Genomic DNA, 140,796 nt, shown 5'->3' with positions numbered 1-140,796 from the left:
GGTGTTGTTCTTCGCTGGTCATCAGGACTTGTGTGGTGCCTCCGGGGTTCAATTGTATTCCCAGATCTCCTTGGTCGATCCACCCCAGAACTGAAGGGCTTTTCTCCGCCACGTATAGTTTGCATCTTGCGCTTCGTTCCTTGAATTCGAATTTCAGTCTTCGGTATCCAACCATGGGAATGGGGTCTCCCGTGAATGTGACTGGACGAATATCTGGGGGTTCCATGTGATGCCCCAGGTGATCTTTGAAGTGTTCATCCCACACCGTTTGTTGTATTATGGTGTACGGGGATCCTGAATCTGCCACCATCTTTATTGGTATACCTCCTATCACCAGGTCGCACTGGGGTTTCTTGGAGCGGTTAAAGTTGATCCTTAGTATGTGTTCTTCTATACACAACAGGCTGTCTTCTTCTTCTTCGCCTTCACTTTCCACCTCTGTCTCTTGTGCGACGTATTTTACTGCCGCTCTCTTTTGCTTACGGCGACATACTTTCTCGTAGTGCCCTACGATCCCACAAAACATACATTTGGCACAGAAGGCTGGACACCGCTTGTCGTAGGCTGGATGTGACAGACTGCCGCACCTATAACACGTGTTCTTGCTTTCATTGCCCGGTTTCTTCGCCGGTGCTGACTTGGGCGTCCATTTGGCTTGTGCCCTCATGTCCCCCGTAGCTCCCTTGCCTCTTTCCGGTGGTTCTGCCTCTGTGACTTTGTTCACCATGGGCCTAGCGGCTGTCTCTCTCTTCGCCGCCTCCGCACATCTTTTTGACAGCTCCGCCTTCTTCACCATGGCTATGACTTCCTTCAGGGTTGCGTCTCCATTTACCCACAGCTTGTCCTGGATCGTCGCGTTCGTGGTGTGCCTGACGATCTGATCTTTAATGACTCCATCATGTAATGTGCCAAATTTACACGTGACCGCCAGTTTCCTCAACGCTGCTACATATTCATCTATGGACTCCCCCACTGCTTGTTTCCTTTGTTGGAAGTTGTATCTGTCTATGGACGTGCACACCGCTGGCCTATAATGTTTATTCAGGTCATCAATTGCATGCTAGAACACGTCATCATCTGCCGCTTGTCGTGGAGTCGGGACTATATTCTGGAACACTCTGATGCCTTCTGGGCCTAGGTTGTGAAGTAATATCCTCTTCCTTCTCTTGCTGGGAAATGCTTCTCCATTCTCGTCCTCCAGGGCCTCCAGATAGTTCCTAAAGTATTCTCTCCAGTCTTCCCACTTCATCGATGGATCCCCTGGTTTTGGTAGGACGGGAGTGGGCGTCGTGAGCAAGGACGTTTGAGCGCACATTTCCGCTCTTCTTCCAGGTGACTCTTCTTCACCCCTCGGGCTGCCTGGCGCGCTTTGTCTGGGTAGGCGTGGGGGGCTCTGTTGCGACGCAGATCCACCCCCTGTGCTGTGTTCTGCTTGCTCCGCCAGGGCCTCAGGCATTCCTACTATGTTCTACGAACGAGGAACCTTTGACTCTGCGCTTCCCCAGTCGCTGTCTTGACCCACTGCTCTTCCCTCTTGTGGGCAGTGTCTATCCTGTTGCGTTGGTCCCCTTCTGCCTCCTCGCGTGTGCCTTGGGGTGTAGCTTGGTGATTAATTCCTTCCCCTCCTTGCCTCGTGGCTGCTCAGGCTGGCTGCAGTCAGCTTGTATTCAGCTGCTATGCTCCGGACTGTTCCTGCGCTTGTTTGGCTGATGTGGCTTAGCACTTCCCCTCTGCCACGCTCTCCTTTATTCTGTACCTGTGTGAGTCGGCTGCTGCTCCCTCGGGTTGCAGGTGTGATGCCCCTTATCCCACGTGGCTTCTGTGCTGCTCCTGGTTATGTTTACTACGATACCCAACCTCGTCGCCAGTTGTAATGTTGTGGGGTCCCCAGGGAGGAAGGACACTTCACACTTAGTGTTGCTGGTAAGGTACAACTTTTATTTGTAAAGCATATTCATTTAGGAGGTCGCCGGGAGACGTCCGATCTGTTCGTCGGCTCCGCGCTAATACCCGTTTCCAAAATGGCCACCGCGCTCTACGTCATCACGCAACACCGTGAAGACTAGAGTGCGACGCTACACTACCTTCCTCTGCCTAGTTCAAAGGGCCAAAAGGCAAGCCACATTCTCCCCATACTCATAACATTCCATTTTCCGAATCTGAAAGTTTGTGGCATTAGTGGCATTCTCGTGATTGACAGACTGCATCATCCTAGCTCTAACAGCTACGATTTTCTGGTGGGTTTTGGGGTTGCTCATATTCTGACCAATTTCTTGCGTCAGACACTCTTTATGAAAAGACAAGTCCTTGAGACAGTCACAGATCTCTGTACGCTTCCTCCTTTTCTGATATAATGTGCAGCTCAGTGTTTCCTCCCAGAGCATGCGTCGAGCGCATCCCATGTCACCATTTCTTCAGTTGATCCCTTATTGAGCTCCAAAAGGTGAGTCACCCACTGCTGCATGTGCTTTACATATTCCTTCTTGCATAAAAGTTACCCATCGAAGGAGCACTTAGCTCGTGGTTTGCATGAAACCTTTATAGGCCCGGGAGAGCCCACCTGTTGTGTGCGCTTGATTGCTGCTTTTCACTTCAGGGTGAGGTGTTAGAGGGGGGTATCCTATCCTTTCTCCACAGATGCTGATGACCCCATAGACTTCAATCCTAAGCATAAACTCGGAGTACCATCTTCTACAATAAGCAACATTGGTTCTCAGACCCATATAAGGCATTTGCTGCCACCTACAGCCCAGAATGGGAATAACTCTACATGAACTCAGGCTTTCCCACTACTTTAAGTTACAGCGGAGACGAGCGGCAGCAGGAAGACTCATTACACCCCAAAGCTTGTGCTTGATTCAAGTAATTTGTGCCCATATCAAAGCGAAAAAGGCCTTTATCAAAATATTAATAGACTGTTTGTGGAAAAGGTTACTGTAAAAATTGGTACTTGATTGCATTACGGCAGTGCGTCTGGACTAATATACCTGGACTTGGTATGTGACGGTCAGAGCCCTGGGCTAGTCCTTCACGACAAGACCCAACATCTAGAATAGTATAAGAGCGCCTCACTGGTTACAAACTTACACCATCTAAATGAGTCCTGCACAGGCCCCCAATATTTCCTAAATCCATTGCCCCCCACTCTTATTTTTACACCTGTCTGTGGCAGAGATATCCTGGCGCACAATGTAGTGTCCTCCGACGTAGGGTAGCGGTATAGTCTACCCGCGTCGGAGGTGACGGGGGAGCGCTGACGCATGACGTCATGCGCTGAGCATAAATAAAGGGGCGTGGCCCGCATACAGCAGTCGGGACCACGCTGGAAACCATATCGTGTGTCCGAGTGAATTACTGCGCGTTGCAGCGCGCTAGCCACGAGGCCTCTGGCTTATAGGCCATCACACTGGCGACGAGGGGCAGAAACGACCCCATGCTATGGTACTGACAGCCATCTCCTCGTGCACCACTGCTGTGCCCTCGACCCTGGCCCCTTGCTGTCTCGCCTGGGTGCAGCTCGCCTGCGATGTGCCCTAGGCAGGTTGGGAGACCCCACGCTCGGCCCATCTCCTCGTGGGTGTGCCTGCTGATGGGTGTGTGCCTCGCACGTGGCCGGCGGAGCCTACGGAGATACGCGCCCGGCACCCTGGTGAGCGGAGGACCCCACTGCGAGGCCTGACACGGCCAGGACACTGAAGAGGCCCTAAGGGTGTCCATCCTGACCTCAGCCAGGCGGCTGTCACTGTCCCAGGAAGGTAGGCAGTGCACGTGCTGCGGAGTGTCTCTGCGACTGCGCCAAGATGGCGTCGATTCCCGCCATTGAGCCGTTTGTGGTCGACGGAACTTCCTCCTCTCTTGCCCCACGATGGAGAGACTGGACCGATCGTCTCCAGATCTACTTCGAAGGGGCGGGCATAGCCCGAGAGCGGCGCAGGGCCCTACTTCTCCACCTGGGAGGCAAGGACATCCATCGCATTTACAAGACATTGGTGGAGGCAACACCTAAGACCTACCACACGCTTCTCAATGCCCTGAATGCACACTTCGAGCCGATGGCGAACAGGGACTACGAACGGTTTATATTTCGCCAGGCCAAGCAGGAAGCAGAAGAATCGCTGGACGCATTCCATGGGCGCCTGAAGGAACTGGCCAGCACGTGTGGTTTTCGCGACGAACAGGAGGAGATCCGAGGTCAGATTATTCAAGGATGCTACTCGTCCAAACTCAGAATCAACATTCTTCAGGAGGACGGCAAGCCCCTGGCGGACATCCTCACTCTGGGCCGGTCGAAAGAATTGTCGCAAGCCAGGGCATCGCACATGAAGGCGGCGCTCCACCGCCCTGTCAAGACGGAGCAGGTCAACGCGGTGGACACGACCAACGTGGTAAGGCCCAAATCGTGCCAAAACGCAGGGAGAAAGCCGCAAGACAGGAAAAAGGGATGCGGATACTGCGGAGGCGCGCCCCATCGCCTGCAAGACTGCCCAGCAAGAGGGAAAAGATGCAGTGCATGCGGGTGGATGAACCATTTTGCGGCAGTCTGCCGGTCCACAAAGTCACGGAAGGAGGCAGCCCAGACGGTGGCGGAAGAGCAAGACGGAGAGGACATGGATGACGACGCAGGGGACTACCCGGTCCACTAAGTGTTCGCGGTAGACCAGCCACGACAGAAGAGACGACGACTCCCAAGGTGCAAAGTCAAGATCCACAACCAGGACGTGAGAGCCACCATAGACACGGGGGCGTCGATCGAGCTCATGGCGGCCAATGTGTATGAACAACTGAATCCCAGCCCCCCACTGAGCAAAGCAAGAATCAGAGTGTTTGCGTATGGGCAGAAGACGCCAATCCCGCTCTTGGGGTGTTTCAAGACGGAGATATGCCACAACGACGTCAAGATACCCACCACAGTAAACGTGACCCCTGAAGGGAATGGAATGCTGATCAGTGGGCAGTCAGCGGAAGAGCTGAGGCTGATATCGTTCGCCCTGGCGGTGCAGGAGGAAGAGTTAGAGGCCATCCTGGAGGAGTTCGAAGACGTCTTCAAGGGCATCGGATGCCTCAAAGGTAAAGAAGTATCCCTCCACATCGACCAGTCGGTCCAACCGGTGGCGCTGAGGCACAGGCGCATTGCATTCCATTTGCGCAAGAAGGTGGAGGACGAGCTAGAGGCACTGGAGAGACAGGGGATTATTGAGAAGGTCAGCGGACCCACCCCGTGGGTGTCCCCGATCGTAGTGGCGAGAAAACCGAAGCAGCCGGGGCAGGTCCGCATCTGTGTGGACATGCGCCTCCCCAACGCCGCGGTGAAGAGGGAGCGTCACCTAACTCCCACCATTGACGACATCCTGGGAGAACTGAACGGTGCCAGATGGTTTTCAAAGATGGACCTTAGGTCTGGATATCACCAACTGCCGCTGCACCCGGACTCTCGCTACGTACTACCTTCTCGACACATGTCGGCCTCAGGCGGTACCGACGCCTCAACTTCGGAATCTCAAGCGCCGTGGAGGTGTTCCAAAACGCTATCTGAGAAGTCCTCAGCGGGCTGCCAGGGGTCCTGAACGTAAGCGATGATCTCCTGGTGTACGCCTCATCGATAGAAGACCACCACCGGAGGCTGCGAGGGGTCCTCCAGAGGATCAAAGAATCCGGACTGACCCTACATAAGGAGAAGTGCCAATTCCTAAAGAAGAAGATCAGTTTCTTTGGGTACACATTCTCCGACCAAGGAGTCGCCCCGGACCCGGACAAGGTCAAAGATGTGCAGGACGCCCCAGCACCTTCCAACATCTCGGAAATAAGGAGTTTCCTGGGGATGGTGAACTTCTGCGGCCGGTTTGTCCCGGACTTGTCAAACCTCACGAAGCCCCTCAGGGAACTGACAAAGTCCACCACCCCGTGGCAATGGGGACCAGAACAGGAGCAAGCCTTTAAGGACACCAAGGCGGCGTTGTCGGCTGATACCACCCTATCATACTTTAATCCGGCACGGTCCACCAATGTGGCAGTTGACACCAGCCCGTATGGGCTAGGGGCAGTGCTCGCGCAGCTGCAGGAGAATGGTGAGTGGGCCCCGATAGCCTATGCGAGCCGCTCTTTGACAGACACAGAACAGAGGTACTCGCAGATCGAGCGAGAAGCGATTGCCATCCATTGGGCCTGCCGACACTTTCACGTCTACGTGTACGGCAATCCATTCACCGTGTCCACGGACCACAAACCCCTCATCCCCCTGTTTCAGGGATCGGCATCAAAACCCCCGCCGCGGATCGAAAAGTGGATCCTTCAGCTACAGGAGTACGACTACACAGTAGAGTACAAGCCAGGCTCCTCGAATCCAGCGGACTATCTCTCAAGACATCCCAGAGTAGCCACTAAGGCGGAAGAAGAGGATGCCGAAGACACAGAAGAATATGTCCGGATGGTATCAGAGAGATCCCGGCCATTGCCCATGAGCCTCGACACGATCGTAGCAGCCACCCAGGAGGACGAATGTCTGCAACTGGTCCTGACGGCCGTCCAATCACATGACTGGCGCCCCATCCAGTCCTCCATGGCCAGACGAACGCTGCAAGCCAAGGCCATCCTGGAGTCGCTCACGCGGGTCAAGGATGAACTCTCGGTTGACACCAGCGGGTGTCTCCTTCGGGGCCCGCGACTGGTGATCCCATCCAGTCTGACCCAGCAAGCAGTGGACCTGGCACACCGGGGCCATCAAGGCATGGTGAAAACAAAGAGTCGGCTGAGAGCCAAGGTATGGTTCCCGGGGATGGACCCTATGGTGGAGCGAACGGTCTGAACATGCTCCTGGTGCCAGGCGTCAGGCCAGCCGGAGCATCCCCACCCCGTCATCACCGAGGAAAACCCGCAACGACCATGGGAGAAGGTGAGCGCAGATTTTGGGCACCTCCCAGATGGACGCTATGCCCTGGTGATCATCGACGACTACACAAAGTACCCGGAGGTCGAGGTGGTGGGAAGCCAGACCGCCGCGGAGGTCATCACAAAGTTCGAGAAGACCATCGCCACGCACGGAATATTTGAAGTGGTCAAGACGGACAACGGCCCACCCTTCCAAGGGCAAGAATTTGCGGACTACCTAAAGGAGTGGGGAATCCACCACCGGAAAGTGACCCCGCGCTGGCCTCAAGCCAATGGGGAAGCGGAGAGGTTCATGCGGACCCTCAACAAAGTGGTACGCATTGCGCACGCCGAAGGGTCGCCGCTCGAGAGGGCCATCTACAGCTTCCTGAGAGAATATCGGCTGACGCCTCATCTCACGACAGAGACAGCCCCGGCACCGGCGAGCATGGGCAGAATAGTGCGAGACACCATCCCGCATCACCCAAGCTGGATTCCGCCTCAGATCGACGCGGGGAAGGTCCTAGCCAATAGGACCCACGCCAATGAACAGGCCAGTGCCGACCGGGGAGCCCGGATGTCAACCATTCAAGTTAGAGACAGAGTCTATCTCAAGGACAGGTATCCTGGGAGCAAATTCCGACTCCCCTTTGAACACAAACCTTGGACAGTAGTCCGCCGAACTGGAACTCTGGTCACCGCGAGGAGAGGGACCGAGGAGGTCACCAGGAACATATCGTTCTTCAAAAGAGTGCACCCCGGGACCTCAGACCAGCGTCCGTCAGAACGCCAGGGCGACTGGCCGAGTCAGCCGCCAGCGGATGGAGGTTCAGAAGGGAGTCAGGGGTCCACCCCCACCGATCACGAGGATCACCCAGACCAGAGTGCGACGTCGCCGCCAGGAACACCAGGCGGGAGGTCGCCCAGCCCTCAGGAGAGGTCCCCAGGGGGCGCAGCCTCGCAAGGAGTGGTCCCGACAACACCATCAGTGCGGGGACAGCAGTCCGGATACAGCCTGAGAAGAAATCCGGCGCCGTCCTCCCAGCTGGCTGACTTCCTGGTGTGACGGACCTGGGACTGGAATTCCAGTGACTGGTAACAGACCTACTAGGTCAAAATGTTTATTGTTTGTTTTGATAAAGGTTAGAAGGAATGTAGTGTCCTCCAACGTAGGGTAGCGGTATAGTCTACCCGCGTCGGAGGTGACGGGCGAGCGCTGACGCATGACGTCATGCGCTGAGCATAAATAAAGGGGCGTGGCCCGCAAACAGCAGTCGGGACCACGCTGGATACCATATCGTGTGTCCGAGTGAATTACTGCGCGTTGCAGCGCGCTAGCCACGAGGCCTCTGGCTTATAGGCCATCACACACAGCAGCGTGAACGCAAGAAACCAACCCGGGCACCCTCTTACTGTGGGCATATTTACTGTGTTTGGACGCCGAGTGGAAGCGGCTTTATTACAGAGCAGCCTCCCCCCAGAGCAGAGTCGCTGATGGCTCCACCTGTCTGTGTGTGTGTCTCAAGAGGGAGGGGCTCGGAGTGCGGAGCGGTCCAGCATCCATGCTCCGATTGGCTACTCAAGGTCACCGGGAAATGCAGTTCCTGGTAAGTACAGATTTGTCTGCGTGGGTCAGGGAAGTTCTACAGAGTCTTCAGGGAGGATTACTGTGTAGGAACAAATGCCCTCACACACCTAGACAGGTGTCACGCTTCATCATTGGGCTTTTGCTCCATGCCGGGCCGGCACTGCAACGCCCAACGGGCACCCTCAATGGGGGCTCTTTACCGGAGAAAATGTATACGCCATATGGTGAAGTGTGGGTAAAATAGTAGATTGGGGTATTTTAAGTAAATATGTGAAAGAGTCGGATATAAAGAGGACAGGGGGTCCTCTACATAAATATTTTAATGATTGAGTCCTCCTGCCTCTGCTCAAACATGCGGTGCCGCCGACTAGAAGTGATTATCTACGGTAGCCGCCTACGCAGCCAAAGCCGTACTTACTAGGAACTGCATACCCCAGTGATCATGATCCACTTGTGTGTGGCCTTAGTGCTGGATGGTTACTTTAGTTGGCAGGGCAGCTGGATTTATTAGTAATTCCGTGTTACAAAAGTAATGTAGAATTCATAAATTCCTCTAATTCCTCAGACGGAATAAAACATTTCACCCACCCCTACTATAAACACTCCAAACTTTAGAATGGGGTTGTGACTCAAAAACTAGTCGTGAGGTTACCAATTTTAACAGATCGATACCACTGTTCAATAACAAAGCTCCAGGAAGTGTTAATTAAAACACTTTTCATTGCTGTCCTAATAGATAGAGGGTCCAGCTATAACATCTGTAAACTCAGTCTAGAAACCAACCATTCACATAAGATGACCACTTCACATTTAAATTAGTGCCCAACCCAAGACCTCCTGTAATTCAGCTCTATAGGATTCGCTTCAGAGTGGGGCCACAACCTCACCCAATAATGGAGCGGTTTCGAGGGTCGAAATGATCAATACTTTTAAGCCCAGTGTTAAGGATCAGGTGCAAATTTGGTGAGCTTTGAAGAAGATTTGGTAATGATTTAAGGAAGGTATTCTCCCTTGTTGTCGTGTTATTTGCATTGGATATACCCCATAACTACGCTTCATATAGAGCTGCGGATTAAGCCTTGAGTTTAAACAAAAGAAGGGCGGGGAAGGCGGCATTAAACTGAGCGGATCGATGCATTTTCAGAGTCACTGAGACTCTATGATGTACTAGGAGGCTGCTCCTCTGTGACTGGGAACTCCAAGGTCATGCACAGGACTCCCTTAAACCCAAAAAGTCAAGCGTCTGTACTGATTTGAGAAAAATCTTACCCAGACGGGGTTTACCCTGTCTAACCTTAGGGGGATTATATACCATATATTTGGCCTTCTGAATGTTTACATATTCTGTCATTGCAAAAGTCTTCAAATGTGTTTAGGAGGTTTTGCAAGCCTGAAGCAGTTCTAGTTGATAACAGGGTGTCATCTGCAAAGTGTAGCGCCACTCAATGTTGGTGAATCATTGGTGCAACAGATAAGGTGCTCAACAACACCCTTAATATACAGAGAAAATAGAGTGGGAGCCAGAACGCAGCCCTGTTGAACTCTCCTACGTATTGGTATTGGAGAGCAAAGCTCTCTCCGCCTACCCCATCTGACTTGAGCATACTTAGACTGGTGGAGTCTGATAATGGCGTCTAGAGTCTGGCAAGGAACACCCATTGAGCCAAAGATCTCCCATCATCTCTTTCTGTGAACCAGATAACACACAGCCTTAAGTCAAAGAAGGCCACATAGAGATGGTCTTTAGTGACGGTGATGTTCTCCCAAGTAATACGCGAAAAAGGAAAGATTTGGTCAGTGGTACTAACCTTATTGTGTCTGGAGACATGAAAGAATTTGAGCACCACCCATGCACCCCCACGGAACATTCAGAAGCTGCTTCCAAAAAATCTTTTCTAAATTGTCAATAAGGCTTTTATGTCTGTAGTTCCCAGGGTCACCCTTACCTGCCTTTTTATAGATTGGGATAATGTGCACCCCGGCCCAGGAGAAGGTGGATCCACCCCACTCACTATTTCATTAGAAAGGAGATGAATATAGGGGTACACCTTTCAATCTCAGATTGATATAAATCCGCAAGGATCATATCCGGATCCGGGGCTTTCCCCAGGTGTTCCTCCTCTCTCTCCTTCCTGATGTACAACAATAAAACGGTAATATGATCAGCCCTGAAAATTTCACTTGATAATATCTGTATTACAGTCGGTGGATAAGAAGTGTCGAAGAAACAATCAAAGTATAGATCAAAGACGAGTTTAAGCCAAACGTTGGGTTGCAAGAAGTGATCTGTAGATGTACTACCAGTCAAGCTGCCATCAGCCATTGTTTCCCAGAATGCAGTGTTGTTTTTAATCTGGGCAGTCTCTAACAGGTTCTGTCAGTTGGCATCATACCAGTCTTATTTTTTAAAGGACAGAATATGCTTATCAAAATATCTCGCCTCTCTTATAGCAGCTTGATTAATAGATCTAATCGCTAGAATAAGTTGAGAATTGGCCCGACAACACTCTTTGCAGAACCAAGGTGTGACTTAGCGATGGTGATTAGGAATTTCCATATTGGTCTTAGAAAAAAGGTCTTTCAAAAAACTACACAGTTTGGTATGTGAGTCAATTACTGGTATCTTCTGATTAGATCTATCTCCAACAAAAGCCAGTGTGGTATAAAAATAGTATACATGTTGGCCGATAGAGTTGGATTCCCTTTGATGCTTGCCCATTTTGTTCCTCATCTACTATTGAAGATGGTAGGCTCTGATTCAATACAAGGATTCGGGATGGCAACATATCGGAACGTATCAGTGATTAGAGATAAATAAACGATATTATGATCACTACCCTACCTAAAAATAATCCAAAAAATTAAGAAGTTCTCCCAAATACTAATGTCCGTATTACAGAGACTAATTCTGCTCTTTTAGGTACCTCTTTCAAATGTGGAAGCTCTAGACCTGTCTGAAATAGACCTCGTATTGCATGGTCGTAAGCCAGGAGACCACGATAATGATGCTAATCCAAAGCGGCTGTAGACTAAGATATATTAGGGTCAGCCTCCAAATCAGGAGCTCCTATAGTCTCGGCCTCCCATTGTGTTAGATTTAGCATACTTCAAGGGGTTCATAGGTAATTTTAAAGTCGCCAGCAAGTATTATCGGAGGATGGTTCTTTGTGAAAGATATATCATCATCTAGGATTTTACGTGTTGAGATTCCTGTGTACAGAGGTCAGCACTTAGAGGAGATCATGTCCAGTTGTCACTCAAAGGGAACAGAGCAGTTGTTCAGGTGAGCTATGCATGTCAGGGGTGGTGGTGGTGGTCTCCTTGGTGCACCCTGCTGCAATGGCAGGAGATCCATGGCGTTGTTGACCACATTTATGAGGCTCTTGGATAATAGAGGAACTCCCACAGTACATCCTTGGCAGGGTCAACAATGCCATGGCCTCATTTATGAGGCCCTAGCAGCACTCTTGCAACACTGTGACATCACATGGTTGACGTTCCGGTTGTGCAATGTGCCACAGCATGTTTACGTGACTTTTCATGGACTTGTAATTATGTGCCCCTTCCACGCATTAAACAGCGTGAGAGGGGCATTCAATGGGTATAGCTGTGGGCTTTTCCAGGCCAAACCAATGCAATCTGAGGCATTCCCAGGTTTATGAGAAACTGTTAACCTTTGGAATGCGTCGGAATCTCATACCACCCCAAGGGTGACGTTTGGGAAGTGCTACGAGGATAAATGTTTTAATTTCTCCTTTTTTCCCACTTTTTCTATGTGTGCAGCATTCTGCAGCACAAAGAGAAAGAGGCAATACCCTTCCGACAGTTTAACACAACCAGTGCGTCATTTTTTATTTACATAATTTCAGCGTGAATTTTGCACCACGTTGCGCTGTATTTACAAAGTGCCGCATCAAGGCTTTACAAGGTCACACATAATGCCTCTGGTTATTAATAGTGCGCATTCCTGACCTTTTGTTTTGGCGCGGGGCAGCGCAGCAATACTCCTTGCAGCGCTGTCCAGCACCCAGACATCTTATATGTGGGCCCAAGTGTTTACATCAATTTTAAGACCAGCTATTTTCTTAAAAAACTGCCTCTAATTGGACTTAGCAGCAGTTTTTAGGGTTTAACAACGTAGTTGGAATTCCTTTTAAATGTTGCGTTGTATATTTAACAGCAGTTTTTTTTTAACTGGAATGCCTACCTTGCATCTCATTTTCGTTATGTCCCGCTAAGAGAAGTGCCAATCTTGAAAATTCACATTTACGCCGGAAAATTGCTACTCTTGTAAATAAGGTAATACAAAAATTGACACTACGGCGGTGTTCAGTTTTTGTAAATATGCCCCAAGGTGTTAACAAAAGAACATAAGGTGATTATCTTAGGGCAGAAACTTGTTCATCAGAAGAGTTTTCACTTCTTTTTTGAAGGAGGGGGTAGATGAGATTGGCAGAAATCTGGCAGCAGAGAGTTCCATATCTTCTGGGGGATGCCTGAGAAGGTTCTGTAGCACGTTTGCCTTTTGTGGATAATCCGTGGTTACAGTAGCGGGGAGCTCGCACTTTGTGAAGTTCTGCACCCCCCATAGCTCTAGCTTTTGTGCCAAATATCTGGGAATCTTCAAAAGTAGGGCTTTATAAGTCATGCAAGCAATCTTTAGTTGTATTCTTGCATCATAAGGGAGCCATTTCAGTGCTTTTAGTGCCAGGGATATGTGAATATTTCCCTTTTTTTTCCAGAGACCAGTCTGACCACAGCGTTAAGGGAGGCCCTTAGCAGGGTCAGTTTGCATATAGGGCGGCCGCATAGAGTGGAGCTTCCGTAGTGCAATCTAGGCAACACAAGTGCTTGGACCGCCAGCTTAAAGTCGTCCTGTGGTAGGAAGGGTTTTAGTTTCCTTAGTATACTCATCTGGTAATTAGCTCCTTTGGTGGCTGTACTATGATTCTGCATATTCAAGTGTTTGTCTAATGTAATTCTCAGGAATTTAGCGGAGTCAATAATGTGAGGAGAACAGTTGAAGGCTGTTAAATGCTTTATCCAGAGGTCGATCCTGGGTGTGTGGTTAAGAAGAGTGATGAGGAGGAATTCCATTTTGGTGGTGTTGAACTTGAGGTGGTTGTCAGTGAGCCAGTATTGAGGGTTCTGCTGAGTAGAGTTGAGAGAAATGATGTCTTCTGGGGAGGAGATTTTCAGGTACAGTTGAGTGTCATCTGCATATATGTGATAAATGTTGGCAGAATTCAGTGCTTCTGCAAAAGGTTCCAGAAATAGATTGAAAAGAATGGGTGAAAGAGCGGACCCCTGTGGTACCCCCAGAGTGACCACGGAGAGCTGAGAGAGGGATTGATTCAACTTGACTCTTTGGGTTCTGTTGTGGAGGAATGAAGTATACCATCGCAGCACCGGTCCTGATAGGCTCATCCTCCATTCCAGTAGGGACAGTAAACTGTCATGTTTAACAGTGTTGAAAGCAGTGGATAAGTCATGTAGTATCAGCAGACATGATGTATTTTGGTCTAGCATTTTTAACATGTCATCCATGATGTGAGTGAGTGAAGATTCTATGCTGTGACCTTGACGAAAACTGGAATGATGTTGGTCCAGGAGTTGGAATATCTCTATGTGGTTGCACAGTTGAATCTGCACGCATTTTTCTAGCAGTCTGGCCAGAGTGGGGGAGGTGTCAAGTTCTGAAAGTCTGCGGTAGTGTTTTTTTAGAATGGGAGTTGTCTGCCCTGCTTTTAGGCAGTCAGGGATAGTGCCTTGCCGTAGTGAGGCATTAACAATCTTGGACCACAGGGGAGAATAGCAGTTTTTATCTCTTTGAAGATTGATGGTGGGAGCGTATCGCTGAAATGGTTAGAAGGGTCAACTGCTAGAAGCTGACTCGCCATAGCGAATACTTGGCGAGAACCATATCGGACCACAACCCATGTCTGATTATAGTGCACTGGAGTAGGCTGCGTCAGACGATACCCACCTGGCGCCTGAACCCGCGGATGCTGGAGGACTCGGTCTTCCATGCGGAGGTCCGGGATGGCATCACAAATTATTTTACAGAGAACTCGGGGACAGCGACCAAGAGGGCGTGGGAATGGGACTCGTTCAAGGCGGTTATTAGAGGGATATGTATCTCCTCCACGGCCGGGGTCCGTAAAACGTTATTAGGAGATATAGAGAAGGCGGAGGCCGCGCTGCGCGGCACGGAGAGAGCACAGCACTTGGGGGAGCAATCCCAGGATGAGGTGGTTGTGGCGCGTGAACAGGTGGCAGTGCAGGTAGGGCGGCTCCGCTGCTTTGACTATAAGGCATACCTTGCCAGGGCGCATGCAGAGAGGGACAAAGTCGGGTCGCTTTTGGCCTGGTTGGCGAATCCAGATGCGCGCGGCTCTCCCATACTTTCGCTGACCACCGGGGAGGGGGTGACGGTGCACTCTCAGAGGGAGATTAATGGTCAGTTCTTGGCGTATTATGCCGCCCTTTATACTAATACCCTACACAACGCCCCTGGGGAACTGGAGGACTTTCTGACGGCAGCCCACTTGCCAAAACTGGACCCCACTCTCCAGGAGGTGCTGGGGGGGGATATCTCGCTAGGCGAGATCCTTGTGGCGATCAAGCACATGGCGCACAAGAAGACCCCGGGCACAGATGGGCTCCCAGTGGAGTTTTATGCGGCCTATACGGACCAACTTGCCCCACAGTTACAGTCGGTCTACCGGGAGGCCTGGAAGGAGGGTCAGTTGCCTGCCTCAACACGTGAGGCGCTGATTATACCGCTCCTGAAGAAGGGAGGGGACCCGAGTGCCAGGACAGCGTATCGCCCACTCTCCATGCTCACCGTGGACTATAAGATCCTGAGCAAAATCCTGGCCACGCGATTGTTGGCACATATGCCCTCCTTGATACACCCTGATCAGGCTGGGTTCATCCCCCGACGGAACACGTCGACGTGTATCCGGATACTATTGCGGGTTATGGAAGTAGATTGTCTAGATTACCCGGCCGCTCTGACGCTGTCAGTAGACATGGAGAAAGCCTTCGATAGCGTGGAGTGGCCTTACCTGTTTAGGGTCTTGCAGGAGTTCGGCTTGGGGGATGGGTTCGTGCGCTGGACGAGGTTGCTTTACGCTAACTCGGTGGCCAGGGTGCGAACGGGGACTACGATATCGGCCTCCTACCCGGTGAGAAGGGGTACGAGGCAGGGTTGCTCGTTATCACCTTGGATGTTCGCCCTGGCGGTTGAGCCCCTGGCGGCCCATGCCCGACTGGGACGCGCATATGCTGGGCTGTTACTGCGGGGGGAAACCCATTATATTTCCCTCTATGCAGACGATCTACTGCTCTTCCTGGCTGACGCGGAAGGGGCCTTACAGGGTGCCAAAGCGTTACTGAGGGACTTCGGTCACTTGTCGGGCTTGAAGGTCAACTGGGGCAAGACTTGTGTATACCCTGTTATACAGTGGGAGGAGACCCCCCCCGCCCTCGGGGCTATCCGCTGTGAAGCTCGCTGTCTGCCGTACCTGGGAGTGCATATCTACCGCACCCAGCAAGATCTGTTGGAGGGGAATGTTGGGAGGGCGATTAGAGGTCTAGCGGGCAGTATTAGATTCTGGAGCACCCTGCCTCTTTCGGTAGCTGGGAGGGTAGCGCTACTAAAGATGGTGGCGCTCCCGCAATTGTTGTATTTTTTCCGTACGCTCCCTATTTGGGTGCCGGTGTCGTTCTTCCGCAGGCTCACAGCCATGATCACCGGTTTTATCTGGGGATCTGGCAGGCGGCGGGTGGCGCTGGCCAAGCTACGACGGCCCAGAGCAGAGGGAGGGCTTGCTGTGCCCGACTTCGAGTGGTATTATTTGGCGGCCCAGCTGCAATGGCTAACGCAGGCGGTGGCAAGGGAGTTTAGAGGTCCCGAAGACCCGCAGGGCAGGGTGATCCCGCGGCATGTCCTTTCTTTTATTGTCTTCCAGCAGCGACTAGAGTTGTCGCAACTGACGCTTGAGGAGCGGACGCTCCGGTTGTGTTGGAACCGCAGCTTGCGGAGGGTCGGCACTGTTCACCCCTACGCCCCGGAGATCCCATTGGGCATGTGCACGGCCCTCCCCCACGGAGGGGACTGGTCGGGGCTGGCTCAGTGGGAAGACCTAGGGCTACAGATGGTGGGGGACCTGTACCTCAATGGAGCGCTCCAGCCATTCCAGGGACTGCAGGATTCCTTCGGGATCCCGAGAGGAGACTACCTACTCCACGCAGCCCTGGTGGCAGCCCTACAAAAGCACTGGAACACGGGACTCTCTGAACCGCAGACGGCTGCCGGCTGTCAGTATGTGGTCATGGTGGCGGGCACGGTCAAGGCCATTACATGCCTCTATCAGAGAATGGCGATGGAACACCTAGCCCCTTTGAGTGCGCTGAAGGATAAATGGGAATTGGACATCGGGAAGCCCATCCCGGACTTGACGTGGCCCAGGTTACAGAGACGGGCCTGGAAGAGCACACGTAATGCCAGGTTTCAATTGGTGCAGTACTTTATCTTGCATAGGGCTTATTTGACGCCAGCTAAATTATTTCAATACTTTGGGGGTCCCGCTCCGCAGTGCCCTCGCTGTGGGGAGGAGGGGGCCGACTTTAAGCACATGTTTTGGTCCTGTGGCGGCCTCTGCGATTATTGGGGGGAGGTCATTGATTGCTTGACCCACGTAACGGGGCGGGAATTGGGGGTGGAAATGGGAGTTTGCCTGCTGCTGTGGTTCCCCCACACTCCGCGCACGAAAGTCACGAGCAAGTTTTGCGACCTAGGGCTGGTGATGGCTAAAAGAGAAATTACCCTGCATTGGAAATCGAGAACTGGCCCCAGCTTTGAGAGGTGGAGAACTACCTTCACAAAATGGGCGGGTAGCGAGAGTACACTCAGGCTGTAGCTAGCGCTGCGGGGAAATGATGAAAAAGCATTAGCCATGGCACATGCATGGGAAGCATTAGTGGTGGACCTCCGAGGGTGGGGCACAGAAGCAGAGGAGGGCACTGACGCACAGGAGCAGCATGCAGCAGAGTAGCGGTGGAAAGGCTACTGACGGGTCACACGTGGGGGTGGGAGGGCTCCTCTTCTCCTTGCTGCTTGGCGCCTGATCGTGGGGGTGGAGAGTGGCTCGCGGCCGCTCCCACGGCCAATCACGAGATGGACTTCTCATGGTACCTACGACTATGGCACACTGACATGCGGGTGGGGGGAGGGAATATTTGTGTTTGGGGAATGTTGGGGGGCAAAGCATTGATAGTTGGAAGTGGTCTGCACTGTACTATGCACTGGAGAATATTACTAGGAGAAGACCAATGATATGCTGGTCATTGCAGATGGCTATTGTACTTGAATTATGCAATAAAAATTGTTTTTGCAAAAAAAATAAAAAAAAGGGTCAACTGCTAGAAGAATGTTATAGATGTCCCTTTCACTGAGGGTAAAGTGTGCCAGGAAGCATTGCTTTTGGAGACTTCCCCCACGGACCTAAACCGATTCATAAAATGGCAGGTGTGTGGAACAGTGTGACTGATAGCTAGAAGTAGTTCCCTCTTTGATTGTAGGTCATTTTCAATGGTTTTTGTTTACCCCAAGAAGTATGAGGCCAATTCCTCACAGTTTGGTGGAGTGATGTCTATATGATCCAGCAGGTTTGGAGCGTTAAGCGAATGTTATTTGACGATTTGAAACAGACTTTTGGCTTGGTCAAGCTGAGTTCTATAGAAGTCGGCCTTTGCATGTTTGATTTTCCTGTTGTATGTGTTACTCACTGATCTAAGGAGTTTTAGATGTTCAGTGGATGGTACAGATCTCAAGGTTTTTTCTGCCAATCTTAGATTGCTTCTTTCAGAGTTTAAATTGTCCTGAACCAAGGTTTGGAGATTTTAGTGGAAATGTAATTTTGTTGAAAGGGGGGGCAATAGAATCAAGCACATCTAGAATAGAGGCATTATAGAACTCAGGGAAGTCATGTCCATCTACCATGCCTCACTGAAGAGTCAAGGCAGTGTTACATCGGGTTGATAAATTATTAGGATTAATGTTTTGGGGATTCATTTCCAATGTTTTGCTTTCTTGGGTTGGTTTCTCTTCGAGGTCACCTCAAGGTTGATGAGGAAGATGATGCTGTAGTGGTGGGCCAGTCGCAGGGGATAATGGATTCCAATGTAATGTTATTTAGATATGATAAGGTCCAGTGTCTCTCCCTTGTTGTGGGTTGGACTATCGCAGAATTGGATCAGATCGTGGTCTGATAGGAAGGATTTTAGGCAGTTCACTGCATGGTCGTTCGTATTATTCCAGTGGAGGTTGAAGTCTCCAAGGAATATCTGACCCACTTGAGGCTCATTGCTGGATGTGATGACTTCCATGATTTGTTCAATGAATGGCAGACTGGGGGGTGGTAGAACATGTGTAGTTTGTAAATGAGACTGTTGTTGTTCGTGATGCTGAAGCAGAGATTTCCAAAGGTAGGCTAGGCAGGGTGACAGTTTCTAATTGGTACACAGAGATTGAGTTTTGGTAGATGCAGGCTATTCCACCACCAGTTTTCCTAGTTCTATCGAGTCAAATTATACCGTGGCTAGGAAGGACTAGTAAGTCTAGGATAGGAGGAGATGACCTGTTTTGCCAGGTTTCCGTGAGGATAAAGATATGGATGAGATCGTAAATATTGGTGCATGTTTGCCAGCTGATCTGCAGTTAAGAAGTACGTATTTCGGTTGGCTATTGGTCTGGACAGCGGCCTCTAAGAGATGTTAATGTGCTTGAGGTTATCACTATTACAGATCCGTGATTGTGGTTGGAGTCTCTGTAGGGGTTAGTTTGAATGGCTTCTATATCACCTCAGCAGGACTTGTTAGTGTTTATCAAGTTGGCATAAGAGTTAGCGGATGTCACTGTCAGATAGATCAGCATTCAGTCTCCTGGGACAAGAGGAGGCATTAGGGAAGGGTATAGTTTTTGAGTTAAGATAATAGGTGTGCCGGCATGGGAGAGATACATGCCTGTTTAGGAGCTGGTCCGGTTTATCAAGGCACTATTGGGTCTCTGAATGGACAGAAGCTCTTTGGTGATGAACGTCAGTTTCTGGAGTTCGTCCATGAGGTGGAACAGGCTAAGAGAGATCTCATCAAGGTGTGCAACCCAGGCAGTGTGGTAACAGTTGGTTATGGGTTGGGGTGTGAGGTCCAGTAGAGGGGAGAGGTGGGATTGGAGACCTGGTTGAGCGGGTACGGCATTATTACAGCCATGGTGAGTTTGTGGGACAGGGAGGTCTTGCAGAGGGCCTGCTTGTGTGGAGATGGGGGCAGGGGTGGGAGGGAGGCTAGGGGGGCTTATGGGCTGTGCAGGTGACGTGGGCAGTAAGAGGCTAATCAGGTTGGAAGATATAGATTCTGAAGAAGAGAGCTTCCAGGCATAGGAAGAACCTGTGGGTGTACCTGGGGGAACCTCACAGAATAGTTCAACGGAAGGGAGATAGAGCAAAGGGGCAGGAGATGGTTCAGAGATGAGGGAGTCTCTGATTTTCCGCATAAAGGCCGGGGAGGTATGTGCAAAGGATTGGCAACTCACCATTTGATTCCGAAGCCCTGCTGAGGATGAGGGGGCAGATTTACAAGCCCCTTGCGCCACTGGTGCATCACTTTTTGTGAAGCACAAGCGGTGCATTTTAGTACCCCATATTTACAAGAACTGGAAAAGCCACCCTGAATGACTTTTTCTGTCCTTGTAAATATGGCCCCTTTGCACGCAGCACTTTGCGTGAAAGGAGTGTTCCATGGGTGTTGCTGTGGGTGTTCCCACGCAACACCCATGGACCCAGACACATTTCCAGATTTACGAGAAATCGTAGATGCGTCTGAATGCTACCCCTCCCCAGGGGAGGGGTAGGGAGGCGTAATGAGGAGAAATGAATACATTTTTCCTAGTTTTCCTCTTTCTATGCATGCTTGCATTCTGCAACATACATAGAAAAAGGAGATCTCCTCTCGTGATTGTTTATGTACAGGAAGGTGTCCCTTCCTGCTCACAAATAATCAGTAAAACAATGACGTTTTGCAAGTTCTATGTGTGCTAATGCAGCACACATAGGAGTTGAAACGTGCCATTTCTGATTGTTTTTGTGCAGGAAGGTACCCCTTCCTGCACATAAACAATCTCCCAATGATGCAGGAATCCTTGCACCATGGTGTAAGGGTGCCTGTGCTGGCGCATGGCAGCAGTTTGTGCGTCAGCGCAGGGGAAACCACAGGGATGCGACATGTTGTAAATATGTTGCATCAGTGTGCTTTGAAAGTGACTCAGTGCAGCGCAGCCAAATGGCTTGGGCCACGCACTAAGTCACTTTCCTTGTAAATCTGCCCCAAGGTCTCTGGCTTGGCTAGGTCAGGAGAGTGGGCCGGGTAGCAGTCACTGGTGGTATCGAGTGGGCTGATTGACGTTGGAGTAACCATGGACGTTTGGTGGGATGTGAGAGTGCCATCATGGTAGCTAGGGTGATTTGTGGGGGGATGTAAATTCTCATTGTTCACTGCCTTCTTGAGGATAGGGAAAATCTTATCCATTGTAGCTAGATTGTCATTTGTGGACTGTATTAGAATATTACCGCTGCTGTATAGGGAGATGGTAACATTCGCATTACAGAAGGGCGAGGGAGATTCAGATAGTTTGAGGCCATGAGGAGTTTTTGTGATGTTGGTGATTCGAAGCATGGAATAAAAGACATTCCTCCACTGTGCACGTTTTTTGGAGCAGAAGATGAGGTCCTTGGTTAATATACCCTTGTTGGTGCAGAAATATGGGTCTGAGATAAGTGTTTCAGGGCGGGTTTTGAGTAGCTGGTGTTTGTGTCTTTTGGAGGCATTTTTGGACAGATTGGGTGGGTATTTCATGGTGCAGGCATGGAGACCTGAGGGTTCTAGTTTTGCGTCCATTATATGATGAGAAAGTGTACCTCTGGGGAGTGAATATGACTCTCAAAGAAGAAGGACAAAAAGTTATCTATGTTCTTATCACTGCGTTAATGCACTTTATATGAGAGTGCGTCAACTGTTTGAAAGGAGTTGCAGTAGAAATACACATTAAGGCACGTATAGATAAACACACCTATGAACCCAGACCTCTTTTGTGCTATAAGTGACCTGTGAGGCTAAGTGGTGCCTTGTCACACGCTCAGTCATAAGTGAAAAAGAATGAGATAAGAAGCCATGAAAAGGCGTCTTATCAGAGTCTTGGATAAGGTTGTCTGATTGGCGCCCAAAGCAGTATATTAGGGGCCTTTACTTATTGGTTCTTACTGCGATACTGCGGACAAAGAGAGAACCATGAAGTGGCTGCTGCTCCTGGGGCTGGTGGCCCTCTCTGAGTGCCTGGTTAAGTGAGTATTTTTCAGAGTCAGTGCGCTGAACTTTCAGGAGATGGGAGTATGTGCTATGAGTCCCTCAGTGTGCTGTACTTTCATGAGATAGGAGCTTGGACAGAGCCTGTTGACCCTCTCTGAGTGCCTGGGTCAGTGAGTGTGTGCTATGAGTTCCTCAGTGTGCTTTACTTTCATGAGATGGGAGCTTAGACAGAGCCTGGTGATCCTCTCAATGTACCTGGTCAAGTGAGTATTTACTCTGAACTCCTCAGTGTGCTGTAAAGTCATGAGATGGGAGCTTCAAGAGAGTCTGGTGTCCCTCCCTGGGTGCCTGATCCAGTGAGTATTATTCAAGGTCAGTATGCTGTACGTTTATGAGATGGGAGTTTTTCGAGAGCCTGGTAACCCTCTCTGAGTCCCTGGTCCAGTGAGTATGTGCTATGAATCCCTCAGTGTGATGTAGTGTGATGAGATGGGAGCTTTGAGTGCCTGGTCATGTGAGTATTTAATCTGCATCACTCAGTGTGCTGTAGGTTCACGATATGGGAGCATTGAGTACCTGGTCCAGTGAGTATTTACTATGAACCCCTCAGTGTGCTGTAGAGTCGTGAGATGGGAGCTTTAAGAGAGTCTGGTGTCCCTCCCTTAGTGCCTGGTCTAGTGAGTATTGTTCAGAGCCAGTATGCTGTCATTTCATGAGATGGAAGCTTTAAGAGAGCCTGGTGACCCTCTCTGAGTGCCTGCTCCAGTGAGTATGAGCTATGAGTCCCTCAGTGTGCTGTAGGGTAATGAGATAGGAGCATTAAGTGCCTGGTCAAGTGAGTATTTACTCTTCATCCCTCAGTGTGTTGTTGGTTCATGACATGGGAGCTTTGAGTACCTGGTCAAGTGAGTATTTGCTATGAGTCCCTAAGTGTGTAAGATGTAAAGATGTAAAAGAGTTTTGTAAAGCGCAGACAGTTACCCTGAGGCATCCAGGCGCAGGTGAATAGAGAACTTCTGCTGGGGTGGATCGCTGGTGGATGGTTTTATTTAGATATTTTTTTGATTAAAGAGAAAAGTTTTTAGTTGTTTACGAAAGGTGAACAAGTTCGGGTGGGACCTTAGGTGGAAGGGGAGAGAGTTCCACATCTTAGATGCATTGTAGGAAAAGCTGCGACCACCTGCTCTAGCTCTTCGTATCTGTGGAACAACAGTTAAAAAGGCTTTCGATGAGCGGAGTTCTTTTTTGGGACGGTAGGGAGTGATCAGGGAATGATTAATCAGCGGCCCTGATCTCCAGAAAGATTGGTGAGTAATGCACATGGTCTTAAATTTGATCCTCTCTCTGACAGGGAGCCAGTGCAGGGATTTCAGGCCAGACCCTATAGAGTTCCTACGCGAAATTCCGAGGATGGTGCGTGCAGCGCAGTTCTGGACCCGCTGAAGTTTATTTAAACAGTATTCTGGGGATCCCAGATATAAAGCGTTGCTGTAGTCTATACGAGACTGAATTAGGCCCTGGATAACTACCTGTTTTGCCTCAAAAGGGAGTAGTGGTAGAATGTTTTTGAGTTGCCTAATTAGGCCGAAGCAGGTTGCTGACACTTTGGTGGCTTGTGTGTTAAAAGTCAAAGCTTTGTCTAACCATACTCCGAGGCTCTTTATATTGTCTTTGGGTTCAGGGGGGTCGCCTAGGCTGGAGGGCCACAGAAGCTCTAGAGTGGAGGGGGCCTGAGAACCAAGGAGCATTAGCTCCGTCATGTCTCCGTTGAGCTTAAGGCATGAGCTTGTCATCCAGCTCTTTACCTGCTCCAGACAGGGAATCAAGTTAGTTTGTGATTGCTGGCTATCCTTAAGTGCAAGAGAGACCACTAGCTGGGTGTCGTCCGCATAAGTGACGATGGTAATGCCGTGCGGACGAACAATCTCTGCCAGTGGTCTCATGTATGCATTAAAAAGCGTGGGGCTAAGTGAGGAGCCCTGTGGCACCCCACACCCCAAAAGCTTGCTTACAGAGACTGAGGCTCCTTCAAAGACACTGAAAGTGCGGTCTTTTAAAAAGGATTTGAGCCAGGCCAGGGCTTCTCCCGCTATTCCCAGACTTAGTAGACGGTGGAGGAGGATTTGATGGTTCACCGTATCAAATGCGGCGCTCGGATCAAGGAGGATCACTGCCACTGCTCCTCCCTGATCTAAGATCCGCCTTGCCTCCTCTGTAACCGCTACCAAGGCCGTCTCCGTACCATGCTTGGGTCGGAAACCAGTCTGTGAAGTGTCCAGCAGTTGGTTACTATCGAGAAATTTTGTTAGACAGGTATTAACGTATTTTTCGAGGAGTTTGCTTGTCCAGGGGAGTAGTGAGATAGGCCGAAAGTTGTTGAGGTTACAAGGGTCGAGGTTGGATTTTTTTATAAGTGCACGTACCCTCGCATGTTTCCATGTTGGTGGGACTGTGCTAGTTGTTATCGAGGAGTTCAGCAGTTCCAGTAGTGTGGGAAGAATTACCTGTTTGGTGGGGCAGGATCACAGGGTGAGCCAGATTTTATTTGGTCCATTAACGAGTCTAGTGTGACTGAATCTAGTAGTGGGAGGTGGACTAAGGTGTTGTGGAGAGATACCTCTGTTTCTGCTATGGAGGAGTAGCTTTTGGGGGGGGGGGGTTTCTCCCGTGTTCGGAAAGGATGTGTAGATATTATTTATTTTGGTAAAAAAGAACACAGCTAGATCATCACATCATGGGGGTTCAGTGGGGTTGGTGGTTGAGGGCGGGGGAAGCGTAGTGAGGCTTTTTACCGTTCGGTACATTTCTTTGGGCTTGCACTTGGCTGCCATTATTTTAGCCTCATAGTAGGCTGATTGGGTCAGCTTTATTGCTGACTTATAGGTTCTAATGGCATCTCTGTATATAGTTTTATCCGTAGCCGTGTAGTTTAGACGCCACTTCCTTTCAAGCCTCTTACAGGTACGTTTTTTTGCCGAAGCTCTTCCGTGTACCAAGGGGCTGTATTATGGTGACTTTTTGATCTGGTGATGCCAAGGGGTAGTATGGAGTCTAGTGAGCTCGTGATCCAGTTGTTGTACTCGATGTTGCCTTTGGAGGGTCACTATTGAGCACTGGTTTAGTTGAAATGAGGTTGTTAGCCCATTTATCCAAGCAGAGATTGGACCAGTTCCTAGATCTGGAAGGAAGGTGGGGGGATAGGACACACTTACGTGTGGTCCAGGTGATTGGAATGAGGAAGTGATCAGTCCATGGGAGGCGAATGGAGGCGCCAACTGTTAGTTGGGGACAGTTGCTAAAGACGGGGTCTAGCAAGTGGCCTAATATGTGAGTATGGGAGGGGACAAGCTGTTCTACTTCGATTGCTGCTAGGCTAGCTATGAGTTCCTTGGCGACGTTATCCTGATTGTTGTCAAGATGTATGTTAAGGTCGCCTAATATTGTAAGGTTTGCCGATAGAGTGTGCTGTAGAGTCAAAGGCTTTGAGAGAGACTGGAGCTTTGAGAGAAGATATCATAGGTCAGTTCCGGGACACTAATTGTCAGAGAATAAAGGACATGTTTGGACTTGTGTGTCCAATCACACAGGCATTTAGGTACTGTACAGTACAGTACTTGCAGAGATTAGCAGTAGGTACTTCCCACAGGTACTGACCACACTTCAAACAGTGTTGAGCAGTGACGTAACATATGTGACTGCTGAAACCTTGAAAGCCACTGCAAGTGTACTGCCCAATAACCCTGGTACCTGTAAGGGGCTGCCCAATTACTCTTGTACCTGTAAGGTTATTGCCCAATAACCCCTGTAAGAGTACCTACCAATAACCCCTATACCTGTATTGATACTGCCCCATAACTCCTGTACCTGTGAGGGCACTGCCCAATAAACCCTGTACCTGTATGGGAACTGCACAATAACCCCTGTACCTGCAAGGGCACTCCCCAGTAACCCCTGTACCTTTAAGGGTACTGCCCAATAAACCCTATACCGTTAAGAGCACTGCCCAATAACTCCTGTAACTGTAAGAATACTGCCCAATAATCATGTACCTATAACAATTCTGCCCCAATAACCCCTGTACCTGTAAGGGCACTGCCCACTAAGTCTTTTACCTGTAAGGGTACTGCCCAATACCCCCTGTACCTGTAAGGGCACGGCCCAAGAACACCTGTGCCTGTAAGAGTACTGCCCAATAACTCTGTAACAGTAAGGGTACTGTCCAATAACCCCTGCACCTGTAAGGGTACTGCCCACTAACCCCTGTACTTGTAAGGGTCCTGCCCAATAACCCCTGTACCTGTAAGGGCACTGCCCAATAACCCCTGTGCCTGTAAGGGTGCTGCCCAATTTCCCCAGTAATAGTAAGGGTACTGCCCAATAACCCCTGTAAGAGAGAGGGTACTGCACAATAACCACTGTAACAGTAAGGGCACTGCCCAATAACCCTTGTACCTGTAAGGGTACATCCCAATAACCTGTGTACCTGTAAGGGTACTGCCCAATAAACCCTTTACATGTTAGTATGTTGCCTTAATAACTGCTGTATATGTAAGGGTACTGCGCAATAACCCCTGTACTTGTAAGGGCACTGCGCAATAACCCCTGTACCTGGAAGGGCACTGCCCAATAACCCCTGTACCTGTAAGTATGCTGCCCACTAACCCTTTTACGTGTAAGGTTACTGTCCAATACCCCCTGTACCTGTAATGGTGCTGCCCAATAACTCTGTAACAGTAAGGGTACTGCCCAATAACCCCTGTACCTGTAAGTATGCTGCCCACTAACCCTTTTACCTGTAAGGTTACTGCCCAATACCCCCTGTACCTGTAATGGTGCTGCCCAATAACTCTGTAACAGTAAGGGTACTGCCCAATAACCCCTGTACCTGTAAGGGAACTGCCCAATAACCCCTGTGCCTGTAAGGGTACTGCCCAATAACCTGTGTACCTGCAAGGGTGCTGCCCAATTTCCCCAGTAACAGTAAGGGTACTGCCCAATAACCCCTGTAAGAGTAAGGGTACTGCACAATAACCCCTGTAACAGTAAGGGTACTGCCAAATAACCCCTGTAACAGTAAGGGTACGCCTCAATGACCCTTGTACCTGTAAGGGTACTGCCGAATAACCCCAGTAATAGTAAGGGTACTGCCCAATAACCCCTGTATGAGAAAGGGTACTGCACAATAACCCCTGTAACAGTAAGGGCACTGCCCAATAACCCTTGTACCTGTAAGGGTACATCCCAATAACCTGTGTACCTGTAAGGGTACTGCCCAATAAACCCTTTACCTGTTAGTATGTTGCCTTAATAACTGCTGTATATGTAAGGGTACTGCGCAATAACCCCTGTACTTGTAAGGGCACTGTCCAATAACCCCTGTGCCTGTAAGGGTACTGCCCAATAACCTGTGTACCTGCAAGGGTGCTGCCCAATTTCCCCAGTAACAGTAAGGGTACTGCCCAATAACCCCTGTAAGAGTAAGGGTACTGCACAATAACCCCTGTAACAGTAAGGGTACTGCCAAATAACCCCTGTAACAGTAAGGGTACGCCTCAATGACCCTTGTACCTGTAAGGGTACTGCCGAATAACCCCAGTAATAGTAAGGGTACTGCCCAATAACCCCTGTATGAGAAAGGGTACTGCACAATAACCCCTGTAACAGTAAGGGCACTGCCCAATAACCCTTGTACCTGTAAGGGTACATCCCAATAACCTGTGTACCTGTAAGGGTACTGCCCAATAAACCCTTTACCTGTTAGTATGTTGCCTTAATAACTGCTGTATATGTAAGGGTACTGCGCAATAACCCCTGTACTTGTAAGGGCACTGTCCAATAACCCCTGTACCTGTAAGGGCACTGCCCAATAACCCCTGTACCTGTAAGTATGCTGCCCACTAACCCTTTTACCTGTAAGGTTACTGCCCAATACCCCCTGTACCGGTGCTGCCCAATAACTCTGTAACAGTAAGGGTACTGCCCAATAACCCCTGTACCTGTAAGGGCACTGCCCAATAACCCCTGTGCCTGTAAGGGTACTGCCCAATAACCTGTGTACCTGTAAGGGTGCTGCCCAATTTCCCCAGTAACAGTAAGGGTACTGCCCAATAACCCCTGTATGAGAAAGGGTACTGCACAATAACCCCTGTAAGAGTAAGGGTACTGCACAATAACCCCTGTAACAGTAAGGGTACTGGTAAATAACCCCTGTAACAGTAAGGGCACGCCTCAATAACCCTTGTAACTGTAAGGGTACTGCTGAATAACCCCTGTAACAGTAAGGGTACTGCCCAATAACCCTTGTACCTGTAAGGGTACTGCCCAATAACCCCTGTAACAGTAAGTGTACTGCACAATAACCCCTGTACCTGTAAGTATGCTGCCCTAATAACTCTGTTACAGTAAGCACATAGCCAAGGTACTCTATTAAAACTTAGGGCAGATTTGGAGTTTGTTGGACGGGTACTCTGTCACACACGTGGCAGTTACCTGGAGTACCCTTCCCTCACTCCCTAAATCAGACCCTTAGGCTTGAAATATATAATGGTAGATTGTTCTTGTTGGGACACATTTATACAATTTGTTTATATGGTAACCCAGGCAATGTTGTTACCAGCTGCTGCAATTGAATTTCTGTAATTACAAGGTTACTCATGTGATTGTCACTTCTGACAAAAAATGTCTCTCAGAAGGTGTGTTGTGGACTCCTGGGAAATGCAAAAACAACAATTGAAGGACAGAATGCAGAACAATGTCATACATTCACCCCAGTACAGAGATCTGGGCCTAAATCCATCATTTATTTGCTCACCATGCCATTCCAGTTTGAACCCATCCATATGCAAATCAGTCTTGACCCTGTGCCTCATGGGAACAGTCCAGCCCAAACTGTCAAGCCAGGTCCTCCCTGGACTGGAAACAAGCATCCTAGGACCGGTTTCGGGGTTTCACCCCTCTTTAGCCAGGATAGCTTGATTCCAGTGGCATGGAGAGCACGGGACTCACGTCTGAGCATACCCGTCCCACTCGGGGTGACAAATGCAAAAACAACCGTTGATTGACACAATGCAGAACAATGTCATACATTCACCCCAGAACAGAGATCTGGCCCTAAATCCATCATGTTCTTGCTCACCATGCCATTCCAGGTTGAACCCAGCCATATGCAAATCAGTCTTGACCCTGTGCCTCATGGGAACAGTCCAGCCCGAACTGCCAAGCCAGGTCCTCCCTGGACTCGAAAACAAGCATCCTAGGACCGGTTCGGGGTTTCACCCCCCTTCAGCCAGGATAGCTTGATTCCAGTAGATTCACCCGCACCTTGTAGGCCCCTTCTCCCCCTGGAAGTGCACGCAGATTTACTTGGAAGCTCAAAGGGGTATATTCACAAGAACATGTGCTAAACATCACCCAATGCACCTTTACACATCGCAGCCTATCGCGGGAAAATAACCCCGTGTTAACGTGGAATTCACAACACGGCGGTACCATGCGATAGTCCGCCAAAAATGCGGCCAATGTCCGCGATACAACCACTGCGGCGGAGATAAAAACAAAAACCCCAACACGTAAAAAGACGTGATGTGCCCAAACGCCAGAAAACAGTGACAACCAGTGCGAGGCCAGCAATCTCCACATGTAATGCAGGAAAAAGCATAAGAACAGCATACGGAAAATGCCCCTAAAAAACGACATCAACTGCATAGTACCACGGATGCACCCTGACCCACTGCAGAGGACAACATGAACCCCACAATCCCCACGGAGGAACACCCAGAAATACAGGGCCCGTGGAAGGCCAATGAGGAGAGGAAGATGCCGTACAGTCACCAGGAAAACCCGATTATCACCATGGATGAGCCAGAACACCACCACCAACTGCACATTACCTCCAACGTGTCATTGGCAGCAAAGAGGCAAAGATGGCACACCACCTCGGACCATGTGAATGCCGTCGCATGGCAGAAGAGGACAATGGAAGAGCACAAGAGGTCCTGGACTGATATGAATGGCAAAAACCAGCAGAAACTCACTGCCAACACGAAAGCAGCAACGCACCACGGAGGAGGGGGGCCAGCAGAACAGCAGGAGCTGAAGGACATGGAGAAGATGGTGGCCACAGTCACCAGTCGGGAGACGGTGACAGGAATCAGGGATCTGGACACTGTCCAACAGGATCCGACACCACATCAACAGTGTGTGCACCCACCAGGAAGTGGGTGGACGGGGGTAGATGGGCACAATGGCACACATGCACAATTAAACAGAGCACATTGCACACCCACAATGACTCAAGATCATGTACCTGATCCCACGGGAACACTTCAGAACACACACAAACACCAAGTAGTCCCATGTACACCATGTGCCCAAAGGGGCTCCCACACAACACATCAACAAGCACACAACCAACACATGCACACGTGCGAAACACAGCAAACATGCATGTACGTCAGCCACACTGACAATGCAAGAGACACCACATAACGAGTAGCAAGGCTGCAGTCCAATCACCATGACAATGTACACTGCACGACACTTAGGTGGCTGAGTGCGGACCACAACCGGAAAGGAGCAGGTCACTGTCGGACAAAACCACCTGCACAAACAACCCCTGACATCAATGACACATCTGTGGACAAACCATACCCAAGAGTCACAACTCGACAAAGAGCACAAGTTAACCAAGTCTGCAACATCTCAGCACCGTGGAAGCACAGAACTGACAGGCACACTGCCTGAATGGGACCAGTGGCAGACAAATCAGAGCTGCAGGACCGAATCAACCACCGTGCAGAATATGCACATAAGTATAAGTGCACCTCGACATTGACAACATCCCGGTACAAACAGCAACACCTCCACAACAGAACACAGGACACAACTGGTGCCGCAAATGTGCACAACATGGCAAATCACATCTGGCACAGCAGGAAACTGTGACATGACAATGTACAAGTACAACCTGTAACCTGCAAATATGTTTTATTCACACATGCTGTGTTTTTGGGCATTTTGTACTGTCCCATGATTGCCAGGGATGGTCACAATCTCACGTGCTCACGTGCTCACGAGAAGTAATGATCAATGATGGTGTTCCTACGGGCCATTCCTGCCACAGCTGCAGTGAGATGTGGGCCAACTGCCCCATCGTCCCCATCATCGTCCGGTACTTCTGGAACTGGGATCCATGGGGCATTGGTGCGTACACAGATGTTGTGCAATACACAACATGCAACGATCATCTTGCACAAGATGTCCGGGATGTACAGGAGCTTTCCACCTGTGCTGTCCAGGCACCTGAAATGTGACTTCAACACGCCAAATGTGCGTTCAACGATGCCCCTGGTGCGTATGTGGGCCGCACTGTACTGCCTCTGGGCTGGTGTGTTCGGGTCTTGGAGGGGTGTCATCATCCAAGGGCAGTGTGCATATCCTTGATCACCTCTGACAGTGCAGGGAGAAATGAGTCAATACTTGGTTCGGCAGGATGTGATGGCAGGCCCAATAATCCAGTGATGCCTGTGTTGGCTGTGTGTGGGGTGAGGGTAAGCCAGCCCTCAGGGAGTAGCTGGTGCTGGCAAAACAGTCATCAGGCATTCAGAAATGCAGTGTCAGAACAACAAGGGGGGATGACTTGAGTCGCACAGGGTTAGTGGCCCCAGGAGCAAGACTGGGGTAGGGTCACGAGTGCAGAGCAGGTTTCCGTAGATGTAAAGGAGCTTGTCGCGGAGTGTCTTGGTGGACAGTGGAAGGTGTACTCCCAGGGCATGATGCAGAGGGCAGGACCACGCTGAAACGGTCTCTATTGTGGAGATGAATGGAACAGACACATGTCGGACACCACGTCCGGTCCAGCCAGATGAAGATGCAGGAAACCACCAGGCCATGGACTCAGGCGCCACCAATGTCCAACCAGATACCCATGACTCATTGTGCACATAGTTAGTGGCACCAGTGCTGTTAGGGGATGCTGTCTTCGATGGAGCATGTCCAATGGTGTGGACGCCTCCACATCATACCCAAGACACAGTTCCACATGTGTGACCTACTGGACTGCAGTGTAGGCCTGATGCAACGGTTAGCATGGGTTGCAGCAGGCATACATGAACGCTGGCCCGCCGCGCTCGACGCAGGACTCGTGGCGGGCTGAGAGGCACCACCCTGGTAGACGCGTTTTTCATTCCGAATGAGAACCAGAACCAGTGCGAGGGCTTATTGTTCACAACCTTACACAGGCCTGGCATACGCAGGTTCAACCGACTATGCACTCGCATGCAGGGGGGGACGTAACGTGCAACATTTCCGCATTCTGCCCCACAGCCTGTGGGGACATGGTAGCGCCCAATGGCCACTACACTCCATTCACCAGCAGTTGTACTCCACATGGCCATTTCCGTGGTTTGCCCTCTGTGGTCTGTCCGGTACTTCCACACCACACCTGGCATTGGGTAGGTTCACATTCATTAGTCACTTGCCACTCTCGCACATGCCTGCTCCATGCCTCTCCTCACATCCTGCTATTGTGTGTCTGTGGTGCCATGCCGTGGCTGGGTTGTGGGCATGGCGAGGCCAGATTCCCAAGGGAGTCGTGTTGTCGTGTCTGGTCGGTTGGCATGTGCTGCGTGCCCATTGGCAGTGTCGTGAGTTACATGACTGTGGGCTGGAGGTGTGTGGTGTGTTTATTTTGGACTTACCAATGGGCATTGCATTTCCATGTGTGCCATCCTGATGATGGACTGTCGGGAGATGTGAGTATCATGCACTCTGCCTGGGGAGTTGGCCACGACATTGTTGAGGAGTCTCGGGCGGTACTCTATTGCCTGCACATTCATGGTATGCGTGTGCTTTCTGTTGTGGTAGTTGTGTGCAGTGTGGGCAGGGGGCACGGGGGTACATGTTTACAGTTGTTTTTCCCTGACACATGAGGGAATCCAGGTATGGTGTAGGGGTTTTGGCGTTGCATGATCATTGTCTCCATGGCATCTGTGGGTCTTCAGGTGTGGCTCTTGGCTGGGCTCCCTTTTATGCTGCAGGTAGTCGTCCTGCTTAACTCCAGCAAAAGGCAGGTGTTAATTCCCTGCTGCTACCGCAGCTTGTCACCTGTTTTGGGTTTGCATCGCAGATCTGGCAGTTTGTTGTGAAAGTGGTGCTGTGGTTTTTTCGTGTATTTTTGCAAGGGAACACCTACTCTGCATCTCATTAGGGTTAGTTGGTGAATGGGGTGTTAAATCTATCTCCTCTTTTGATGCGTTAAGGTGGAGATAAATTGTGAATATCCCCCTAAGCCTGAGTTTGGAGTTGGAATATGGGGAGAACTCTCCCATGTTTCAGCTGAGTGTGAGAGAAAAGTTTTCTTTCCCAAGGACTAATGTTTTTTCCTCCAGGAAAGAAAAAGGTTAAAAATGCAAATACCTGTAGGGAGTTACATTTCTCTATTGAAAACTTTGAGAATAGTTAAACTTTCACATGCAAAAACACACACATTTTAAAGAAGCAAGTAAGAATATTATCAAAGCAGGATGACATGGGGTCTATAGAGTACTCTAGCAGCAGCATTGGGATTCTCGCCAGTTCTTACAAGGACAAACTGAGGCAGCCTTACCTTGGCTCAGCTCTGGACAAATCGATACTAAATCAAGTCCTATCAGTTCGACTCATGGTTATGCCAATAAAAGACAAAAACACTTGCTGGAAATCCCTAGAGGGGGTCGCCGCCTGCAGACTTTTCCATCAGTTCGAGGAGTCCCTGGCCCTTCTAGTGTGTGTCTGCCCTGAACTGAGACACGCACCTTGCACTTTATTAAAACCCTTGTTTTTAAAATATGGCATCCGTACCTGCGTAGATGCAATGAAGTTTCTTTTAAACTCAGAGAGCCCCATGGAACTGGCTAGACTAGCACGGCAACGTAAAGAACTCATGATCAAAGGCCGAGTCTTGCCCTAAAATAATCAATCAATCAATCATATCACTTGTATAGCGCGCTACTCACCCGGAAGGGTCTCAAGGCGCTTGGGGGAAGGGGGCCGCTACTGCTCGAACAGCCAGGTCTTGAGTTGTCTCCTGAAGGCGAGGTGGTCCTGGGTCAGCCGAAGGTGGATGGGGAGGGAGTTCCATGTCTTGGCCGCCAGGTAGGAGAAGGATCTGCCTCCGGCGGTGGCTCTTCGGATGCGTGGTACGGCGGCGAGGGCGAGGCTAGCGGATCGTAGCTGGCGGGTGGGCGTGTGGAAGGTCAGGCGGTCGTTGAGGTACTTGGGGCACAGGTTGTGGAGAGACTTGTGTGCGTGGGTGAGGAGCCTGAACGTGATCCTCTTGTTGACGGGGAGCCAGTGCAGGTTCCTCAGGTGGCCGGAGATGTGGCTGCATCGAGGGATGTCTAGGATGAGTCGGGCGGAGGCGTTCTGGATGCGTTGTAGTCTTTTCTGTAGCTTGGCTGTGGTTTTGGCGTAGAGGGTGTTTCTGTAGTCCAGCCGGCTGGTGACGAGGGCCTGGGTGACCGTCTTCCTGGTTTCGATCGGGATCCATCGGAAGATCTTGCGGAGCATGCGGAGGGTGTGAAAGCATGAAGAGGAGACGGCGTTGACTTGTCTGGTCATGGAGAGGGAGGAGTCCAGGATGAAGCCCAGGTTGCGTGCGTGGTCTGTCGGCTTGGGGGCGGTGCCCAGGGCAGGGGGCCACCAGGAGTCATCCCAGGCGGAGGGTGATGGTCCAAGGATGAGGACTTCTGTCTTGTCTGAGTTCAGTTTCAAGCAGCTGTTCTTCATCCACTCGGCGACGTCTTTCATCCCTTCGTGGAGGCTGGTTCTGGCAGTGTCGGGGTCTCTGGTGAGGGAGAGGATCAGCTGGGTGTCGTCGGCGTAGGAGATGATGTTGAGGTTGTGTTGGCGTGCGATGGCTGCGAGGGGTCTCATGTAGACGTTGAAGAGGGTGGGGCTGAGTGATGATCCTTGCGGGACGCCGCAGATGACTTCGGTGGCCTCGGAATGAAATGGGGGGAGGCGGACTCTCTGTGTTCTTCCAGCTAGGTACGAGATGATCCACTTCAGTGCCTTCTCTTGGATGCCGGTGTTGCTGAGGCGTTGGACTAGGGTGCGGTGGCAGACAGTGTCGAACGCGGCGGAGAGGTCCAGGAGGATGAGTGCCGCTGTTTCCCCGTTGTCGAGAAGGGCTCGGATGTCGTCGGTGGCTGCGATGAGGGCGGTCTCGGTGCTGTGGTTGGCTCTGAAACCGGACTGCGAGGGGTCGAGGGATCCATTCGTCTCGAGGAAGGTGGCAAGCTGTCTGTTGGCGATCTTCTCGATGACTTTGGCAGGAAAAGGGAGGAGCGAGATGGGGCGGAAGTTCTTGAGGTCGGTGGGGTCCGCTGTTGGTTTCTTCAGTAGGGCGCTGAGCTCGGCATGCTTCCAGCTCTCCGGGAAGGTGGCGGTGTCGAAGGAGGTGTTGATGACGTCTCGGAGTTGGGGTGCGATGGTGGAGTCGGCCTTGTTGAAGATGTGGTGGGGGCAGGGGTCAGTCGGAGATCCGGAGTGGATGGTGTTCATCGTGTGGGCTGTGTCTCCTTGGTCACTGCGGTCCAGGTGCGGAGGGTGGCAGTGGGGTGCGTTGGTTCGACGGTAGGGTGCGAGGATGGTGTGTCGAAGCTGTTGTGGATGTCGGCAATCTTACGGTGGAAGAACGAGGCGAGGGAGTCGCAGAGATCTTGTGAAGGGGTGATGTCGTTGTTGCCGGTGCTGGGGTTGGAGAACTCCTTGACGATGCTGAAGAGTTCCTTGCTGTCGTGGGCGTTGTTGTCCAGTCGATCCTTCAGTGATTTCTTCTTGGTGGTGCGGATGAGCTGGTGGTGCTTGTGGGTCGCGTGTTTGAGGGCGGTCATGTTGTCAGTGGTCCGGTCGAGGAGCCAGGCTTTCTCGAGGGTGCGGCAGGTCTTCTTGGAGTCCTTGAGTTCTTCGGTGAACCAGGGGGTCTTCTTGCTTCTGGGTTTGCTGGGGGGGTTCTTCAGTGGTGCGAGGTCGTCGGCGCAGGTGGTCAGCCATTGCGTGAAGTTGCGGGCTGCTTCGTTGGGGTCCGGTGTGCTGGCAGGTGGGTTCTGGCTGAGGGAGGCGGTGAGCTGGTCGGCGGTGATCTTGCTCCAGCTCCTGTGAGGAACCTGTTGCGGGTGGTGGTGGGTGGTGGTTTTTCTGAAGCTGAAGTGGACGCAGCTGTGGTCGGTCCAGTGAAGTTCGGTGGAGTGGCTGAAGGCGATGTGCTTGCTGGATGAGAAGATGGCGTTAAGTGTGTGGCCGGCGTAGTGGGTGGGGGTGTTGACCAATTGCTTGAGTCCGAGGTTGGCGAGGTTGTCCAGCAGGGTGACGGTGTTGCGGTCCTTGTTGTTCTCCAGGTGGAAGTTGAGGTCCCCTAGGAGGATGTAGTCGGCGGAGCGGAGGGTGTGTGGGCTGATGAAGTCTGTGATGTCTTCGCTGAATTGTGTGCGTGGTCCCGGGGGTCTGTAGATGAGGGTTTCTCTGAGGGTCGTCTTTTGGTCGGTGAGGATCTGGAAGTGGAGGTGTTCATCAGCGGTGTGGGTGTCGTCGGCGTCGGTCGTGATGCGGATTGTGTTCTTGTGGACGATGGCGATGCCTCCTCCGGTCTGGTTGACGCGGTCCTTCCTGATGATCTTGTATCCATCTGGGATGGCGATGGCGATGTCGGGGGCTGAGGAGGCGTCCATGTTTCAGTGAGGAAGGCGACGTCTGGTGATGTTGTGTCGAGGAGGTTCCAGAGTTCGACGGCGTGTCTGTGGACGGAGCGGGTGTTGAGCAGGATGCATTTGAGGTCGCTGCTGGGATTTGGCTTGGCGGGCGCCGGACATGTTCGGAGGCAGGTAAACTTGCAGGTTGTGCAGGTGAAGGGTCCGTGGAAGCGTTTCGGGGCGGCCCGGCAGCAGGCGGGGTTCTGGCCGGCATTGAGTGCGTTGAGGGCGGCGGCGTCGTAGGTCTGTCGGGTCGTCTTGCGTCGGTGGGGACCAGGGGTTCTGGCTCTGGGCGCGGTCCAGGCGCGGACGGGCGCAGACGGGCTTACCTTTGGCGCGCCTTCGGCGCACAATCGGCGCTCCCGCTGCACGTGACCACTGCGCGTACGCGCGGTCGCCATTTATGGCAAAGTGGGAGGGAGGGAGGAGCAGCTGGGAGACGGGAGCGGGGAGGGCACAAAACAAAAGGGGGCGTGGCCGCTTGGATGGCGGCGGGAAGCGGGGAGCGGGGCGGGCACAGGGGGACACAACAGCAAAGAAGCCTGGCAGTGGCACAGTACAGAAAGGAAATAAAAGCAGTTAAAGGAGGAAATAAACAATGTTACACAGGGAATTCACACAAATAGTACAACACACACTCGAGAAATGCTGCGGAGGATCTGGGAGCAGAGAGGCAGTCCCAATGAGGCTGCGGGCAGCAGAGGGCGAGGGGCACACACACAGTTGGTGGCCGTGCGGCGCGGGGGTGTCCTGGGACAGGTCACACTCACCTGCGCCGCATGGTCGCCATTTATGGCCCAAATCCGTGAGCATATATGAAGTATTTTTGGACCTCTTTTTTAAGTCTTTGGAAACTACTTGAAATGTACTAAATGAAATAACACGTCACTGTTTTTATGAACGATGGAAGAACACGGCCTTTCTTAACAATTTTTATTAATTGAAACAATACATTTACTTACACAAATTTGAGTACTCTGGGAAATATAGGCCTGGCCTGGACACCACTGGCAATAAGAAGATTCTTTGCTGATGTCATGACTTCAGTAAACTCATGTGTGAAGGGTTTGAGCGGTCCTAAAGGGGGAAATGGGCAACATTTACTGAGGATACCTGTGTGATTCTGGCCAACAGAAGTGAATCGAAGATCTGCAATTGTGGCCAAATGCAAACCCAAGATTAGCACTCGGGCCCTTTGATCTAAGGCAGGCAACATTGGAGCAACTATACCATGACACCACATCCCCTTCCTTAGCAAACATTATCACTAACTCATTAGTGGAGAACTGAGGGGCTTATTTATGAGCCCCTTACGCCACCAGTGCGTCACTTTTTGTGACGCATGAGTGGCATAAAATAAGCACTACTCTGCGACATTTACAAAGTGCCGTATCTAAGCAGATGCGTAAACCCCTGCGCTACATTATACCTGCGACAGGTATAATGCGTGCAGGGTGGGCGTTCCCCCACACAAAAGGCCGGTAGTTGTAGCGCAGTGAAATCTATGAGATTTTACTGCAACACTTCTAGGACGCCGGTGCATCAAATCCGTTTGCCTGCCTCACAGCAGGTGCAAGACCGATGCAGGCCCTTTCACACGGGGCTTACCACAACTGAGAAGACACATTGCTGGAGTTACATCTGGTTTCAGCCACACCCCAGCTATGCGCCACTTTTGCATCTATAGATACGTGGGGAATACTGAGGTATCTGTAAATCCTTCCGCTATGGAGCACCTCACAGTAAATACTTCGCATCCATGGTGTCACAAGGTTGGCGTTATGAAAAGTGTCACACCGCTGTTTTCAACAATCGATGTGACATGTTTCATAAATGAAGCCCTATTTTTGTTGCCTTTAGTATGTCCCTGTTTCCTGCAGGATGGCTGCGAGCATGGCTGACCTTTAGCGCTTTAGGGGAAGAAGGGTTTGGGGTCTGCTGTTTCTCAGCTGGCAGTGCCCATTAAATATATGATAAAGACTTCAGAGTTGAAAACATTCAGGGGCATATTATCAAGACAGGTGATAAATTTATCGCTGATTTAGCAGTAGAAAACTCAGGTTAGATGTCCTTCACATCTAACATGGGCTTCAATTGGAATTCTCAAGGGCATATTATCAAGCCCATTATCGCCGTTTTAGCGGCAGTTTTCTGTCGCTAAAGCGATGATAATTTTATCGCCTGTCTTGATAATATGTCCCTCAATTTCTTTAAAATGTGACCCTTTCAAGGCGTGTCAGTTTAGAATATTAAAGCTTTGCTTTGAGTGGCGATTGTCAAAAGTGATATATTCTAATGGTGAAGTTAGAAAAGTGTATGCCCGACCTCCCCTCTCCCGACGAGGATGCTATTAGCGGACCTGGAGCAAAGTCAGCTGTCTTTTGCCCCCTTACGTGGCACATCCTCAAATTAGGTATTTCAAGATGCTGTCATGCGATGATGAGGGTAAAGGAGGCGCTGTGAAAAAAGCAACTAATGTTCTTTCTTACAAAACGAAGGAGGCTGCCTTGCACCACTTGTACTGCTTATGCAGTGAGAAGTAGAGCGCATGGCGCGTGCTCCTCTTTGAGCCATGCTGCACAATCTTATGTAGCAAGTATACTTGCTGTGCTGTGTTGTGTGAACGGGATAGAGCCAGGCAGCGCCATACCCATGAAGGGTGGGGCACTCTTTATCCCTTCTCCAGCGCTGGCACGTGTGAGGTTGCCTAATGCCAATGCAGGCACCCTTACACCATATTACAAGGATGCTTGCAACATGGGCATGATATGTTTGTGCAGGAGGGAACACCTTCCTGCATAAAAACAATCCTTAGAGGCACCTTCCTCATTTTATGCTTGATGCCGAATCAGCCCACATGGAAAGAGGATATTTCATCCTGTTACACCATGATTGGGGCGGTGTACGAGTGTTGCGCAATCCCAGGTTTATTGCTTTCAGAAACTCTGGGGTTGCGTTAAATTCCATGAGGAGATGCCCAGGAACGCTCATGCTCGACCCAAGGAGTGCCTCACGGTATAAAGTGTACTGCAGAGCAGCACAAGACATTTTGTTGTGATTCAATTCTTTAGAAAGTCACACAAATCATCCCGGGGGCGGGAGGGTTTAAATATCACTTAAGCCTTTGCGTTGCCTTGTGCCACTTGATAGAATACAAGGACAAAGCAAACGTTTAGTGAATCTGGACTCAGACTTGTAGAGAAGTGTGGGGCATGTTATCAAGAAACGGCGTTAAAATTATCGCCGCTTTAGAGACAGAAAACTGCCGCTAAAGCGGCAATAATGGGCTTGATAATATGCTCTATGGAATTCCAATTGAAGCCCATGTTAGATGAGAAGGGCGTCTAACATGGGCTTCTATGGGAACTCTCTGCGGCATATTATCAAGCCCATTATCGCCGCTTTAGCAGCAGTTTTCTGCCACTAAAGCGGCGATAATTTTATCGCCTGGATTGATAATATGCCCCTCTGTTTGTTCCATTGCCTGAAATGCAAGCCGCAGAGCAGCGCATTTTAATCAGTGCACCATGGTACATAAGATCACCTTGGGATGCACATGTGCACACTCTTTTAATGCAGCAGAAGACAGCTAACAAAATGTGCACAGACACACACTGGCCGTTTCCCGTGAAGTCGAACTACCGGACGTCTTTGGAGGTCTCTTTTAGACATTTCTTGACAGTCACCTGTAGTACATTCATAAGCGGCTGCAATGTAAACCCCCTGTTTACAAAGTTTAAAAGCCCTTTTATGAGTCAGAGAATTCTCTCCAAATGTTTCGATCCATTACGAATCCCAAGGAGGAGAGAGCCTGGATTGAGCGCCCTCTAGTGTTTGGGAGCTGCAACAGAGCGTGTCAGTGGTTTGTGACCCCAGTTTCAGACTGATCCTCGATTAGATACCGACCACCTGAAAGGAGGCTGTAGTGAACCTCCCAGTGTGCGGGGTCACTCCCACTGAGATCTCTACAGCTCCAGGGTAGCACTGCATGCCACCATCCTTTCAGAGTCACACCCAGTGAGATCTCTCCAGCTCCAGGGTAACACTGCATGCCACAATCCTTTCAGAGTCACACCCAGTGAGATCTCTCCAGCTCCAGGGTAACACTGCATGCCACAATCCTTTCAGAGTCACACCCAGTGAGATCTCTCCAGCTCCAGGGTAACACTGCATGCCACAATTCTTTCAGAGTCACACCCAGTGAGATCTCTCCAGCTCCAGGGTAACACCGCATGCCACAATCCTTTCAGAGTCACACCCAATGAGATCTCTCCAGCTCCAAGGGTAACACTGCATGCCACAATCCTTTCAGAGTCACACCCAGTGAGATCTCTCCAGCTCCAGGGTAACACTGCATGCCACAATCCTTTCAGAGTCACACCCAGTGAGATCTCTCCAGCTCCAGGGTAACACTGCATGCCACAATCCTTTCAGAGTCACACCCAGTGAGATCTCTCCAGCTCCAGGGTAGAACTGCATGCCACAATCCTTTCAGAGTCACTCCCAGTGAGATCTCTCCAGCTCCATGGTAACACTGCATGCCACAATCCTTTCAAAGTCACATCCAGTGAGATCTCTCCAGCTCCAAGGGTAACACTGCATGCCACAATCCTTTCAGAGTCACACCCAGTGAGATCTCTCCAGCTCCAGGGTAACACTGCATGCCACAATCCTTCCAGAGTCACACCCAGTGAGATCTCTCCAGCTCCAGGGTAACACTGCATGCCACAATCCTTTCAGAGTCACACCCAGTGAGATCTCTGCAGCTCCAGGGTAGCACTGCATGCCACAATCCTTTCAAAGTCACATCCAGTGAGATCTCTCCAGCTCCAAGGGTAACACTGCATGCCACAATCCTTTCAGAGTCACACCCAGTGAGATCTCTCCAGCTCCAGGGTAACACTGCATGCCACCATCCTTTCAGAGTCACACCCAGTGAGATCTCTCCAGCTCCAGGGTAACACTGCATGCCACAATCCTTTCAGAGTCACACCCAGTGAGATCTCTGCAGCTCCAGGGTAGCACTGCATGCCACAATCCTTTCAGAGTCACACCCAGTGAGATCTCTCCAGCTCCAGGGTAGCACTGCATGCCACAATCCTTTCAGAGTCACACCCAGTGAGATCTCTCCAGCTCCAGGGTAGCACTGCATGCCACAATTCTTTCAGAGTCACACCCAGTGAGATCTCTCCAGCTCCAGGGTAGCACTGCATGCCACAATTCTTTCAGAGTCACACCCAGTGAGATCTCTCCAGCTCCAGGGTAGCACTGCATGCCACAATCCTTTCAGAGTCACACCCAGTGAGATCTCTCCAGCTCCAGGGTAACATTTCATGCCACAATCCTTTCAGAGTCACACCCAGTGAGATCTCTCCAGCTCCAGGGTAACACTGCATGCCACAATCCTTTCAGAGTGAAGGAGAAGGAACAGTAGACACATTCAGAGGGTGGTGTTTACAATAAAAGTACATATACTATGAACAAACTATCTTAAAATGTAAATATCAGAACTATGGTGGTGATGACTGAATTCTCAGCATTTATAACTGAACCGAATGAAGGGAAGCCCCTCGCATGCCTCTCCACCTCTACCTGGCCCTTTTGGTCTATTTTCAAAGAGTATCTTTAGCACACGATTTCTCACCTGTTTCACTTAGTTGTCTACAGTTTTCCCTCCTACTTAGCTTTGCTGCTGGTCCTGCCCTTGGGTTGCAGTCTCTCAGCAGCATGTCCACCTCAGCAGCTGGTCGTGTGTCCTACCCCGCCCTTTCTGGCTTTTCAGTAGACTTTAGCTTGCCATGATTGTCTAGGGAGAGCAGAGCGTGCATTTTTCCTCATCACATTTGTAGTTACTTCTGTGCGTGAATAATGCTGTCTGACCAGAAGGCCGCGATATAACAACTTGACTTCCTTCCAAGCTAATCCCGTTCAAGGCGGGGGGGCCTTGTGGCTGCAAACACCACATGCAGCTTAGAGAGACGGAACATTCATTTCAAGTGTCAACAATAAACATGGCGAGAACACCCTTCTCATCATTGCCTTGCGAATACTGGGGGGCATATCTACAAGCCCCTATGGCCACCACAACTTCACTTTTACCGACATTGTGGTGGCGATAGGGGCTGCGCCTCATGTACAAGGCAGCGTTAAGCCACTTAACATGGCTTAAGGCTGCCTTGTACATAAGGTCCCCTTTCTCGCTATGCGTAGCGTGAAAGGAGTGGGCAGTGGGTGTTGCGGTGGGCGTTCCACCACAACACCCATTGATTTTGTTTCTGCCCCCTATGTACAAGGGTGTTGTACATGGGAGGCAGCACCAAAATTAACACCAGGTAAATCCTGGTCTTAAGTTGGCGAATCGAGTTGAAATGCATTATCTCTCCTCGTTTTTGCTTTTCCCAGTGCGCTGACTTGTGCAGCACACATGGAAAAAAGCAAAATGCCTTGGTTTGTTTATGTACAGGAAGGTGTCCCTTCCTGTACATAAACAAACCTTTAACAAATGCTGTTCTGTCACTTTTATGTGTGCTGCATTAATCAGCACACATGAAAGTGACAGAATGGCATTTTAGGATTGTGTAGATGTAGGAAAGGACAACTTCCTGTACATAAACAATCCTCCCCTGCACGCAGACACCCTTGCACTCGCACTCTGGTGCAAGGGTGCCTGCGTTGGCGCTAAGTTGCTAAGCTTCGCATCATTTCAGGGGGAAACACAAGGCTGCACCACATTCTTGTAAATATGGTGCAGCCTTGCGTTTCCGAAGTTGCGGAGAGTGTTGGTAAGCCGAGGAGGCTAACGCCGCGCCCCATCACTTCCATGTACATATATCCCGGTGTTTTTTAGGAGACTGGTTCCCCCGTCTGAATGAAGTAAAACCACATGAACAAACACACACAGTACTAGATCACAATTTTTCCTCTCTCCAGTATGGATACATTTGATTCTATCACTTTCTTTTCAGGATTCCCCTAAAGAAAGGAAAATCTATGAGGGAACAGATGCGAGAAGATGGAACTCTAAAGGAATTTCTGAAGTCGCACAAAATAGACCACGCTGACAAATATTTGCCCGTCTTGGATGCTGATGCGCTCTATGAGCCCATGATCAACTATTTTGACGTAAGTAAAAAAACTCCTGTGTTTTGTCCTTTTTGGGATTACCGCATGCACTAGGAGAGGGTCTCTAACACTCAGGGTAAGTGCTGCAAAGATGGCTGCCCTCTTACTGAATCTTTACACTTCATCCATGGAACACCAGACTGCACCACAGCCCCCAGGACAACAAAGTCCAGACCACACACTTTTTAAAACACGTTAGTTTGAGAACTCAATTTTTGCAACAACAAAAAAATTTAGTCTGACTAAAGCAGATTAACATAACCTCCACTTGATGAAAATCTGAGTTGAAGATTTTCTAGAGTTTAGAAAAAATGGAGAACTCGGTTTGAATTGCAGTTTCTGGTTGCACTTAACCTCACATTCAACACCTTCTCCTTTATATTTTAAAATACCCCCTCCCACAATAAACCCTCCAATTGCACACACTATCTTCTCTACACCTTCTCCCTTCCCAGGTTTATGACCTTCTGGATTACTAAAGGCCTGGCTACTATCTTGGCGTATGAGATACTCTGTCACAAACGTCATAGATACCCAGCCCGTTGTATAACAAGTTCCCCAGGATATAATGGAATTGTAATTTGACGGATGGGATTTCCATCATGTTAGTGATGAAGTAACCTTGTACGCCAAGATCGTAAGCAGGCCCTGATTAAGAATTAATCACTGAGCGGCTATTAAAGTCCCGCTACGGCGGGCTATAAGGCTATAATCACTGACACATTTTTGCACTGCACAAGCAACGTTCATCTCTCCCTCCACCACATCTTCTTCTCTTAAACAGACATTTTCAGTGAACACTTCAACTGCTCCTTGATTCTTTTCTCTCTCCAAGTCTTGCCCCCGCCCCTGGATCCTGGAAGGCCCAATGTACCATTTTCACCTAAAGCCAGAGAAAGGACCATACCGCTGGCTCTAACTTCATAAAGGGCCTCGCTCGCTTCTACTCTCCTATCTGGTCCTTGTTGAGTAGGTTTGCACACTTTACTAACGTTATTGTCCTCCTCCAGGTCCCTCCAACCACTGTCCTAAACACTTTCATCTGATCTTGTGTCCTCACCTTCACCCTTCTCCTGCGCAGTTCTTCTTTAGCACCATCTGATTTTCATCTTTCATCAACTCCACAGCTTTACATTCTTCTTCGTTCCTTCTCCTTCGGTACCTAATCCAGTCAACTCATCCCTTGCGATAAAGGTCCCAAATCTTCACCAAGGCAAATCCACTCTGGACCCAGTTTGAACTTTTCCCAGGCTAATGTATCAATTTTCTTGAACCGCTCCTACTCCCCATCCAAACTATACTTTTAGGAAATTCTTTAAAGTTTACACTTATCTGTTGTGAAATACATGCGCAGCATTCACTCCAGTCCTCAAAGAAAAGACCAGTGATTCTGACCACCTTTCTCAGTACGCTCCTGAATTTCTCCAAATCACCTGAAAAAATTGCGTTTTCTCTTGCAGAATTGTTTTGCGCTCCAATCATAGCATGTAAACAAACTTCTTCAATCAGATCTTTGGACAAGGCACTCCAGCCCTCACACTGGCTTCCTTATGTCTGCACATCATAGCTTGCTTTCTTTAACCTCATACTGCTTGATCTCTGAATGTTTGATCACCAAATCCTCCTTAGCAAGCCATCTCTTGTGGGCATCATTGTTGGAATATTCTGATTGCTAGTCTCTGACTTCACTCACCATTGATTCTCTTGGCCCTGGTTTCATAACTCTTCCTGTCCCTTTTCCTTCTATATAGGGGTTCGCCTAGGGTTCCGATCATGATCTCGTTCATTCACTCTTCACACCATCTATCTTGAAGGCATCAAAATTTCCTCCTGTAGATTCTCATGTCTCTTATTTTAGGCGGATACTTCAATGTTCTTCTACCTTCTCAACATATCCCCCACTGTTTCTCCATCTTCAGGAACCCAATTTCAATATGCTGCCCTGATCCAGCTAATAGCTTCCATTGTCTATAACATTAGCCTCCTGAGCGTCCCGCAATCCTTCATATTCCCTCCAGGCACCATTGTTCCCTCCTTCTCTTCTGAGACAACCTAAGGCTCCAGGTTGACTCAGAAGCTTCATTTACCGCCCCTGTTGGCTCAACACAGGTAGGATTGAGCCATGCATCGTGTATCATTCATCCCTCAGTCCAATCCGAAACAGACACATCCGTCAATAGATAGCTGACCTATGGCTACTGTTTCTTCCTTCACCCCCCTCCGTTAACAGCGACTGTTCAATAAAGGCCTAAACATTGCACCACGGTTACCGTTCACCTGCCCCGGTCCACGCCGTGTTGTTGCACCCTCATCATGTAGAATGGTAAGATATGCAAGCAAAGGGCATCCAAGAAATTGAAGCCCATAATCTTTTAATGATTCTGGGGCCTAACCCTGCTCTAAATATCCAAAACAGATGCACCCTCTGCAGTATTCTGCACACTGAGATCCACACACACTCAGTCTGTTATCCTCATCCCCTGGGCTTGGATCAATTCCTCTACCTGCCCCCCTTCACTGGAACAAATCATACCCATCACTGTGATCACTCAATACAAGGCATCCCTTGGGCCACACTTCATCCTTCCTAACATGCACAATCAATAGAATCCCAGATTGAACACTATTCCTGCGCTGAAAGCCATATTTGAAATGCTAAGAAGCAGTCATTCGACCACCATCCTTCAAAATGCATCTTTAGGAATACTGCAAACTTGATCTCAGGTCCCATCCACTCTAAGCTCTGTTTTAAGTGACTCTGAATTTCTAATAGCTTCCACTAAATGCAAGAAATGTGCTTAGCATTTGAGATCTCCCATTCATTCAGGTCGCCGCTACAGAGAGGTTTAGCTGTCTGGTGGCCAGACCCACTGTTTCCAGTATACTTAGATTGGACTTTGGTCAGCCCCTTGCTCATGACTGCTGTCTCAGTTGCCTCCTCTTGATTCAATGGATTACTTTCCTATTCTGGTCTCTCAGTAGCCTAATCGGTGTACTTGGATCCTTCCACTGCTAACATTGCTCGCATTCCAGGAAAATACGTTTTGCTTTTTCTTTAGGCACTCCGTGGGGGTGCATGTGCTTTATTTTTCTCGCCCCCTGTGGTGCTTTCACCTTCACTTCGCCCCAACCCACCAGCTCTCATTGTTCTCTATGTTCACCCTCATGATGGGATGCGACTAGGCCCAGCCAAATTATGCTGTTCACATATTGTCAGAAATGTCCTCTTGTCTGTGACATCTTTTTTTGCTGGTTTTGTGTCACATTTTTCACTGAAGAGGTCCCTGTCGGATCTTAGTCAGGGGCCGCGGGGCACATAGTGGATGCAAGGCCTGAAGGCAGGAGACAGTGGTTTTGCCACTGTTGTCCTGGAGTCTGTCCTACAATGACTCTGCAAACTGGGCTAAGCACAAACCTTTCTACATTTGGGGCCAGGTTTACTAACCTTTCTGTCAACGCAGTGCAAGAAGGGATCTTTCTGCACTGTGTTGCATGCAAGGGAGAGAGCAAGAAGGGATCTTTCTGCACTGTGTTGAATGCAAGAGAGAGAGCAAGAAGGGATCTTTCTGCACTGTGCTACATGCAAGAGAGAGCTAGAAGGCATCTTTCTGCACTGTGTTGCATGCAAGAGAGAGAGCAAGAAGGGATCTTTCGGCACTGTGTTGAATGCAAGAGAGAGAGCAAGAAGGGATCTTTCTGCACTGTGCTACATGCAAGAGAGAGCTAGAAGGCATCTTTCTGCACTGTGTTGCATGCAAGAGAGAGAGCAAGAAGGGATCTTTCGGCACTGTGTTGAATGCAAGAGAGAGAGCAAGAAGGCATCTTTCTGCACTGTGCTACATGCAAGAGAGAGCTAGAAGGCATCTTTCTGCACTGTGTTGCATGCAAGAGAGAGAGCAAGAAGGCATCTTTCTGCACTGTGTTGCATGCAAGAGAGAGCAAGAAGGCATCTTTCTGCACTGTGTTGCATGCAAGAGAGAGAGCAAGAAGGGATCTTTCTGCACTGTGTTGAATGCAAGAGAGAGAGCAAGAAGGGATCTTTCTGCACTGTGTTGCATGCAAGAGAGAGAGCAAGAAGGGATCTTTCTGCACTGTGTTGCATGCAAGAGAGAGAGCAAGAAGGCATCTTTCTGCACTGTGTTGAATGCAAGAGAGAGAGCAAGAAGGCATCTTTCTGCACTGTGTTGAATGCAATAGAGAGAGCAAGAAGGCATCTTTCTGCACTGTGTTGCATGCAAGAGAGAGAGCAAGAAGGCATCTTTCTGCACTGTGTTGAATGCAAGAGAGAGAGCAAGAAGGGATCTTTCTGCACTGTGTTGCATGCAAGAGAGAGCAAGAAGGCATCTTTCTGCACTGTGTTGCATGCAAGAGAGAGAGCAAGAAGGCATCTTTCTGCACTGTGTTGAATGCAAGAGAGAGAGCAAGAAGGCATCTTTCTGCACTGTGTTGAATGCAAGAGAGAGAGCAAGAAGGCATCTTTCTGCACTGTGTTGAATGCAAGAGAGAGAGCAAGAAGGCATCTTTCTGCACTGTGTTGCATGCAAGAGAGAGAGCAAGAAGGCATCTTTCTGCACTGTGTTGAATGCAAGAGAGAGAGCAAGAAGGGATCTTTCTGCACTGTGTTGAATGCAAGAGAGAGAGCAAGAAGGGATCTTTCTGCACTGTGTTGCATGCAAGAGAGAGAGCAAGAAGGCATCTCTCTGCACTGTGTTGACTGCAAGAGAGACAGCAAGACGGCATCTTTCTGCACTAAGTTATGCCGCACGTCCGCCCTGCTATAGCGGTGGCACACTTCAGGCATCCTAGTGTCAATGCAGGCACCCTTGTACCACGTTGCAAGGGTGCGTACATTACAGGAAGAATTTTTTTTTGTGCAGAAAAGGGCTCCTTCCTTGATAAAAAACAATCTCTCAAGGCTTTTTCTTCTTTCTACGTGTGCCGCAGAATAAACAATAATGGAACACCTTCCCAAAGTTTGGACTTCCCAATGCAAAGTAACTCAAGGTGGCGACATGTGCTATCTAGCGCTACTCTAGATTTACTAAGCCACGCAGAGCCACGCAAGGTTGTGGAGAGCCGAGGCATAGGAAATCTTACTTAAGGGCTTGTGGGGCCCTTGCGTCACCTTGCGTGGTGTAAGGGTAACGCATGCCCTTGATAAATCGAGCACCAGGTCTCAGGGATGGTGACGGAGAACAGTCACAGGATTCAGAGGGATAGTGTGAGGGGCAGGATATCATATGTCAGTAGTCAACAAACAGACACCCTGGTGTAATGCTTGTTTTTTGGTAAAAAGAAGGACATTTATTCATGCAGCAGAATTAATTACTACACAATCGGATTCACAAATGCAGTGTGTAACTCCTGATTCTCGCCACATGTGCACAATACACAACTCCTACTTCAAGGGGGAAACATCCTTTTCCAAGGCAACCATTACAACGAGTAATGGTTACATCGTGTCAAAACCAGGATGTAAAATAACGCATTGTGTTGGTATGCGTGGTATCATCATACATTCCTTCAAGGCTCTATTCCCGACCAGATGACCCCTTTCACTGTAGTCCCAGCAGCCTCCAGCAGAGGCATACATTAGGATCTGGTGAAGAAAACATTCCCCAAAAGTCAAACAATGGGCAATCAGCAAATTGGATCTTACCCCGTTGTGAGCAGGCTCAGTCTCAGGTCCTCAGATGCATGTTAGTGCTTTGCAGGTCTGAGATGTGTGACCAACGCTTTGACCCTCTTGGTCCATGCCAAGGAAGCTCATTTGTCCTTGTTGACATCTGCAAGGCCCTAGGGCCCCCTAAGACCCACTTCCTGTCCCATGTTGAGAGCCTGGCTCCTGACATCACACAGCTGCAGTTCACTGCATGTGATTTGCAGTGACTGTTACTGTGTTTGCTATTGGATTGCTTTTTTTAAAATAGTAAATCAAGATCAACAAGAAAATGTTAACAATTGCAGACTGGAGGGGCATACACCCGCATACATGGAGGAATAGGCATTCGCCATGAGTGAAACACCTCTAGTCCATGCTGGCTTCCTTCATTATTCCTTAGTCAAAAACGTTCCTTGGGGTATTGAAAAATGTGTGTGAGAAAACAGCAAAGAAACCGCATAACCAACAGCAAAGAAACCGCATAACCAACAGCAAAGAAACCACATAACCAACATGGTGCCTGATTCAGAGATTGATGGACAAGTTTCTCTACTGGAAACGTGACGTATATCTCACCCGCCGTATTGTAAGTGCCGTAGGATGTAATGCACTTGTAATAAGATGTTCATTTTATATACATAATTCTCCAAAGACATTGTTCAAAGAGGTAATTTTCCAGATGTGGGTATTGATAGCTGTTTGCAGGAGACAATGGGGGTTAATCAACGAGAAGTGTGGTGTAAACCATGGGCATCAAAAGGGAATCCTTTCATTCATTTTGGCATCTCCTTGGGAAAAGGAGAAACACAACCCAAGTCTGGCTAAGACCCCAATAGTGGAACCTTCTCCACCATGCTACACCCAGTGGAGGTTCTTCTAGATTCAGCACTTCCTCCAGAAACGAAAGACTTTATCATCACCAATCAGCTCAACATAGGTAAATTAAGAGTATAAATGACATCTAGTAAAGCTTATAATCAGTCCGCACCTTGAGTATCTATATGTCTTTTCATGAATTCAGAATATGCTTGAACAGTAATAAAAGATCCCTAACCAAGAACTCCCCATATCCTTGTGACAATTCATTCTAAAAAAATTGATTTAATTGAAAATAGGTTTTTTCTGACAGTTTCATTTATCCAAGTTGAAGGTTGACCTGGGAAGACATTCCAACACAATCACATCCTTTCTCCAGACCTGAGGGGATCACTTCAGGGAGAAAAGTTTCATCTTTATCTCCGCAATGAGATTTGGGTCAGGTATTATCCGTGTAGTGTCTTGTGCTTTCTGATTTGCTGAATAAGAAATGGACTTTACCATTGCAGAAGTGAAGAGACTGTAAATTGTAAAATGAGAAAGAAATGTGAGAGAATGATATCATTCATTAGTGACATCATAGCAGTTCCCCATGGACAGACGGAATTATTTAAGAGAATGGTTTTTATGACAGAGGATTAAAGAAAGCAGGCAAGGATGTGCAGGCATAAGGAAGCCAGTGTGAGAGCTGGAGTGCCTTGTCCAAGGATCTGATTAAAGAAGTTTGTTTACATGCTATGATTGGAGCGCAAATCAATTCTGCAAGAGAAAACGCTATTTTTAGGTGAATTGGAGAAAGTCAGGATCGTACTGAGAAAGGTTAATCAATGGTCTTTTCTTTGAGAACTGAAGTGAATGCTGCACATGTATTTCACAACGGATAAGTGTAAACTTTAAAGAATTTCCTAAATGTATAGTTTGGATGGGGAGAGGAGCTGAACGAGGTGTACTTTGTGGAATAATTTGACATGTAAGGGGATTCTAGTGACTCCCTTGTGAAACTCTGAGACCCTTGTGAACTTGTGAGACCCTTGTGAACTTGTGAGACCCTTGTGAACTTGAGAGACCCCTGCCCCTCATCTATAACTCCAGCATAGAAGCCACTCTTCTGACTTTGCGTAGGGAAATCTGACGTTATACTGTTGCTCTTTTAACTATTAGTAAATGAAAACACCACCTCTACTCACTGTTCCAGTCCTTGCATATTGTATCTGTCATGAGCACTTCAGACTTTATTACACAGCAGCTAAAGTATCAAAAAAGTTTATATTAGGAATTACCTTTGAAATGATCTTCTTCTTGCCCAACAGACCACTTATTACGGCACCATCTCCATTGGGACTCCGCCCCAAGACTTCAAAGTGATCTTTGACACCGGTTCGGCCAATCTCTGGGTCCCATCTGTGTACTGCTCAAGCCCGGCTTGCTGTGAGTATCTCTTGAAGGCAACAATGCACTAATAGTAGTATTCATTTATTTTATTTATTTATTTTATTTATTTATTTTTAATATTTGTAAAGCGCTGCATATACCCGTAGGCGTCTTGGCGCTTCATATTCCATCAGCGGGAGATTCACGGGTAACCAGACCAGCTCCTGAGGTTCACCTGCATTCCAGCAACAGTCGCTCCTCAACATTTCCAGCAATGTGTAGAATGACCAGCCACAAGCTCCCTGGCCAATCACGACAGACCCTCCCTGGCACTGCTGGAGCTCATGTTTGTGCAAGCTATAGATATCTCCATCTTCCTCTTGAAAGACCGTCTGTCACAGCAGGAGAGTCTCCGAAGCTGACACTCCCACAACACAGGGCATGGAAGTGACTAGAGTTCACACCTGGATGTCTGCTGCAGTGATATGTGCATCAAAAGGTTAATCCCGGGCTCCCAGCCCTACTCATTATAATTCCCTTATCAGCTCCATCTCCTTCCTGACCTGTGTCAAGGCCTTTTCCTTGTGATATCTCACTGAATCGAGGAGCACTCTTTCAAGTGTATAGGGGAAGCCTATTTCTCTCTTCCCCCGTGTGTTCCACCCAGCCCACTGGAAGGCGGCAGTACACAAATCATGTCCTGGGGACTCCTCTATCTCCTCATGTCCTCTCCATGTAGACCTGAATCCTCCAAAATGGAACCCAGGGTCCTCCATGTAATGTACCGTTTCATGTACCGTTACTCTCAGTGCATGTACACAGCACACACACTGTCCAACACCATTACATTCATGCATTGTGCTTCCTCGGGTAAACATACACTCTGATAGGGATGTCACAGTATCTAGCAGGATGGGCTTCATACACAGGTGCCCAAGGGCTCCTAGGATGGTAACTCATCTCGCGCTCACTCGCTAGGCACATGCACTTTATTGTACATAATTACTCTGCATCTCAGTCCTCAGCGGGTTGAAAAAGCGATTAAAAGCTCTGTTGGGCATTGTGTATTAGGTCCAGTCAAAAGTAGAAGGTAGCAGTAAAATACTGGGATGCTCTTCTTTCCCTTACACACTCTGTTAAGTACGTGTTGTTGTTGTAATGCTGTGCCAATTGTCTTTTACCAATGATTTGCTGAATCTTATACTGCTCCTTCGCTGTAGCTGTGAATCACGATGAACAATGTGCTGTTTGTTATTGTAACAAGCTGCTGCATGAATTGTCTATTTTTATACTTCTTATTTTATCATAATTTACTTTTTATATCTTTTATGACACAAGCTGTCGAGCTAAAGCTTATACAACAACATGCACTCAGCACAGACATTTTTCTGACATGGTGTTGGTAGTGTCAGGACTCTGGGCACTTTAGCACTGCTGCCCAGTGTAACGTGCATGTGCTCTCTGGGGTAAACATGGTAAGATTGGTCTACAACTATTTGGCGTATTAACTTTACCTATCAGTCACCAGTAAAGTGGTATCTAATAAACTCGGGCCAGTAAATTAAATGCTACTGGTGGGCTTGCAGCGCTGCTTGCGCCACCCACCAAAGTAGCCTTTCAAACCTGCCTCAGGCCTCTGACATTGCAGGGCCTGTGCGCGCAGCTTACTGCCGCTGTGACATGGCACATAAAGTGAGTGCCACGTCTGTGACCCCCCCCCCCTTTTACTACATATCAGTCACCCCTAAGTTGGCCCAAACTAGCCCTATGGGCAGGGTGCATTTTAGGTAAAAGGTAGGACATGTACCTTAATTGTGTGACATGTCCTAGTAGTGACAAAACGCCATTTTGGTTTCTCACTGCTGTGAGGCTGCCCTCTCATAGGAATGCATTGGGGCTTCCCTGAGAAGTGTTTCAGTGTAATTCCTGATATGAGAGGAGTAGCGTGGTCAAGTTTGGTATGTTTGGAATAGTAATAATACATTCTGCAGAATAGTGTGCGCAGATTTATTATCACTCTTTTAGAAATGCCACTTTTAGAAGTTGGCATTTCTGTGTGCTATGTATCTTTGTGCCTGCCTGATGTGTATTGCATGTCTGGTGCTGGAGTGACAGGGGCTGGTGAGGTGTGTGGCTCCAGAGGGGCAGGGTGAGTCAGCACTAGGCTGAATAGGTAGATTTGCATTTGGAGTAGTGGGAGGAGTAGCCCCTGACCCTGAATAGGTATGTGCCTGGCTGATACAATACTGGTTCCGCCACCCTGTGATGTTTCTGGGGCCAGAGCTTAACCTGACAAAGGAGGGTGTGAGCACTGTATAGAAAATGCTTCATTAACCCCCAGAATCACTTGGGACTGGATCCCCAAGCCCTGTGCCAGGGCAGAACAAAGACCTGGCTGATATAAACATTATTTTTGGGTGCTGCTTGGTGCTTACATGCAGCTAGCAGGCTGCCAGCCTGCCAGGAGGAACTGCTGGTGGGGATGGACTTGCTGCCCTGCTAGGCAGCTGAGGGGTCTGCTGGCAGCTTTGGAGCCCCAGCGTGCTGGCCTGCCTGTTCACATCTGGGAGGGAAGTGCTACCTGATCCATGCTAGTGCTTGCAGGTGTGAGCATCAGGCGAGCGCAGCTCGTATGGCCTGTTACCCTGGCCTGACAGGGAGATCATGTTGCTGTACTTGGGAGGGGCGCTTTCTGCCCTGCAACGTGAGAAGCGCCCCCTATCCTCTGAGGTTGGAGCCCCAGGTGTGGGCTTGCACCACCAAGGTGCAAGGAACGTGCCAGGAGTTCCAGCGCCCCCTATCCTCTGAGGTTGGAGCCCCAGGTGTGGGCTTGCACCACCAAGGTGCAAGGAACGTGCCAGGAGTTCCAGCGCTTGAAAGAGCTGTGTTGTGCAGCCCGCCCCATCGTGGAGTTTCCCTGAGAAGGAATCCCAACACGGGGGATCCCTCTGTGCTGTGGCGGCCAGGAAGCCAGGCGGGCTGCCTGGTTGTGGGACCTATAAGGGCAGAAGCACACGGCCGGAAGTCAGGTTTGGTCCTTTCCTGGTTGGAGGCGGGGCTCCTGCAGCAGCGGTGTGAGCCCCACGTGTGGTCTCGGACTTCGGGGGAGTCTGACCGAAGTCCTTCGGTTGCCATCTGGAGTTTGTGCTGGGGAGGGGCCAGCCTGAGGCACGAGCTTCCATCTGAGAGGCCGTAAAAGGCCCTGGAAGTGCCGCCCAACATTGAGGAAGACCGGAAGTATCTAGAGAAGCCCTGGAGAGTGCAGCTGAGACCACACCCATTTGTGAATGGCACCAGAAGAGCCCCGGTGAAGGGGGCTCACAAGACCCTGTTGGTGCCCGCTGCTGTACCTGTTTTCTTTTCTGCCACTAGAAGCCCCATTGAGGGGGCTTAGGAGGCACTCTGTGGTTGCCCAGTGGGGGTCACAGCTGTAGCGTGAGGTTGCGGACAGCTGCAACGTTGGGGGCATTTTGGGTTCCAAGAGAGAACAGGGTGAGTTGCTTGGAGTCTCCAATCTGGGTATCATAAGAGTGGTGGAACCTCAAAGAGTCAGGTAAGGTCACAGTTCAAGCACTGGCTCATGGAGCTCTAGAATGTGGCGGCTATCTTGGTTACGCCAAGTACCATCTCCCCAATGTTCTGTGATTACACTGCTCCTAAAAAGTAGAATCAAGATGTATATAAACAAACAACACCAATAGATCTTGCTTTATCATGCTAACATTTGGGTATGCCTGCCTTGCATTTATAGTAAAACGAGACCTATTGGCATTGCTAGTGTTTGTTTTTTCTTTGAATTCTGGTATTTGTGTTCCTTTATTTGTAAGCAGAAACACGGAACTTAGTACTGCAAGCTTGAGAAAGCAAAAAATAAAATGAAGGCAAGATGAGCACTTAACACTTCACATATTTCAGACCCCGGGGAATGAGCATTTAAAGGGGTAGGCACAGGCTTATTGATTTTTTGAGAAGAGTGTATGATGCCTGAATTTGTATTTTGTATTTGTGGGGGCATTTAGGGCAGAACAGAAAATGACTGACATCAGTGATTGATCTAACATTTAGGGGCCAAGGTAGCAGGATGCCAAGTTGAAGACTTTTGGAATTTAAAGTTTATCTTACTAGCCCCAGAATGACCAAGACGGAGTCCATGTGCTGAGATTTAAAAAAATGAATATAAGGTCAATAGCAGTCTCTGTAGGCTGCCTGTAATGGGTGCAGCTTTCAGTCACAGGAACAAGTGGCTGCTTGTGTGGGTGTCGACAGATGGGGCTAGAATGGGTCATGGATCATGGAAGCCCACTCAAGCCCAACGTCAACTCTCCATCTTGCAAACCCAGGATGACATTCCAACATGAGCGAGTGGTCTGTCTGATTCTGCAGAGTGTCCGTAGGAGATATTAATACTTCTGTCTGTTCTGTTCATTGGACCTTAAATTTCTCCCAGAAAAGAGGACTTTTGTAGTCACATATTAATATCACACACTGGGGAATTCCTGAAGCTTTGCCAATGAACTCATCAGGTCTTTCTGACGATTGGGAATAATGAACCCTTTTTTGTCTCCACAGTAAATCACAATAGGTTTGACCCCTCCAGCTCTTCCACCTTCCAGTCCACCAATGAAAATCTTTCAATTCATTATGGCAAAGGGAGCATGACTGGGGTCATTGGATATGACACTGTCCAGGTAAGAGCAGACCAAGGAGTGTGACAGAAAACTGAGTATTATATTATAGTCGTATAGTATAGTATAACAGTTTTATATCATCCTCTCGGTCCCTTCTGAAATGGTGTAACTTGTGGTGCTAGGACAAGATCCCTTCAAGATATTTAAGTCCAATGACATACACTTTTATTCATTCAAGTTGCAACGGTAGCTGCATTGGGAGCTTGAGACGATATCCCTACCCAGAGAAGGGTCTGCTGGTTGGTAGTGTTGAAGCGGTAATGCATCTCATGTGATCTCATAGAAATGCCATCACTGAGAATCCATTTCACCCAAACCTCTTAATGGAAATTTGCAGCATGAATGGCATTTGCAGTTTTATAGAAACTAATTCATAGAATGACTTTCTTCTCCTATTGGCTCGTGCATGCTTAGTTTTAAGGTTTAAATGGAATAGCTGCTGATCTTACATTCAAAAGCATTTTTTTCAGAGCTATTTATTTCTGTGATTTTATTCAGGGGACATTATTTCAGATTTATATTGTCAAATAATTACTTTGGAGGCTCCCTACCTCACGGACCCCTCACCACCCATTAACACCATCCATCCCTGACCCCCTTCTCAATCTCTAAACACCTTTAATCCCTGCTCTCTAAAAAGCCCACAATGCCACCTAAAGTGCACCCATCCGTGACCTCTAAACTCAACCTACCCCTCAACCCTAAAAGTGCTTTCTACCCCTAAACTTCACCCATCCTCAAACACTGAAACTCCCTCACCACACCGAAACTACATCCATTCCTAGTCCCTAAACTCCCATATTCTTGCACACTAAAGCCCCCTTTTTATTCCTAAACTCAAACACCAGCCATGTCTGAACCCTTAAACCACTTTGCAACCAAAAACCCTGACCACCCAAAACAACACCCACTCTGTCCCCTAAAAAAACCTTACTAGTCTTAAACTCCACCCATCGCTGAACTCTTTAAACTCCCTCACCACCAAACAATCCACCCATTCCTGAACCCTAAAACTCTTTCGGCCCATAAACTCTACTATTCCTGACCCCTCCAACTCCTCACCACTTCTAGACACGACTGATTTTTACACTCTAAAACTCCCTTCAGCACACTTAAACTGAACCTTAAAAACCCTTCCAGCACTAAACTCCACCCATATTGAACCCTAAAAACTCTTGAACATTCCTAAACTCCACTCATCCCAAACCCTTAAACCTCTCACCAACTTTAAGCGCCAACAATTTTGTGAGCACTAAAAACCGCTCACCACCCTGAACTCCACAAACTCCTGTTTCCTAAAAATCCCTCCCCACCTCTAACCTCTGCCAATCCCTCTACTTTAAAAAACTCTTCCACAGCTGGACTTCATCCAACCTTGACCCCTTTAAACCCCTATTCACTCCTAAAAATCACCCATCCCCGTACGTAAATTCCCCTCATTACCCAAAAACTACAACCAGGTTTAATGTCATTTTGGATTTTACCTTAAATGTATCTATCCCTCAAAATCTTACCTGTATTTTTCAATTTACTTGTATCTCTTTTTCCCTTAAATTTTTTTTTCCATGATTTGGTTTCCTCTAGCATGGATTCTCAATTTTTGTTTTTTAATTAATTCACATACATCATTTGCCAGAACAATGGTGTGCTATGATCAAGTTGTTATCTGAGGTCTCACAATGCAGAGAGATGGAAGGGGTACTCCTGAAGGATGTCACAAGTATCAAGACACGGTTGAAACACACTGCACTCCAGGTGCCATACCCTGGATGAAAGTGCTGTACCACAATCTAGCTACAGAAGCCCACTGGACCATTAGCCAGATATTCTGTCAGAAAACCTAACCGGTTTGTACCACATAATTGTAGAAGAGCTAAAAGTGGTTCATCAATACCAGCTCGACTTGGTGTGACATTCTGTCACAGCAGATGTGGTCTAGGAGCTGGGTTTCTAACCTTTAAACAGAGGCACATCAGTTCTACACCCTACTTTGGACAGTTAGCACTAAAGAGTGAAACTAAGCAAGTCACTTCATCTCTATGTACAGACAATCAAATTGGAAAGTTAAGTCAAACATATGTATGTAACATAAAAGAACTATGGTGTGCTGACAAAAACTCTCCCGCAAGCACCCTCATAACTTGAACTTACAATTAGAGTCTACTCTTCTGCAGCACTCTTGCGCCTCCTCCTACTTCAATAAAAAACATTATTTTGAAGCAAGGTTCCTAATGGAAAAAACACTGAAATATATAAAATATACATAAAAGCAAAATTATTTCAAATGTAGTCCTTTGTAACTATGATGGCCCCTGTCCTACAGCCCAAAGGTTCTTTTCTTGCTATCTTGCTAATAGGGTATCAAAAAACAACAGTAGGGCCTAAAGCTGACAACAATGAACTGCCTGTGTTCATCACTTATATGACCTCTTGTCAAACAATCCACAACAACTGAACTACTCCTAGTTGAGGAAGAATGAAGCGACCTTTTTCTTTAAAGCCATACCCAGCCAAATACATAAATTGGGTTCCTCTAAGCTCCCCTAACAGCACTTTCAGAAACAGGAACTTTAACTTGTCTTCTAAAATCCTAATCATCAACTATTAAGATTCTGATGAGACTCATCAAAAATAGACCAATTCTAGGAAAGCCAGCAGCTGTTCTGCAACATCACAAGAGGAGCTTCAGCCTTGTGGTTCAAACCCTATTAAAAGCATTAGATGCAGCCTTTGGTTTTTCACGTAAACCCATAATTTGAATCATGCTGTCCCCACATCCACCACAGATTTGGTTAATTTAAAGTATGGGAAAGGAAAATAAATCCTACATATATAACATATATACATATATTTGCCCGCTGTCCATTTATCTTACTGTCTCCTAAGTCTACTAATGACAGAGGTTCACCACTTTTTTTTAAACTTTAAAGTCATTTCTAGAGCAAATTCCAAATAATGCCTGATTTTAGTGTAGAAGAGCCTGGGGGGCTATCTTGACTGCCATTTTGCCCTTCTCTGAAGAATCTGGCTGGAGGAGGAACTTTTTTAACACGTCTTTCCTTCAAGCAGAATCTATTTCAGATAAAACCTTGTGAGAGTTAACATTGAGCAATCAAAATAAATAGAAAATGTAAGAAACTGTGGAACAATACATAGAAGTTAGAAAGAAATATATAATTTCAGAGAAAATGTGTTTCCTTGTTCCTTGGCCAAGGTAGGGTCACATTGAAACCACAAAAACGGTGGTTGTCCTAGTTGAGTATCCTCAGGAAATTTAATTTCATTCCCTGTTATGGGCTATCATTGTGAGGACACACTTTAGGTTGACTAGAATCCTCTGCCGTGGTAGACGAGCAAGCTTAGCCTCGTGCAAATGTATTGTGGAGCTTTTGGTATCAGGCATGCCTGGTGGTGGCTTGAGCATGAAGGGAAGGGGTATTTCCAGATGGCTTTATTGCAGGGGAATTCTACCTTTCCCTTTCATCCTCAGAGAGTATGTATGTATGGGCATCAGTTACTCTTTAAGCATTACCCCCTACCCAGGCACATTTTGTGCTCAGTTTAACGAATTCTAGAGATATGCTTTTTCTGGAAGGAAAATCTATTGAATCCCTTATGATAAAATTGACAAAAGTTTATCAATTGTTGTAGACTTAGAAAATTGTATGGAAGACTCAAGAGTATCAGCCCAGAACACCAGTTACGTTTGCCAATCCCAACTCACTTCATTTTATCCAACTCACTAACTACATAGAAGAAGAACCATATAGCTAGATACATGATAACAAGTTCAACTTAGACCTAAGTCTTGTCATTTGTTCATAAATAAGCACAGGCAAAGTTTTAAAGACAATTCAAAGATCAGCTGACCCACAACAGTAAGTGGAATATGATGGAAGAGGGATATAGTACAATATATATAGCAAGATACATAAGAACAGTTGGAGTAGAAACCTCTCTGACTGCATTCTTTATTTGATGTAGGACATTATGAACTTAAGTCAACCAATTAAATAAAAAATCACAAACCCTGACACTGATGCTTGTATCTGTAAAGAAAACGTATTTTGTTCATATGACATTCTGTTGTGGTAGGAATAAAATGACTCTATGTATGTCAGACGATCGAATGGATTATGCAAACTTTGATCCAACCTCCCTGACCTAGAAACCCACACCACAGTCCCACAAATCTGGACCGACCACAACTTGATCCCATTCTCTATCAGAAGCCCCCATTATATAAACGCCTTTAAACCTTGTGTACCTACAGAGAACCAGGTCAACTGGAAAAAGGTAGAAGAAGCCTTTAAACTCAAACCTACCCTTGAGACCCAGATCCCCAGCATGACTGGAAATGCTGAACAAGACTCCCAAGCTTTCCACAATTGGATATCACACGAAATTAAAATCCGTGCTCCACCCAAACGCATTAGGAAAGCAGGTACAATAACAAAAACTAACGCCCCCTGGTTCACACCAGATGTAGCCAAAGCTCACCTGCTGTGCAAAAAAGGAGAACGCAAATGGCGAAAAACATATGATAGTGCGGACAGAAACTCCTATGTCCTACTAAGGAAAAGCTACCATTCTACTATAAAAAACGCCAAAAAAGAATTCTACACCAGAACCATTAATGAGGCCAAACAAAAGCAAAAAACCCTGTTTTCATTAGTGAAATCTTTCACTCATCCTAAAGCCTTACAGTCCGAAATACCCCCCTCCCAAGATCTCTGCGACAGAATAGCAGACTTCTTTGAAGAGAAAATTAATATTATTCAGAAAGATTTCCCCCTATACCAACGTTCCCAGTCCTCCTTCAGACAGGAACAAGAAGATAATACCACGGCCTACCTAAAGACCTTTTCACAAGTCACCCTGGCACAGACCAAGGACGTCATCCTAGCATGCAAGTCAGGTGCCCCCTCTGACTCCTGCCCTCCCAGTATTCTGCATCAACTGATTGACATTGTAAACCCCATTATAAATGAAATAGTGAACACCTCCCTCAGCACTGCTACTGTCCCTAGGGCATGGAAACATGGCATTGTTAAACCTTTAATGAAAAAAACAAATAAATCCCCGTCGGACCTAACCAACCTCCGCCCTATCTCCCTCCTCCCTGTCTTGGGTAAAATCACAGAACAAATAGTTTACAGGGAACTTAAAACCCATCTGGAAATGAATAATATCCTCCACCCCCAACAGTCAGGATTCCGCTCACAGCACTCAACGGAAACAGCCTTGATTGAGTTGACTGACTCCATAAAACTTCTCCAAGATCAAAGGAAAAACGCTGTATTGATCTTGTTGGACCTCACGGCAGCGTTCGACACAATCTCCCACCTCATACTCCTAGATAGACTTAGGGACATCGGCATCTCTGACCTAGCTTTAGATTGGATAACATCTTTCCTTACCGAAAGATCACAGTCCATCAAACTAGGACCTTTCAGCTCAGTTGAGAAAAAGATTCGATCAGGAGTCCCACAGGGCTCCATCTTAAGTCCTTTACTTTTTAATGTCTACCTCATACCTCTTATCTCTCTGATCGAATCATACGGTATCACTGTTACATCTTACGCCGACGATACCCAACTCATAGTCCCGCTTGAGGAAAACTCCACGATTGCCGAACAAAATCTAACAAACTGCCTGAAAGATGTCTTCCTATGGATGGAAACTAACCATCTTAAGTGTAACACAGGGAAGACCGAGATCCTTCCCATGGGGAAAAACGTCAACTTCTGTCCTCATCTATGGTGGCCAGAGGACTCCACAGCCCCCCCTCAGACCGTCGTAACTGCAAGAAACCTTGGAGTCACCTTCGATACTGACTTATCCTTCGACCAGCATGCCAGAATAGTGGCAGGAAGCTGCTTCGGAATCATTAAATCCCTCAAAAATTTTTTTGATTTCCTACCAATTGAAGCCAGAAAGACGGTAACTGTGGCGTTAATCCTCTCACGCTTAGACTATTGTAATGGTCTCCTGGCAGGTGTGAAAAAAGCCACTCTCAAAAAATTGCAGAGTGTTCAGCATTCGGCTGCTAGATTGGTGCTTAAACTCCCCAGAAGATCTTCAGCCTCCTCCGCCCTAAGAACCCTCCACTGGTTACCCCTGCACAAAAGGATCCTATTCAAGATCCTAACCGTGGCTTTCCGAGCATTTAACCACACTGGCCCCAAGTACCTGATCAAACGCTATCCCCACTACAACCCCCAGAGGACTCTGAGATCCTCCAACAATAACCTAATAACACTAGCCAACTTCAACCTAAAAACCAAAGGGGGAAAAACTCTTACTCACCTTGCCTCCAAGGCATGGAACGCTATGCCCCAGCATCTGAGATCCCTCACCAAGGAATGCCAATTTAGGAAACAACTGAAAACATGGACCTTTAGCCTTTCGGACGAGTATGTACGGAACACCATCTAACCCTGCTCCATTCCATCTTTCTATACCCCTTCCAGTCAGCGCCAGGATGCTTCTTCCGGAGCGACAGTCGCGCTTTATAAATACCATTTCCATTCCATTCCATTCCATCCTGTAATCACATTGGTGATACCCTATTTGGTCACAAGACAGGGCCTGACAGTGAAAACAACACTCCCAGCCCACATAATACTTAAAACCATTGACTTTCTTCCACTCCATTTGTTATTAATCAGTCTTTATTCTCTCACAGATTAGAGGTCTAGTACTCGAAGGAGCACTCAACTCTCAGACTGACTGCTCTAGAAGTTTTTAGTCCAAGTCTTTTTCACTGACTCTAATCCATTGTGTGCACACAAATGGATCGGCCTAGTTTACATCCGAATAGGTAATGACGATGTTCATACATTCTGAAAAATTATCCTCTGGCTACCAATTTTCAGCAAAATCAGACCGCAGTAGGTGGCTTGTAATTAATTTGATGGATCTTATTTAAAACCATAAAATTAAGGTCTGTTTTTCTAATCCTTGCAAAGCCTGAGGAGTCTTATGTTTTACTCCTGGTTACATTCCCAAATGTAAACTCCTTTGGAGGGAGTGAGAACTTCTGCTCATCAAGAACATCTCACCTGAGACTCTTTTCCTCAAGAGATTCAAGGCCTGTATGATTGACACTTTCAATAGGTGAATCAGACGTCGCCAGTGCACAGAGATCACTGCATGGAAGTAGAGTGAAATTTATTACTGAAGTAACCCAGGCCCTCAAAAACCAAGTGAGTTTCTTTGCAGTGTAATATTTCTAGGGTTCTTTGAAAATAACTATAGGAATTAAGTAAGAAGGTTGGTAATTCCTTAGGGTGTAGAAAGAGAAAGTTTGACATAAGTTGCATGTATTTAGTTCACAATATATTTTCCAGTAGTATAACTTGTTTTTAAAAATGAATTTATTAAATCGAAATTAATCAATGCCGACAGCTGTAATCTTGTCTTGTGTCGCTGACTGTTGACGTATATATACTTCTGCTGCAGGTTGGAGACCTTGTGGTCACAAATCAGGCCTTTGGTCTTTGCACCACTGAAGCCCAGCACTTTACACATAGGCCATATGATGGTATCATGGGCATGGCCTACCCTAGTGATGCTCACGATGATGCCACCCCTGTCTTTGACAACATGTGGAATCAGGGATTATTGTCAGAAGACCTCTTCTCTGTCTACTTGAGCGAGTAAGTAAGAGCCCTTGTTGCAAAGCAAAACAAAATATGTTAGGAGGCGATATATGCTGAGAAACCTGTTACTATATGCATAAGTATGTAAATAAGGAGGCACAGGTATTTACATTTCTAAAAATTAGTTTAATGTGGATGACTCTTTTAAGATTCATTAACAAGAAGTCCACTCAAAGATGATATCATCGTCATTTCTTTCAACAACAATGAATTGTATTGTTATTAACAACATTTGTAAATGGGGTACAAATTAATTTATGAAAGAGGGAATGAAATCTGTGCAGTAAGTATATATAATAAATAAACATAAGATTCAGTGTTTGACTGCTGGGTAAAGATGATTCCCATAGGAATAATTAACACAATTATTTTGTATAAATATTGAAATACCACCTCCAATGAATGCCTTATAAACACATCATAAATGGCCATTTACCCTTGTAAAAGCAATGTTTATCAAAAATGAAACATGAAATAGTAATTCCTATATAAAAAGTACAAGTGCATTCTGTCCCCAGTGAAGAGGAAACCACAACAAGGAGAAATTGGCAAACAATTACAGTTAAAGTAACATTTTGTGATCTTAATAAACAATATTAAGTTTTACAATAGGTCTTTGGTCCTAGATGCCCCATGGCTTGATAGCAACTTTCACAGTCAACAATATTTGGACCCTATTGACAGTGGCATAATGAAACTTGAGGGGGCTCAACTGCAAGATACATGGAGGCTGCCCCCTACAGTCCGGACCCAGTCAGGAGCTCTTAGGCTAGGGGCCCTCCGCCCATACACAGTGCCGGAGGGGCCCCCTGGAGCTCGACTCTGCACCGCAGGGGCTGCGGGGGCTATTGTTACGCCACTGTCTACTGCCAGGTATGAGGGTCTCATCAGGACTTTAATGATTTCAGGGATATCTGAGTCCCTGGTATCCTAAGTGCGAATCTGAAAGATTTGTCCTAATGATTGAAATAATGAAACCACAACATAAACCTATGTAAGTTTGGAACTTTACTGAGACACAAGGAAGCGCATGCATCCCCTCTCGGCCACACTCTCAGTTACACACTCACAAACAGTATGGGACAATAATAGGCTTTTAGATTTTCCTATTTAGACAATATTTAAATATATAATGTAATCATTGATTAACATTATAAATAATCACTTAGTGGCAATAGCCATGATGTAATTCATCAAGAGTCCATAGGAAGATGAAAAGTATATAGAAAGGAGTGGAGAAGGGAGGCAAATAAATGTGCCCCTACCTTTCAGATAAAGCCTAGAACAGGGATATGGGTGTAGGCATAGGTACCTAGTGTGTGGATGGCTTCAGCTCCTCCTGGAACTAAGAACTCCAGTAACTATAGAATGTGTGATGAAAGGGGTCCCTAATTAGAATCAACCAGGGTGTAACCTTTACCAATTTACACAGACATTAAGAAGAATGTGTATCATACATTGCTTTCTCTAACAGTGTTGGCATTCCCAAGCACAGTCATTAACAAGTACTCCGAACCCGCATTTGGCACTCAGTGAATTAACCCTGGCAGCATGACAAGCAGAGCTGTGGCACTGAGAAGAGCCAATACATCCACATTTGCACCACAGTGCAAGGGTGTCTGTGTTGTGATCAGGATAGGTTTGGTGCCAGAAGGAGAACCTTCCTGCCCAGAAAGTTTCCTCTCAGCTGCGTCTTCTTTGCGTGTGTGCTGCAAAATGCTGCATATAGGCAAAGAGGAAACACTGAGGAGGAATCAAGGTATTTCTGGTTGCTACAGCAGCCTAGGCAGGAGCATTATTTGTGTATAAATCCACATGTACAGGTCCTTTTTCTAGGTACAGGCTGGCATCAACATCCCTGGGTGGATGCACGGGAACGCCCATGCACCACCCACACAATGCCGTCCTGCTGTGAAGTAAAGTAAGGCAGGGCAATGCACTTTAACTAAATCTGGGACTGTACAACAATCCATGGGTGAACCCATGAAAGGCCTCCCAGCTTGAAATGCAATGTAACACAACACAAGCTACTGGGATGTATTGCATTTCTTTACAAAGCCACGCAAGCTGGGTAAATATTCTATTGTGTGTTTTGCTAAATATTACTGAATTCTTTGCAAGGCGATATAAAAATAATGCAAAGATTTGATGAAATTGGTTCTTTGTGTTGGGTTTGCATTAAAACGTAACACATACCCGCTGCTTACCTTTGTAAAACTGTACCATAATCTCAACACCACAGGAATAACGACAGAATTTTCATTTATTTAGAAACGTTCATCAATGCCATGTCATTCTTATGTGTGTGCCCTGATAGCTGTCTGAAGGACCTGATCATTCATCTTATTCCTCTCACAGGGAAGGAGACAGTGGGAGTGTAATAATCTTTGGTGGAATTGACTCATCCTACTACTCTGGAGAGCTCAACTGGGTGCCGGTGTCCAGGCAGCGCTACTGGCAGATCAGCATTGACAGGTATGTGTCGCTAAATATCTCCTATATGTAATCCAACAAACATCCTGTCAGCGCATTCTTCAGAGAAGCTGTAATATCTTTCAGGTGTATATCTTGGATTTAGCATCTCTTCCTCTCTTGTCTGCCATAGAGTTAGGGACCTTCGTAAAGACATTTGAAGTTACTCCACACCCAGTTCTTACCTTAGTGTCTTACGTTGAGATGCTTTATGGTCATTGTGATTGTCCATCTGGTAATGCACTTCCTTGCAGTGCAGCCCATTGGACTTACTATAATCTTTGAGGTGGTGACATGTTGCTGTAGTGCATATTTCTCACTCTGCAAAGCTCATCAGAAGAGTGACCCCTCACAACTACAAAGTCTTACACAGCCTCAAGGCTCAGTACCTGGTCAGTAAAAGGCTTTTCTGTAAGGGAACTTCTATTGTGGTGCAATGTGACTGGCACCTAGGAAGTCATCAATGAAACACAGGGTACACAGAGCCTGACACGGTAATACAATAGCACTGCAAACACACCATAAAATACTATTCATAAACAGCACAAACACCTTCCCAAAGAAAATATTAGAAGTAGAGACTTTACATAATATTCTCATTGGAAATATTGCTAAATTATGGGGTTTTTTTTCAAATAGATTAAAATATAACAAAATTATAAAATATTTTACAACCTTTTTTTAATTTATACATCATTATGACACTTTAGCTTATTAATATACAATCAAACTTTGTTACTCAATTCTAAACATCACCTTCGATAATTATTAAAGCATATTATAAAATATGTACTTTGTCTTTAGGTAGGGATTTAGTATTTAATTTGAACTAGGCAATAATTATGTTAATTTAAGTTAATATATTTAAAATAATTCATAACTGGTGTAAAAAGATTTGAACACATCACACCAACCCTTAACGCACTGAACTGGCTTCCCATGGAAGGTAGATGTATGTACAAACTGGCCTGCATCACACACAAGGCCCTTCACGCCCAATTCCCCAACTACCTAAACAACAAACTGGTAAAAGCAAGAAAATCCAGAACTCTGAGAAGCACCAACTCACTTCTTCTCATCCCTCTGAAACTGAAAAGGAAAACGACCCAGTGCCGATCCTTCTCTGGTAACATATCCAGGATGTGGAACGCACTCCCGATTGACCTCAGAGGCCACCTCTCCTTCTCTTGCTTCAAAAAAGACCTGAAACTCCTTCTCCTCAACCAATACTTTACCGACCAAGTCAACCAACCTAGGCATCAATAGCCTAATGGACTCCCCCCTCACTTTGACCCTCAAGGATGGTGGTTATCTGACAGTTTCAACCACCTGCGTCTTTCTCCCCTCTCTGTATACATAATTATTATGTCTTTGCTTATATCTTTATGCACCCTCACGTCCTGTGATGTCATGCAATTTTTTTTTCCTTTGTGTATGTGAAGCGCTCTGATACCCACTAGCGCTATTTAAAACTTTATAAATAAAAAATAAATAAAGAATACCTTCAAAATATACTTAATAGTGCGCAGCATTTTTCCCTTAGGTCTAGATTTAAAATAACTGTATAAAACAAATTTACATTAATATTTACCATGCACATAGATTTAACAAGTTTTTAAAGTATTTTTTACTCGCTATTCTTTGAATTTACACTGTGAAAAGCTCTCGGCGACGCGCAAAAAATGCGGCATATTCAATTGTAAGAGGTGGGAAGAGAAATACCATGAAATTGACTTAGTGAATAATGCTCACATGATGTAGCAATGTCCCATGATCAGGTGATGTTCTAGGTTTCTAAATACTACCTTTGGATCTACATGAAAGATACATATATGTAAATGTGGAAGGGAGAAGTACCCAAGAAGTGAATTTGAGAGATTACGACAGTAGATGAGGGGTACGATGATGACAAAAGATGAAATGCCGCCCCATAGGGCGGTGTCCATAACAACACCAAGGGTGTCACAGTGACTGCTCTTTGGAGTACACAGACTTGGACACAGTGGTGTTAGGAAGACTAATCACAAGGAGGCGTCATTATGTGGCTGCCTTTCTAGACTGGCTGTTAAATGGCCAAATGCACGTGTCAATGGAACCAGCATCATCTCATTTCTTGCTTGATTTGATAAAAGTGTAGGTGCTCAGGGTCATTCAGACGGGATGACAGAGAGAGACCGGTGTAGTGTTATTTCAGGAAGTATTCACACCTTTTGGAGCCCTAAATAGCTCTTCAATTGGAAGGATTTTTTAAAATTAAGTCTGAGGGAACAGAAAAGTGATCAATAAAATACTGATGTGTATTTGGTGATCAATGCATACAGCAAATATTGTTGGTATTTGGGAGCTGAGAACGTAGACCTGATTGTCAGGTCTAGTTGGGAGGATTTTTTGTCACAAATCAAAAAATGTGGCCTGAAAGCAGGAAGATATCTTATATTGTGTGATTGGGATGGTTGTACACTCCCTGTATTGATGGGTGCCATTTTAGTATGCTAAACATAAGATTCAAAACACACATTTTATGATGCAGTGTCCATGTTTAACATATTAGCAACAGCGCTGGGATTTATGGAGATTGATTTGGAAATGGTCCACAAATGCCTTCTTGCATACCAGCGCTAAGACAGATGCTTATTTGACAGTAATAGTATATCAAAAATTGTGGTGTAAGAGTGCCGCTCTTTCCAGCTACAGACCAAACCTCCTCTCAACATATTCAGCCAAGGTCTTATAGAAACTGTCCTTACCAACCACGTCAGAATCCACTGCTCAGTGATGCCAGGCCCTTTGGAATCAGGCCTAACCAAAGTAGAAAAACAGCACTATTGCTACTACAAGTGATATCTGCATGATCCTTGACTTAGGGGGCGCAGCAGCTCTCATTCTCCTGGACCTCTCTGTAGTATTTGGCAAAACCTCATAGTCCATCCACATCAGACGCCTGCATGAGATTGGCAGTGCCTTTTTATTAATGGATGGAACACAAGCTGTCAGCCTAGGACCTTACTCCTCAGAAACCAGCAAACATATCTGTGGGCAGCCAGATGTTTCATCTCTCAGCCCTAACCTCTTGAATGCATACATGATACCTCTGGCCAACATAAAACATACATACCAACATGCTCTCCTATGCCAATTTCACAAACTCTTACTCTCCCTCTTGGATGACACACAACTCTTATTCTCTTTATGCAACAAGATCCATAATGCAGGAAACAAGTTCATGCCTGGATAACCAAGGTCGCTAACTGGATGAAAGCAGAATGTCTCAAGACAAACACTAAGTAGTGATCTTTGGCAAGAACACCTTGCCATGGGAATCCAGCTGTTGGCCAACCAAATTCAGACCTAGAGCCACAATCAGCAGCCAAACCTCAGACTCCTCATGAAAAGCAAACTGGACATCACCACACAAGTCAATGTTATCACTGCTTCTTGCATCAACACCCTGAAGATGTAGAGGGGGAACATCAAATGGCTCTAAAGCAACACCAGAAAAACCATCACTCATTCCCCAGTCACCAGCAAGTTGGACTACGGGAACCCCTTCTAGGCCAGGATAACCAAACAACTCACCAAAGGACTAAACACCATCTAGAGCTCAAAAGATAGACTCATCCCCAACCTCCTACACAGCACTCACATCACACCACAGCTCAGAGAGCTCCACTGGCTCTCAATACATTGTAGTCAGTGGATATAATATCATCCATAATATATTCCATTTTGCATTATTGGTTCCCATATGGATCTGTTGGAGGAGCTGGTTCTTAAGGGTGTCCATTGTTGAGGATATATCTGTGACAGGTGTGTGAGTGCTTTACATTGGTCAATTCAGAGTTGCGTAGGTCATACACTTAATTCTTCTCCATCAAGCAGAAATTGTTCTAGTTTTGAGATGCTCTTTTTTTGATAGTGTCCTGTGAGGGTGGCAGTTTGATTACATTTAATTGTTTTACCCAGTAATGCATTTCACTTTTTTTTTGTCATTGCCAAACTAAATCCAGCTTTAGACCTAATTCACTTTCTTGCCTCCACATTTTTAATTTACGATTGCCTCTAAGGAATCTGTTTGAGATCAAAGGAGATTAAAGTTTGGTTGTGTTCATGTAATTTAGAGTGAAGTTCTGCCAGAACCATTCTTAGCTCTGTCTTGTGCATATTTCTGTAATGCTCTTAAAGCACTGTTTTCAGTGGTTTCATTGTGCTTCAATTGTGTTGCAGGGGCATTTTATGATATATACAATGGGGCAGATTTATGTTCCCTGGCGCATCCCTGCAAATCAGCATGGATGCGCCAGGGAAGATGCGTCACGAAAGTTTACCCTTGCGCCACAATAGATGCGCCGCATTTACAATGCAGCGCATCGTGGCGCAAGGATAAACAGATGCGTGACGCATCTGATGGCGGAAGGTTGGCGCATTGCTGGAGTTGCGTCGCAAGCGCGACGCAGCTCCAGCAAGGCTCAGGGGTGCCCTATTGTTACAATGCTGCGTCAATCCTTACGCCTGCTTCAAGCAGGCGCAGGGTTTTGACGCAGCATGGCCGGAAAAGTGACTGAGTGAAATCTTGTAGATGTCACTCAGCCACTTTTCGGAGGCGTTCCTGCACCGGAACGCCCCCCCTGTTCAGGTACGCCCACATATGGCGCAAGCTTTACAACGTGACGCATCTCCCTAGATGTGTCACATTGTAAATGTGGCGCAACATGGCGCAAGTCCGTTATAAATCTGCCCCAATGTGTAATTACTGCAATGTATCTACTATTTAGTGGCCATTGTGGTTCCAGTGTAGCATTTGAGTTTCTTAAGTTTGTTATGTCCCAATTTTCATAAAGAACAAACATGGTGTGTGTAGAAACCTGGTGGTATACCCAGGAAAGAAGTAGTTGTGTTCCTTCTGTATTTTAACTCTGACATTGTATCTTTTTGATGTTTGTAGCTTTTAAGACCCATTTGTTGGTTTAGTAGAATTGTTGGTTGATGGGTTGTTAGACAGTAGGTACCAATGTTTGTGGGTACCTGACTGATCTGGTGGTTTCCAGTATGAAAATGTGTAATGAATCGACTCTGGTTGTTCCATGTATAGGATTTTTTTAAAGGCACCCTCTGATAACAGTGCAATTGATTGTTTCATTTCCTCTTGCAACATGATCCACGTTGGGTCTTTTGTACTCTCTTTGTTCTAATATATCCATTAGGTATTGGATGTTTTCTTTGCAACCTCTGAAACTGTTGTGTATAATACTAGGCAGATGGCAACTATAAAACTGTAATTTTGAGTTAGCAGCAGTCTCCTTCCTGTTTATTGTAATTTTAATATTACTGTCCTCACTGTTGATAGCTAGAGCCCAAAAAACAATTTGGTAGCAAATTTGAGGTAATGTTTATGTTTCATTTGTTTGAGGTTATAAGTTATAAATATCTACTGAAAATGGATGCCATCCATTTCCAGATGAGAGGGTTGTAATCTTTGTGGTGAGTGACCCCAAAGATGATGTGAGGCGTGAAATTCTGAATGGGATTGTATCATAGCTCGAATGTGCACCCACAGTAGTCTCATCTCTCAGAGATAATGTTTTCTATTGAAGCAGCAAATGTTCTTTAAGAGACAAAAGGCTCAATGTTTCCCTTATCCTGATACTTCATTGTAGAAAGTGTCCTGATTTTGTAGAGAGTTATTTTTTGACTCCTTGTTTTCCACCTCAAGTTTGATTCATGTGTAAAGACTCACCACATCCATAGTTATCAGCATGTAGTCCTCTTGCCATTCCATATTGTTAAATGTGCATAAAATATCTTTAGTATCCTTAATGTATGACAAAAGACTTTGCATAAGTGATTGTAAGTGATGGTCAATGTATTCACCAATAAAGGAGCAGACTCAATCTATACCAGCTATGATTGATCATCCTAGTGAAAGAAACCCATTTCTGTGCATTTGAGAGAGAACATAGAAGGATGCCATAACGAGGTGTTCCTTTAAAGGTATTCTTGCCAAAGGTCTGCAAGCCCCGATTATCTAATATTCCTAGTGGTTGTTTTTTTTCCCAGAGGTATGGTTTTATTGAAATGATCATACATTTCTGAAAATGTATAAACCTGGCCTAGTTTGTAATCCAGCTGGTCTCTCCTGTATTTGCTAACTTTTCTTTTCATGATGTCCTGCTCAAGTTCTTTTGAGATATGTCAACCCAATTGGTGTCCTCAATTTGTTTGGTTAGTTAATCGAGTTTTGTTTCGTATTTTTCATATTCTTCTTCAACAATAAAGATTGATTTTGATGTTTCTTTTAGTTTAGTTTACCAATTCTTAATTTTTGCAAGATGAGCAGTTTTGACTAGAGGAAATATTTGAATTCTATTTCCCCCTTTGGATTTGATGAGCTTCTAAATAATTCTTATGCAAAGCAGCTTCCCACCTTTATGTCATTTTCTTTTTAACACAGTTTTCAGTGATTGAAACATACTTTTAGAAAAAGAAGGATTGGGGTTTGTTTGAATGTTTATTTTTGAATACTTCATCCATTTTGTCAGTTCTGTTTGCAGGCTACTCCTGCAATCTGCCATAGGTTAGTTTTAGTTCCTAGCTGGGCAAAGAGAAAGTATGGCCCCTGTTCAAGAATGCTCTTCAAGCTGTTTTAGTACAACTTGTAGAGCTGCTTCAGTACCTGTTGACTTATGACTCAGCATCATGGGATTTAATATGATCATCTGTTGAGGTGCTGCCTACTCTCCTAGATCTCATGACAATTGAAAAAAAAAAAAACAATGAACTCTAAATGGAGATCAGTGCCCAATTGAGTGCTATCCCTAAAAGAGATGCAATCTACATGTTTTAATCAAATCTGTACACTGAGCACATGAACAAAAATGATGAAAGTATGGAATAGCATCGGAGCCGCTGATGGATCAATCCAGGCAGGAGGTGGCATAAAAACTAATAATAACATCAACCAATTCATTGTTCAAGAAGGGTTCGGGCATGACACTGTCACCAACGTGATGTGATTAGATATTTTGAGAAGTGCAACCTAAATGAAAAAAACAAAACCAACTCACTAGCTCCAGTGGGTGAACCAGCAGTTATACTGGCTTTTATATCAGCAAGAACTCCCAGCTCATCAGTCATCAGAAAAGAAAGTGATGTACAACGGTGTGTTGCTGTTGACTAAGGGCTTTATTACGATGTCGGGCAGACCTGCGTCTGCCGACACCGTTGAAGTCTGGAACCATCAAACATCCATGTACTATGGCAGCTTGTGCGGTGGGCGTAATAGGCCTGTAGCACAATCTGCCATAAAATGGATGTTTTAAACATCCCTACTGTGTGGCAGGATTCGCATGGTGTCTGCCACATGGTACAGGGATGTTTTAGGTGTCCCCCAGGCCCTATAGCGGAGGGCCAGGGGAGAAGAGGACCCTGCTAGGGACCCCAAAGTAACTTAACGACAGCCTTTCCAGGACAGGCCGACATTGAAATGATGTCAGAAACCGTCATTGTCATCCCAAAGGCGGAGTGGAGGCTGGCTTTGTCGTCATTCATGGGATTACAATTCCATTCCTGAGCCCATCTGTGAGCCTGTCTGAACATCTCTCTGTACAAGTACATGTGTGTTTGGATGCATGAAGGGTGTGTAACTACACACTAACTGTTGGGGTATACATTAATATGCTGTGGAGACAGACATTTCTAGAGGCTCCAGGGACTTGAGGTGCAAAGAGACAGCCAGAGTAATCACAGCCTGGAAGAGCAGGTTCAAAATAACCCTGTATTGTGATTTTACACATCCTCTTGCACATTGTACTGCTTTAGGAGGCTGTACCTAAGCTCCTGTATCTTTGGCATAGATTCTTCAGCCCATTAACATTAAATGCTCGCATGCTTCTTCCAGATTCAATGAAACAGAACTTTATCAGTCCTTTCTGAAGATAAAAAAGAAATGTTCTTGGTAGAAAAGTGGCTTTTAAACAGCTGACAAAAAGTGTGGATTTGTTGTACATTATGATGGTAGCATTTATAAACCTCCTTCTGGGTATTAATGTTAACTTGCACTTGTCTCCAGTCATGTACCAAGGGGGGCATCAAACTGAAAATGATGCTGTCTGGACCAATCACCCTGTAATGCAAGTGCCATAGAATGGGGTCCTTTGGTACCGGTGACCAACGTACCAATGACTCATCATCAGGGCATCAGTTTTGACCTTTAACAGCGCCGCTGAGAAACAGAGAGTGATGGACACTGAAAGATGGGCAGGATCGTTCCAGGTTTTGAACTGTTTACCAGAACAAAAGCACAATATGACCCTATGAGACCTTTAATTAGACCTTTAATTACACATGCTCAATGGAGGAAGGCCCTTTACTCACTGCTCCAGATCACCACATTCAGGAAGACTCCTCATGGACTTAGACTTACGCTTGCCCCCTCACAGGTTTATAGAACAGAAACTACCATTTCCCTATACTGCAACGGGACTATCCTAATCCAATCTTTGGACCGCAACCTAGACATGTTTGACACTATTTTCTCCATCGTCGAAAACACAGTGACTAGCATTAAATCCTCCCCCTCCCAAGGATGTGCCAGTTTCTCAGGTTACCCTCAAAATCCATAAAGTATATTATCTCACATCCTCGACACCTCATTCAACCCTACCTTTTCCCTTCCTTGCTTCTCATAGAGACCACCATACATATTAGAAACTCTCCATCTACTCCAGGTGGGACTGAGTCCCTCTCTTGCATCCACCAAACCAGTATGCATGCTCACCACTCCTCTAGAGCAGCTAGCTCAGACTTGCTAAGCTCCATAAGTCACACCATCACGGACTATTCCCTTGACCTCCAAGCCCACTACAGCTGATATTGCGAGTGTACCCAGGACTCTCCCTATATCCAAATTATTAACACCCCTGAAATCTGAACGCCCAAACTGGGCTAAGAACATGACTCCTACGACCACAGTATTGCCTCCTAACCAAGGGTTGTACCTCTTACCCTCTAACTTAATCTACAGTTCCACCTTGCTTCCACAGGTTCTTCTGGGCCAATATCTTTCTAACCCTTTATCTCCAAACTCACTTCCTCCTAGCCCCCGGCCCCAAGTCCCTGAAACCCATCCCACCTTGCTTCTGCAGGATCTTCCAGGCCAGTGTTTTTTCTATCTCCCCCCCGCCGGACTCCCTGCTCCAAGTCTTGGAAAAATGCCCCCACACCTCTTTGGAAACAAGACTGGAATATTCACACTTTTCCTCCGAACAACTCAAGGTGGCTGTTCAAAGCCTATTACACATCATCTCCAAGTTGTCTGTTAATCAGAGGTTAAGCTGGTCCTCAAAGACTAACTACCATAACCACACACTTCCCTCTAACTCCGGGACCCGACTACCAGCACCCCCCCCCCCATCAACTAGGACCTCACCAAGCACAGCTTCTCTGCTCCAAAGATGGAAAACCTCACCCCAGCCTAATGACCCCTCTCGGTTCTTCAGATTAAAAGATCCACTGTGTGACAAGGATATTCATTCCCTCCTACTCTCATATGATCCAACGCACTCTGCTAACACAGTTAAAATAGAGGCAATCCATACGGACCCTTTCAGAGAACCTAGGGTAAACCCTAGCTCCTTAAATAAGAACAACCTTACTAGAGTCACCACCACACTTTCTACCACAATGGACACCAACCCAAAACTTAAATGCATGCTTCTCAACTGCAGATCAGCAGTAAGACACGCTGCAGACATTGTTGCCCTCATCATTGCACATGGTCCTGACCTCGTAATGCTGACTGAAACCTGGTTAAACGACTCATCTGCACCTATCCTTGACATACTAGTGCCTCCTAACTATGACATCATTAAGTTAGCTAGATCTAGTGGACAAGGTGGAGGCATCACCTGTATACATCATAACAGTCTATCAGTCAAACTGTCGCAATCTGCTGTCTTGTTGTCATGCGAATACCTATGCATCCAGGTTGCTTTTAGCAACAAGCATTTATGCTAATTCCACATGCACTACTACCCTCCACAAGACAACTTTCCCTTCAAAGAACAAATCATGGAAATCATCTTAACTAACACAGAACCTCATAGCACTCAGATCTTCCTGGGAGATCTCAACCTCCACTGGAATTATATGAACGACTCGGCAGGCAGTAGCCTTAAATCCTTCTAGGCAGACCTTAACCAAATCCAAATATGCAACAGCCCTACTCACATCAAAGGACCTACCTTAGATCTAGTCATCAGAAAAGGTAAAATAAATTAATATTAAATCTATCGTCCTGTGTGACTGGACGGAAGACCACTGCATCACCTTCCTCATCACAGATTCTGTGAAAGTTAATAAAGTCCAGCCAAAGAAACCCAGACACTGGAATTCAAGCCTGCGAAACATCAACTTTGGTGATCTGACTGCCCTTAGTGATAACATTCTGCCACTCCTGTGGACATGTTGGATGTCCATGACCTTAAAGACCCTTATAACCACTCCATGTCAAGCATTCTAGACTTGATGGTGCCTCTACAGCTAAAAATATTGTCCTCCAAAGTCTCTAAAACTTGGTACAATGGTAGTCTATTAGTAGAAAGATGAAATCTGGTTGTATGACATAATTTCGAAAGACAAAAATTCGACCTACAAAAATATCGCAACAAAAATATCGTGGTCAAGAATATCGACATCCTATCTACAACATGGTAAGTACAAAAATATCGATAATTTAATATCGATGTCAAAAATATCGTAATTCAAAAATGTCGTTTTTTGTTACTTTAAAAATATATGTAAAATAAACCAAATAATACTTATAAATCAAAGAAACATAATTAAATACATTTTATAATATGTAAAATTTATAATAAATATATATAATTAAAAAAACTTTAATTAAACATATATATATATAATATAATATATACACTTACTTAATAATTACTTTTAATAATAATTTCTGTAACATGTAAATTATTAAATATTTATTTAAATTACCAATACATCTATACACATAAAACAATAACATTAATAAATATTACATAATTACATATAGCAAATAAAAATCAATATTTTTAATTTGAATAATTTTTATTATTAATTATATATTACAATAGCTAAAATATTACAAAACATATTAAATATCACACACAATAAAACTACTAGTCCAACTCCAACAAAAACAACAGTAAGGAAAATGTTGGATAGCGTAGGGGTAAAAATAACTATTCCAACTCCCGAGAGTGCAACAGTAGGGAAAACATTGGATAGCGTAGGGGTAAAAATTACTATTCCAACTCCAAAGAGTGCAACAGTAGGAAAAGCATTGGATAGCGTAGGGGTAAAAATTACTATTCCAACTCCAGAGACTGCAATAGTAGGGAAAGTGTTGGATAGCGTAAGGGTAAAAATTACTATTCCCACTCCAGAGAGTGCAATAGTAGGGAAAGTGTTGGATAGCGTAAGGGTAAAAATTACTATTCCCACTGCAGACAGTGCAACAGTAGGGAAAACGTTGGATAGCGTAGGGGTACAAATAACTAATCCAACTCCAAAGAGTGCAACAGTAGGGAAAACGTTGGATAGCGTAGGGGTAAAAATTACTATTCCAACTCCAGAGAGTGCAATAGTAGGGAAAGTGTTGGATAGTGTAAGTTTAAAATTTACTATTCCCACTCCAGAGAGTGCAATAGTAGGAAAGTGTTGGATAGCGTAAGGGTAAAAATTACTATTCCCACACCAGACAGTGCAACAGTAGAGAAAACGTTGGATAGCGTAGGGGTAAAAACAACTATTCAAACTCCAAAGAGTGCAACAGTAGGGAAAACGTTGGATAGCGTAGGGGTAAAAATTACTATTCCAACTCCAGAGAGTGCAACAGTAGGGAAAGCGCTGGATAGCGTAGGGGTAAAAATTACTATTCCCACTCCAGAGAATGCAATAGTAGGGAAAGTGTTGGATAGCGTAAGGGTAAAAATTACTCTTCCCACTCCAGACAGTGCAACAGTAAAGAAAAGGTTGGATAGCGTAGGGATAAAAATTACTATTCCAACTCCAAAGAGTGCAACAGTAGGGAAAGCGCTGGATAGCGTAGGGGTAAAAATTACTATTCCAACTCCAGAGAGTGCAACAGTAGGGAAAGCGCTGGATAGCGTAGGGGTAAAAATTACTATTCCCACTCCAGATAGTAAAACAGTTGGGAAAGCACTAGATAGCATAGTGATTCTCTGAACATTATAACCAATTCAATAATTTCTTCTAAAAAAATTGCATGTTAACAATGTATTTAAAAAAAAATTATTATTAAATACCAATTATGTAAAATAAATATTTAAATAAATAACTTTAAATTACATCCCACACTATTCCCCCTTTAACACACACCACACTACACATACAAAATACACAATAGATTTAAATATCAATTTATCTCTTATTTACAATTAATAATATATTCTTTATAATTAATATAGTTATTAATTGACTAATTAATACATATTAACTACGAAATTACAAATATTCACCAATAAATTATTAATTAACTATATATCAATTAGCAATAACAACAAATAAAATAAAATATTAAATTATTTATATTTACTATATTTAACTAACTAATAACAATTAATTAATAATAATTACAAATAAATAAAAAATATCATTATTTATTTTATTTTAATTACATCCCACCCTATTCCCCTATAAACCCACAACCCACTACACATAAAAATTCACATAATTTATTTAATTATCAATTAATCACTTAATAAAATTAAATCACCAATTAATTACAAATCACAATTAATTAATTATGTAACAATAACAATAAATACATATTAATAATAAACTTATTATAATGTATATAATTAACAAATTAATAATTTTTTTTTACAATTAATAATTAATTAACAATTAATTAATCAATTAATATTATTAATTGCCAATTATTAATTAATTACCAATTAATTAATCATAAATACCAATTAAACAATACATATTAATTCATTAATTATAATTAAATTACTTCCCACCCTATTCCCCTATAAACCCACAACCCGGTCTGATACTAAAACGCTAAATTAAATTTAAAATAATTATTAATCTCTAAACATTTATTTTTAAATGTATTAAAATACATTACAATAATCTTTAACATACAAATAAAATAAATATTAAATTACATTACACTAAATAAATATCGATATTATTGACATCGAAATTTTTGCTTACGATATTACTTACATCGATATTAATTACTTCGATATTATTAACTTCGATATTACTTACCTTGGGATCGATATTCTGTCCATCGATATTCTTGACTTGGATATTCTGTACCTACGATATTAAAAACACGATATTATTGTAGGTCGAAATTTAAAACTCGATATTTTGGCTGAAGACCATGAAATCTGAGACTAGCAGAAAGATTGTGGAGATCCTCTCTATCCCTCAAACTTTTCAACCAGCTATGATCATTTAGAAATAGAAGATCTATAACAAGCACATTAGATGCTTTAAAGCTAGCTATTTCAGAAACCAACAAGAGCAAGCAAAAAATCAACCCAAAAAATTGTTTGAACTCATCAACCTTCAGTCATACAGACAAATAACCTTTCCTCAGTGGTCCCTGTCCGCAGCCTAACCGCGCAGAATTCGCTGACTTCTTCCTTGAAAAGACAACCAAGATTGAATCTGAACTATGGTCAGCCTTGCAGCACCTACCAATCACACCTCCTATCACCCTCCTTCATCCTCGGTCTGATGTGACCCCGCACATTTGGGTTCCCCCGCCAAACTATGCTTCCTGGAACATATTCAAAACTGTGGATGAAAGCACTATACGCAAAAATCTTGGTTCTGTAAAACCATCTAACCACTTTAATGACCCCTTGCCATCAAAAGTCTTCTCTGAGATCAGAGCCTCCATACTCCCACTTTGGACTAAGATAGGCAATGCCTCTCTACTGCAAGGTGCTATTTCGGATTGCCTAAAGTCTGGGCAGGTCACCCACATTATAAAAAAATCATCTGTAGATCACTCTGACCTACATAATTTCATCCAACTTCTAACATTCCACAGTCACCGGAAAAGCTCCTCGAGAAATGTGCTCACATCCAGCAGCGTAACCAGATTGATCAATTCCAACTTCTAGACGAATTCCAATCCAGGTTCCGTCAGGGTCATAGCACAGAATCCGCTCTCATTCACATTGTAGATGATGCGCTAAGAATGCTAGATCAGAATGAATCCTTCCTTTCGATCCTCCTTGACCTATCGTCAGCATTTGACACGGTTAAGCACAACAACCTAATCGTCTTACTGGAACACAGGATGGTGCTTTCAAGGACCGTTCTCAATTGGTTCTCCTCATTTCTCCACAATCTGACCCAAAGATGCACCTCTGGGGGTACAACAGTGATCTACCTTTCACCCACTCTCTTCAACTTGTTCATGGAGCCTTTAACAGAAAATTTTAAACTATCCAGCATCCACAATCACATGTATGCAGATGACACCCAACTGTACCTGAAAGTCTCCTACCCTGAGGACATCAGGTCCCTCAACTCATCATTGATTCCATGAACTCATTGGGAACAATGCTAGATATGAGTCTGCACAAGCAGAAGCACATTAGAACACTCACCCAAGGAGCGAGCTTCCAATTCAGCATCTTAAGGAAAATAAAACCTTTCCTCCCCTCTAATGACTTAAAGGTTGTGGTGCAAGCCATAGTGATCTCTAAGATGGATTATGGAAGCACAACCCTCTGCGGCCTTCCTAGATCAAAGACGGCTCCATTTAGGGCCGCTGTCAACTCTACTGCAAAGCTCATAACAGGTTCTAAAAGAAACAATCTGTTATAGCTGTACAATTCTATTGTTTGATTAGTTAAAATCATTACAATTCCCCCTCCCAATGTACATAGAAATCATAATAGAAATTACATTACGTTTATAAAATACACCTGGTTTTCGCTCAATACCACTATTATAAAAAAGGTGCAGTTGCTTTACGTTAAAAATTCATTTACAGAAATTCCTTCTTACAGAGACATTCTCATAGCTTAAAACTCTGTTGATTCTACAACTTATTTAGTATAAACTCTCCCAAAGTTCTGGATAGGAAGCACAAAAAACGGGCTGCCTATTTAGCGGCGGAATTACACTCCGGTGGGGGGTACAATTTAAAATTAAACAGCATGAATGAAAATATAGGGACCCCTCCAGAGAGAGAAATATTTTGATGCTGCCCCAATGTTCAAGACTTTGATGGTCTTTGCTGTCTATTTGCGGCCGGCAACTGGACGTAGATTAGCTTGCTGTCCGCTTAATTATTATGATGGATTGACTATAAGGAGGTGACTTTGATCCAAGTTGCTCACCGTCAGCTTGATGTAAGAGTCTTCTGACCATTGTCATATATTTGACACCCCGGCAGGCCAAGATAATGGACGCGCCCTCCAGCCAGCGTATCACCGCTTGCCTGCTCGAGCGAATGTTCAGGACATTAAAAATAAATTTTAAGTGCTGTCTCCTCTGGGGCAGAACTGCTGGGCAGGCACATAGTAAGTGGATTAAAGATTCTGGTTTTTAACCACATAGTCGACAGTTCTCAGATAGAAAAGGCTTTTTCCAAATTGGATACAGGTCCTTTGAGTCATGCACACCCATTCTGAAGTTTGTAAAACTCTTTTTTAGCTGCAAGCTGAAATGAGCAGATAAATAAGCTTGAGGCCTTAGGGTTTTATACGAGTTGATAACAGTCCACCCGTGCCAGCGCTTGCTGAGTTCTTTTTTGTCAGCCAGCAAAGATTTCCTTTTTGCTGCAGCATTTGCAGCTTTGCTGAAACTTTCTTTGTCATCCCCGTTTTCCCATGCAGTTTGTAATTCCAGCACGTCCAAAGATGTTTTCAGGAAGCTGCCCCATGAGATCGGTATTTCAGAGTTCATCTGGTCCCTAATTTCGTCCCAGCATAATCTGTTCATAGAGTCTGGGTTAGAGGAGCGAAATTTATAACACAGTTTGACAAAGCCGCTCATTCCCCGGAATTTTTGGTGCTGAAGACCGAATTCCAAACGGACCTGAGAGGGAGAGGCAGATTTTGGCAAATCAAAGACGGCCTTGTAAATCCTTGACTGGAGCTCGTTTAGTATATTCACTTCCTTACCACACCAGGTGGCTAAACCATACGATAGACTGGGCTAGATTTGTGCGGCCATAATTTTTAGCAAATGAATGTAGTTCGGGCAGTCAATTTTTTACGTAGAAGTCTATACGCGTAAATTAATGATTGGGCTTTAGCTTTGACTGCCAGTTTATGATCTTTATAGGAGGCATTTTGCCCAATTATTACGCCGAGATATTTGAATGAACGCTGTACTTCCACTATTGCCCCATTTGCCGACCATTTGAATTTTGTTTTTTTATGATCCACTAAACAAATGATTTTTGTTTTTTCTTTATTTAACTCAAGTTGTTCCTGCTCCAAATAGGTTGCTAGATTATTTATAGATCTCTGTAAGCCAATTGGGGTTTGGCTCAGCAATACAATATCGTCTGCGTATTGTAAAATGGCGACTGACTCATTGGCCATGTTAGGTGGTTGGCAATCGGCTTTTTCAAGGTGCGGTGCGATGTCTGAAAGAAACAAATTAAAAAGACTAGGAGCTAGAACGCATCCTTGTTTCAGGCCTCACTGCGCGTGGATACTTGGGGTTGTGCTGTGTCCGTCGCCCAACTTAACTCTGGCCCAGGTATCCGAGTATAGGGTGGTTATGGCATTAAGCATTATACTTGGCAAACCCCAAGCCTTGAGTTTCTTCCAAAGATGACCCCTGTTTACTCGATCAAAGGCGGATTTAATGTCCACAAAGCAGGCGAATAATCGTGATTTCTTTTTTTGTGCTTTTTCAATTAAAAGTGCTAGAATGGTTAAGTTGGTTAAGGTGCCCATCCCTTGCCTGAAACCCGTCTGGAACTTGGGGATTTTGTTCTTCCCCTATATCCAATCTTGAAGCTGGACCAACAGGCAAGAAACATAAAGCTTGGCCTCCACGTCTATCAATGAGATCAATCTATAGTTGCCTGGTTTGCGTGGTCACCCTTTTTATATATGGGATGGATAATGTTCCCTTTCCAGGAAACCGGGACATTAGTTTGTATATAGATCTCATTGAAGACGGGGGTAAGGTGGAAGGACCAAAAGACTGGATCTCTCTTAAAAATAGCGTTTGGAAGGCCATTAGGACCTTCCGCTCCCTCGGTCTTGAGTTTTAATATAAAACCTCTTAACTCCTTTGCGTTGGTTAGTTCATGGCTAAGTACCTCTGAACTTGCTGCGCTGCCTTCCGCATGATCCGGGTCGGGAGCCGATTGTTTTACCTCTTGTTCAAGATGCTGCCCACTTGGCTCATCTGCGGCGCCTGTTACTGTGTTGCTGTACAGGGTTTTCACGTGGTGAACACACGTTTCTTGACCGATTCCCGCTTCTTGCTGTAATATTGGACCCGATGACAATTTATTTATAATGCCCCTGAAGTCGCTGCTGTTGGTCTTTTTACTTGCGGTCAATAAGTGTATCCAGATACCCCTCTTATGCACTAATTTTGCGCTCCTCAGGTTCCTCCTGTAGTTGCTCCTCAGTTGGCACAGCTTCAGTTTTTCTGTTTTCCTGCCCGCTTTTACTGCTCGTAATTGTGATCGCACCTCTCGTGCAAGCCCTCTTTTTTGTTCTCTTAGCTCGTAATTGAACCAGGGCTCTCTTTTGATGACTGTCCTTGAGGTGCAACCTCTCGTTGCTGGGAATCTTTGGACTAATAACTCGACCAGCTGTTCCCAGGTTTTGACGCAGCCGCCTTCTGTTTGCGTAACCTGATTGCCCAAAAATTCCCTAGCTGTCACCTGTATAATTTGTGGGACCACTCCCAGCCATTTAAGTTTTCGAAGATTGAACTTTTCTGGGTAATGCGCTGTGGACTTACTTTGATGTTCATTCTTGCAATAAGAGGAAGATGATCACTTTCGACTTGTGATGTAACTTTGAAGGTGTCGACTTGCGAGAGCGAATTATTGCTTAAAATAACAAAATCAATCGTTGAAGAAACTTTTTCACTCAGAAATGTGGCTGCCGCTGGGATGTCGCCCGGAATTTTCCCATTCAGGATTGTCAGACCGAGAGATTCAAGTTGTTTCATTAGCGTTCTAGCTCCCTGTTTGTCCTGCCTTTTACTTTCATGCAAAGTACTGGCTATTAGATTGCAATTGAAGTCACCCGAAATAATCATTTGGCAGTACTGATGACTTTTCTGCAATGCTTTTATTAGATTCGTTATTGTTGTATATTTTTCGTTCTGCTTTTTTTACAATCATATCACGCCTGAGTTGATATCCCTAATTTAACTCCCATTTGAAGCAAGGATACAACTAAAAATTGCATGCATGGCCCACAAAGCCATTCATTTCAACACCCCGCTATACCTCACACAAAAACCTGAGCTCCCTGGTGGCTCTAGACCCACTAGAAGTGTCAGCACCTTACTGCTCAAACCACAGAAACGCCGTAAAAAGAAAACTTACAATTGAATCTTCTCGAGTATCGCCCGAGAATCTGAAACTCCGTGCCCCCTGAAGTCAGATTGATTACCTCCGTTGCCTTTTTCAAAAAGGAAGTTAAAGTGACATTGATGAAGCAACTTCTGCCTTAGAACCGTAGCTACCAATGCTCTCGAATACATGCTTGTTTCTATGAGACTGTGATGGTTTTATGTGGATTTGTTTTTTTTTATTACTTCCTCCTATACCTTTTGCGATAGCTAAATTGTAAAAAGTTCTGATACCCCCTGTGGTCATGCTTTCACTAAATAAAATATTTTAAAATTAAATCCTGCTGACCACCCACACTAGCCCTGACTCAGTGTCAATTCTTGACATCTTGGGTGCATCCTGGGAATGACTCATGTTACCCACCCATGCTGGCTCTGGCTCAATGTCAATTCTTTGGTATATTGGTGCAGCCAAGGCATGTGTCCTGCTGACCACCCATGATGGCCCTGGCTCAATTCCAATTCTTGGGGCCTTGGATACATCGAATGGATGAGTCCTGCTGCCACCCATGCTGACCCTGGACAAATGGCAATTGTTGGTACCTTGGGGGATTTCAATGAAGGAGTTCTGCTAACCACCCGTGCTGGCCCTGGCTCAATTTAATTTCTTGGTACCTTGGATGCATTCAAGGGCCAACTCCCGCTGACCACTTACTCTGGCTCAATGGCAATTCTTGGTATCTTGAATGTATTTTATACAAAATTCATGCTAATCACTTGTGCTAGCCTTGGCTCAACGGCAATTCTTGGCACATTGGGTTCATCAAATGGGTGATTTTCTGCTGACCATCTGTGTTGGCCCTGGCTCAATAGCAATACTTGGTACCTTTTGTGCATGCCATGGACAAGTCATGCTGTCCACCCCTGATGGCCCTGGTTTATTGGGAATTCTTGGTACCTTGGTGCATCCAAGAGAAAAGTCCTGCTGACCACGTGGGCTCGCCCTTGCTCAGTGGCAGTTCTTGGCACCTTATTTTCTTCACGGGGTGAGGCCCTTTGACTTCCCTTGCTGGCCCTGACTCAATGATAAATCTTTGCACCTAGGGTGCATCCATTGGATGAGTTCCGTTACCCACCTGCACTGCCTCTGTGCCATTTCTTGACACGTTGGATGCATCCCAGAGACAATGCCCATTGCCTACCAGCTCTGAATCAAGCACAATTGTAAGTCTGGGCACTGTGTGCACATGCAAGGAATGATGGCTTTTGCCCAGCCATGCTGGTCCTTGAATATTGGCAGTTTTCTTTATTTACTTTTGGGCACCCAGCAGAGGATGTCTGTTGCACACACATGGTGAAATTGCACAATGATGGTAACCCTATGCTCATTGCCCACTCTTGATAACATGCTGGCCATGGGAAAATGGTTTTAATTCTTGGCAACTTGTGCACATCCATTGGATGATGCCCACCCATGGTTAAATCCTGGCCTCACGTAATGTTAGTATTTCTTGGCACCTTGGGTACATCCATGGCATGTTGATCACCCATGACAACATGCTTGCTATGGCATAATGCTGTAAATTCCTACAATATTAGTGGCTCTTTGAAGTATGATGGAGCATATTTCTAAAATCATGTTGGTCTTGGGAAAATGGTGGCCATTCTTGACATGTTGCTAGCATTCTTCAGCCAGGAGTACCAACTATCGAATGATGTTCACCTTGATATAGTGGGGGTAGCCATGATTTGTTAATTCGCCCCTCCAAAAAAATTAAATCAGTTTGCATGTACAGAATTTTGCACAGGCTTAGAATAGAGGAACTAGAACAAGTGAAATTTTGTAATTTGCGATCATCTCTCAAAAAAACAGGACAGAAAGGTCTTCGCAGATGGTTGAATTTTTTTAAGAGAAGGGTGGCCAATTGCACGTGTAAATTCTTGTTTGAAAGCAACAGTACCATGGGGGGTTCCACTATTTCTCCTAAACACAGTAAATGAGAGGACTGGTGCACCAGAAACAGACTGCAAATCACCCTACAAATTGACTATGCCCCTCACTAGGCCAGATCTCCTGAGAGACAATGCAAGTAAGACCTAGGGACTTTGCCACTGCTCGTAAATATGCTCGGTTTTCACTTTGAAGTATGTTTTTTACCTGTGTTTCTTTCAGCATGCAGTAGTGTCTCGTGCTCATATGTAGTGTTTTGGTGCCAGAATAGCTCAAAGGTTCTCAGTGGTTTTTTTCCTCATTCAGTGCTTGTGAGAACTCGTGTGCTGATCTTCTGTCTTAGCAATGACTTTGCTTCCAGACTATCAGTAACCTCTACCACATCCAGCCTGGGACGGGTCTGTGAGTCGGCTGGTTTCTTGCTCAGGGATTATATGTTGACTCGAATGAGCTACTTCTGGACGAGGTAAACGATTGTCGAGGTTCCTCAAATCCCTCACCCATGATTTAGATCTTCTTGACTGCCCAGTCATGATCATAAATGAGGATATGAGAGTGAAAAGGAGGCAACCATTCTCTGACCTGGTTATTGCAGGCGCAGAGCTGCACCCTTTGCATAGATGAGTGTTGAAAACCATTGACCGAGGTGATTGTCTCAGACATAAATGGAGCTAGGAGGGATACAGAAGTTTCTCTTTTATTGCCCAGTGGAGATTTAAGTCCCCAATGAAGATGTCATTTTTTTTATTCAATAAAGGATGTGCTGATGGGTGTTATATGACATGGAACATCATTTTCAATGTAATCAACAAGCTTTAAAAGCTGGAGTATTGATTGGTGAACTCATATATCTCATGAGCTTCTTTAGAATAACAGCAAACTCCACACATGAGTGTTTGTTCTGTCCAGGTGGATGACCTGGTATTCTCCTGGAATAAGCATGCCCTTAATCAATTGTCTCAGTCTCTCTCAGGACAAGATCCAAGTTGTTAGCCGTTATTAAGTCCAGAATACCTCTGCCAGTTTGAGTTCATGACTCACACAAACAAGACTTATGCTCAGTTTGGATGGTCTGGCCTTCACTTGAATTAGTCTCTTGTCTCCCATCTTAGTGTCTCCATGAATGGGAACATTGTCGCCTGTGATGGGGGATGTCAAGCTATCGTGGACACCGGGACCTCAAATCTTGATGCCTCACCTTCTGGACTCGCAAGTATCCAGAATGTGATTGGAGCGAGTGAGAACTCAGATGGGGAGGTAAGTATCTAAGATTTCTCAGGTTAGGTGAAGAGGTGACCTATAGGGACAGGAAACACCGTTGGAGCGTTCGATCTATATGTGCTTACAATGGTTTTCAATCTGTTGGGCGTATTACCTCATGTAGCTTCTGTTGTACTCCGAAGCCTCCAACCTCTAGTGTCTTCAGTGATGAGCTCCTATTGGAATACTTTTCAGATTTATTTCCCTTGAATTGACCAGAAATATGCTCTTTTAAATAATGACACCATGCATTGCAATGGTATGCCATCTAAAATTAGCCAAGGCAGGTAAAGATGTGTACCCACTGCCTCAACCATGAAACCATGAAAGTGTACCCAATGGGCAGAGAAAGATCTGCTCTTTACCACTGAGAAGCTGCCATGTTTAACCCTCGTCGAGTCTACATTAACCCTCAGAGTAGTGCTACAATCTGGAGCCTGTGACCATGTCAGATCATTTTCTTATTTCTCTGAAAGGTTATGCAATTGCAGGTGCATTTTACCCTCTCTCTGACTAGTGTTTGTGATGCAGTTGTTGGCATGCTTTGAAAGAACTTCAAACCATTGGGAGTATGTACCAGACATCTGACTGCTATGAGCATGAGATACATCTGACTGCTATGAGCATGAGATACATCTGACTGCTACGAGCATGAGATACATCTGACTGCTATGAGCATGAGATACATCTGACTGCTATGAGCATGACAGCGTGTTTGAAAAACATCCAGGCCCAGATTTACAAAGAGATTCCGTTGCTTTTTAATCACAGGATTTAGAAACCAATGAACATCACAATTTGTGTTGGTTTGTAATGCAAAGTATTGCAACACAGCACAACTCGCTGCTTTGTATTATTTTGCATCAAAGGGACATTCCATGGGTCATGCATGGGTGTTCTCATGCAACCACCCGTGGGTTTTGATGCAAATCTCCATCTCTCAAGAATTGTATAGAAGGATTTGCAGCAATTTTCATCCTGGATTTGTGCTGCATTCCACAGCACATAAACAAAGAGGAACATGCCTTAAAGCATAGTTTTTTTGTACAGGAAAGGAACCCTTCCTTCTCAAAAACACAGGTATCCTTCAATTATGGTGCAAGTGTGCCCTCATTGACACATAGCAGTCACAAGCATATAAGTGCAGGGACATAGTGGGACTGTGCCACTACTAAGTGGATATTGTGCATTTCTGGTCTCTTCCATTCATGAAATGGAGCGGAATGCAGAAACTTTACTTGCTGCTCTGCATTGCGTGAACTACGCGCTCGAATACAATGTGAAGCAGAAATTACAACCTAACATGTTTGCACTCGTCTGGACTTTATTAACATATGTACCTTGGCTGGTCAATGGCCCTAACACACATTGTCTTTTTATTTCACTTTAGTATGAGGTTGACTGCAGCTCCATCAGCTCTCTACCAGACATCGTCTTCACTATCAGTGGTGTGGACTATCCTGTGCCGGCCAGCTCCTACATCAGTGAGGTAAGACTCCTCCCAGAGAGCACTGTCTTATCAGTGCTTGAAAGATCCTTGAAGTTCAAACCTCCTGGATAGAGCAGCCTAGGGCTGGGACACTGTGGCTGCTATGCACTGAGGCTTTTAACCTCTCCATCATCTGAAAATCCCTGTGGCTCTGGCCACAATCATACTGCTACGGTTTGCTTGGATAATATGTCTTTCAAACTGGAACACATAAAAATGAGTTTGTAGACAGTTAAAACTCTTATTCATTACTGAATGACTGGGGTTAAATGACTTGAAGTGCTAAGCAGTGGAGTCTTGTGAGTGTGGAAGTGCAAAAAGAATAGACCTTGGAGGGATTTCAATTACGCCAGAGTAATCGGTGTAATTTTTGTAATTCTGCATTAGTCTTTAACACAGAATTACTGATAACAACACAATTACATCTCCTCGCACAATTAAGAGTAATTTTGGGGGAAAAATCCTACTGCAAGAGCACCTGCTTGCTATTCATATTCCATTCGCATTTACCACTTTCTTAGCGCACAAGTCATAGTCATAGGATTTTGTTAAGCGCACATATCACCCGAGGGTCTCAAAGCGCTAGCGAAAACCAAAGAAGGGATGGAAAGACATCGACTGAAGTAGAAGAGTGATCGGAAGAGCCAAGTTTTTAACCTTTTCCAACACTGATTATGATCAATAAACATACGCAGCTGCAATGGAAGCTCGTTCCACAAAATAGGGGCCAGATTTGAGAAGGATCTACTGCCATTCCTTGCGGCACGAATCCTGAGAGGAGCGAGAAAATGTTTGGTTCCTGACCTGAAGGTCCTGTTAGGTAAGTACCAGTTGAGTTTTTTGGCAAGATAGTTGTGACCATTCCCGTACATGGTCTTATGTACGAGACAGCTGATCTTGAAATGGATTCGTTTCCTGATGGGAAGCCAATGGAGAGCTTTCAAACCTGGTGACGATGGAGAACATGAAGGAAGATGCAATACCAGTCTGACTGCAGTATTCTGTAGAGCTTGAAGTTTGGTGAGAAGCTCTTCATTGATAGAGGCCATCAAGGCATTACCATTGTCGATCAACTTATGATTAAACCCTGGACAAGTGAGTTTTCTTGATTCAACTGGGATGCATTGGAAGATCTCGTGTATGCTTTGCATTAGTCCATAGCAGGTGCTGGTTACATGGTTAACATGATCTTTCATGGACAATTTGTTGTCGATCTTCACTCGGGGTTATGAACCATGGGTTTAGGAGAAGGGCAGGGGCCAAGATTCTGAGGCCACCAGTCACAGGACCAGAATTCATGCGCATTCCTGAAGAGGATGATCTCTCGTTGTCCTGGGCAAGTCTCATATTGTCAACTACCTCGATCAGCATGTTTTGGTGCTGTGGGCTGCCCTGAATCCTGATTGAGAAGGGTCCAACAAATTGTGGTTTTCCATAAATGTTGTGAGTTGCTTATTAACCAAGGACTCAAGTACTTTCCAAAAATATGGGAGAAGAGAGATAGGGCGATAGTTGCTAGGTTCTTTCGGGTCTGCAGAAGGCTTTTTCAAGATAGGTTTGACCCTGGCTAATTTCAATTGTATAGGAATAGTTGCACGATTTAGGGATAAATTAAAAAGGTCAGTGAGACTTTTGAGGAGTGCTGGGGCAATGTTGGACAGAATGTGGGGTGAAACAGGGTCGTCAGGAGAACCTGATTTGACCTTAGAAAGGGCAATACTGATATCATTTTGAGTGAGTTTAGTGAACTCTTCAAGGGGATTTAAGGTATGTTTTATGATTGTTATCGGGTACTGTGAGACCGGCCTCGTGGCGTGGATCCTCCCGACCAGCCAGCTACCCTGCAACCACGCCGAACCTCGATGTTACAGCCTACCGGCCCCCGTGGGCCAGCCTCCTGAGGGCCGGCCAGATCCCCAACACGCATGCCCGGCTGAGGGAGGGCGAAACCCCCCCAAAACCAGACCGAGAGGTGCCGATCCGGTGACACCTCTGGTCTCTTCCCCGAGGGAGGTTCGATCGACCACCAGGCTCCCGGTGAGCAGGCGCCTCGCCCGCTGGGTGTCTGGAGTCCCTCCGGGACCCCCCTGAACAGATCAAAGGACCAGAACCCTGACACACCGCCCCCAGGCACCAGACCCCTCTCCACGAGGACTCCGGACTTCAAAGAGGAGGGGGAGTATAACAAGGGGTGCTGAAGGGATGGGGAGCAGAGAAGACCTGGACTGACGAGAGCCGGCTGACGCTGTCGCGGCTCCTCGAACTCTGAAACATCTGAGCCCTGCTGACGCTGTCGCGGCTCCCCGAACTCTGAATCATCTGAGCCCTGCTGACGCTGTCGCGGCTCCTCGAACGCTGAAACCATCCGAGCCCTGCTGACGCTGTCGCGGCTCCCCGAACCCTGAACCATCTGAGCCCTGCTTACGCTGTCGCGGCTCCTCGAACTCTGAAACATCTGAGCCCTGCTGACGCTGTCGCGGCTCCCCGAATTCTGATCCATCTAAGCCCTGCCAACGCCGCCGCGGCTCCTCGAACTACGAACCTCCGGTGCCTGCTGAGTGACTCGCGGCCCGCTCCTCCAAGAGAACCGGCAGAGATTGCCGAGAGAAGCAACACCCCCCTCAGCTCGAGGATTGAGAGCTGTGCGGCGGGTACTCCGCAGAGACACTGATTCAAAGACTGTCCCGCTACCCCTTACCCCTCATTACGAGACCACTGCCGCTTGTGGCACAAATTCTGCTCCTGCCTTCCGGATCATAAAGATTCCTATAACCTATGATGAAATTTATTATCCTGCAAAGAACTACTGTGTGGTGTCCCTCTATCTGAAAAGAGTAGTGCAGCGTGTGCGATCCTAGGTACGAGACCCTTCCAGGAAGGGCCTCCCCGCTCTTGCTCGGCCGAACTCGAGGAGAAGTGGGCCTCCGGGTGGTCAGGAACGTATTCCGCAACCTCCCGGGGGAACGCTTTCCAACATTGGTGGCAGCGACGGGATTCGAGCCAACACCTAGAGATCGTGCAGTAGACGGCTAACGCACTACCCAGAAGAAATGGAAGGAGAAACTTCCCTAGGTGCCGCCAGCACCAACCCGAGCACGACATTCCGAGAGGACCAGTTGGAATCTTATACGCACCGAGAACTGAGACAATTTTGCAAAGACCTTGCAATCGCTACCACCGGACTAAGCACGAAAGAGGACTTCCAGGAAGCAGTAAGAACCTGGGTTGAGGCGGGGACTCCCCAGACACAAACAGAAGGAGAGCCTCCTAACGAACCCCGAAGCAGCCCGGGGAGGAACGGCGCCCCCGAGGGGGGCCTATCCCCAGAGGAAATAGCGGACCGAGAAAGAGGTCGCAACCACGAACTAGAACTAGCAAAATTGAAAATCGAAGGAGAGATAAAGCTGGCCGAAAAGAAGCTGGCGGTAGAACAGTTACGCCTACAAGGAGAACTTGAGGAAAAGAAACGACAAAGAGAACACGAAGAAAGAAAACTCCAGCTAGAGCACGAACGTAGCCTGAAAGAGATCGAGCTCAAGGCTAAGAATGCAGAGGTCAGACCCCGGAAACCCGACCCCCTTCCGCCAACGTGGAACTAAAGGTCCACATCCCCAAAGATGTGGTGAAAGAATACTATAAGAACGACGACATCCAGCAATGGTTCAAAGCCTACGAAGTCGCCATGACCTCCCACCGAGTCCCGCAGAAAGACTGGGGGGCTGGGCTGTGGGGCCGGTTCCTGAGCGAGGGAAGAGATACCCTGCTGGACCTGCCTTCCACGGTAATGAACTCCTACAGTCACATGAAAGAGGCCCTAGTAGCCAGATATGGGCTCACCCCTGAGATGTACCGGCCACGGTTTAGAGACTGCAAGAAGATACCCGGTACCACCTGGGTGGAGTACGTGAACTTTTACAGCCGGGCCTTGGACGGGTGGATCAAGGGCAGCAAGGTCTCCACCTTTGAGGAACTGTTCGACCTGATCGCTTGGGAACACTTGGCCGCTAACTGCTTTGTAGAACTACGCCAGCACCTCCTGGACAGCAAACTCACAGACCCTCGAAAACTGGCCGTCGAGGCTGACCGGTGGGTAAACACCCGGGCCTCCCGGGGTCCCGTGGGAGACTACGGCCGCCACAGTCAGGGCCCCCCCTGCCAGAGGGGCGGAGGGAATCAAGGCCGGCCAAGGGAACTTCCGGGGGGATCCCCACGCAGCCCCCCCAGAGGACAACCTCCACCCTTTCCAGCTCCACCTCCAGCCAGCACCGGGCCACCGGGGAGGCCGGGGCCTCGCGTGAGGATCACCTGTTTCCGCTGCCAACAGACCAGACACTATGCCAGCGACCCTCAATGTCCCATGTACCAGCGAACCACCACAACGACTCCGCCGGCTTGACAAATGGCCTCCGTAGCCCTGGGGGAGGAGATGGAAGACTCCGAAGAATGGGAACCAGCCGCCATGGCTTTGGTCTCCCTAGGGGACCGGGAGATGGTCCCCGGAGCGCCCCTGCCCGCTAACACGAAGAAGTACCGACAGCAGGTGACGGTCAACGGTCACCGCGTCGAGGGCCTCCGGGACACGGGGGCGAGTGTCGCTGCGGTTCATTATCACCTGGTCTCCGAAGATCAGATCCTGCCCGGCGCCTTTTGTCCCGTCATATCCTCAGACAATTCCGAGAGCCTCTGCCGGATGGCTCTGGTTCCCTTCGAATGGGGGGGAGTCACCGGCAAGTTAAAGGTGGCGGTACGAACCTCCCAGCCCGTGGACTGCCTCCTGGGCAACGACCTCGAGAATTCCCCGGGGGGACAAGTGGAACGAAGAGCCCATCTCGAGATGATGGGCCTACCCGAATGGGTATGCGCCACCACGCGCTCGATGACTCTCAGAGTGCCTTCCTCCGAGGAGGGGGAGGCCATGCCGCGGAGCACCGCCACCATCCCCGAGGTCCCAGATGCGCCACCCGAGGCCAACGACCCCCTTCCAGATGAAGCGACCGTTCCCGACGAGGGGTCCGTGCCTTCCGACCCCGAACCCCTGACCGAGCTCGAAGACCTGCCAGAAATGGCCCAGTGGCACTGCGAAGGAGGCCCCTCCCGAGAAGAATTCTGCCAAGAACAATCCACCTGCCCTTCCCTCATTGGACCCCGACAACAGGCCGAGGCCCAAGCAGCAGGCGACCAGACTGGCAACCACTGGGTATACTGGGAAAACGGCCTCCTGTACAGCGAACAGAAGTCGGCCGAATTGGGATCGGCCCGAGTACTAGTGGTACCCCTGTGCTTCCGAAGTCTCCTCCTGGGCCTGGCCCACGATGTACCCCTGGCCGGACACTTAGGCCAAGATAAGACCTACCAGCGACTCGTCACCCACTTCTATTGGCCCAAGATGCGAGCAAATGTGGAGGCCCACTGCAAATCCTGCCCCACGTGCCAGGCCAGCGGAAAGAGTGGGGGGAAGAGCAAGGCTCCGCTGCAACCCTTCCCAGTCGTCAGTACCCCTTTTGAGCGGGTAGGGATCGACATCGTGGGACCACTGGACCCCAAGACAGCCCAGGGCCACCGGTTCATCCTCGTCCTGGTGGATCATGCCACCCGTTACCCCGAAGCCATCCCTCTCCGCACCGTGACGCCCCCGTGGTAGGCCGGGCCTTGATGGGGATCTTCTCCTGCGTGGGGTTCCCCCGCGAAGTCGTGAGTGATCGGGGTACGAACTTTATCTCCCGATACATGAGGTCCCTCTGGCAGCAGTGCGGAGTATCGTACAAGTTCACCACCCCGTACCACCCCCAAGCGAACGGCCTATTCGAGCGCTTTAACAAGACACTGAAAGGAATGATCATGGGCCTCGCGGAACCCCTACGCCGGAGGTGGGACGTCCTCCTCCCCTGCCTCCTGTTCGCCTACCGGGAGGTTCCCCAAAAATCCCTGGGGTTCAGCCCATTCGAACTGCTATATGGACACCCCGTCCGGGGACCCCTGAGCCTGGTCAAGGAGGGTTGGGAGACGACCCCCCGAGGGACCCCTCCGGATGTGTTCCGATACATCTTGGCGCTCCGCAACCAGACCCGTAAATTCCGAGAACTCGCAGAAGCGAACCTCGAGGCTAGTCAGGAAGAGATGAAGCGCTGGTATGACCAGAATGCTACGCTGGTCGAGTTTCAGCCGGGCCAACAAGTCTGGGTCATGGCCCCGGTGAAGCCCTGCGCCCTCCAAGATAAATGGACTGGACCCTTCAAGGTGGTCGAGCGGAAGAGCCAAGTCACCTATCTCATCGATGTGCAGTCCCCGCGGAACCCCCTCCGGGTTCTCCACGTGAACCGCCTCAAACCCCACTTTGTAAGGACAGAATTGAGTTTGCTCCTGGCCACCGACGATGGGGCCGAAGAAGACACCGAGCCACTTCCAGACCCCCTGGGGGCGAAAGAGACCGATGGTTCCGTGGAAGGGGTGAGACTATCAACCACCCTCACAGCCCAACAGTCCGCCGACTGCCGCCAGCTCCTAAGGCAGTTCGCGGACCTCTTCTCCCTAACCCCTAGGGTCACCAACTGGTGTGTCCACGACGTGAACACCGACGACAGCCCGCCCGTGAGACACCGGGCCTACCGGGTCCCTGATCGAGTCCGAACCAGCATCCAGACCGAGGTAGCGAAGATGCTGGCCCTCTGGGTGATTGAACCCTCCGACAGCCCCTGGGCCAGCCCGGTAGTCCTGGTTCCGAAAGCGGCTACCCCGGGTGTCGCCCCCGAACTGAGGTTTTGCGTGGACTACCGAGGACTCAATGCGGTCACCCGAGCGGACGCTCATCCTATCCCCCGTGCCGACGAGCTCATTGACCGCCTCGGGGCCGCTCGCTACCTCAGCACCTTCGACCTAACGAGTGGGTACTGGCAGATTGCCCTCACCGAGGGAGCCAAGGAGCGCTCCGCCTTCTCCACCCCGGATGGGCACTACCGCTTTAGGGTGATGCCGTCTGGAATGAAGAATGCCCCGGCCACCTTCCAGTGGCTGGTGAACCGGGTCCTGTCCGGACTAGAGGGGTTCAGCGCAGCGTATCTCGACGATATAGCGGTATTTAGCTCCCAATGGACCGAACACCTCCAGCACCTCCGACAAGTCCTGCTGGCTCTGCGCCGGGCCGGCCTCACCATCAAAGCCAGCAAATGTCAAATTGGGCACAGCTCCGTAACCTATCTGGGGCACCAGGTGGGAAGCGGGCAGGTCGCCCCCCTCCAGCCAAAGATCGACGCCATCATGTCCTGGGAACCCCCCATGACCCAAACGGAAGTCTGGGCCTTCCTGGGCCTCACCGGGTACTACCGGAGGTTTATTAAGAACTATGGCAGCATCGCCGGCCCCCTCACAGAACTAACCTCCAAAAAACACCCCAAGAAAGTGCAATGGACTCCCTCCTGCCAGAAGGCGTTCGACACCCTAAAAACCGCCATGTATGCGGCTCCGGTGCTCAAAGCACCCGACTACGCCCAGGAGTTTGTGGTCCAGACGGACGCCTCGGAACACGGCATCGGGGCAGTCCTCTCCCAGTTCGACGACAAGGGCATAGATTGGCCCATAGCCTTCATCAGCCGAAGGTTGCTGCCCCGAGAACAGCGGTGGAGCACCATTGAGAGAGAGACCTTCGCAGTAGTCTGGACCCTCAAAAAGCTACGGCCCTACCTGTTCGGAACACACTTCCGAGTACAAACGGATCACCGACCCCTGCAGTGGTTGATGCGAATGCGAGGGGAAAACCCCAAGCTGCTACGCTGGTCCATCTCCCTCCAGGGGATGGACTTCACGGTGGAACATCGCCCCGGGACGGACCACGCCAACGGGGACGGCCTGTCCCGATTCTTCCGCTTCAGTGAGGAGAACTCCCAAGTGGATGGGTAGTTCTCCCCGCCTTTCAGCTGGGGGGGGGGCCCGTGTGAGACCGGCCTCGTGGCGTGGATCCTCCCGACCAGCCAGCTACCCTGCAACCATGCCGAACCTCGATGTTACAGCCTCCCGGCCCCCGTGGGCCAGCCTCCCAAGGGCCGGCCAGATCCCCAACACGCATGCCCGGCTGAGGGAGGGCGAAACCCCCCCAAAACCAGACCGAGAGGCGCTGATCCGGTGACACCTCTGGTCTCTTCCCCGAGGGAGGTTCGATCAACCACCAGGCTCCCGGTGAGCAGGCGCCTCGCCCGCTGGGTGTCTGGAGTCCCTCCGGGACCCCCCTGAACAGATCAAAGGACCAGAACCCCGACACACCGCCCGCAGGCACCAGACCCCTCTCCACGAGGACTCCGGACTTCAAAGAGGAGGGGGAGTATAACAAGGGGTGCTGAAGGGATGGGGAGCAGAGAAGACCTGGATTGACGAGAGCCGGCTGACGCTGTCGCGGCTCCTCGAACTCTGAAACATCTGAGCCCTGCTGACGCTGTCGTGGCTCCCCGAACTCTGAATCATCTGAGCCCTGCTGACGCGGCTCCTCGAAAGCTGAAACCATCCGAGCCCTGCTGACGCTGTCGCGGCTCCCCGAACCCTGAACCATCTGAGCCCTGCTGACGCTGTCGCGGCTCCTCGAACTCTGAAACATCTGAGCCCTGCTGACGCTGTCGCGGCTCCCCGAATTCTGATCCATCTAAGCCCTGCCAACGCCGCCGCGGTTCCTCGAACTATGAACCTCCGGTGCCTGCTGAGTGACTCGCGGCCCGCTCCTCCAAGAGAACCGGCAGAGATTGCCGAGAGAAGCAACACCCCCCTCATCTCGAGGATTGAGAGCTGTGCGGCAGGTACTCCGCAGAGACACTGATTCAAAGACTGTCCCGCTACCCCTTACCCCTCATTACGAGACCACTGCCGCTTGTGGCACAAATTCTGCTCCTGCCTTCCGGATCATAAAGATTCCTATAACCTATGATAAAATTTATTATCCTGCAAAGAACTACTGTGTGGTGTCCCTCTATCTGAAAAGAGTAGTGCAGCGTGTGCGATCCTAGGTACGAGACCCTTCCAGGAAGGGCCTCCCCGCTCTTGCTCGGCTGAACTCGAGGAGAAGTGGGCCTCCGGGTGGTCAGGAACGTATTCCGCAACCTCCCGGGGGAACGCTTTCCAACAGGTACGTTGTGATGATATTCAGTGGTCTGATTAGGAAAAGAGTTATGAATAGTATTGATCTTTTCCCTAAAGAAGGTGGATAACATGTCCACCCAGGCTATTGAGGTGGGATTTTCCAGATTGGCAGGAGGAAGGACTGGTGAATTCTTTTAGTATTTTATACAATTGTTTATTTGAGTTGGAGGCTGGTTGATTCTACTACGTATGTATATTTTTTGGTCTGATTTGATGTTATCAGGGTAGGCTCTGTAAATGAGTTTGTACAATGCATCCTCAAGTCCATTTTGGATGAGAGGGGGCATTTTTACACTTAGAAAATAGCACTAAATACAAAATTACTCTTCTGTAATTCCACCTAATATTTCAGACTTTTGGGGTAATTCCATGTGATTCAGCTGCACAGAATTACTCAAGTTATACCCACCCCTAGACAAGATGTGATACATTACACTGAATGAGTGAGGTTCTTATCCCAGAAAGATTTTGGGTTGTTTTACCACCAGAAATATTCTATTAAAATGAGGCCAAATGGTGCACTTTTACAATATGCGTTTTACAACAAATTAAAAGTTTAATAGTTCAGTGTCTGGTAAGAAAGCCCTCACAAATGCCTGGGAAAAAGTGACACCTTTGTTTTGGCCCCCCTCATTGTACTCTGACCCCTGAAATATGGTAAAAGTGGCTAGTTCCCATCTGCCAATTGTAACTTCCCAGTAAAGCCATAGTACCTGGCATATGTTTGGCTGGTATTTAAAAGTGTAACATGTAAAAAGTTACTGACTCCCTACAGTGACCAGCCTCCAAAAGCTATTATTACTGTTAGGACTGCAATTGGTTCTATGAAGAAAAAGCTATAGATTTGGTTATTGGTTTGGAATAAGCTTCAGAGATGGCTTCACCACTGTTTTTAATATTTATTCAAAATTCAATTCAAGGATAACCTTAAATGTTGATAATTAAATGGGAAAAGGAACTTTTAAAAGGTTATGCTTTCCCTATATGACCCCTGCAGGCTAAATATCATTGGTCTTCCTGCAACAGGCGGCTGAGTCCTACTATGCTTCACTAACTCAAAAGCAGCCCCAAGTGAGACCAGTCCTTTTACAACTTAGTGATAAAGGAATCCTGAAAAAGAAAGGTCTTTTTTTTCCACTATACACGTTAGCCTCCTTTCTGCCGTTAGGTTCAATGGAGGAAGGAGTTGGCCCTCAGAATGAGTTTGGAGTGGTTGTGTGGGAGGGGACTTCGCTTTACCTTAAGCAGACTACTCTGCATACTGCAAGCGCTCTTCAGGGGCAGGATGGTTTTGCTATGTTTGATTTTACTGTAAATGGTGCATGTGGGATACAGGATGTGCTACAAAAGTAAGAAGGTTTCTGCCACGGAATGTTTAACTCATTGGTCCCCCACCCACTGGCTAGTGAACTGAACAAAAGTAGCACCTTATCCCAGCTCTCCAGAAATGTTCCTGGACCTGTGGCAGAACAAAAGAGACTGGACCTGCTGTCTGTATCTTGTGTGAAGACCTGGACAGCTAGATCAGCTCCCATATGAACCTAGGACTTTGAAGTGAACTCCAAGGGCCAGTTGGCTGACTTCCTGTGAGGCTACAGGGATATAAAAAGTAGGCCTGGGCGGTAAATTCCGTTCCATTCGCGGAATTTGCGGAATTTGGGTAATTTCGCGTTCCACGGAGAACGCGAAATTGCCCAAAAATCTGCGTTCCGCGACTTCGCGTAATTTTTGCTTGTTCGCGGTCTCAATATGCGTGTTCGCGAGATATTTCACCCCGAGCACGCCAACAGCGATCGCGAACAGGAAAAAAGTATCGCGAACAAGCAATTCCACGTGTTCACGGAATTTCTGCGTGTTCGCGGAGATTTTTTACCGTTTCGCGGAGATTTGCGTAACGCGATTACGCAAATTCCGCCCACCCCTAATAAAAAGATGCAAGAGGTATTTTCTTGGAGTGACCAGTGGGCCAGTTACAGCTGAAACTGGACTGGGCCTTGTTAGTGGCCTTTGCTTAAGTGTGTATGGGTCCTCAAGTATGGTCCCTGTGGTCCTGGAAGTTTAGAAGTGGCAAAAAGGAGCTGCCCCAGAAAATCTGGAAAGTGGGGACTCAGGACAATTTAAGACTTCCAAGGCCTCTGGAGCTTCAGCCGGATCTCAAAATGATTTTGGAAGGATTTTTTCAGACACAGCTTCAGACTTACCGCACTGGAAGATTCGGGGCTCCAAAAATGAAACAAAGTATAAAGGTAAAAATGTGGATGTAACAAAGGTGCAAAAAGTGTCAGTCTGATGAGTAGGCTTCTGTGGCTTTGAAAGTTGAATTTTCCTGCTATGTCCTTTTCCCACCAAAACAACTGCCTTTAGTGGGACCTCAGAGGCATTTCATATGACACAAAATTCAATGTTTCCCTGCTGTAGGATTTTGCCTTTCATAAAGGAGACTAAATTAGAAGGTAAAACAATTGACCGGAATAACCCTCCTGGTGTATCCGACCTCCATTCCACTGCTGTCAGCCTGAAGTTTCGTCTAGCTTCCAGTCAACTGCAAACAGTGATTTCTGGTGCGCGCTTTAATTTTCCTTGGCAATTTTTGCCTTAAATCTTTAACTCATTCCCCTTTATTGGATGTTTGTTGTTTTGCTATCATTTTTCTTCTCAGATTTTCCTTAATTTGTAGGATTTGGTTGAGGGATTTTTTATTTTGTTGGTTTTGACTTTGCAAATGTTTTAGTGTTTTTAATACTTGACAAATATTCCTAAATTAAGCCTGTCTGCTGTGTGCCATTGGTACCAGGGGATGAGCTCTGGTTTAAATTATTATTTTGATAGGTCTCGAATCCTCCCCAACTAATAACCTGTTTTCTTATAACCCTATGTAATTTTCATGGATTTAGAGCATCATGGCCTTCACAGATATCAAACAAAGGGAGCATTCATTTCCACCTGTTGTCTCACATGCATGTTCTAAGAGTTTCCTTCCAGCTCGTTAAAAGATACGTTGAATGACCTTCACACACAAAATGTATTGATAACAGCAAAGTTTATGAGAGCACAGGTGACACTTGGCTTTTGAAATAAGAGAACTGATTATGCAGAGCAAGCAGAACCGCATTTCATTTCAAATGAGCATTTCAAGTTGAGACCTACAGTGGGTCTGGCTAACTTATCTTGAACGCACTCTAACTATGAATTATTAATAATGTGAAGTACCGAATTATGGCACACATGAACACAAAATCCTACTAGAATATATGTAAGCTATAATTAAATGTGATGAGAATTAACATGCTGTTGAACGAAAATGAAAAATATTGACAATCGTGTCACCGAGGTCACATTCCATCTTTTCCACAACACTTGTTGAGGGTGCTCGGTACATTGGGGGCTGTATTTATCAATGGGTTTATTCCACTCCTAAACCCACTGCAGACACATTTGAGGTGGTTCTTCAGGTGGCCTCCTTTGTTCTTCAGCAACTATGTTAGAGATGTTCCAAGCTGATCCCTCTCTGGCGGGCTGAGACATGACAATAGACATCACCCACCAGAAAGACATGATCCTGTTATCTTTCGATGGGTTCCAGAGAGGTCTCACACAATTAACCCTGGGCGTAGTTTATGTAGTAGCGCTACGCGTAGCTACGTGAAGTGCACTTCGCACTAAGCAAGATACGCGTAGCGCTACACGAACTTCATAGTGCGCTGTTCGGGATGATTGCACAGTGCCCAATTCTTGTCCGCACTGTGCAATCATTGAAAACGGCATCTCGCACAGTGCGAACGAGTAGATTTTTACTCGAGCAGCAGCTTTCTCACCGTGGACTGGTAGTTTCTCATCGCAAGCGGTCGCGAGCATACGCGAACACTTGCAATGAGAAACCTGACCTCCCCGCGTTGAGAATCTCGCCGGGAGGTTTATTTTCCACGCTCGCGATCGCGAACGAGGAAAAGTCTCTCCGGGAGGTAATTTTGCTTGCTCGCGGTTGCCAACTTGACGTTGAGGACCGCGAGCGAGCAAAAAATGCCAACTACGCTACTCTACGCGTTTTTGCACTGTACTACGTGCAATTTGCGTAGCGCGAAGTAGCACAAACTACACGAGCGTAGCGTAGGTGGCCGCCCAGGGTTAAAGAGAATATAGTGAAATAGCTATCCACCAAGATTCAGTTGAGTATGTGGCTCGGTGCTCATTGATGAAGCATTGATCTATAATATTTATCTTAAGGATGCACATCTAAAACAAAAATGTTTGAAAATTAGTAAACCACAGAAAAGCATCCAATAATCACGCAACCTTTACTAAATGCCTACTTTTTGTCTTCCCACAGACACAATGCAACGTGAAGATCCATTCCAACACTCGCTTCTGGGTCCTCGGAGATATCTTCATCAGAGAGTACTATGTTGTGTTCGACAGCGCAAACAATGCCGTTGGCCTGGCTTCCAGTAACTAAAGAAGAAGCGTCCACAAATGTCCCAGATTCATCAGGGAGGGACTGGGCGGAATAACCATGACTGGTTGACAAACATTGGGAAAATCAACATGGAGTAAATCAATAAAAAAAGATATTGATGAATAAATCAACAGCAAAACGCTGTCTTCACTTGAAAAGAGGTTGTTAATAGAATATCTATTGAAAGTGGAATAAAGGTCAATGTAGTGGAACAAATGATAGTAGAGAGGGAGAGCGTGTGACAACCAATGCACCTCCTAAAATGGCTGCCAAGCAGGTTTTCTGTTGACTCAAGGTGAGGCCTTGTTGGCTTCTTGTAGTCCAGGGCATGCGAAGAGAGCATTAGTAGGAGAAGACGCCTGCAGTCCAGGCCAAGGTAGTTGTGCTCCTTGTGAATCAAACTTTAAAGCCGCCTCAACTGCAGATCACTTTAGAACACCTGAACGCAATGCATCCTGGTCATTGTATTCCAAATCTAAATTAAAAACACTTATGTTGACAACAAAACCAGTTTTCTAACCGCAAATATGTTGCAGTTTTATTTTCTTCTCACTTTTACAGTGATTTCATAATTATAACATTAAGAAGTGCACCTTGAAAATAGAAAATAAAGGAGTAGCCAGGTATTATATTTGCAATGATGGCATCTTCAGTCTGACATGTTTAATAAACACTTTGGGGTCTGTAAAAAAAAATTCAATTATATAATAAAAGTTAATTTTGTGTACCAGTGTTGGAAGGTGGATTATTAGTGGGGGTAAGTATGCACCTACCACTAGCAATAAGGCCACCAACTCAATATAAGGTCCAGTCAAGGTCTCATTACAATAGCCCCTGGTAGCTGGCTGCGAGTCGGCAGGCTTAACTCAGCAGACAGTTATGTAGATCCTTCAAAAACACCAGTACATTAAATAAATAAAACACAACACACAATAAAATTCCCACACCAATTGATAAAAAAAGGAAATATTGGTATCTTTAAAATGACACCAGTACAAGACAAATCCAACACAGAGAACAGGAAATATGATTTTTTAAAGATTAAAACCTTTATAGCACTTAAAAACACATAGTGCCAACTTGGGACATCTGATTGCACTTGACCAGGGCAAAGTCAAAGTTTGAGGCCAACCGCGATGGAGCCCTGGTCCGATACACTAAGTGGGGGGCTCCGTTCAAAATTTTACCTTTGGACTTTTTTTGGAAGGTATTTTCTTGACATCTTGCGGTCCCTTCCTGCAGGCCAATTTCAATGCAACATCATTGGATTGCTTCTTAGCGTGGCCCAGGTAAAATCCTGGAAGACTGGAGCTCCAAAGCTTTCAGCAGGATAAACCTGAAATCCAGGCCGAGTTGCGGTTGAGGGTAGCCGGCTTGATTCTTGACGTTAGGCCGTTTCACTTATTGAGCTTTTTCCAAAAGTTAGTCCAAATTTCTGGCACTTCATCCTGAAGTTCCCCTTGAGGGTTCAAAGTGCCCAAAACACAAGTCCAAGGGTCTAGAAGCTCTGAGATGGTCCTTGGAAGTTTGGAACTACTATTCCCACAATGCATTTAGCCAAATCCTTGAAAGTCCAATGGATGTAACTCAGGCTGGGGACATCTTGAGTGAGAAGGTGCAGGGAAGCTCCGTTGACCTGTTGCTTTCAGGGATTCCACTTGTTAGTGTTTTCTTGAAGCAAGGCAAAGCCCTCAGGGCTGTAGTTCCAAGCGTACACCAGGCGCATTCCTTCAGAGGGCAAGCCTCTGGGGTGCAGACAGGGCTCCAGCAGAGCAATCCTTCTTCTCCTTGTAGCTTCAAACAGCAGATCTGACTTGCTATGCAGCTCACACATTTATTCAATGATCTGGGGCAACAAGCTTGGGGGCAGCTTTGTTTAAAGAGGAGCAGTGTGTCACCCAACAGCATGACAGCTTCTTCCAATGTGTGGCATATTCTTGCCCCCCAAAGCACTGCACTTTAAAATTCAAGATGGAGAATTCCTCTCCTGAAGAGTAAGATCTGGCTAAAGCAACCTACTGGTGTGGCTAATGTTCATTAACACTCCCCCTCCAGACCGTAAGCAAAGTCCATTCCTTGGCCTGCCATCTGACTGGGGATATAGGAAGAGAGGGTTGGCCTGCTGGCATTCCTTGCTGTTCTGATCTCTTTGAAGTCCAGTTTGATTTTCCCATCCCCTGACCGGGCCTGTTCTCTGAAGCTGCGGAGCTCCCCCCATCAGATAACCTCAGTCTCTGTGCAGGCCGCTTATCACCGCATCAAAGCAGTTTGGCTAAGCATTGTTAAGGCTGACCAATCAGAAGAGGCTGCTAGAAGGCTGGATTTTAGATCAAAGAAAAGAAAGTCCAATAAATTAATTTCTGTACTAGTTATTATATATTAAACAGTGGAACATTGTTGGATTTATCATCACCAATCTTCTAAGTCCTTGAATTGTATTTTTAAGCTCCTTTCTAGCAATATGTATTCTTTAATAAAATATTTCAATGATGCTTAGGGGGCTTAAGTATCTACATTGGTGGAACACAAACGTGGCAGTTTTTCCATCATCAGGGCATGTAAAACATTTTTTATAATGCTCCTGCTTAAAGTTATGTGACACACCGTCCCTGGAGCACATAGGAGAGACCTTAGGGGTGGTGACTTAAATGTAAAAATAATGTCAAGTACTACTTTTGAAGTACCTTTAATTCCAAAGGCAAATTTGCAAATAATTTACTTTTAAAGACAGTCTGCAAAGCAGGGCTGCTTTTAAAAATGACAACACAGCAGTGATTAATCCAGTGCAAGAAATCTACTGGATCTCTAAATATCCTTGCCATTTTACATACTAGGGACTTATGGGTTGCTTGAATTCCCCTTGCCTTATTATATACTAGGGACTTACAGAGGTCTGTCATTGCTAATTGTCAATATACGTTGTTACCATATACCTTTTAAATCAAAGTCCTGGCCCTGGGCATGGTTAGAAGGGCCCAGGGCACAGTCAGAGTCAGTTAGCACCAGTATCAGTCAGAGAAAAGGGGGGGATAAGGGCAAAGAGTGTGGCTTTCTCACATGCCCCCAAATGCAAGGTGATAGGTAACTAACCCTGGTCTGTGTTCCTCTGTGAAATCCATCCCCTGTAGAGAAATGGACCACATCAATAGCTTTGGATTCTACCCCCTCATCTGCATGAGCCATCTGGGAGTTCTGTGATCAGTTTGAACGCGGAAGTGAGTACCAAACAGGTGTGGTTGCAGCTTTTTCATGGACCAAACCCCAGCAAAGGCCTCCCTCTCAATGGCACTCCACGTTTGTTCTCTAGGGAGAAGATCAAGGCCCTCCTCATTTGCCCGTGACAACACTGCCCTATTCCCTTATTCTGAAGCACCTGTCTGAATCACAATTGTTTTGGTTAGTCAGGGGCCAGTAACACTGGTGCTAAACATAGCCTCTTTCAGAGCATCAAAGGCCTTCTGACACCCTGGGGTCCACATAACTTTATTTGGCCGCTTTTTAGAGGTAAGTACTGTCAGGGTTGCCACAATGGCCCTATAGTGATGAACAAATCTATTACACTCAGTCACACCAAGGAAGACTTTGACCTTGGTCTGGGTTGCAGGAGCTGTTCATTCCAAAATGGTTTGGCCTGGAGAGGTTGTACATGGCTTTTACCTACCAGGTGGCCCATGTACACAACTGATCACTGCCCTATTTGCCACTTACTGGCCATTATAGTCAGGCCTGCCTGCTGCAGGGCCTGAAGCACTTCCCTCAGGTGGCTTAAGTGATCCTCCCAGGTGGAACTGTACACAGTTATATTATCCAGATGAGCTTCACTGAAATGTTCCAGCCCCTACAGAGCCCTATTCATCAGCCTTTGTAAGGTGGCATGTGCATACTTTAAGACAAGGAACATTACTTTGAATTGGTAATGTCCCTCTTGTGTAGAGAATGCCTACCTATCCTTTGTTCCTTTACTGAGGTCAGTCTGCCAGTAGCCTAAGGTCAAATCAAATGTACCCAGGCACTTAGGTTCTTAGCAGCCTCTAACCTATCATCAGCTCTAAGAAGAGCATCTGTCTTAGTGACTGCATTCAGTTCTCTGTAGTCCATACAGAACCTCAACTCCTTTGTTTCCCCCTGGGGTTTAAGCTTGCGTACCAGCACCACTGGGCTGGTCCATGGACTGTCAGAGGGCTCCTTTACCACCAATGTCAGCATCTGAGCTACTGCAGCCTTGATACAGGCTCTGATCTGGTCAGACAACCTGTACAACATGTTCTTGACAGGTAGGCTGTCACCAGTGTCAATTTCATATACCAGCTGCTGATACCTGGGGTCAGGTAAGAGAGAACAGACCAGCAAACTGCCCAGCACCTGCTTGCAGTCTCTGTGCTCTTGGTCTATCAATTTAAGGGAGATGAAAACTCCCTCCACTAATCTTGCACATTGTGGGACAAGATCTTTGACACTGGTTTGGTTGCCTCCTGACCTCCCACATCAGTGACCATCAACATGGTCATGTCTAACCTGTCTTGGAAGGATGTCGACCTATTTACATGCAGGACCAGATTTCTGGGGGTGTTCAGGTCTACCTGGTAGGTAACCTCCCCTTTTCTCTATAGGATTGGATAGAGCTCCGTCCACTTGTCCTGGTCGGCTCTAGGAGCGACAGGCTCCAACACCCACACCAATTGTCCTGGTGTGTACTTAGGCATGGTAGCCTTTTGGTCATACCAGTGTTTCATGAGTTTCTGGCTGGTCTCTAACTTTCTGCTTACCTTTTACATGTACTCTGGCATGTGGTTCTCAGGTCTAGCACATAGTTCAGCACATTGTCCGTGTCTTCTTTGAGAGACTTTCCCAAGACTCTCTTACCAGGCACAATGGCCCACTTACAGGATGCCCAAAGAACAACTCTAAGGGGCTAAAGGCAACCCCTTTTTTGTGGGGCCTCCCTGTAGGCAAACATAAGGCATTGGAGGAAACACCCCATCCCCTCCTGAGTTTGTCATACAAACCATTGATCATGTCCTGTAGGGTCTGAATCTTTCCATCAGACCATTAGTCTTGAGTGGTGAACTTGTAGGTAACATCACGTTCTTCCCACATCTCCTTCAGATAGCTGGACATTAAATTTGTGCCCCTGTCTGAAACAACCTTCTTTGGGAAACCCACAGTGGTGGACACATCACAGAGGGCACCAGCCACTGAAGAAACAGTGACTGTTCTGAGGGGTCTAGCATGTGGCATGGTCCACTACCATCAAGATATATCTATTCTCTGAAGCTGTAGATAGGTTTAGGGACTAACAATGTCTACCCCACACTCTCAAAAGGGGTCCCAACTACTGGTAGTGGTTTCAAGGGAGCCTTTGCCTTGTCCCTTGTCTTGCCACTGTCCTGACGGGTAGCACAGAAGCTTCAAAACTCCTTCACTTTGCCAGTCATATTGGGCTAACAGAAATGGTTAACCAACCTTTCCATATCATACTCTGGCCCAAGTGACCTACCAAGGTGATGTCATGGCTTAAAGTCAGATGGAGCTCTCTGTACTTCTGGGGGACCACCAACCTTCCAGAGGCCTCTAGCCTCAGTACATAGAACTCCATCTTCCCAATAGACTTTGTGGAAGCTGCTTACATCACCCCGCTATTGCCTGGAGGCAGTCTGCCTCAGGCACTCAAGAGTGCAACACTCTCTCTGTCCCTGACACAACCTTTCTCTGGAGGGTCCACCAGCTCCTTGCAACTCCGTCATTTCAGACTGACTTTCAGGGGTGGAAACCCTATCTCTCAGGTCAGATCCTCTCCCTCAGGGTTAGATTACTCCTCACCTCTGGAATTCTTTGGGCTGACTCACTAGACCTGGTGCCCTTTCCCTGGCCCCTGGATCCTTGGCCCATTGTTCCAGTTTTTTTCAAATGCCGAGCATTTCCCTTCTGTGCAGTCAGTGATCTGGTCACAGCACATACCCACTCAGGGAGATTCAGCATCTTTGCATGAACCATTCTCCCCTCTCCTGACCAGTCAGAGGTATCAAGAGAATTTCCCAGTAGACAGTCCACTGGGAGTGCAGGAGACACAACTACCTACATAGGACCTGTCACACCTGCCTATTCCAAACTCAGCATTGCCTTGGGATGGAGGTTGGTTCTGATGTCTGCATATGTTACCTGGTGACAAGCACCAGGTATGATCTGCCCTTGAGGAAGAAGTTTCTCTCTGACCATAGTCATACGGGCTCCTGTAGCTCTCAGAGCTTCAACCTCAGTTCTATTGATTTTAGGCCTCTGCCTATACATTTCCATGCTGGGAGGCAAGGCAGCCATGGTTGCAATATTCCTCCAACCCAAGGACACTAAGGATGCCTCTGTCAACCTCTTACCATCTCTGGGACAATCTCCACCCCCCCCCCCCCAATGCTGGTAATCCCCTTGGACTGTCTCCCAGTGGGGGGCTTTGTGTGCAGACAGCATCTCCTTTTTTGTGTTGTGGCTGATTACAGTCAAAACACCTCCACACCTTTGAGGTATCAAAGAGCTTTCCTTCCTTCGGAGGGCCCTAAGACTTTCCTTGATACCCCTTCCCCGTGAGATTGGAGTGACTCAGGACCCCCTTCACCTTGGACACTGTTTTGTGGGTCATGTGAGGAATCTGTCTTTTTTCGACCTTCTTTCCCCTCAGCGACTGCCTGAGGGGTGGGGGCTGTCCTCCCTTCTTCTGATCACCCCCCTGGTGTTGTTTTGAAACACTGGTGATCACCCACATCAGCTGTCTCCCCAAGTTCCCTTGGACAAGACAGCTTAGAGTCCACTAAGTGCTGGCGTACGTTTTCTTGTATACATGAGTCATGATGAGCTCTTTAATAAATAGATTGTACAGCCCTTCATATGTACTCACTTAGTTACGTTGAATCCAGCGTTTTAGCGCCTTCATCAAGATGTCCACAAAGTCCACCCAGGAATGTTTATTTATCTTTTGGGTGCCCCTGAATTTCACCCTGTATTGCTCTGGGGTGAGACCAAATTTCTTGACTAAACATTTCCTCATGTGGGAGTTTAACCATGCCTCATCCTCCTGGAGGGTCAGGAGCCTATCCCTCCTGCCTACTGGGATCAGTACTCATTTTGGTATTCACAGAAGGCACTTACTCATTTCGGTATTCACAGAAGTTAGGAGTCCTAACTTTAGGACTCCTAAATGCCTTCTGTGAATACCGAAAGTCTTAAAATTAGGATTTTTCTCAATTTAGCATTCCTAAATTTGGGAGTCCTAAATGCCTTCTGTGAATACCGACACTACAGATTCTGTTCCTAGGCCTGCCATCTGACTGGGGGTACAGGACGAGGGGGTAGGCCTGGTATTCATTACTGTCCTGCTCTCTTTGAAGCCCTGTTTGATTTAACCAGCCCCACCCTGGCCTGTTCTCTGCAGGTGCAGAACTATCCCCATTAGATAACCTCTGTTCCTGTGCAGCCAGTTATCACCTCATCAAAGCAGTTTGGTGAAGCCCATTAAGGCTGACCAATCGAAAGTGGCTGCTAGAAGGCGGGATTTTGGCTCACAGAAAAGAAAGTTCTATAACTTCTTTTTTTCACTAGTTATATTAAATTCAACAGTGGATTTATCACTACCAATCTTTTAAGTCCTTGAAATAGAACTGATCCTGGGCCTGGTTAGTAGAGCCCAGGGTACCACAAGAGTCATTTACCACCAATATCAGTAAATAAATGGGAGTGATCAGGGCAAAAAGGCTGACTTTCTCACAATCAACATATGCACAACTGTGACACCTAAAGTACACAGCTCAGAACATGTAAACCTTGTCATTCCAAAGAGAAAGAAGTGCTACAGTGACAGTGTGTTCCTCCTCATACCCTTTCTATGGTGCATCTAGGTTCATTACGTTTATTTCTGCCCACTCACCTTCCAAGAGTGAGCCACGTGTGGAGATGCTGGAGGGTGGGACTGGGAGCGGTAGAAATCGAATTTCAGATACAGATTACTAAACCCTAAGAAGCAAGACCAGGACACCGACCCACCATATCTTTGAGATTAAACCAGGAGCTCTCAGACATTGAGGGCCTATTAACAAGAATGTTACGCAGTACAGCGCAGCGAGTCACCTTGCTGCAATGCACTGCGTGACAGGGAAAGGGCAGGAATGAGCCATATTTATGTCAATACGGCTCATTCCTTCCTCTTCCCTTGCGATTGCTGCCCTTTTGGCTACCTAGTGCCAAAGCAGCCACCTTTGCACGTTGGTGCAAGGGAGTCTGCATTGCATTCAGGATTGTTTTTGTGCAGTTAGGGGCACCCTCCTACACAAAAATAATAACCTGAGCATTTTCCCCTTTGCATGTGTGCTGCAGAATGCAACACACACAGAAAGAGGAACTATCAAGGACAAATATAGATACCTCTTCTCGTTATGCCTCATGTGAAAAGGCTTATGTTTTGGACACTTTCCATGGACGTTGCATGGAAACACCCACACAACACATATGGAACACCTTCCCAGTGCGGAGTAAGATAACACAGGTATTTGCAATGCGTTGCCTTACTCCAGATTTATGGAGCCACTCAGGCTCATGCAAAATGGCCTTGCGTGGCTTCATAAATCACATGTGTATTTGCATCGCTCTTGCACCGCGTTGCTTGATGCAAGAGCGCAACTAAACAGCTCATATATAGACCCCTGATTCTTTTGCAGTTAACTGCCTTTCGTTCCATGGCTAGATTTCTTGGTAAATTTTTAAATTCCTTTAGTTGAGGCATATATTTTGCTCTCCCCTTTCAAGAACCTTGCACATCTCTGTTATGAGAGCTGTCGCTCCAGCTTATTTTTCTGGCAGCTCTTTGACTAAAATATAGATTAAAATATCATTCAGATCACTCAACTGAGAGCTGTGCATCATTTCTGTTGTTCTTAGATTGCTGATCTCTGGTATGTTGTGCATACATGTTTTATGTGAACATCCTCCATTGGGACGTCACCGTGATGTTTGCGATCATCCCTCAGGAGGCTTCATCTTGAGTTGATTGGTGGTTCATTGGTCTTAGGCTCTAATTTGTTCTCTCCCTGTGACATTATCATTTTCTCTTCCCTGTGTTTAAAATCCCAACGGCCACTGAAATGTTTGTTTGCTGCTGAACCTTTTTCCCTGGCACTGGAAGTCATTCCGGAATGTACCCACGCACCTTCTTCTGCGTAGAAGCTCCCACGCCCCAATCCATCTCCTCCTTAAGTCCCTCTGTCCACTGCCAGTAATTGCAGAATCCTCTCAGTGCTCTAAATTCAAAGAGATGCATGAAGAAGGCGCTGACACACTTGAGAAGGATCTGAAGTCCTATATTGGAGAAAGAGTTGCGTCTCCCGTAACAGGGGCCCAGAGACAGCTGCCGCACATGGAATCCTAAGTCACCATAGGGTTCCATGATGGCACAGGGCTCTAAGCTTACATCACCACACTGCTCCCCTTTTCCAATGGAGGGCAATTACCAACAATTACTGTAGGTTAACAATAGCAATAGTTGAAAAATGCCGAACAAAGATTTCTTTTGCAAGAACTTAACAGAATGGGCTAAATATAACAAAAGGAAAACATGGGGAAATAATGAACAAAGCATGACAGTGCAAGGGGGGCGCAGCCAGTCGTGAAAGATGGCGGATGCCTAAAGCTGGATCTCCTGGGACGGGGTCAACAAATCCCATAATAATCCACTAAACGGGAAGCATGGGCGCCGTTTCACTAGCAGATGTACCGCTGAAGGCTCCAGCTACGTGCAGAGATCACGATGCAGCAATAAGGTAGCCTGGGCGTGCTGCTGTGCGAGTCTGGATGGCGGGCGGCTACGTGATCACGCGAGGCCGCGGTCTGCGGCCTACGCGCTGGTGAGGAGGTGCAGCATTGCAAGAAGGGGTCAAAATAGGAGGCAGAGCAAAGGGAGGCTGGCATCGAAGCACCACAACCGACGTCTGGGGGGCGGCAGTGCTACACCAGGCAAGGACGGCAACATTTGACCAGTCCCCCGGGCCTCCTACATGTGCCTTTGAATCCCTGAGTCGGGGTCCGACTTACGGTGTAGTGTGTGCAGCTGGGAGACACAGCTGGTGGAGTCCCGGGGACCTGCTTGGCGCTGGTCCAGCCGAACTCTGTGGGGATGGCAGGATGTAGACCCATCTCCCCCCTCCTGGTGGCGACTAACTGACGGCTCCGGAACAACATGTGGGCCGCCTGCTCCCTGGACTTGTGGCGCAGAGGAAAAGCAGACCCTTAGTGCTATTGTGGCCCCAGACTGAGAGTGGATGTGGGTTGCGGAGGGTAGAGGCGGCATGCCCCCAGGGTGCTGGACCCTATAAGAGAGCAATCGGGCTGTTAGGAGGTTACCAGCGACAATCAAAGTAAGGAGAGTGCAATCATTTATATAGGTAGTCTCCCGGTACAGCGAAGCAATGAAGTATTGCTGGGATTCCCCGCAGGGAGAAGCATGAGAATCAGCCGTGCCAGTGTGGAGTCCTGATTACCTGCTGTGGCGTGATTCTTGCAGAGAGTCTGGTGCAGTGGGTCAAGGTGCAAAATGACTGCCTGAGAGGTACCAGGTACGAGCAGGTATATATATTGGCCCGGTAATGGTGTATACTGGGTGCATGTGAACTGGTGGTTGCATGACCAAGAGAGCAATTGAAACGTGCGTGGACACTGTGGGACACAGAACTGAGAACATTAGAGTTCCTACATTGTGATGTGGATTTCGCCCATAAGGATACCAAACGACGCTCTCACCCGATTGTAGCACTAGTGCGCAGTGAAGAGGCAAGAGGTGTAGTTATGAGGTGTGACGAACCTTCTGTGAACAGTAGCACAACTGAGTTGAGCTGCAACTTTGTGGATTGTATACCCGAAAGTATGGGAAGGTCAAAGGGTAAACAGGTGGACCAGGGTCCTCCAAGTGATTCTAGTTCTAATCCATTACATGACTCTCCACCTATGCAGGAAGAAATTCCAGACACCCAAATGCAGGCAGAGCAACCACCAGATAAACTCAACATTATCCTGCGAGAGATCCTCGAATCGAGAACAGTGTTAGAACAGCAGTTGGGCACAGTACGGATGTAAGTCTACTTCGGGGGGACCATAAGAATCTAGCAGAAAGGGTTAAGACCCACACAACAGCCCTGCCAGATATTACGCCGTGGCGCAAGGCACAGACTGAGGTGGTCTCACAATTGCAGCGGCAGGTCAGGGAACTGCAGGAAAAGGTGGATGATGCAGAAGGGCGGGCACGCAGAAGCAATATCCGTATAGTTGGGATGCCCGAAAAAAGCGAAGGCAGAGACCCCACACAATTTATTGAAATCTGTGGGGTATCTTCATAAGAACGTGTGATAACTACCGCAAGAGTAGCTTAACGCAACTATCAACATTGCAGCTCATTGTGGGAAAATAACCCTGTGTCAACGTGGAATTCACAAAAAGGCGGTACCATGTGATAGTCTGCCGAAATCACGGACAATGTCCGTGACACAATCACCTCGATGGATATAAAAACACAAACCACAACACCAAAAAAACTGCGATGGGCCAAAGCGCGATGAGGAAATCAGCAATGAGCAGCGCCAGGCCTGCAATACACACCTGGGCGGCGGGAAAAATCTCCATAAAAGTAGTAAAAAACACTCAAACACAAACTGACCAACACCGAAGCACCATGGAGGCAGCCGGAGCAGGCGCAGAGGACGAGCGCAACCCCACAAGTACCCCGGACAACCAGCCCTGGACCTCTGGGACAGGGAAGCGCAAGGACAAGAGGAAGACGAAGTTCAGTCCGCAGGCGAACAGGATCATAGTCACGGAGGTGATGGAAAATCATCTGCAACGTGTCATTGGGCACCAAAACTGGAATATGACGGGTCATCGTGGACAAGGTGAATGCCGTCGGAGAGCACAAGAGGACAATTGACGAGGTCAAGAGGCAATGGAATGACATCAAGCGGAAGACCAAGGAGAAACTCGCAGCCAACCAGAAGGCAGGAATGCAGACTGGAGGTGGGGGCCCAGCGCCACAGCTCGAGCTGGATGACATGGAGGAGCTGGTGTCGACAGTCATTAGTGTGGATACTGTGGCCGGAATCGGGGGGCCGGACACTGCTCGACAGAACACAACACAACCGCAACAGGGTGAGTGACCACCAGATACTGGGGGATGGGTGGAGATGGCCACGATGGCACACATGCACAATCAAGCACTGCACATTGCACACCATCAATGACTCTGGGTCATCGCCCAGATCCACAGACTGTCACAATGTACAATGCCATGCTGTCTGAATGTCAACATGTACCATGCGGCTACATACATGTGGACACATTGCAATACACCATCTCCCCTTCACATCGCAGGGCCACCGTCAACACCCCCTGCAGAGCAGTCCCAGCCACTCTTCACTGATGACGAGTAGGACAACCCCAGCATCAACACCCAAGCCCTCCTAGACATCATTGACATTATCCGCCACTCACCTACAGGATCAGGGCTGACCAGCTGCATCGAGGAGACCCCACCCACCGCCCAAACCACTCAGCAGGAGGCACCCACGGCCCGCCAGTCTCCCAAGACCCCTAGGAACAACACATGGCCTGAGGGAGACGGCTGAGCAGGTGCGGGTGGGGTTCGACTTCATGGCTACCATACTGGACGCCATCCATAGGTGTCTAGGCCCACTCCATGGTCTCCAACGAGCCCTGACTGACATCGCTGGAGTCCTGATGTTGAGAGAAGAACACCCGTCCGCTCAGAGGGGCTCCAGCGATAGCAGCCGTGAGCTGGCACACATGCGGAGGCTCATGGAGGACAGACGGAGGCGGATAGGATGGCAGCCACCGCTGTACATCAGCGAAATGTAGCTGGGATCTACCATACCCCGCAGACCACCATCATAGCATTGCTGCCACAAGGTGTGGCGCTGATGAATGCTGCTGACCCCACACCATCCACATCTCCGCACCCTGGTGTGTCAGTGCCCTACAGTGAGTCAGGCGTATCCACTCCGGCACCTGATGTGTCACTGCCACACAGGTATTCATTTCCGCCACCTGGCCTGTTCCTGCTTGGTGCCGCACATGGCCCCATGTCCTACCACTGACCCCAGCTACACTCCGATGCACTCACCTTGGACAGCGACATGGACTGCTATATCCTGTTTGATGATCAATGACACAGCGACCACACTGCGGACTGTACCCTACCTCTTCCGCAGGACTTGTCATCCCCGGATGGATTCTGGCTGGCCCTCCACCGGCCCATATTATGTAGTGTGCTCGGCATTGCCCTGTAACGCTCCAGTAGCAGGACTGCACTGGATGTGCAATAAACATACAGTGACGCACTGCTGTGTTATGTCGTTCATCATCAATGTATGAATGTGTGGGTGAATGTAGGGACAGTGATGTCCCTTGCATCAATGATGCTCATCCTGTGGGAGGCCATTCAGAGGGTGCTACATAGCATATTGTGTACTGGGTCCCGTGAATACTACAACAGGAACACACTCATCAATCACTTCCATGTCCGAACATGGACTGAACCATGCCCAGACCCCATGTGTCATTGTTGCAAGCCCAGCGCTGGTCCGGTGTACGGCAGGCCAGACCACACCCTTACGCTCCGAGGGGGGGCCCTCATTGCTACCCGTCGCAGGCTTACTCGCTGGTGGTGTGCAGGTCACTGGTCTAGTTGTCCGCATGTCACAGCCACTCCCTGAGGGTAAGTTTGCACTCACACCACACCCATCCGGCACAGGCGTCACAGGCCATGGGACTCTGCCAACATAAGGGGCCGACGACGTCACATTCCCCTCTGCCGGTGGTGACTGGATGACGGACGCTCCACGGTTCTCAATCATAAAGGGCCCATGAGTCGTTGTGCACAGGGTTAGTGGCACCCGAGGCCTTGCGTCCATCACGGGCCTGCCACCACGTGGCGCTGACTGGGCTTGCACAGTGTTAGTGGCACCTGGAGGATTGCGGCCGGCACAGGCACCCCGCCACGGGATGGTGACTTTGGGTGCACTGAATCAGTGGCACCTTAAGCTGATGAGCGGGTGTGCAGCCTGCAATGATGCCCCATCCCGGCGGTCCGGACAGCTCAGGTTTTGTGTGCCCTGCTGGACCGCAGTGTAGGCCAGAGCCAGCGGGCAGCGCTGGCCTACCGCCATGTGATGTCACTTCTGGGATCACAGAGTTGGTGGCACCTATTGGGCAGAGCATGTGTGCAGCCTGTGATGAGGCCGGGTACCCTGGTATGTCCTCTGCCATGGAATAATTAAGACCCAGCACCAAACGTGAGACGCGGTGGGACCTCCTGTCTGCATGCCGGTGGTGGAAGGTGACAAGTGCGGCCTGGGTGTGCATGGGTGTGCATGCTCCGATGGGCAGCGGGAGGGGCTGGGGTGCCTCTGTCTAGGGGTGCATGGTCGGGCAGGCGATGTCTTGTGCAATTGTGTGTACTGTGCCAAACATGTATCTGGACTCTGTTTCAGATGACAAGTCTGTCTCAGATGTGTGACCTAATGGACTGCACTACATGCCGGCAAGTGGTTGGAAACACACCAGTGGCAGCAGGTGAGCAGTGTGGCCTGGGTGTGCAGGGGTGGCGCTCTCTCTCTCTCCCCCTCTCTTCTTCTTCTCCCTCTCTCTCCCCCCTTCTTCCTCTCTCTCTCTATCCCCTCTCTTCTTCTTCTCTCTCTCTCTCTCTCTCTCTCTCTCTCTAACCCTCTTCCCCTCTCTCTCCCACTCTCTTCTTCTTCTCTCTCTCTCTTCCCCTCTTCCTCTCTCTCCCCCTCTCTTCTTCTTCTCTCTCTCTCTCCCTCTTCCTCCCTCTCTCTCTCCCACTCTCTTCTTTTCTCTCTCTCCACCTCTTCCTCTCTCTCTCTCTCTCTCTCCCACTCTCTTCTTCTTCTCTCTCTCTCTCCCCCTCTTCCACTCTCTCTATCTCTCCCACTCTCTTCTTCTCTCTCTCTCTTCCTCTCTCTCTCTCCCACTCTCTTCTCTCTCTCTCTCTCTCTCTCTCCCCCTCTTCCTCTCTCTCTCCTTCGCTCTCTCTCTGTCCTTTGATGTGCTGAGGACACATCTTCTCATCATGATTTTTGTCTTGCAGGCTGTGACCTACGGATTTGCGTGAGGGGAGCCGCAATGTGTCATCATTTCATTTCTGTTTTCATTTCAATAAAGTTTGATTTGTTGCTTCGGAAATTAATGTGTTCATTTTCGTGATGACACATGCATGTCACCAGTTGTGATTGTGCGACATCATGCGGATAATTTTGTACGTGATTGGGTGTAGCTGATGTGGCATGTCTTTGGTCGGAGGGAAGGATCCGGGGAGGGTGGGTCCTGGGGGTGGTTGCGGCGGGTGTTGTTTCCCTTTCGGCCCTCCAGGCTGCATGTTCAGCTGCCCGGGTGCATCTGTTTATCTTCAGGCGTGGCTGTGGGCTATGCTCCCTTTTGTGGTGCAGGCTGTGGTCCCACTTATCACCAGGTCAGAGCAGGCGTTACTTTCCTGCTGCTAACACGCCTTATCTCCTGTTTAATGTTCTTATCGCAGTTCTGTCTGGTTGTTGTGAATGTTGTGGAGTGGTGTTGTCGCGGCTTTTGGCACGGGAACGCCTACTCCGCATCTCATTAGCGATAGTTGCGGGGGTCCTCGGTGGCGATGTTTTTGCGGCTGCTATCGCAGGTATTCTGGTGCTGTGGGCTGTTAACACCAGCTTGTGAATGGGGCAATAGATTTATTGCAACTTTGGCTGCGATAAAGTGCCCTTAACTCGGTGATAGTTCCTTATGAATATGCCCCTGTGTGTGCACAGAGGTGGCGCATGATGGCCTGACGGAAATTTTTAGTGTGGAGAGAGCCCATAGGGTGCCTGCAGGAACGAGAGCCCTGGGTCTGCCAACACGGCCCATAGTGGCAAAAATCCTGAACTATAGGGATAAGGACACACTTCTCCCCAAAGCAAGGGAAAAGGAGCCGCTCCTCTATGAAAACTCAAAGGTTTCACTGTTCCCGGATTATACAGTGCAGGTGCAAAGGCAACAAGAGGCCTTTCATGGAGTAAAGCAATATCTCCAACAGCCTAACCTACGTTATGCACTCCTCTTTCCGGCCAAATTGAAAGTAATATACGAGAATGCTATCCATTTCATAGAGGATGCCGAGACGGCATGGCTGTGGATAGAAGTGAACTTTCCGAGCCTGGCAATACTAGAGGAGCATCGGCAGCCTAGGAGGCTATGTCAACGACATAGACTCATGAGACTACGGACTACAGGACAACAGAAGACGCGGGACAAAAGGGCACCCACTCTTGAACAAAAGATCGAAAGTAAGAGGCTGGCACTAAGGGGCATATTATCAAGCCAGGAGATAAAATTATCGCCGCTTTGCGGGCAGAAAACTGCTGCTAAAACGGCGATAATGGGTTTGATAATATGTTCTATGGAATTCCAGTTGAAGCCCATGTTAGACGTCCTTCACATCTAACCTGAGCTTCAATTGAAATTCCATAGAGCATATTATCAAGCCCATTATCGCCGTTTTAGCAGCAGTTTTCTGCCGCTAAAGCGGCGATAATGTGAACGCCGTGCTTGATAATATGCCCCCTGGAGAACTGACTACAGTGGAGGAGAAACCCACATGTATGATGGCGAAGTGCAGGCATTGGAGGGGGAGTGTCTGCGTAGTCAGCGGCTAGAGACATTGTGGACTGAAACTTATAGAAGACGTGGTGCTTGAGCTGGCAGCAGTTGGTAACTCTATTGACATGAATGATCAAATATGTTTTCATATGTGCTGGTTGGGAGAGGTGCGCCCCAGGCCCGGGAAGCGAACCCAGTTTCCCCCCCCGTTTGCTTTTCTTTTCACCTCTCTTTCTTTCTTTTTTGAATTTTGTATTGCTTCCAATATATAAGCTTTCTATCATTACTGTGTGACTACTGCAATGCTGCCATTTGGGGCAGCACGAAAGACCTGGCCTGGGGTGAAATAGTTTGTGGCTGGCATGTCTCCCCCCATTTTGAAAGCAATATGTAATTTAAAGCTGTTAATGTTTGTGGCAGCTGTATGGTCGAGCACAGATTTGGGGTTGGACCTTCGAATTGGGGTAGTTCAGGGTTTTGAAGTTGCAGTTACAAGCGTTCACTTTGAAACATGAGATAGAATACACTCGGTAATGGACACGAGGCTCACATGCGAGTTACACATAACATATGCAATGTAGATGGCGTCAAGAGCATCATATAAATTTCTTACATGAAATGTGCGGGGCATGGGCTCATTACATAAAAGGTACCACATCCATGCACAGCTGAAAAGGCGGAGAGCACACAGAGGGGCATATCAGCAAGGCAAAAACGGCCGCAAAAGCGGTGATAATTTTATCGTCTAATTAGCAAGCTCACGCTAACACGTGAAACCTTGCTTTAGCGTGGGGATTCCTAACGCCCAGCTTTGCATCTCTAATGAGATGCAAAATGGGCGTTCCTAACCTGACATGACAGGAGAAATGTCGTTAAGCTACATTTTTCCTATCATCAAGCCCCACGCTTTGAAGCATAGCGGCAAGAAAAGTAGTGATAACCCATGTTACTCTATACGTGGAGTGAGTACCAAGTGTGAAGCCCAGTTAATTAACTGCGGGGTGGGGAAGCAATCCGGGGTACTTGAATTGAGTATGTAAGAGTTAGGTAATAGTCATTTAATTTACTGTACGTAACATTTGCAGGAAATATGAATGTACCAAGTGAAGACATCACTTGGTACAAGGCAATTATATGTTATATGTTAAAATTAAAACTGCAATACTGGCAAATGGAACTGCATTGGTATAGATAAGTATTGATGTGGGTACAATCTGGTTGAACATACTTCGGAAAAACAAGTAAAAACTCAATAAAGTTTGTGTTAAAAAAAGCAAAACAGTGCAAATTGAATAAGAAGAAGAAACTGAATACAGCCCTTCTCATCCCTTCAAAATTGAAAGGAATGAAATTCTAGATAAAGCGTGTTAGAAGGCGACCTCAGAGGAGCCCGGAGGGGGCCCTGACTGTCCTGAGACCAACCCTCGAGGTATCGTAGCCGGGCACTGGCGGGAGACTCCTCAGGGGAGGAATCTCGTATCTAGGATCGTACACTCAGCACCACACGACAAAGAGACACCACACCGGGAGTTCTTAAGAATAAATCTTTATCAGATCGGAGTGGTAGGATCTTTATGATCAGCAAGGCAAATATATACAAGTGGAGCGCGGGCTCACAGAGTCTTGGAGGGGGGTAGGAGGTAGCGGGACAGTCTTTGAGGATATGGATCAAATGCAGGAGCGTACCCGGCGCACAGCTCACAATCCTCGAGCTGGGGGATACGCTTGTCGTCGTGGGGTCCGGCGGGACCAAGAGAGTCTGTGGGAGCCGCGAGTCACTCAGCAGGGCTCAAGTACAAGTTCGGAGGTCTTACGATCTTCAGGGAGCCGCGAGTCACTCAGCAAGGCTCAAGCACGAGTTCGGAGGTCTTACGATCTTCAGGGAGCCGCGAGTCACTCAGCAGGGCTCAAGCACAAGTTCGGAGGTCTTACGATCTTCAGGGAGCCGCGAGTCACTCAGCAGGGCTCAGGTGTTTCCAAAGGCGAATCTGCCGGACAGTCCCAGAGCACCCCTTGTTATAGGGCGACTCCTCTTTGATGTCCGGAGTCTGTGCAGGCAGGGGTCTTGTCACCTGGGGGGTCGCTTGTCGGGGTTTCCTGCCATTGTCTTTTGATCCTTTCAGGGCCGGGTTGGGAGGAGTCCCAGACACCCAGCAGGCTTGGAGCCATCCCTCGGGGAGGCCGGCGGGCCGATCGAAACCCACCTTCCCAGGGAAGCTCAGAGGTGCGATAGAAACTGCTCCTCCCTCTCTCATCCCAAGGGGAGCGCGATGTCCTCCAGCCGGAGTGGCGCCTCTAGGCCAGGGTCACGCTGGGGCCGGCCGGCCATCTTGGTGCATGAAGTGGGCACGCGGGCCCGGTGTGGCCGAAAGGAGGAAGGCCACGGACGGGGAAGTCCGGGTCGGGTGTGTGTGTTCTGGTGGGAAGGATCGGCTAGGCCGTGGGCTCGGTGAGGCGCAGGGGTCAGGTATGGCTATGTTACGAGGGCCGGGTCTAACAGAGCGGGATAAGCTTAATCGCAAAAAAAAGTCCTGCCATTTATGGGGTGCAAACATAGGGTGAACACTCCTCCTCACAACTCTGTCCATGTTTCCCATATTAGTTTTGCTATGCAACCATTCACAACTGCACTTGTCATCATTACAAACACTGGGACACTATGCTATGCGAGAAGTACTCCACCAATTCCTGTGAGATAGTTTGGCTGAGTTCCTTCTTAGTTCACATACTTGTGTCAGTTCTTTAAACTTGGAAGAACCTTTCTCAACCAAACTGGGTCTTTTGACACATACTCAATCTGTAATTTTTAATCTGCTCACACTCCTACCAACTTCTACTCTTTTGGAACTGGATGAATTTAATTTGCTTTCTGCTATTCTCCATAACACACCCACATTTGTGTCTTTTAGGAATAGCTTAACCATCCAAAAAGGACACATTTCTGTGGTAGCTTTCCTGCCTCGCATTAATTCAAAAGGGGTCTTTGTTGTGACACTGTGAGGTGTCATTCTGCAAGACCAAATCATTTCTTTAATTGCTTTCTTGACATCCATGTTGCATCTTAGTGTGGACTGTATTCATTCAACTAATACTCTATTAAAACGTTCAACTTTACCATTGCTCTGAGAGTGCTGTAATGGTGTCCTGATATGTTTATTACTACATTTATTCATAGAGGAAACCATTTCCATTGAAGTAAACTGAGCTCCATTGTCAGTCAAGATCTCCCCAGGAATTTCTTCTCTGACAAAGACATCCTGGAAAAAACTGATCATGTTTTAGGTTGTAGGTTCTTTAACCCATCTGGATAAATGATCTATTATAACCATTAAATACCTCATGCAATTGGGAAGAACATGATAAGGTCCTAGAAAATCCACACCCACACGCTGCCATGCTCTGCCAGGGCATATTAAAGCTGATTCGACTGTACCTTCAGTTCTCAACACTTTATCACTCAACTTGCACTTCTCACATCTTTGAACAAAACTTTCAACCTCATTATCCATTTTTGGCCACCAGAAATCCTCTCATACTCTCCTTTTGATTGCTGTTGAGCCTAGATTACCTAAATGCACCAGTTTGATTATACACTAATGTAAACAGAGGGGGATATCAATTTATCTGCACGCACTAGTTTGCCACTCTCCACTGACAGTTCATCTGAAACCATCCAAAATATCTGTAACTTGTCAAACAACTTTTTTTCCTTGGGCCAACCTGATTCAACCATCTCCTTGAAGCATTCAGTAATACTGGCAACATTTTGCATGAATTTTACGTTGAACTCGCATAGACCTAAGAAAGACAGTAGATGCTCCCTATTTTGTCAAGCAGGTGCATCCACAATGCTTTTCCCTATCCTGTGTCTGGGTTTCACACCCTGTTCAGAAACTATGTGGCACAAGTATTCAATTTCTCTTGTTTTAAATATGCATTTGTCTTTTTGGCAAGTAACACCCCTTCTTTCTAACACTTCCAATACCTCATTCAACGCACTCAACGCACAATCATGTTCGTGTTCTGTGTTTAAGAATATCAAAATATCATCCTGAAAGATGACAACATGTTCCATACCATTAATCATTTCTGTCCTACGTCTCTGAATACTGCTGCTGCAGAAGCTATGCCCAAAGGCATTCTGCAGAAAAGGGGTTCCAAAAGCTGTTAGATGACGGGAGCCTTCTACTAATTAAACTTGATGGTATGCTGCTCTTAAGTCCAATATGCTGAACCAACTGGATTGACCTTAGTTATTAAGTCATCAATTCTAGTCAATGAATAGTTATCCACCCATTTGGCTTCATTAACACTTCCCATGTCTACGCACATTCGAAGTTCACCTTTTCTTTTCCTAGCCAAAACGATGGGATAAAACCATAGTGTTGCTTCTGTTTTCTCAATGATGCCCCGTGCACACATATCTTTTAGCATCATAGAAAGATCTTCTCTTACACTTAGAGGAATATTGTGTGTTTGTGTTTGACTGCTGAAATGCCTTGCTTTACTTTAATTGTATAGACAAATTCTGATATCTTCCCCAATTTCTCTTGAAATGCGCTGCAAAATATTTAATCCCACACATTTTTAGTGTTACTCACAGAACCCAATCTCTTTTTCTCAATAGTGATAGGTTGGTCTATGCCAGGTCTTTTTGTGATTCCAAATTCAGCCTGATGAATTAGTCCCAGAACATTAATTCCTTTTCTGGCCACATATACCTTGCCCTTATTAGATTCCTCAAAAATGTTGATGTTGGCCCAAAAAACCCAAACAAATCTACTCTACTTCCTTCAAATGCCACAGTTAAAGTGTCTGGAGGAGCCAAAACTTTATTATACCAGTTCTTTTTTAATAACTCCTGGTAGATAATGGTAATATCCGTGCACCAGTCGCAACTAACAATTTAATTATATGACCTACAATGGTGACATTAAGGTTCAGGTCTTCAACAAATTTCCCATCTCAGTGCTTACACTTCTTACACCCAGAAGTCGTTCTCTACTCTCTCCATAATTGTCTTCATCATAATCCCCACTGTGTTCATTCAAAACACATCGAACATTACTTGTTCTCCCTTCTCTATACACCCTTAAAAATTGTCTCACTTTTCCACACTTTTTACACTGTTGGCCCAGGGCAGGACAGACCCTGAATAAAGATACATGTGATGAGGAACCACTTCTAAAACATCACATTCTCTGAGATTGTTGTGACCCATTATTCAGTCTGAGAAATGGTTTGAATCTACAATTTCCTGAAAAGTTCCTGGATATGGGTTTACTAACCACTGCACCTGAAATTGTGGACCTAGCGAGGGATTCTTCTAACAATCTTGCCTCAATTTCTTGCATGCCAGTAATCGTTCCTGCATTTTCTTTGAATTACATCTAGCCACTAGTTGATCACGAAACAACTCTGCGGTAAAAGTGTCAAACTCACACTTGTTTGCTAACATTTTCATTGCTGTAACATATGCATCTATGCTCTCATTGGGTTGTTGTGCCCTTGTGAAAAATGTATACCTATGTATAACCATGTTCTTAGTTTTGGAAAAGTATTTGTCTAGTTACTCTACCGCTGTATCAAATTAATCTACCTCTTCATCTTCTGCAGGAACATGTTCAGGCAAATGATTGTACACATTTTGTACTTCTACACCCAGGTGGTAGTACATTAAACTTGTATGCCTTTCTGGCCTAAATTTTTGCCAATCAATTGCTCCTAAATAAACTTTCAAAGATCGTAGCCAAAGATTCCGTTCCGAAGGTGGCTCTCCAGGCTGGAGGTTTGACACTCTGCATATTGGCAACACAGGGGAATAAAAAAAATGTAAGAAGAGGGAGAGAATTGTTTTTTGCTGCAATTTGAAATACACCAAAATTACAACATCCCTTTTTCTTCTTATAAGAGAGTACAATGCTTGAGGAGCATGCAAATCGCTGTGGCTTGCATCCGAATCACACGCTGAGTGGTAGACAGGTGTGTAAATCATTGATGAGGTGAATAAATGAGTGTGCAGATCACTGATGAAGAATTTACATGAGAAAAATAAATAATTAAAGAAGGTTCCAGAAAAGCGTGCAAATTGCTGTAGAAGGATTTGCCCTAGAAATAGAAATTATTTGGATAGTTTCATTTTTTGATTCTTCTTTTTGGGTTGTAATAGTTGTTAACAGCTGCGGTCCGTGCAGGTAACAGAGGTGGGGCGGTGGGCCTGCATGTTGGAGATTTCGAGGGACGAGTCAGAGGGAAAAATAATTATTTATTTAACTTTTCCTCAGCATTGTCCCTCGAAATCCCCCCCACACGGCTCCACCACTGTAACCTGCACGGACCGCGGCAGGTTGTTAATGAAAATGGAGAAGTAATCTTTATTTCAGTCCCGTTTCTTTTTCTGCACCATCATTAAGGTCCTTTTTTTCTTTCCTTGACTACTCCAGAGTTGAAGCCAATTACTCGAGAACCACTTTGTGAGCCTACTGCTTGCTGTGGTTACGATTGTGAGGGCAGCTAAAGATCAACCCAGAGATTGTACGGTACTTTTCCCCCTTTTTTTAAAAAACAAGTTGTAGACTTTGCGCATCTCTGCTGCTGTGCAGGGGAACAGTTTAAAGATGATGCGTCTTTACCTCGTGTTTCTTCATGCACGAGAGCCCGCCTCGGGCGTCTCTGTAGAGCGTTCCCTCAAGCGCGGGTAGCCATCGGCTCACAACTCATAAAGCTCGTGACACAGTTGCCGTTGCTCAGGGCGCATTGCACAGCAAAGTGTTAAAGCTGCAAAACATAAAAGCCAAATATCTCTCACCTGAATGTCACTTCTTTCAAAACAGTGAAGTTATCCGCTGTGGTTCACACCTCAAATGACAGTAGATGTCGGAATCTACGTTCATGGAAACACTCAGACTCGGTCTTCTGGCCCATGTTTTTTCCATGAGAACTAGTCGTAGTTGGTGTTCCCATCATCCGTTCAACGCCAAATTCTTGAAGAAGGCGCTGAGAGACTTGAGAAGGGTCTGAAGTCCTTTGTTGGAGACAGAGTCACGTCTCTCGTAACAGGGGCCCAGAGACAACTGCCGTACGTGGAATCCTAAGTCATCTTAGGATTCCATGATGGCACAGCGCTCTATGCTTCCATCACCACAATACATTTAGCTCCTGCAGCTCTTCAATCTTTGTATGTCTCCGATCTCTTTGCATCTCTTCTTCTTGAGCCGTAAAGTCTCCAGTGGAAAATCTGACCTCCTTTCACTGATGCAACACCATAGTTATTCCAGCTTGACATCAAATGCCAAACATCCTGATTTCATATTGCATGTGTATGTTTGGAAGAAGGGGACCCCTACGTAATCAATGGGTTTGCTATACGCAGGGACTGTAACAATATTAGATAAAGGACAATAGCAAACTTTAATAAAAATGCCAATAATTACCAGGTATTTATCTACACGTGATTAATCAATACAATTCAAAATATTGATCCAGCTGAAGACATATTTAGATGTTTAAGATCATTTATTTGTTATTATTACACAAAAAGAGATAAAGTATTTATATACAAAAACAGTGATTTCATTCAAAATAGTAAACAATAATTCTAAATTTAATAAAGATTCTTATCCTAAGGGAATGGTAATGCGGTCAACAAAGTAGTCGATGGAAGCAAAGCGGCAGATAAAGACTACGCGCGTTTCGGCAAAGCTGCCTTCATCAGGGGACCGTCTATTGCATAGAAACCATAAATTTATAAAATACACATGGGAGAGGGCATATGGAGGAAAAAGGGATACTGTTGAATAGTAGTACTGAGGGAATCCTTGGAAAATGAGGTATTTGCGGGGGTCGGGGGCGGCACCAACAAAGATTGTCACACTGGGTGGAACAAGCAGTAAAGCTGGCCCTGCCAGGGGTGTATTTATTATTCATGTAGTCTATGCAGTGCCCCAGGCCCTAAGACAAATGCACTTCAGGAGCTGATTGTTGGATGGACTGGTAGCAAGGCATAGTGTATGAACAGAGAGATTTAATTGTATTGCAGTTCCTGTTTCTGTACAATTTTAATTTCAAATTTCTAGTCAATGGAGAACGAAGAGCACAATTAGAAATGTCTAATATACCATGACCGGTGTGCTCTGATCCCAAAATCTTCTAGTGCCACACTGTAACCTGCCAGGCAAGTGCCTCGTGCTGCAGCCTTGGATGGATTTCTCCCCCATTACCTGCTGCCGCCACACCAGCAGTCTGATCGCCCTATTTTGATTTCGGCGTTTGGACTGCCACAGGCCCGCTGCAACCGCTGGAGAACCACCCTTTCCTGGCAGTTTTGCAGTGGGGTGAGGCTGTAATATGCTGGTGTGCAGCTGTGGCACCGCCAAGCATATTATGAGTTTCTTCACTGCCAGCCCTGTTATGGTGGTGAGTCAGCCATGAAAAGGCTGGTGAGGAGGGAACTAAGTTGGCCCCCTGATGCCTCCAGGCTATGGGGATGCATGCAGGGGGGCACATAGTGTGACGTGCAGGAACTTCCTTTGGCGTTCCCATTGAGGTGCCTTTTCAATAGGTACTGCCATAGGAATGCCAAAGGACTGCCAGCCAGACAGCAAGAAAACTCGTAATCTGGGCGTGGTGAGCTTTGGCAGTGTGGGAGCGGGGCGGTGGCATGCCACCCCGCTTCCACACTGCAAAACTCAGAATCAGGTCCTTTGTGTTCAAGAATTGAGGGAAAATGTCAGGCTGTATCCTCTGACAAATTTCTGCTTATTCCTTTAACATGTGGATTGGTGTTTACAAAATTCTCTAACCGCCACAGCCACTATCATCGCAGGCAAAGACAGAATTTTAAAGTGGACTAGTGGACTGTCTTGTTGTGGTGGTAAATGGCGTGTGAACATACAGGCTGTAAGCTGTCAGTTTTTTTGTAACACACAGCAACTTTTAAATACCTGTTAATCAACTGTGCAAATGTTTAAAAACATATCGGCAAATAGAAAACCACAAATGGACCATTTGCTTGTAATTCAGACATTTTACTTGGTGATGTTCAAATGATACATATTTGCTGAAACCACATTTACACACATTATCAATTGTGCGCTATATAGTTTTGTCAGTACAACTGTATGTTGTCATTTTGCTTCCATTTGAAAAGAAAATGTTCTGTATGTAAAAGAAAGTTCCTCCTTCAGACCTACAATAATGCCCCAACAAAGTCTATTGTTTGTAGTATGTAGCTCACTACTCTGCATTATTGAGAATCTGCAGTTTAGAGCTCACAGAAATGAAATTGCCCAATCAGTATACTATTTCCCATATACAGGTAAAATAAGGAGGGCTGATATATGGCTAGCCAGGGCATTATGTAGTAAAGTCAACTCCTATTTAACCGTTCTGTCCCACAATAATTCCATAACAATCATCAGTCTGCAGCCAATTCTAGCTTCATGCTGGCTGGCTGATTCCCTTTTCCTGCTTCATGCTCCTACCCTCGCCGAGGAAGCGAGCCGCCGCTGCCGCTGTCATCAACGCATCGTCGAAGCGCGGTGCATCACCGGAGAAGCGGGACGCTGCCACAGAGGTCATCGTCACATCACCGGAGAAGCGCAGGGCCTGTCACGGCTCCAAAGATCATCGAGTCGCCGCACGGCCGTCGGGCGTGTCGCATCACACCAACGTTGTCGCATCACCCCCAAGACGCCATTTTGTCGCATCTAACCGGTGGAGAGTATCGCATCGAGGTGCCAGCGTGTCGCATCACACCGGAGAGCAGTAAGAAACCGACGCATCAAATCCTCACACAGTAAGGAAGCGAGCACCAACTCCCCTGCGCAGCAGTAAGGAACCGACGCATCCACTCTCCTGCGTGTAAGGAACCGACGCATCACCTTCCCTGCAACCCTTTTGTTTTCTTTGCGCTACGCATCTAAGGTCTATTGAGAGTAAAGTGTCACATTTACAACTTGAGAGAACTGAGCTATTTTATAACATTTAAGAGACTATTTTTTGAGTACAGTATTGTGGATTTTTGTCATCTGGTCTTGTGTTAAGTCTATATAAAAATACTTATTTTTATAATACAACCTGTGTGGTGTCCATTTGTAGTGTTGTCACTGTATTACTGTATGTGTTCACCAATTCTTTACACACTGCCTCTGAGATAAGCCTGCCTGCTCGTGCCAAGCTACCAAGGGGGTGAGCAGGGGTTATTTTAGGAGTGTAGCCCCTTACCCTGACTAGACGCAAGGGTTCCTATTTGTCATAGGTACCTACCTATGCCAACTAGAGACCCCCAAATCTAACATTGGTGGTCAGCGGTGAGGATTTGGACTTGCATTTGTGATTCATATACAGTGATTGGTGTACACTACCAGTGAGTGCAGAGCATAACGCAACCACATACATTGAGGGAATTTTTCCTTGGAACTTCTTTTCTATTTTTGATTCCTGAGAACTGACAGTCTTTTTGCTACCATGAGCAAGTCAGCATCCATAGTATCTGTAGACATTGTGTTGGAAGTAGAGAGAATTGATACTTACACTGTGCCTAATCTCAAAGCTTTGTGCAAGAAATTTAAAATCTCTGTGAAGGGCCTCACCAAGAAGGAGGAATTCCAAAAGGCGCTGAGGGCATGGGTAGAATCTAGGAATGCCCCTGAGCATCCTGAGGAGCCAGCAGTGGAGGCAGAAGATTTAAATGGGCAGCTTGAGAGGCCAGTGGGCCTAGCTGGAGGGAAAGCACCTTCAGGGGTGGGCAGCAGTGTTTCTTCCAAAGGATTGTCCCCAGGAGAGCTGGAGGACAGAGCAACAGAGATAATGCATAAGTTGGAGCTGGCTAGGCTCAAAATGAATGGGCAGAAAGACATAGAGAGCAAAAACCTAGAGTTTGAGATTGAAGTAGAAATGAAGAAGTTAGCCGTAGAGGAAAAGAGAATGCATTTTGAGCATGAGAGACAATTGAGGGAATTGGAACTCAAGGCCAAAAGTTTAGAGGTTCCTCCCTCTGGTGGAAGCATACCACCAGTGCAGGTAGAAGTAAGGGCTTACATCCCCAAAGATGTAGTGAAAGATTTCCACAAGAATGAGGATATTGGTCAATGGTTTAGGGCTTATGAAGCTGCAATGTTGGCCCACCGGGTCCCTGAGAAGGATTGGGGAGCGGGGTTGTGGGGCTGCTTTGTTAGTGATGGGAGGGACACTTTGTTGGATTTGCCTACAGAGGAGCATATGTCCTATACCCACATGAAGGGAGCCCTAATGTCCAGATTTTGTTTGACCCCAGAGTTATACAGGCAAAGGTTTAGAAATTGCAGAAAACTGGAGTCTACCACTTGGGTGGAATATGTGTCTTTCTTTTGCAGAGCATTGGATGATTGGGTGAAGGGTAGCAAAGTGGATAAGTTTGAAGCGCTCTATGATTTATTAGCATGGGAGCACTTGTCTAATAACTGTTTTCCAGAGCTACGCCAGCATCTTATTGATAGCAAGCTGACTAACCCTAGGAAGCTTGCTGAGGAGGCGGACCGCTGGGTGACCATCCGGGTCCAGAAGGGTCATGTGGGAGACTTTGTCAAGGGTGGGCAGGGTCCCCAGCAGAAGAGTGGGGGGGGACAAGGCTAAACAGAGGGAGTTCCAGAAAGGGCCCCAAAGTAAACCCCAAGGGAACCAGGGGAAAGGTTCCCAGCCTCCCCCTGAGAAGAAGGCAGTGGCCCTGACAGATAAACCTGTTCACAAGGGGCCCAAGACCTGTTTTAAGTGTGGTCAGGTGGGCCACTGTTCTTATGATGCTAGATGTCCCATGTATGGGAAGACAGCACCCATTGGTGCACCACCCCGGCAGTTGGCTAGTGTAGCCCTGGGGGAAGAGATGGGTGCCCAAGGTGGGTGGAGTCCCGCAGAGATGTCCCTTGTCTCTTTAGGAGACTGTGAAGTGGTCCCCAGGACCCAGCTGCCTGATAACACTAAGAAATACAGGCAGTGGGTGACCATCAATGGCAAGAGGGTGGAAGCTCTTATAGACACCGGAGCCAGTGTGACAGCTGTCAGTTGTCGGCTGGTGTCTGAAGGGCAGGTAGTCCAAAATGCATTCTACCCAGTTGTTGCTGCTGACAACACAGAGAGCCACTGCAAGGTGGCACAGGTTCCCTTTGAGTGAGGGGGGGGGTCCTCAGGGACTCTTCAAGTAGCTGTGAGGCCAGTCATGCCTGTGGAATGTCTGTTAAGTAATGATCTGGAGAGCTCCCCTTGGGCTAAGGTAGAGCGGAGAGCTTATTTAGAGATGTTGGGTTTGCCTGAGTGGGCCTGCGCGACCACCCGGTTTATGGCAGCCAGTAAGGGTATTCAAGAGGATCTGGAGCCTGAGAAAATGGCCCAGGTGCCTGCCTTTAGGAGAAGAGGTAGGGGTGCGGGAAACCGGCCCCTGAGGTTCCCATGGCCCAGGAGGAGGCAGACCCTGAGGGGGATACCCTGGAGTCTACCGGAGAAGAGATTGCTGAACTGGGAGACCTGCCTGAGCTGACCCATAGGCAGCAGGAAGGAGGTCCCTCCAGGGAAGAGTTCTGTGAGGAGCAGAACAAGTGCCCTTCTCTTATGGGTTTGCAAGCCAGGCAGCAGGTGATCAGTCTGGATCACATTGGATCTACTGTATAGTGAGCCTAAGGTTGCTGAGCCTGGGTAAGCCCGTGTGCTGGTGGTACCTTAGCGCTTCAGAGCCTTCCTACTGGGGCTGGCTCATGATGTGCCTTTAGCAGGGCATTTGGGGCAGGACAAGACCTTTTAAAGGCTTGTCACCCATTTTTATTGGCCCCAAATTCGCAAGAGTTCGGACACTCTGAGGAAATTCGATTTTCAATCACGATCGCATTGAGCCGCCATTTTGTGCTCTGCCGCCATTTTGTGTTGCCCTCACTCAGGCAGCACGACGAACAAAGTCTTTTCTGCTTTTCCTGCAATATTCTGTCAAAATAGCCTTGTGCCTCTGTTTACGAAGCTGGTGTTAGAGACGGGCCGAGTACACTAATCCCTGTCTGGTTCCTCTAATCGCTGTCTTAACTATCTGTTGGTTCACACTATTCTCTCCTGACTTTATCTTATCTTCTGGCCTTCGATGTCCTCCGCTCGTATTCTCTCGTTTCACAACAGTCCTCCAAAACACACGAACGTATCTCGCCACCTGCAAGTCAGTTACAGACATGTTAATACTTTAACCTGTGGAAGGGATAGCAAACACTGTTGGAGGAGAGGCTTCTTCGAGTTACTCGATATCTTTGTTTTTCAACCTTTCCTATTGGACACGTTCCGTCTTTAACTTTACCTTATTGGTCCTCTATGTATGTTTTAGGTGTGTTCTTTGTTAATGTATATGTTATCTATGTACTATAAAAGATTGTGCGCTACAGAGTGAAGTGGCAGTCTCCTGAGAACATACTGTGTGTACTTCTAGGACAACTGTACTAGCTGCAGCTAATAAAATCTGATCTTTTACGCCGACAGATTGTCCCCGTGTCTCTGTTAGCTGAAGCAGGAGAACCCATGAGATTAAGGCGTACCCTGCGCCACCAGGTCCAAAAAGGTTCTGGTTCCTCAACTCATTGCAGGACCTGTCAGACTTGCCAAGCAAGTGGAAAGAGCAGGAGGAAGCACAAGGCTCCTCTCCAGCCATTCCCCGTGGTTAGCACCCCCTTTGAACGGGTGGGTATTGACATTGTGGGGCCCCTGGACCCCAAGAGAGCCATGGGCAACAGGTTCATCCTGGTCTTGGTGGACCATGCCACCTGGTACCCGGAAGCCAAACCTCTGAGGACAGTGACAGCCCCCGTGGTGGGACGGGAACTGATGGGAGTGTTCTCACGAGTAGGATTCCCTAGAGAGGTGGTGTCTGACCGAGGTGCCAACTTCATTTCTAAGTATACGAAGTCCCTGTGGCAGGAGTGTGGCGTAACCCACAAGTTCACCACTCCTTACCACCCCCAAGGAAATGGGTTGGTTGAAAGGTTCAACCGAACCCTAAAAGGCATGATAATAGATCTTGAGGAACCTATGAGGCGTAGATGGGACGTCCTCTTACCATGCCTTCTCTTTGCATACCGTGAGGTGCCACATAAATCTCTAGGGATCAGTCCCTTTGAGCTTCTCTATGGACACCCAGGGAGAGGACCTTTGAGTTTGGTCAAGGAAGGCTGGGAGCAATCTCCCCGGAAACCTCCCCAGGATGTATATAGCTGCATGCTGGCCTTCAGGAACCAAACTAGCCGTTTCAGAAAACTTGCTGAGGCGAATCTGGAAGCCAGCCAGGAGGAGATGAAGTGGTGGTACAACCAGAATGCCACTCTGGTAGAGCTTCAGCCTGGTTAGAGAGTGTGGGTCATGGCCCCGTGGAGCCCTGTGCCCTCCAGGATAAGTGGACCGGACCATTTGAGGTTGTGGAGTCTGGTTACCTACTTGGTGGACTTGCGGTCTCCCAGGAACCCCTTGCGGGTCCTGCATGTCAACCGCCTGAAGCCCCACTTAGAAAGGTCCGAAGTGGGCATTGTTGGACTTGGCCCTTTTTGGCAGGTTCACCCCTAAACTTTTTGCCTTTCCTGTGACCTGGTATTGGTGGTCCAGTATAAAGTGCGTGCGCGCTCTGAGTGCATGTAGTGAGATTGTCCATCCCTCCCATAGGAATGCATAGGGGACATGTGTGTCCATGGTAATTCCTGGTATGAGAGGAGTGCAGGGTCGAGTTTGGTATGTGCAAACCCGTGAGAATAAATGCTGTGCAATGGTGTGTGCAGATTTATGGTGACTGGTGGAGAAGTGCCACTTTTAGAAGTTGGCATTTCTGTGTGCTGTGTGTCTGCCTGCCTGATGTGGAGTGCATGTTTGGCTTGTGATTGACAGGAGCTGGATGGTGTGGGGAATTCCAGGAACCAGGCTGAGTCTGCCCAGTGGTGAATAGGGAGATCTGCATGTAGATGGGAGGGAGGAGTTGCACCTGGGACTTGAATAGGACTGCGCCTTCCCTCCACAATGCCGGCTCCGCCCCCTGTAGTGCGTCTAATCCCTGAGCCCCCACCTGACAAAGGAGAGAGGAGCTGAGCAAAACAAAGGGCTCCAAAGCTCCCCCAAACCAGTTCTGACTGGTACCCCCAAACCTTGTGCTGTGACACAAAGGGAGTTGCTAATATAAATATAGGGGCTGTGTCCGCATGAAATTGTTCAGTTCTGCAGTTCTGTTCCTGCCAGGGCGTGCTGCTGCTGGGACCGGGGGAGGGGGGGGGGGGAATGGATTCCATGAGGACTTGCATCCCTGGACCCTGCATTGCCCCTTCCTTTCTAAAGACTTTCTGGGACCTTTGTTTCTAATCCTCCAGGACCTTGGAGGAGCTTGTTCCTGATCCTAGCACCTGGTGAGCGCTTTATTCCTAATTCTCCAGAGTGCTTTATTTGCCCCAAGGGGGAGAAGACTGCATGGGCTTTGGCAGTGCTGATCTGTCCTTGAGGGAGAGGGAATCCCTAGCATAGGGATTCCCCCGTGATATCGCCCGACGCGGGTGCCCACCCCGCTTTTCACTTTTAATTAGGAGGGAGCCTACCCCTCATTGCCGCATCTTTATTTTATTACTTTGAATGCGGGAGCCCACCCGCGTCTTCACGTTGACTTTTAATTAGTGCGCAGGTGCCATCCCGCGTCTTTGCTTTTATTAATTGAGTGGGTGCCCACCCCGCTTTATATTTCTACTGAAAAGGGAGCCTACCCCTCATTGTGCCAAGTAGAACCAAGATCACCGCTGCGGCAAAAGCGGAAGTCAGGCAACATGGTGCATGGCGGTGGGCGGGACTTCCGGTTTTGTGGAGGAAGTCCCGCGCACGCCCCCACAGCCTGAGGAGACGTCCGGAGCCCCGCAGGCTCCATGCTGAAGTCCCGGTCCCATGAGAGGGACCGGACGAAGAGCAGAGTGCCGGCGAGAAAAGGAGAGGAGTCCCCACCAGGAGAGCCGGTGAGTGGAGCTGGCTGGGGGGAGCAAAGTTGAGGCACCACACCGGTGTCTCTTTCCTGAGCAGCCCCGCTTGACAGAGGGCTGCTCCACTATGGGCACAGTTGTTTCCTGAGCCTGCATGGCTCCAACGATGGCATAATCATTTTGAAAGGGCCAGAAGGGGCCCATGTTCTTTTCCCCCTTTGTGTGGCTGGTCCTCCACAGCTGCCCCGTCTGTTAGAGGGCAGCTGCAACGTCAAGGGAAGGAAGGTCCCCGGATCGGTGCACAATGTCGGTGCTCGGGCCACTCCGACATTTGCATTTGTTCTAAGGGCCCATTGAGAGCCCAGGCCCTAATTTGTTATTTACAGCTGCCCAGCAAGTAGTGGGCAGCTGCATCGTTTATGCCTCAGTTCTTTGGGGGGCATGTCTTTTATGCAGTCAGGAGGGAGATACACTCCTTTTGCCCCCATTTTCTTTACAGCTGCACAGCCCTTAGTGCCCGCTGCACCGTTTAGGTTTGCGCAATGGCACAATTGGATTCAGCTGCTAGGCAGCAGCCCTGACATTCTGGACACAGGGCATTTGAGCCCCCTTATTGAGAAGGCCAGTTGGCATGGGGGACTGGGAGGTAAATAGGGTGCCGGGCCCTAATATGATTGCTGCCTCTACTATAGTCTTTGTAGGAGACTATGTGCTAATGTGAATATGTGGTGCTAGGAAATGTAATGTATGTAGTATGATTTACGCACCCTGTTCTATACCTCTCAAATTTAGTCTTATGATTATGAGGTTGTTTTGACTATTATGGTTTGTGCTAGTGAGATTATGTTCCACTGATATTATTTCCTAATGTGAGTTATGCTTAGGAGGTTATTGTCCAATGCGTTTAGACTTCTGAGAGAATTGCATAAAGTGTTTATGGTGGTGAGGTTGGCGCAGAATGTGATTCGCGCCTGATGTGATACTGTGCATAATGTAGTTTATGTTACAGGCTGATGCTAAGTACAGTGATTACCATTGGTTACTGGTTGTACGTTTATTATCTGTTTTACTTTTACTAAGTTCGCTTTGTGATGGTTCTGACAGTGGTCCAGTGGGCCCTGTCAGGTGTAAATAATCCCTTGTAGATATGATCCAGTGCCAGGTGGCACCATGTATAATATGTGTTTACTATTCTAATTTGTTATGGGAATACAAAGGCTATTATTTTTTATATAACCTTGTGTGGAGTTCCTTTTGTGGTGTGCCTGGGATGTTGTTGCTGTGTGCGTGCGCAAATGCTTTACACATTGCCTCCGGGATAAGCCTAACTGCTTGTGCCAAGCTACCACAGGGGTGAGCACGGGTTATCTTTGGCGTGTAACTCCCTCGCACTGACTAGAGTGGTGGTCTCTGCCTGGCTTTGGCGCAAGTCTTAGCCAACCAGAGATCCCATTTCTAACAGGCATGCTCCTAGCAACAGATGCTGGAATGGAGGAGGAGACTGAGCCTTTTCCTGACCTCCTGTTCTGCAACAGAGCAAGATGGGTCAGTGGATGGAGTAAACCTCTCTGCCATCCTAAACCCTGAGCTACAGAATGGCTGTCACCAGTTGCTGGGACAGTTTTCTGACCTGTTCTCCCTAATTCCCATTGTCACTGATTGGTGCGTCCATGATGTAGACACCGGGGACAGTCCTCCTGCAAGCACAAAACTTACAGAGTGACTGACAGGGTGAGAGCTTGCATCAAGGAGGAGGTCTCCAAGATGCTTGCGTTGAGGGTGATTGAGTCTTTTAACAGTCCTTGGGCCAGCCCAGTGGTCTTGGTCCCAAAGGCTACTGCACCGGGTGTCACGCCAGAACTGCGGTTCTGTGTGGACTACCAAGGGCTCAATTCAGTCACCAGGACTGAAGCGCACCCCATCCCCAGAGCTGATGAGCTCATTGATTGGTTAGGGGCTGCCCGGTACCTCAGCACGTTTGACTTAAAGGCTGGGTACTGGCAGATCGCCTTGACTGATGGGGAAAGAGAGAGGTCAGCATTCTCCACACCAGATGGGCACTACCAATTCCGGGGTATGCCCTTTGGGATGAATAATGCCCCTGCCACCTTTTAGAGGTTGCTCAACCAGGTGTTGGTTGGAATGGATGAGTTCAGTGCCGCCTACCTGGATGACATCGCAGTGTTCAGCGCCAGTTGGGAAGAACATCTGCACCACCACTGGGAAGAGTTGATGGCGCTGTGAAGAGCAGGCCTCACGATCAAGGCTAGTAAGTTCCAGATCGGGCAGGGTTCCCTGGTTTACTTGGAACACCAGGTTGGGAGCAGCCGGGTGGCACCCCTACAGCCCAAGATTGAAACCCTCCTGGCTTGGGAACCCCCCAAGACCCAGACAGAGATGAGAGCCTTTTTAGGACTCACCGGGTATTACAGGAGGTTTGTTAAGGGGTATGGCAGCATTGTTGCACCCTTGCAGCTGACTTCCAGGAAGCAGCCCAAAAGAGTGATTGGGCTGACACCTGTCATAGAGCTTTTGGTGCCCTGAAGACTGCCATGTGCACGGCGCCCATGCTCCTGGCACCCAACTTCTCAAAAGAGTTTATTGTGCAAACAGACGCTTCAGAGCATGGTGTGGGGGCTGTTCTATCACAGATTAATGAAGAGGGCCTAGATCAACCTGTAGCCTTCATCAGTAGGAGGTTACTTTCACGGGAACAGAGGTGGAGTGCAATTGAGCGTGAGGCATTTGCTGTGGTCTGGGCACTGAAGAAGTTGAGACCATACTTGTTTGGGAGTCACTACCGGGCTCAGACAGACCATAGGCCCCTCAGATGGTTGATCGAGATGAGGGGTGAGAATCCAAAGCTGTTGAGGTGGTCCATTGCCCTACAGGGGATGGATTTCACGGTGGAACACCGCCCTGGTACAGAACACGCCAATGCTGATGATCTGTCCTGATTTTTCTGCCTTAGTTATGAGAACTCCCAGGTGGTAGGGTAGTTCTCCCCACATTTCAGCTGGAGGGGACACGTGTTAGACCTGGCACCATTGGCGTGGGTCTCCCTTACATTTTTTGCTGTTGCCTCATGTGTTTCTGCTGGTTAAAGATGCTTTGGGACTGTGCCACTGCTGTTCAGTGCCACAGTGCAAGTGCTCCCTATAGTAAATTGATATATGGATTAGTGACTCCATGATTGGCTTGATTGGTTTACTTGTCAGACCCTAGTACAGTGCACTGCATGTGCCCAGGGCTTGTAACCAATGCTGCTATTGGGTTTGCAGCACTGATTGTGCCACCCCCGGAGCAGCTTGTAAAGTGTGTCTAAGGCCTGCCATTGCAGAGCCTGTGTGCAGTCTGGTACTGCCATGCTGACTGGGCAAGTGCACCTACTTGCCAGTCCCTAAAACCTTCCCTTTTATACATATTAGTCACCCCTATGGTAGGCCCAAGGGTGCATTGTAGGTAAAAGGTAGGACATGCCCTGGTGTGTGTGGCATGTCCTAATAGTGAATTACAGCCATTTTCGTTTTTCACTATTGCAAGGCTAACTGTTCTCCAGTTTGGTTATTACATTTTATAATCCTAACTGACTCGGGGAACATGGTAGAAATTCGAGTTTAGTATGCCTGAACTCAGAATGATAAAAAACATCTTTTAGTGAAGTTGGTTTTAACATTCTGTGTTTGAAAATGCCACTTTCAGAAAGTAGGCATTTTCTTGTCTAACCATCCAAACCTGCCTCTACTAGGTTGTGTATTCCATGTCTGGAGTTTGAGTGACAGGGCTGGGGGATTCGAGGACACAGGGTGGGTCAGCCCAGTGGTGAGTAGAAAGACTGCATATAGATGGGAGGGAGGAGTTGCACCTGGGACCTGAATAGGGCTGGCCCTTCCCTCCACAATGCCGGCTCCACCTCCTGTGGTGTGTCTGATGTCCCTGCCTTGCACTGTGAAAGGAAAGAAGGAGACGTGTCAACAAAGTGCTCCAGGACTGACCAGAACTGGTTTGGACTAGGCAAAGGCCTCTCTGCCTTCAGAGAACAAAGGGAAAAGGAGTATAAATATTGGGACCCAGACCCAGGAACATTAGATCACTTCTGGGAATCAAGACAACCTTTGCAGAGGAGAAGAACCAGGAAGCTGAAGGAGGAAACTACCCCTGGGCTGTGTGTTTGGGGATTGGCCTGCAGTTGTTACTTCATTGCCAAAGAGAGGAGAAAAGGACTGAGTGTGCTTTCTATCAACTTGAAGAAGAATCTCCAAGGGCTTGAACTAGAGCTTGCCTCCTGCCTGAAGTCTCAGGGATACAAGACTTGGAACTGAATTGCCTGCTGTTGTGCTGGGCCTTCTGAGAGACTGCGTGTCGCTGGGAGCTGAAAGCGCGACGCAACAACGCGAAGCATGTCGCCGCCACAGCCGCTATCATCGCATCGCCGAGGAAGCGAGCCGCCGCTGCCGCTGTCATCATCGCATTGCCGAAGCGCGGCGTATCACCGGAGAAGCAGGACGCTGCCACAGAGGTCATTGTCGCATCACCGGAGAAGCACGTCGCAGGGCCTGTCGCGGCTCCAAAGATCATCGAGTCGCCGCACAGCCGTCGGGCGTGTCACATCACACCAACGTTGTCGCATCACCACCAAGACGCCATTTTGTCGCATCCCACCGGAGGAGAGTATCGCATCGAGGTGCCAGCGTGTAGCATCGCACCGGAGAGCAGTAAGAAACCGACGCATCAACTCACCACACAGTAAGGAAGCGAGAATCAACTCCCCTGTGCAGCAGTAAGGAACCGACGCATCCACTCCACTGCTTGTAAGGAACCGACGCATCACCTTCCCTGCAACCCTTTTGTTTTCTTTGCGCTACGCATCTAAGGTACATTGAGAGTAAAGTGTTGCATTTACAACTTGAGAGAACTGAGCTATTTTATAACATTTAATAGACTATTTTTTGAGTACAGTATTGTGAATTTTTGTTTGGTCTTGTGTTAAGTCTATATAAAAATACTTATTTTTA

The 140,796-nt window shown here is 47.3% G+C and overlaps 1 protein-coding gene across 1 annotated transcript; it reads left to right on the top strand.

Annotated features, from left to right (window-relative positions):
* The first annotated feature begins 21,721 nt into the window (after positions 1 to 21,721).
* Positions 21,722 to 103,887, top strand: LOC146808578 (pepsin A-2/A-3-like). Its single transcript, XM_085623602.1, has 9 exons — positions 21,722 to 21,855; positions 43,515 to 43,671; positions 51,460 to 51,577; positions 56,090 to 56,208; positions 63,673 to 63,869; positions 66,231 to 66,347; positions 87,954 to 88,098; positions 89,492 to 89,590; positions 103,035 to 103,887. Exons 1-9 carry the CDS (start codon positions 21,803 to 21,805, stop codon positions 103,158 to 103,160), a joined length of 1,131 nt encoding a protein of 376 aa, XP_085479728.1. The 5' UTR covers positions 21,722 to 21,802; the 3' UTR covers positions 103,161 to 103,887.
* Positions 103,888 to 140,796: the final 36,909 nt, after the last annotated feature.

This window comes from Triturus cristatus, chromosome 8, assembly GCF_964204655.1.
Source record: "Triturus cristatus chromosome 8, aTriCri1.1, whole genome shotgun sequence".
NCBI classification, from domain to species: Eukaryota; Metazoa; Chordata; class Amphibia; order Caudata; family Salamandridae; genus Triturus; species Triturus cristatus.
The sequence above is the reverse complement of the archived record's forward strand: the minus strand, read 5'-3'. Positions and strand labels throughout refer to the sequence as shown.

Excerpts from the sequence above, each read along its gene's own strand:
- LOC146808578 (XM_085623602.1), top strand. The coding sequence starts at position 21,803 with ATGAAGTGGCTGCTGCTCCTGGGGCTGGTGGCCCTCTCTGAGTGCCTG. Across the intron at positions 21,856-43,514 it reads CTCTCTGAGTGCCTGGTTAA|GATTCCCCTAAAGAAAGGAA; the intron begins GTGAGTATTTTT and ends CTTTCTTTTCAG. Across the intron at positions 43,672-51,459 it reads CCATGATCAACTATTTTGAC|ACCACTTATTACGGCACCAT; the intron begins GTAAGTAAAAAA and ends CTTGCCCAACAG.